This window comes from Cupressus sempervirens, chromosome 9 (assembly GCF_028749045.1).
Source record: "Cupressus sempervirens isolate cs-2001-9-10 chromosome 9, ASM2874904v1, whole genome shotgun sequence".
Classification (NCBI taxonomy): domain Eukaryota; kingdom Viridiplantae; phylum Streptophyta; class Pinopsida; order Cupressales; family Cupressaceae; genus Cupressus; species Cupressus sempervirens.
The window spans coordinates 19,030,786-19,174,964 of record NC_143126.1 but is presented as its reverse complement, the minus strand read 5'-3'; the positions used below and the strand labels follow the sequence as shown (position 1 = coordinate 19,174,964).

Below are 144,179 nucleotides of genomic sequence, written 5' to 3'. Positions count from 1 at the left end.
GTTTAAGAAGATGCATGGGTTAAAGCAAGCAAGAAGATTAGTCCAAGAATATACAAAGGAGTTTTACCAACTCTTGATTAGAGCGGGGCATGTAGAAGCAAATAAGGAGAAGGTTTCTCATTATATCAGTGGGTTGCGACCTAGCATCCAGGAGGAATTAAGTCTAGTAAGAATGACTAGCGTTGAAGAGGTATACCAGTTTGCCCTACGAGTTGAAGAGAAGTTGAATAAGAGGTTTGAAGGAAGAAAAAGAGGGCACGGTCAAGGAGGAAGGGAAGTGGAAGATCATCTGGAGGCTGCAATGAAACTTAAAAGAACAATGAAGATGTGGGTACTAGCAGGAACCAGAGGAATGAGAGTTTCAACCGCTCCCCTGATCAAGACTTTGGAAATCAAAGAGGAAGAGGTAGAGGACGTGGACAAGGAAGAGGAGGCTTCCGTGGTACCTATTTCCATTGCAATGAAGAAGGTCATCGTGCCTTTGAATGCCCTCAACAACAAGGAAGGAAAAATAGGAGAGCTGAGGGCCAAGCTAGGGTTGCTCATGTGGATGAGGATGCACAATCATCACATTCAGAGGATACAGAAAGAGGAGAGACCTTGGTAAATGAAGGAATCCTACTAAGTGGTGAGAATGAACCAGGACAACAGAGGAGTTTTTTTCGTACCAGATGCAAGTGTGAGGATAAATGTTGTGACGTGATCATTGATGGTGGTAGCACTAATAACCTGGTATCAGAAGAGATGGTCTCTAAGCTAAAGCTCAAGAGGGAGAAACATCCCCAACCCTATCGAATCTCTCGGGTAAAAGATGATCATAAGGTCCTGGTAAGTGAACAATGTTTAGTGAAATTTAAAATTGGGAGTTACCATGATGAAGTTCTCTATGATGTTATTTCGATGGATGTTTCCCATCTATTGTTGGGTAGATCATGGCAATTTGATAGACATGCAGTGCATGATGGACATGCAAACACATACTCTCTAACAAAGGATGGAGTTCGCCACAAATTGAAGCCCATGAAAAAGGAAGGTGAAAAGGTATGTAGCAATGCTAGGATTTGTCTTGTTGATGGAAGGAAGTTTTTAGATGGCATGAAACATTAGCATATGTGCTATGCTTTGATTCCTAGGAAAGATAAAGAAGGTAGTAGTGAAATACCACTTGAAGTTTCAGATTTACTAAGGGAGTTTGGAGATATTATCTCCGATAATGTTCCAGATGGATTGCCACTAATAAGGCAAATCAGTCATCAAATAGATCTGATTCCAGGAGCTAGTTTGCCTAACAAGGCTGCTCACAGGATGACTCCTACTGAAACAGAGGAGCTAAATAGATAGGTTCAGGAGTTGTTGAGGAAGGGCTTGATTTGAGAGAGCCTGAGTCCATGTGTAGTACCTATAGTACTTGCACCAAAGAAGGATGGAGAGTGGAGGATGTGTACAGATTCTCAAGCTATAAATAGGATAACCATCAAGTATCGATTTCCTTTACCAAGGATGGATGATCTTATGGACTGCTTGAGTGGAGCTCAGTACTTCACAAAGATAGATCTGAAAATTGGTTATCACCAGATACAGATTCGAGAAGGAGATGAGTGGAAAATAGCCTTCAAGACCAAGGAGGGTCTTTATGAGTGGTTAGTCATGCCCTTTGGATTGGCGAATGCCCCAAGCACCTTCATGCGGCTCATGAACGAGGTACTTAAGAAGTTCTTGGGAAAATTTGTTATTGTTTATTTGGATGATATTTTAATTTTTAGCAAGACTTTGGAAGAACATTTATTGCATATTCGTAGTGTCCTTGAAAGGCTAAGGGAAGAGAAACTGTTAATTAATCTAAAGAAGTGTAACTTTGCAAAAAGGGAGTTAGTCTATTTGGGGTTTGTTATATCACCTGAAAGTCTCAAAATGGATCTGGAGAAGGTAAAAGCCATCTTGGAATGGCCTACTCCAAGGTCTGCTACTTAGGTAAGATCATTTTATGGTCTGGTTAGTTTTTACAATAAGTTTATTAAGAATTTCAGTGGCATATGTGCACCCCTAACTGATATAATAAGAGGGGATAGAAAAGAGTTCAAATGGACTGTAGCAGCTGCAAGAAGTTTTGAATTGCTGAAGAAGAAGGTGACAGAACAACCTATGTTGGCACTTCTAGATTTTAGAAAGGTTTTCCAGGTAGATTGTGATGCCAGTGGCAGCACTATTGGGGCTGTATTAAGCCAAGAAGGTAAGCCTATTGCATATTTTAGTGAAAAATTGAATGATGCAAAGAAGAAGTATTTTGTTTATGATCAAGAGTTCTATGGAATAGTTGAGGCCTTAAAGAAATGGAGGCATTATTTATTGCCAAAGGAATTTGTTTTGTATTCTGATCATCAGGCATTACAGTACCTAAATAGTCAAGGTAAATTGAATCAGAGGCATATGAAGTGGGTAGAGTTCTTGCAGAGCTATACATTTGTGTTGAAGCATAGAAGTGGAAAATCTAACAAGGTTGCAGATGCACTAAGTAGGAGATAGTTGTTGCTTACAACAATGCAGGTTGAAGTAGTTGGATTTGATGAACTCAAGAATTTGTACCCCGAGGATCCTGATTTTGCTAAAGCATGGAAGGCTTGTAAAGAACATATTGCTATAGATAGAACCAAGTGGTTAGACTATTTGATTCAGGATGGCATGTTGTTCAAAGGTAGTCACTTGTGCATTCCAAGGAGTTCCATGAGGGAAAATCTGATTAAGGAGAAACACAGTGGAGGAATGGCAGGACATTTTGGTCGAGATAAGACCATTTCCATTCTTAGAGAACATTATTTTTGGCCTCAAATTTCACAGGATGTGAAGAAGTTCGTACAAAGTTGCCAGGTTTGTCAAGTTGCCAAGGGGTTTAGTCACAATACTGGTCTATATCAGTCGTTGCCTATTCCATCAAGGCCATGGGAGGACATAAGTATGGATTTTGTTCTCGGATTGCCAAGGACACAAAGGGGTAATGACTCAGTATTCGTGGTGGTTGATAGGTTCTTCAAAATGGCACATTTCATTCCATGCCACAAAACTCATGATGCTATCCATATTGCAGACTTGTTTTTCAAAGAGGTGGTAAGACTACATGGTCTTCCAAGGAGTATAGTTTCTGACAGAGATACTAAATTTGTGGGGTATTTCTAGAGGACATTGTGGAAGAAGTTGAGAACAGACCTAAAATTTAGTTCCACGCATCACCCACAGACTGATGGTCAAACAGAAGTGGTAAATAGAAGTTTGGGCAATTTTCTGAGATGTTTAGTTGGGGATAAGCCCAAGGGATGGGATTTGATTCTACCACAGGCAGAGTTTTCTTATAATAACTCCGTAAATAGGAGTACTTGAAAATCACCATTCCAAATTGTATATGGGAGTAGCCCGAGGACTGCACCAGAGCTGAGGAAGATAGAAAAAGGGAAGAGGACAAGTGCTGAAGTAGAAGAATTTGTTGAACATATCAAGCATCTACATGAGGAGGTTCAGGCACACATAACCAAGATGAATCAAGAGTATAAAGCTAGGGCTGATCAAAGGAGAAGACATAAGGAATTCCAAGTAGGAGATTTAGTCATGGTGCACTTACGAAAATAAATATTTCTAGCCGGTACTTACAACAAGCTGAAAATGAAGAAATTTGGCCCCTGCAAAATTTTGAAGAAACATGACTCAAGAAATGCATATGAAGTGGAGCTGCCAGATGGTATTCAGATTTCTCCCATTTTCAACATTGCAGATTTAATAGAGTATCATGATGATGGTGCAGATGAGGAGCTAGTGTTAGAGCCATGTCCAATTCCTGCTTCTAAGAAGGAGGAGATAGAAGACATTCTAGATCATCGTGTGGGTAGGAGTACCAGAAATAGGCAGTATGAAGAGTATTTGGTCAAATGGAAAGGACGACCGATCGAGGACTCAACTTGAATTTCAGCAGCTAAGGTTTCCCATTTGGGATTTCCTCTACCATCCATAAAGTGACAGGGTCACTTTTCAATCTACCCTGGGTGTCTGATGCAGGAGCATCCAGAGGTATAAGAGCAATCCTGTGTCACCCAAAAAAATGTACTTAGACTTAGTTTCTGTTTCATGTCTTTACATTTTTGGATACCCATTTGGGTCAAATAAAGGTTCCAACTCTCACAGTTCCACTATTAGTGTGTTTGAAAATCCCAAAAAAATAGGAGCATGCAATTTGGCCATCATTTTGGTGACCTAGAAGGTGTGAATTGGCCAGATGAATTTAATTGTGATTTAGAGCATTCTAGAAAAAGAATCAGGTCAAAAGGCCCCACAGTTTGAAAGTTATTGCAATTTTTCGGGTTTTAGAGACCTCATAAGAATGCTTCAAAGTCAGTTTAGGGGAATTAAATGACCTCTAAAAGGGCTGGAAAATGGGGTACAAGTGAAGCTTGTCCATAGGGCTATAGAGCGCTTTGAGAGCTTTCTGAAAATGTAAACAGTTCGTCAATCGGAGCTACGGTTCAAAAGTTATGCCTCCCAGAAGTTCGATTACCATTTCTGGATTCTTCTAGATTTGCACCAACTTCTAACGCCGCTTCTGGAACCTTCTATTTGGTTGGTGGATGCCTACTAGTACTTTCTAGAATGTACTCCTAGTCCTTAACCCTCTGGGGTCTATTTAAGGAGATTTTTGGCATTTTAAAAGGCAGTTCGGAGTGGAGTTTGAGAGGAGGTGCTAAAAGGAGAAATTATCTCTAGATTTATGCTATTGTAAGCCCTTAGGGCATGTTCTAAAGTTTATTTTCTCTGTACTGTTTGTACTAGCTTATTTTCTCAGTAATACAATTTCCCCTTTTCTGTTGTGTCCATTCTGTTCTTGGGTTGTGTCCCCATCAGTGCCGGATTCTAATGCCGTGGGCGGGAATTTCCCTTTGCATCAGGTTTTTCCTTGGGAAAAGACATGGTATAGGCTTGGTGGGACCAAGCCTATGCCTTTATGTATCAAACTTTGACTAAGGCAATTAATCAACAATTTAAGGGATTGTCGTAATTTTTATACAGTCTTCCCCATTGAATTTGTTGACAAAATTAAAACCCATTATAGGTCTTACTATTCTAATTTCAAAAATATAAATTTTATAGTGTTATGAGTTCATTTTCTATTTTTGCATTATTTATTGATTAAAAGTGTCTCTTAAACATAAAATAGTGAGATTCACTAAAACTTTAATAACTTTTTAAATTTTTCATATTTCTTAAATTAATTTACATGTCATCAATCTTCACACAATTCTTTTGAAGTTAAAAAAAAATCCAAAAAAGTTAAAATTTGATTAAATTATGATGCTCGTACATGAGAGGTTTTAGAAATTAGCTTAATCATCAATTAAAAATTAATAAATAAATAAAATTCATTAAATAATTAAAGAAAATTATTCACATCAATCTTTGGTGTGTCAAGTAACTTCGTTTAAAAGGATTCACAAAAATTCATTTAGTTGTTTCAAATTATGGTGTCCGTACACAAATGTGGTATGGTCTTGAAATAGACATTTTGAAAAAGTGATTTTTATGGATCCATACCAAAAAAAAATATCATATGGGTATACAAATAAATTACATATTCATAAAGGAGATTCTAGGCACTACAATTTGTTTTTCTGAATTTTTTATATATAAATAATCTTTAAATGCCTCAAATTTTGGCATCAATTGAAAATATATTTCAAAACCAAGAAAAACGATTCCACTTTTTGGCCAAAAGTGAGACCCAATTTCTTGCACTGGCCCTAAATTTATTATAATAATAATAGATTATATTAACAAATGAATATGTCCCTTGAAGGGGCATATCCCTTCATGGATTATACAATAAGAGAGGGAATTGTATTTTGGAAAACATATACCTTATAGACTATGTCATTACACTTGCAACAATCCTAAAACTTTATCAAAAACAACCCCACCCCCCTCCCCCCCCCCAACCTTCCGTGCAACTCAAAGATAATGTACCAAAGCTAACAATTCAAGATGGGTCTCAACTACTAGACAATGTTAGGTAACCATGAACAAATGCAATAAAATGTCACAAGAAAAAAACTCCAAAAGAGAGATGAAAATACAAAATTCTCTCAAGAAAGGATAAGAAGAACAAATCCCCATGTGAGAAAACATTCCCCCCATAAAAGAGAAGAAGAGACCATTCACCCCCCATCCATACATGTAGAATATGCATCAAAAGTAGATTTTCTCCAAACCAAATGTAGAAGATGATCCATGCTTGTTGAATAATGTTCCTCCCCTTACAAATAAATAAACCACGTGTATATGAATAAAGGCTTACCAATTTTGAAATGAAAATGTAGGAAGAAACTTAAAGATATACAAAATCTCTAAAAATTGCTCAATTTTCTCCATATTGATGCTAAAAAATCCCTCCAAATCAACTTAATGGGCCTTGTTTCTAAAAATGACAATCCAAGATCTAGTGAAGATGATTGTAGAACAATATCTAAAGACTCAAGTGCCTCCAATAAAGATAATTAGACCTCCTCCTTGATGTTGTTCCAAAGTATCAATACTCATGTCAAACTATGAAAGCTAATCATGAAGAGAATGAAAAAAAGGGTCAAAGTATTCCCCCATAATAAATAAAGATGGATAAGTATTCCTCCATCAAATATAATCTAAATATCATCAACGGTGTCTCCTAAATCCATATGATATGACTCCATAAATAAACCTGTAATATCTATTAACTTTTCATGTCCCAAGAAACTATGTTTGGAAGAAATTGCATACCATGTTCCAATATATCACAAGAAGCCAAAATTATATTGAATGAAGAGAACATATACTATGAAGATGATGTAGGGAGACTAATGGGAACTAGGGCCAAAGGCACACCTAGCTACCAAAGCCACTTGCAAGAGTAAACATAACAAAACACAACGTAGAGCACAACAACAAAAGGAGATAGAAGAGAAAAACACTTATTAATTCATCAAATTATCATTATGCATGCTTGGCTATGAGGCCTTCTAGGTTACAAAAAAACAATACAATTTAGAATTTGATATTTAATGATGATCTTTGCATTCTAACTCTCCAGACAAAACTATCCCTTCTCTCTAACTCCTACTTACTCTTCTTGATACCTAAAACTCGATCCTAAACCTCCTTAAATACTTGTGCAGCCATAGGTTGGCCTATCATAGAAATTAAAACCTATATTAAATGCATGCACATCCACAAGTCAGCTAGCAACAATTATTAAATAAAAACACCAAATTAAGTACCTACAAAGTCAGCCCAAACTAGAACTATACATAGACAACTCGGTCAAAGAAGAACTAAGGAAAATAATGTCACTCGAAAATGCTCGTCATATACTAGAACTCGACATCAATAGGAACTCGACACCAATAGAAACTCAACATCAATAAGGAACTTGATACCAACAAGGAACTCAACACCAATAAGGAACTCAACACCAACAAGGAACTCAACAATGCTAGGAACTGCAACTCAACAACAACAGAGAAACATGAAAAATATGCTAGATAGAAATGAAACCCTAGATTCTCCTACATAAGACAACTTGGGGTGAAAGAAATGATTCTCTTGAATCATGAAACTAGAACAACCCATGTTAAATCCAACTTAGATTGGGAAATTCATGTAGCATCTTCAACTGGTTTGTTCTTACACTTCACCAAATACTCATAGTAATCTTTTCCTCTTGTGTTTTAACCAATTATCCAACCCAATACCTATTCAACCTCTTTAATTTGCTTCTTAGGATAATAATCTGATACAACAACTTCATCATCTGACTCATGATACTTATACAAATCAGTAACATTGAATATAGGAGATATACCCATGTCATTAGGTAACTCAACTTCATAAGCATTACCACTGTCAAACTTCCTCAAGATCTTAAAAGGTCCAAACTTCTTCATCTTCAACTTACTGTGTGTTCCTCTAGGAAATCTACCTCTCTTTAAATGAACTATCACATCATCACCTACTTCAAAAAATTTATGTCTTCTAGACTTATTAGTATTCTCCTTATACTTTTGATTACTTTGTTCCAACCTCAACTTCAGTTCCTTACATAAAGAATCCACAAAATCAGCAAATTCTTTCCCTGTAGCACTTCTCTTTTCTTCACTAGTAATATTCCTCAAATCTGATATTCCTCTAAGATGCATTCTAGTAACAATCTCAAAAGGTGTTTTCCTTGTACTCGTATTCATAGAATTATTATATGAAAATTTAGCTTGTGTCAACATTAACTCCCAATTATATGGCTTATCTCCAACTAAGCATCTCAAAAAATTACCCAAGCTTCTATTCACAACCTCTTTCTATCCATCTATCTGTGGATGGAATTTAGAACTAAACTTCAACTCAATACCCATCTTCTTCCACAAAGTCCTCCAAAAGTAACCAACAAACTTATTGTCTCTATCATAAATAATACTTGCTGGTAATCCATCCAATCTAATAATCTCTTTGAAGAAAATTTAGCAGCATGCTCAACATCTTATGTCTTTTTACATGGTATGAAATGAACCATCTTAGAAAATCTGTCCACAACAAAAAATATGGAATCATACCCCTTTATTGTCTTAGGCAATCCAAGAATAAAATCCATACCAATTTCTCTCCAAGGTTTCTCAGGAACAAAAATAGGTGTATACAAACTAGTATTCTGACTTAATCCTTTTGCAACTTGAAAAACTCCAAAACTCTTTAAAAAATTTTGAACATCCTTATACATTTGTGGCATATAATACTTATCCTTCAATAAACTCAATGTCTTATCAAATCCAAAATGTCCAACCAATCCACCACTATGTTTTTCCTTGATCAAATTAACTCGCATAGAACTTATAGGGATACACAACTGAATTCCTTTGAACAACATACCTTCTTTAATAAAATACTCATCATAATTTCTCTTATGCTTAATCACAAAAGTGAAACTTTACAAGTACTCAACACACTTCATATGTCTCTAATTCAATTTATGTTGACTCCCCAAATACTGTAAACCTTTATGATAGGTATACAACACAAACTCCTTAGGAATCAAATAATGTCTCAACTTCTTCATGGCTTGAACAATTGCATAAAATTATTGATCATTCATAGAATACTTCCTTCTAGCATCATTCAACTTCTCACTAAAGAAAGTAACATGTTTACCTTCTTGACTCAAAGTAGCTCCTATTATACTACCACTTGCATCGCATTCAACTTGAAATATCTTATTGAAATTAGGAAAATCCACTACAACTAACTTAGCAACCTTTTGTTACAAACTCTTAGAACTCTTATCATCTACATGAGCTTGAACTCCTTTTTATCTCCCCTCATTTTCTTAGTCATAGCATTACAAACAGAACTGAAATTCTTTATAAACTTCCTGTAAAAACTAGCCAAACCATGAAATGATCTTTACCTCACCTACATTTTCAGGTGTAGGCCATTCCAAAATTTCTTTAACCTTCTCAAGCTCCATTCTCAAACCATCAGCTGAAATCATAAATCACAAATAGACAATCTCCTCTTGAATAAAAGAAAAAATTTCCAAGTTAATCATCAAATTCTCCCCTTTCAATCTCTACAATACTTGTCTAACATGCTTAAGATGTTCTTCATTAGTCTTACTAAATATTAGAATATCATCTAAATAAACAATTACAAACTTACCCAAAAATTTCTTGAGGACCTCATTCATCGACCTCGTGAAAGTACTATGTGCATTAGTCAAACCAAAAGGCATTACCAACCATTCATACAAACCATGTTTTTTCTTGAAAGCAATCTTCCATTCATCACCTTCTCTGATTTTGATATGATGATTAGCACTCTTCAAATTAATCTTGGTAAAATACTTTTCTTCACTCAAACAATCCATTATGTCATCCATCCTCGACATAGGAAACCTATATTTCATGATGATATTGTTTATAGATTTGGAATCAGTACGCATCCTCCATTCTACATTCTTCTTAGGTGCTAATGCAATAGGTACAACACATGGACTCAAATTTTATTTGATCAAACCCTTTTGCAACAACTCATGCACTTGTCTATTAAGTTCTTCAATATCTGTAGGTGTCAATCTATATGGTGCTTTGTTTCAAAAGCTAGCTCCAAGAATCAAGTCCATACAATGACTTATACTTCTTACTAGTGGTAAACCATCAAAAATATCTTCTATAACAATATCTTTATACTAATTCAAAAAAATTTCAATTTTTGCTAGTACTCAGCATCTACTAGTTTCTACTGTCACTCAGTTATTACTAGCCATTACTTGGTCACCACTATTTTCTATCACTCGGTGTAAGGTAACTCAAGTGTGGAAATAGCTTCCTACACTAATCTCTTAAGAGAAGTATGGTGAAAATCCTATTAAAATATTTTACACTTACAAATTCAATATCATATAAACAACAATATTACAGCCAACCAAGCATAAAGAAAATAGACAAAGAAAAAAACACATAACACAAAGATTTTTCAGTGGGGAAAAACCTTTCGATAAAACAACCCCACCCCTCCAAAACCTGTACAATTTATTATCTTCAACACAAGGTTACAATACACTTGCAATGCAAGTTCAACAGCGACAACAGAAGACACCAGTAGCAACTTGCAATACCAACAATACACTTTTTCGCATCCCACCTCTTCGCAACCCTAAAAGTGCTTATAATGTGCTCTTCACTTTTAGGGCTACTCCCAAAGGTATCTATATTAGGGTTTTACCATTCTCTGAGAAAATAGGAACCCCAAAAAAAATTTTGGTAGAGTGTACAATACTCAAATATACTAGTTGCCACATGTCTTCACCTATCATTGAATCTTCCTGACATAGCTCTTACGTGTCATAGGAATCTGTCATAACCATTTTAGCAATGATCTCCTTATAAAAAATTCAAGATGTCAACACATCAACATTACTTACAAGAAATAAATTTTACAAAAAAAATAATAAGAATAGGAATTATCCAAGGTTGAGACACCTTATTCCTAACATTCTCCCACTTGTCGAACACCTTGTAAGAGCAACATGAACATAATAGGAACTAACCTCTATAGGCCAAAAGGCCCATAGACTCTGAACACCATCTGAACTTCTCAGTGCCCACTAGTTTTGTTAATGCATCTGCAACATTCTTCATAGTATCTACCTTCTCCAAATTTACCTTTCCATCTTCCACCATATCTCTCACAAAGTGAAACTGCACATCAATGTGCTTCGTTCTGGCATGGAAAGTTGGATTCTTCGCAAGGAAAATAGCGCTCTGACTATCACACCAAATAGTAATCTATTCTGCATCGACACCAACATCAGAACACAATCTCTGAAGCCAAATGGCTTCCTTACAAGCATGAGTAGTAGCCATGTACTCAGCTTTTGTGGTGGACAAAGCAACCACAGGTTGTCGCTTGCTCGTCCAACTGATGGCACCACCAAACATAGTGAACACATAAGCACTAGTGGATCTCCTGCGGTCAATATCACCTGCCCAATTTGAATCCACAAACCCACGAATACAAACTAAATGCAGAATTCCAAAAGAGTTACCATGATAACATATGGAGTAATCTGATGTACCCCTCAAATATTTGAATACTCGCTTAACTGCATTCCAATGTACCCGTCCAGGATTAGCCATAAACCAACTCAGAACTCCCACTGCTTGGGCAATGTCTAGTCTAGTATAGACCATAGCATACATAAGACTACCAACTGCACTAGCATAAGTTACTCTACTCATATCCTCCACCTCACTAGGAGATTTTGGACAATCATCTATAGATAACTTTGTTCCCATAGAAATAGGAACACATAGTGGTCTACAATCTTCCATGCTAAACCTATCCAACACAGACTTCACATACTTACTCTGACTCAACCAAAGTTTTCTGTTAGACCTGTATCTATTGATTTCCATACCCAAGATGTACCTAGCTAACCCAAGATATTTCATCTCAAACTATGCTAACAACTGAGATTTAAAATCAAAAATCATACCCTTATCCTTCCCAAACAGCAACATATCATCAACATATAATACAATAATAAGAAGGCAATCATTTTCAACTCTAAAATAAACACAATGATCTAATTTCGATCTTACAAATCCAATTGACAACACAAGGGCATCAAACTTAAGGTACCACATCCTAGGAGATTGCTTCAAACCATATAGAGATTTCTTTAATCTGCAAACTAAGGAATCTTTACCTTTAACAATGTAGTGCTCATGCTATGACATATAAATCTCTTCCTCCAAATCACCATGAAGGAAAGTTGTCTTCACATCCATCTGTTCTATCTCTAAATCATATGATGTAGCAAGAGATAAAAAAAATCTAATGAATGTCAACTTTGCAACAGGAGAGAATATTTCACCATAATCTATTTCCTCTACCTGTGAATACCCCTTTGCAACCAATCTAGCTTTGTACCTTTCAACACTGCCATCTGCACAGAATTTCTTCTTGAACACCCATTTATAGCCAACAAATTTTCTCCCTTTAGGAAAAGGTACAAGGTCCCAAGTTTTTTTTTTTCTCTAATGAAGCCATCTCATCATACATAGCCTCAATCCAGGAACCTACATCTTCCATGCCCAAAATCTCTTTCACAGATCTAGGCTCGTCAGTGTTAGTAATCAAAGAAAAAGCACAACTAGAATCTAACATAGAATAACCAAACCTTTCTAGTTGCTTTCTTTCTCTCGTGGATCTCCTCAAGGGCTACAATTGAGGTTGTTCTTCCTCTTCTTCTGAACTATCAGAGCTACTAGAGCTCTCCTCATCATTAGACCCAACATGGTCTCTCTATTCAATCTTCACAGGGGTAGGAGGCAACTGAAAAACATATTTTTCCTTTTCTTTTTCACCTAGTTGTAGCACAATAGGAGAAGATGTTATCTCTCTAAAAATAACATTTCTACTATACACCACCTTACTAGTCACAGGATCCCAAAGCTTGTATCCTTTCACACCAGCACTGTATTGGATGAAAATACATTTAACAGCTTTATTTTCCAACTTAGATCTTTTCTCCTTTGGGACATGTGCATAAGCTTCACAACCAAAAACACAAAGATATCTAATTGAAGGCTTCTTACGAGGCCACACCTCCATGGGTGTCTTACCAACAAGGGTTGATGTAGGAGATCTGTTAACCAGATAGCAAGAAGTGGCCACAGCTTCGGCCTAGAACCTTTGTTCTAAACCAGCTCCACTAAGCATACTCCTAGCCTTCTCCATCAGTGTCCTATTCATTCTCTCTGCAACTCCATTTTTCTATGGGGTATAAGGATTTTTATGCCTCTCAATACCTTGTTCTTTATAGAATTGTTCAAACTCTACTGAGAAAAACTCACTACTATTGTCAGTTCTCACACACTTAATCTTCTTACTAGTCTGATTCTCTACAAGGGCTTTAAATTCCTTGAATTGACTAAAGACTTGTGTCTTACTTTTAAGGAAATAAATCCATGTCCTTCTACTATAATCATCTATAAAAGATACAAAAAATACAGACTTGGAGATTGAAGGAACTTTTACTAGACCAAATACATCAGAATGAATAAGATCCAAAACATCAGAAGATTTGTGAGAACTAGAGTAAAACTGAACATGATTTTTTTTACAATAGACACAATGTTCACAGAATTCAAACTCAAGATTGCAATCATTTAACCCCTCAATGAGATTTTTATTTTTCAGGGTTCTGAGACCCTTTTCACCAATGTGACCAAATCTCATATGCCACAACATTGTCTTTTCTATAGGAAGCTTACCTTCCAAAGTGTTTGCGTTGCCATCGGAACCAATAACCATAGAATTCTTCATTGCTCGTTCAGATGGTGAGGATGAAGAACTATTACATAGAGGAATACATGCATCTAGCTAAAATAAGTTACCTCTCCTAGTATCCCTTGCAAGCACTATCGATCCTCTTATCATCTTGCATCCTTCTTTCGAAAAAAAATTTGCACACCTACATCATTCAGCATACTTACAAATAATAGGTTTTGTGCCAAACTTGGAATGTGGATAACTCCATTTATTCCCTTTACTTGTCCATTAGAAAATTTGATAGTGAGCCTTCTGCGTCCAACTATCTTTAGGTGAGAATCATCACCCAAGTACACCTTTCCACCATCGAACTCTTCATATTTTGAGAACCAATTTTGATGAGAGGTCATACGAAAAGATGCACCTGAGTTAACCAACCACACATCATCAAATGCATGGGCTGCCAAAGCTATGATGAATACATTGCCATCTTCTTGAGATCTTTTTGAAGCTGAATTTGAACCTTTCTTCTTCTTCTTCAGCTCTTTGCAATCTTTATGAAAGTGCCCAGGTTTATCACAATTCCAACATTTTGCCTTGGACTTATTGGAAGTCTTTAACTTCCCATGGGATTTGGATCTATCCTTTTTGTCAGACTTATTGTCATTTTTCTTCCCTCTTTCCATGGATCTCCCATGAATAGCAAGGGCTTCTTTTTTTGAAACGAAAGCCTTTCTTTGCATCTCCTCTAATATCAGTGAAGACACCACATCATCCATTTTGAAAGTGACTAACGTGCTTTCAAGAGCCATCACATGATGGTCCCATGAATCTGTAAAGAACACAAAAGTGTGTAGCAATGAGCCTCCTCTAACTTGACACCACCTGATGTCAACTATGTAGCTAGCAGATTAAATGCATTTAAATGATATGTTAAGGATCCACCTTCCTCCATTCATAGAGAGTACAACTTCTACCTCAAGAACAACTTGTTCACCAAAGATCTAGCCTGATACATGGCCCCAAGTCTTTCCCACAAACTATATGCAGTTTTCTTATCTAGAACATTTAGAAGAACTACATCGGTTAAACAGATTCTTATGAAACCCTTAGCTTTATGGTCTTTAAAATCCCAATTTGCTTGAGTGACAGTTGCTGGTCTTGTAGCACTTGAAGTCACTTCCCATAGGTCACGATCTTCCAACATGTCTTCCATCTTGAGTTTCTACAACTCAAAATTAGTGCCATTAAATTTCTCCACCTCCATTCTTCCATATGATGAACTTACCATCTCAATCTGCAAATAAGATTTAGGATGCTCTGCACAAAAATCCCACTCAACTTGAGATTAGCTCAAAAAACCCTACCCAACAACTAGGATCAAAAGTTGATTAGGCTCTAATACCACTTGTATGGAAACTTAGGTGCAAAAATAGCTTCGTACACTAATCTCTTAAGAGAAGTATGGTGCAAATCCTATTAAAATCTTTTACACTTACAAATTCAATATCATGTAAACAACAATATTATAGCCAACCAAGCATAAAGAAAATAGACAGAAAAAAGAAACACATAACACAAAGATTTGCTGATGGGGAAAAACCTTTCAGTAAAACAACCCTACCCCTCCAGAACCTACACAATGTATTATCTTCAACACAAGGTTATAATACACTTGCAATGCAAGTTCAACAGTGACAACATAAGACTCCATTAGTAACTCGCAATACCAACAATACACTTTTTTGCATCCCACCTCTTCCCAACCCTAAAAATGCTTATAACATGCACTTCACTTTTAGGGCCACCCCCAAAGGTAACTGTATTAGGGTTTTTACCATTCTCCGAGAAAATAGGAACCCCAAAAAAAAATTGATAGAGTGTACAGTACTCAAATTTATTAGTTGCCACATGTCTTCACCTGTCATTGAATCTTCCTAACATAGCTCTTATGTGTCATAGGAATCCTTCATAACCATTTTAGCGATGATCTCCTTATACACAATTCAAGATGTTGACACATCAACATTATTTGCAAGAAATACATTTTACAAAACAAATAATAAGAATAGGAATTATCCAAGGTTGAGACACCTTATTCCTAACACTTGGCTGCTACTAGTACAACTCGACCTCCTACGAATTATAGAAAAATAGAATTGATTCTTCTTCACTTATTTTTCACATTGCTTTCCATTAACCATGCAAATTCTCATAGTAGTACAATTGACCTCATCTAGACTTTCAATCAAAGGCAACAATATTTGCTTTCTCCCATTCACCCAAAGAGTCTATTGATTCAATTTTCCATCATGTATAGCATATCTATCATATTTCCAAGGTCTACCCAACAAAATATGACCAATCCATAGGCATAATATCACACAGAACTTCATCAAAATAATGTCCAATCTTGAACTTCACAATACATTTCTCACTTACCAATATCTTATGCTCATCTTTGATCCATGAAACATGATAGGGCTTAGGATGCTTTAGCCTCTACAACTGCAACTTTCTAACTAGCTCTTTTGATGCCAAATTTGTAGAACTTCCATTGTTAATGATCACCTTGGAATATTTTCAAGCCTTCTTACACCTAGTATTGAAAAGACTTCTCCTTAGAATAGGTTCCTTGACACTTCCATTATTACATAAGGTTCTTCTCACCATCAAATTTTCTCTAGCCTTAGGTCCACTTGATGAACCCCTAGTGTCTCCTTGAACCAAAAATTTTTTGTTACCTTGCCCATTCTCAGGGGATCTACACACAAAGGATCTATGCCCTTCTTTACCACATCTAAAAAAATTACCATAAAAACAACCTCTAGAATAAGAATTGCCTCTTCCTTAGTAAGAACTAGCTTGGTAAGAATCACCACCTTTCCACTCGATCTTTCCTTTTTCATCACTCTTCCATTCAAATTTTCCTTTATCTTGCACAGAATTGTCAGATTTTCCACCTTCTCCATAAGATCTACCTCTACCTCTCTGGAATCTTCCACATCTACCTCTTTGTCTATGTTCATGCTTCTTTGTCAAGATCTCCTCAACTTTCAAGACATATTGATATACTTCCTCCACACTTTCCAATTTCACAAAATTTATTTCATCTTGAATCTCATATCTCAATCCATTTATGTACCTTGAAATTTTCTCAACATCATCATCTACATTTCTAGATCTGATGTCCAATCTATAGAATTCCTCAGTATACTTTTTCACAGTCATGTCCCTTTACCTAAATTTTGCATCTTTGTCAACAAGCTAACTTGGTAATCAGCAGGAAGGAACTTGTTCTTCACCTTGTTTACCATTTTCATCCAAGTCCTAATCTTCTCCTTTCCTCTTATTTGTCTACCAGTTTACAAATGTTGCCATCATAGTGAGGCATGACCCTTAAACCTAGTAACTACAATTTTCACCTTCCTATTATCAAGAGTGTTTTCATACTCAAAGAACTTATCCATATCAAAGATTCAATCCAAACAAAATTAGTGTCTAATTTTCCATCATAAGGAACAACTTCTATAATAGGCTTTGAATGTGCCCTAGACAATACTCTTAACAATCTTGCCTCATCTTGATCTTCTTCAAGTTCTGGATTAGGGTTTGGTGCTACTGCTTCATCATCACTCACATCATCAAGATGTACTCCTCTCCTTTGGGTTTTCTCTACAAAATTTAATCTAGCTGCAACCTATCTCAATGTATCCAATATGACATTATTAGCATTTACTCTACCTCGAACCATCTTTACAATCAGGTTGCTACAAGATCATAGCCCTCTGCAAGTTGTAGGTCAAATCCTCAGATCTGCTACCCTACAACCAAATCAATTTAGGGTTCTACATGATCCAATCTCCACAAGGATGAACCTCAAGCTCTGATACCACCTAATGCAGGGAGACTAATAGGAACTAGGACCAAAGGAACACCCAACTACCAAAGCCACCCACAAGAGTAAACAAAATGGAAACACAACATGGAGAACAACAACCAAATGAGACAAAAGGTCAAAACACTTATTGATTCATCAAATTATCAATATACATACTTGGATTTGAAGCCTTCCAAGTTATGACCAACAATACAATTCAGGCCTTGATCTTCAATGATGATATTCACATTCTAACTCTCAAGACAAAACTATCCCTTCTCTCTAACTCCTACTTACTCTTCCTAATACCTACAACTTGATCCTAGAACTACTTAAATACTTGTGTGGCCACAGGTTGGTCTATCACAAAAAATTAAATCCTACATTAAATGCATGCACAACCACAAGTTGGCTAGCAACAATTATAAAATACAAATACTAAATTAAGTACATACAAAGTTGACCCAAACTGGAATAAGAAACAAAAAACTTGGTCAAAGGACCAAGGCAGATACTGTCACTCGAAAATGATCGACATATATTGGAACTTGACATCAACAGGAACTCAACAACAACAAGAACTTGACACCAAAAAGGAACTCAATACCAACAAGGAACTCAACATTGCTAGGCACTGCAACTCGATAGCAACAAAGAAACATGAAAAACATGTAGGATAGCAATGCAACCCAGGATGCTCCTACATCAAAAAAATTCATATGATGAAAAGCCCCTACATATATAATCCATCTCCTTGAACCATGACCTATAGCAACACAAAGATCTTGTCCTTTCTTACATGTCATAAAAGTTTTATTCTTTTCATTATTAAATTATATATTTTGTGAAGAAGTTAAATTATACATTCTTGAATGTAAACTAATTATATTCGTCTCAAGAATATGGTTTAATTCATCAATATCATTCTTATAATAATGGTATTCTTCATGTCCATTCTTTTTTCACAATATGGACAATTAAGCTCCTCCTTTAATAAGTCCCCTTTAGGAGAAATTGTGCTCTATCCTTGTTTGGCTTTGGTTTTTCTTTCTTTTGTTTCTTGTTACAACCTTTTCGATTATGCTTCATCAATGCACATGACTTGACTTAAGAATTTTATTGTGATCAACTTAAATGTCTCAAGCACCAACATCTCTGCAAAATAATAAAATGATGGTATAGTGTAGGCACTTCTCATTGTCAATTGATAATTCTAGAAACTAGAAATAAAAGTTGCATGCTTTAAAGATAACTTCCCAACAAGTTGAATACTAATTGTGCATCCTTCTTCTCAATACCACAATCTTTTACTTGTGCTCTTAGCTCATTTTCCTTACTAACATAGTCTTGAATTATAGAAAAGCTCTTGGGATCCAAGTTGGGAAGTTATAATCAAGTGAGTGTCCCTTAGTCTCATCCACTTAACCATATAGTTGAGAAATCTTATCCCAATCTTCCGTTAGAGTTTTACACTTTTTAACACAAAAGATAAGGTGATAAATATTCCAAAATCCATAACACTTTTATATATATTATCATATAATGGCTCTAAAATATTTCCATCAATGAGTGAGCTAATAATTGTTCCATTAATTTCTCCCATTTATTAATTTCTAATTGTGCATAATAATGTGGAGTTAAAAAGTGTAAATTTAGGAGAACATGTAACTAAAAATGGAGAGAGAGAGAGACAGAGAGAGAGGTACTATACTTCTCAAGTTGGGCACATATAAGCACATGCAATATGTTAAGGATAGTGATACCTCCCCAAATTCAGTCAATTAAAGTACCCCCCTCCCCCGCTCTGCCTAGCCCCCCACCCCCACACCCCCCCCCCCTCCAAAAAAAAAGGAGGAGAAGAAGAAGAAGATGGTGATTTGACACTTTATACTTTGAGCATGTACAATGACCACTTGAAAAACAAGAACAAAGTAGACTTGTGATTCTAAATTTATAACTACCACAATTAAACTATATTATATTCAAATAACTGATACTAAATATCAAATTGGAATCTTAGCCTTACAATTGTAAAATTTATCCCAAAAAAATAATATTTGAAAGTGATATTTCTACCCACAATGGCTTACAAATTAATAGACAATTATAGAAGTATACACAATTATGTACTTCAAAAAATGACACCTTAAATGGAGCTTATATGTTCTTGGACAAAGCTTGAAAATTTTTAGAAATGAGGATTAGTAAAGTATTCCTCTAAAAAAAACCAATTTTCTAATACTATATTCATCAAAATCAAAACACACTTGTGCAAAGGCTCATGCAAACAAATTCTACTCCAAATAAACAAAAACTACTCTAAAAAGGCCTTAAGATGACTAATATATAATCCTTCAAAGCTAGATTAAAAAAATAGAAATGAAAATGGTGAAGGGGAAATATTTTTTAAATCCTGCTAACATTAGCAACCTAAATTGGTAAATTTGATGATCAAATGGAAATCATAGAAAACTAAACGCTTACATTTGATTGTCAAAATATCGTTACAACCAAAATGCCTCCTACACAAGGATGACATCAACAAGTACATACAACTAGTTTCATAATGATTTAGCCTACCAATGTGGCAAGTTTTATGGTGTCATGGCATCAATAGGGATTGTATGGAGGAATTAATCTTCTATTTCCATTTGTCACTGCATGGAGCACTTTGTAAAGTGTGCACTAGAGAACTAAGTGTAGATCTAGGGTTGCATTAAGGTTGTGTGTACACTAGTGTTGTATGCACACTAGTGTTGCTAATTCAAAGTAGAGCTTTGAGAGGTTTGGGACTATTTTATGGAGAAGATCTTTGAGAGATCTGATGTTGCTAGTACAAAGAGTATCTTTGAGAGCTTTAATGTTGTTGATGCAAAGATTTGAGAGCTCCAATGTAGATCTGGCTCTAGAGTGGAATGAGATCTATAATGGATTGCACTTTGGAACAAATTAAGCTTTAGAGAAAAGCAAGCTCTAATCCAAATTGAGCTCTAGTGTGCTCCTAGTGGGACATAGAGAAATCCTACTCTAGCTTTGATATAAAAATAAAAACCACAAAATAATTATTTGACACAAAAAATCAAATTACTCTTTTCTAAAAATAGATATATTATCAAGGTATGTGCAAGATCGCAAGGCGTTATCAAGTGGCGATATGAAAAAATGTGTTTTCCATTTGCCCAAAAACACAAAAAATTGTATGAACTTTTTAGTTGGCTTGGGTGTGAGTACATGTACCCATAATGTAAAAACCAAAACATAAAAGATTTTTTAAAGTATTAGATATCTAAACAATATTGAATATCCTAAAACTATCGGATATTTTAGATGTTTCAAAATACATTACTATTTATATTTATATATTATATAATATAATATTATTATATAAAATAATATATTAATATATTATATTATATTATATTATATTATATATACATATTTATTATATTATAAATAAATATATATATATAATAATTTAGAATTTTATGCTAATATATATTATATATGATATAGGACTTATAACACCGCCAACTATATCTAGTCGACACAATCTTGCACCGCCCTTATTCCCTATAAATATATGATATATTAATATTAGGATTATTATAACATATTAATCATATATTAATATATTAAACATAAATATAATAATATTTATATTATTATAATAACATATAATATAATATAGAACAATAATAAAACATATTATATATTGTAATAAAATGATAACATTATAATAATATTTAACATATTATAATATTAAACCAAAGATAGATGTTAGTAGGAAAGGGAGTCAAGGGGGTGGGGATATCAATAGAGTTGCAAAGGGGGATACACAAGGGGATGAGGATTGTTACCCTTATAAGCATTCATATGTTGTCATTAGTGCAAAATGTATGGTCAATGAGTATTGAAGGGAATGGTTAGTTAACATAGTTACTAAGCCACTATATAGATACAAAGTGTAAGAAGAGTAAAGTGAGAAGACTAGATAGAAGGGTTTTCGACTGATATGCACACTGACTGAAGGTTCAATCGAGCAAGGCAAGCATTATCGAGCTAAGTGAGTATGGAATGACAACAACTTTACCTAGCTAGAACAAGGAGTTTATCAAGCTTCACAAGATGAACATAAGAGTTAGAGATTTCACAGAAATTAAAGTATTTTTATTCTACTAAGCAAGAAAATGATTTACATGGATCGAGGATAAGATTTCAAAAGATTTATTGGGATTGATACATGAATTTATGGATCCCAAAGTAGATATTTTAAATAATAAAATAAGAGGAAGCTAAGTGAGATGATAAGGATGAATTTAGAACAGTGATCTTGATTAAATGTGAATTCTAGAAGTTTCCTAAAACCTAATTAGGCTATACATCAAAGAGAAAAAATATTTCTATATAAGGTCCTACCTATAATAGAAAGAGGCTTGTTGCTAGATGTGATGTTATGTTGATTAAATGAAAATTTGAAGAATCTACTACAAAGTGAAAAGTTACTGAGCATAAACAAAGGAAGGATAGGAGATATCCATCACTAGAGCTGATATATTATTGTGTAGAAGGGAGTTCTAAATCAAGAAGATTAAGTTGCACCTTATCAAAGCATTCAACTATTTCCTTCTTATCACTATAACAACACAATCAATTAACAAGGTAGACATAAAGCGTAATGATGATGAGTTGCAAAGGAAGCATGATGGAGTCAAGACACTAGTAGGATCAACTTCTACAACCAAGCATCAGAATTAAAGACATTGAAGCACAAATAAGAAAGACCTATGATGAGATGGGTCTCATAGAGATGAAAAAGGAAATAAATTGCAAAGAGGTTCTCACTCTTAAGAGAACATCTATCTCTGAAGGTAAGAACACTTGACCAAAAAGTGGAGGAATGTCTAAAAGCCAAGACTTCCTTTGATAAGTTCATATACTTAGACTTGAATGTAGTAGAGATTGCATCTTATGGGTTGTGCACTCTCCTCAGCATATCAAATTGAGTGAAAGGAAAATGGGAGAAGAACATGAAGAGTCTAAAGGTAAGCTTTGCAAACTACATTTTTCGACTATCAGCCTAAGTGCATAGGTAAAGAACTTAAATATTGACTTGTATATAGATTTTGACACCTTTTTCATTGATGTCAAAGAGGGAGAAGTATAAAGAAAATTGGATATAGCATATGATGTATGTACTAAGGGGAAGTAATATCTATTCGAAGTATATTGTAATAGGAGTAATAAGGAAATATGGTTATAAATTTGATGATCTATAGTTTTGAATTTTGAAGTTTTGAAAACTTTGTAAGGCCACAATTTTGAAAGTTTTGATCAACATTTTGGGACTTGGCCGATTTTTTTTTATGTTGCCATCAATGCCAAAGTGGGAGATTATTGGAAATATGGCTAAGTAGAACAAGTTAGAGTTGTTATTTATGGAAACATACATCTTATGGTAAGAAGGCACATTGTATAGATAAGAATTCCAATGTTAGACATGGAAAATTGTCTAAGTGTCAAATAGTTATCCAACAAAACAAGAATAGTTTTGATGCATACGAATGACAATGTAATATTTGGTGCATGTGCTATTAAGGACATGTAGTACAATATGTCAATCTGATGTGACTAAGTGTGCAAGCTTGTATGGTCAACATAGAAGAAGTTATGCAATAAACACCAGTAAAGGTAGTGAACAGAGTAGAATAGAGCATATCAATAATTGGGTAATTATAGGTTAAAGAATTATTTTGTGTATGAAATAATTATTTAAATATTTAGGGATGAAATCCTAGATGTTAACACTAAGAAGGCGAGAGTTATTTTTGTATTCTTCCAAGCATGTGAAAGCTTGGAGGCTGAGTAAGCAAGTTTTGTAAAATGTAAAGGTATAAAGGAAAGATTATATTATGTGATATAGTGTGTAAGTTGTAGATGTGAAATGAGAAGTGATATGTAAACTATATGATTCAAATTTTGATGTATGATTAGAGGTAAGTGAAGTGCAGTGAATGTAAGATTAGATATTGAAGATATCTATAGTAAGAGGTTTTTGTATCTATCTCTTTTGTATAAAGGAACTATATTGTATAATTGCATGTTTGAGTAGTGGGCTCATCTTGCATACATTCTATAATTGTATATACCAACTCCTAATAGGGTTGAGGATTTTAATAGGGCCTAGCCCTCTAACAAGGATAGAGATAGTATATCTACTTAATAGACTCCTAACAGGGTCAATATCCTTAACATGATACTTTGTTTGGTGGATCATTTTGTGGGTACCATCCCCACTAAGATTTTCCCTTGGCCAGGGTTTCCCTAGTTAATAAAATATGGTGTTATGAGTTCTCTTTTTGTATGGTTATTATTATTGTTCACTATTGTTAGTTTACTTTCATATGCATTTTATAAAGTAATTAACAAAATTTAGTTGTGGGAAAAAAATTGTAGAATACTGATTCACCCCTCTCAGTATTACCTATTTCTAACAATACTATGTTAAGGATTGACGAGTGTTAATTATGGATCTTGGAACATATTTTGATAATTATAATTTTAACATGTATTTTTCATAGTTATTATATGTACCTTATCATTGGATGGTATAATTATTTATGCATAGGCGAAATCCTAACAAGTCAACCAAATTGCTTGTTTGTCTCTTGTTGTTTGAAAACCTAACATGTTGACTAAAAATAGAATGTTGTCTCTTGTTTCTTGAAAACCTACATTTTTCACCATCAACAAGAAAGTTGGGATAGTTGGAATAATCAAAACAACCCACTGTCCTCTTTTATGTGGCCTAAGTGTTGAATATTGAAAATATGATACCCAAACATATATGGCATTAGATATAATTCTAATATCTAATACCATTTCACAAGAGCACTGAGAATTCATTTTTGTTTACCTTTCTCTAAGGTATCATATATAGGATAATGATTGATATTGGGTACCTTTTCTAGTGTGAGTGTTCCAAGGGGTGCTTGTACTACTCCTCAAGAGACCTAGCTTGTCTCTTCTAGGTACCTAGTCCACCTAGGTCCTTGATTGGCTTAGGTGATTAACTAACACAAATCCAAACTCCTCTCCAAGAGTTTGATCCTTTTTGCTTACCCTCAGAAGACTAACAGTCTAGTTTAGTACTCTTCTCCACACACACTTAGAGAGCTCTAAGTGCAATTTTCTCACAAACTTCATCCTTCATTGCAAGGCCATCCATGGACATGAGATCACTCCATTTGCTTGCATTTGTGTCCATTTGGAAAGATCTTTATACTTCTTCCTTATCGATTTCAAGGATTTGCCTCTAAGAAGACTAATTAGGCCTAGTTCCAATTAGCCCTTGAAAAAAAAAATCCAATTTTGAACACCCTTTCGATTTCCTAAAGCATTTTGTAGGTCTTAGACTCCTAGGTTGTTTGTACAAGTGATTCCTATTATGTAGGTCTAATAGGGCTAAAAAGCCTATTTCCTAGGATGAGAGTATAAACTTGTTCAAAATCCCCTCAAATGGATTGGTAAACCTCTCAAACCTCTTATCATACTAAGATTTACTCATGCCATTCCTAGAACTATACTTTTTATGTACTGTACCCCTTTGTCCTGTAAGAAATCTTCTTTTCTCTTGTCCTAAACCTCTAAGCGGGCTTTGTCTACTCGTTTAGGGCTTAGCATTAAAAATAGTTCCCCAAACTTCCACAACTCCTAATCCTAGACATATGTACAGTAATGATTCTCCTAGCTTTTCCATCTACCCTTAGGAATTTCCCATGGCTAGATTTTAGGAGGAGCCATTTCTTTACAAACTGGTCAGCACAGATCCAGTGAACTCTCAAAACCAAAAACAATTTATTTAACCCTCCAAAACTACTCTAATAAACTTGCTTACTAAATGAAAAACTCTTAAAACTAAACCTAGAATACTATTCAATCATCAAGTCAAGCCTTTCAATCCATTTTAAGGTACTGTGATTACAAAAACTTGAAAAGTTGTTGTAACTCTATTCTATTTCACTCACAAAATCAATACAATGTATCTCCATCTATATCAAGATTCAAGTCTTGGCTAGTATATGATGCCATATCAACCATTCTAGGGCTTTTTGGTCAAGCACCATCTCCTAGACTTTAGGTAATCCGAGGGTAACAATGTTGCATGCAACTTTTGCAATTATTACCAATGTTGCCATGACAACATTTTTGCACATTTGGCAACTTCTTGTCAAGCCATGATCCTATTTCTCAGGACCTCTATCCTCATGAGATTCTAAGGAACCAACTAGCTTAATGACCCTAGGGCATCATAATAACAACCTTAATCAACATTTATTTTCCTAAGGCACATTAAAGACTCCATCTCACTATTTCCTCTACGCACTAAAGAAATTGAAATAGCAACTAACAAAGGCTATTTGTTTGACCTTAGTCCTAATGACTAACTCACCAAGCCAATAATGAAAATGACCTTCTAAGGTCTAAAATCAAACTAACCTATTCTCTTGACTTGGCTAGAGTCAAGTACAAGCCAAAAATCCTTCAAACATAGGAGCTAGCCTAGGTGTGCTCCTACATCATTTCCACAAGGGTGTCAAGAATTTCACATTGGCACCTTCCTAAAGGTATTAGATATTATTTTATATTCAATACCTTGTTTAGAATTAAGAAATCATTTATGTGCACATGTAATACATTATATAAATAAAGTATATATATTATGTGTACTCATATTAAGTTAATACACTATATGTGTGTGTGTCTGTTTACACACACATTTTATACACACACACACACACACACACACACACACACACACACACACACACACACACACACACACACACACACACACATACACACACACACATACACATATGCATATATACACATATATGCATACATACATGTAGATATACATATTGATGCAGGAGCATCCTAGGTTGCCTTGTAATCTTGCCCATTTGTTCATTCTAGCAGTTAACACCAAGTTCCAGCAGTGTTAACCAAGTTGTAGTGTTGACTGAGTATTCCTTCGTGTGTTAAGTGAACCCGATATTTGTTGATGCTCAGTTCCTTCTTTGACCAAGTTTGTTTGCGATTGGTTCTTTGTTTGAGTTGAGTTTTTTATTTAATTTGGATCATGAATTTAATGATAGTTCTTAGTTTGAATTGATTTTTTTATTTAATTTGGATCATGAATTTAATGATAGGATCTTGTCTTGGGATGTGTGCACATGTTTTAAGGTCAACCTTTTGTTTATGTAATGATATATAATCTTTTGTAGCCATTTTGGAAAGTATAAGTACAGATATTTGGTTTGGGTTATGTAGAACTTAGAGAGTTCAAAGCAGATGCTTCTAGAAAAGAAAATTTAAAGTTGGATCGTAGATCTTGAAGTTGTGTTTTGTATTTTCCTTACAGTTGCACATGTACATTGATAAATTGATAAATCAATAAAAACATTTTCTTTCTCTCTTTCCTTGGTATTGTCCTCTACATGTTTTCTTCCATTGTGTTTACTCAACAAGGTGTTTGGATAGTTAGATGTTCCTTTGGCCCTAGCTATCCATTCCCTCATTACGTTAGGTCATATCAGAGCAAGTGATGAATGGAAGACTGCTTTCAAGACAAAAGATGGTTTGTATGAATGATTGGTAATGCATTTTGGTTTGACCAATGCACCTAGTACTTTCATGAGGTTGATGAACGAAATCTTAAAACCATCCTTGGGTAATTTTGTGATTGTTTACTTGGATGATATTTTGACATTCAGTAAGACTAAGGAAGAACATATTGAGCATGTTAGACAAGTATTCGAGAGATTGAAAGATGAGAAGTTTTTGATTAACTTGAAAAAGTGTTCCTTTATGCAAGAGGAGATTGTATATTTTGGATTTGTGATTTTAGCTAATGGTTTGAGAATGGATCCTGAGAAAGTTAAAGCAATTTTTTAATGGCCTAGACCTAAGAATGTTAGTGAGGTAAGATCATTTCATGGTTTGCCTAGTTTCTATAGGAAGTTTATAAAGAATTTCAATTATGTTTGTAACGCTATGATTTAGACAATGAAAGGAGATAAAAAAAGATTTTAAGTGGACACATGGGGCTGATAAGAGTTTTGAGACTTTGAAAAAAATGGTTGTTGGGTTACCTGTATTTGCTTTGTCTGATTTCAATAAGGTATTTTAAGTTAAATGTGTTCCAAGAAATAATGCAATAGGAGTTGTGTTGAGTCGAGAAGGTAAATATGTTTATTTCTTTAGTGAGAAGTTGAATGATGCTAAAAGGAAGTATTATGTGTATGATCAAGAGTTTGATGCTATCGTTCAAGCCTTGAAGAAGTGGAGACATTATTTGATTCCTAAGGAGTTTGTGTTGTATACTGATCATAAAGTTTTACAGTATTTGGGAAGTCAACATAAGTTGATTCAAAGACATATTGAGTGGGTTGAGTACTTGCAAAGTTTCACATTTGTAATCAAACATAAAAGTGAAGTTACTAACCGAGTTATTGATGCATTGAGCAGAAGACGTTCTTTGTTAATCGAGCTGAAGGTTAAAGTTCTTGGTTTTGATGAAATGAAGGAGTTGTATAATACTAACCTTGATTTTTTTGAGGCATGGAGAGAGTGCAGAGCACCAAATCTATTATATCAAATGAGTAAGTTTGATGAGTATTTCATTCAAGAACATATGTTGTTCAAAGGAATTAAGTTGTGTATACCAAGAAGTTCTATGAGAGTTAATTTGATTAAACAAAAACATTGTGGTGATTTGGCTAGACATTTTGGAATTGATAAGACATTGAGTTTGTTGAAGGATAACTATTATTAGCCACAGATGTATAAGGATATTCAAAATTTTGTAAGGATTTGTGGAATTTGTCAAGTTGCAAAAGGAGTAAGTCAGAATACTTGATTGTATACACCTATTAGTCACTCCTAAGAAACCTTGGCATGACATCAGAATGGATTTTGTTCTTGGATTACCTAAGATAGCAAGAGGGTATGATTCCATTTTTTTTTTGTGGGTAGATTTTCTAAAATGGCACATTTTATACCATGTAAGAAGACATTAGATGTTGTGCATGTTGCTGAGATTTTCTTCAAAATGATTGTTAGATTGCATAGATTACCAAAACATATTATTTATGATAGAGATAGTAAGTTTGTTGGTTATTTTTGGATGACTTTGTGGAAGAAAATGGATATTGAGTTGAAGTTTGGTTCCACATTCCATCCACGGATAGATGGACAAACAGAGGTTGTGAATCAAAGCTTGGGTAATTTGTTGAGATGTTTAGTTGGAGATAAGTTGAGTAATTGGGATATGATATTGGCATAAGATAAGTTTGCATATGATGATTTTGTGAATAGGAGTACATGAAAAACACCTTTTGAGATTGTTACTACAATGCAACCTAGAGGAATATCAAATTTGAGGGATATTGTTGGTGAAGAGAAGAGAAATGTTGAAGAGGAAGAATTTTTGGGTTTTATGAAGTCTTTTCATGAGGAAGTGAAGTTGAAGTTGGGGATGAGGTGATGGTTCATTTGAAGAAAGGAAGATTTCCTATTGGAACATACAGTAAGCTGAAAATGAGAAAGTTTGGACCTTGTAGAATTTTGAGGAAGTTTGATAGTGGTAATGCTTATGAAGTTGAGTTACCTGATGACATGCATATATCTCCTATATTCAATATTGTTGATTTGCATAAGTATCATGAGTCAAGTGATAAAGTTGTTGTATCAAATGATTATCCTAAGAAGAAGATTGAAGAGGTTGAATAGATATTGGATTAGAGAGTTGGTAAAAGAACTAGAGGAAAATATTACAATGAATATTCAATGAAGTGAAAGAATAGACCAGTTGAAGATGCAACATGGATTTTTCAATCTGAGTCAGATTTAGCTCAGGTTGTGACATCTCAATGATTCAGGAGAATCATTTCTTTCAACCCTAATTGTCTAATGCAAGAGCATCTTGGGTTGCCTTGTAATCTTGCTATTTTTTCATTATGGTAGTTATTACCAAGTTCTAGCAGTGTTAACCAAGTTCCAAAAATGTTAACCAAGTTCTAGCACTATTAACTAAGTTCCAGTGCTGATCGAGTGTTCCTTCATGTGCTGAGTGAACCTGATATTTGTTGATGCTCAGTTCCTTCTTTGACCGAGTTTTTTCTGTGATTGGTTCTTAGTTTGAGCTGACTTTTGTATTTAGTTTGGATCATAAATTTAATGATAGGATCATGTCTTGGGATGTGTACAGACCATTTTAAGGTCGACATTTCTTTTAAGTAATGATCTAGAATCTTTTGTATTCATTTTGGAAAGTATAAGTAGGAGTATTTGAATTGGGTTAGGTAGAACTTAGAGAGTTCAAAGTAGATGTTTCTGGAAAAGTGAATTTGAAGTTGGATCGTAGATCTTGAAGTTGTATTTTGTATCTGGCCATAACCCAAAAGGCCTCACATCTTAGCATGTATGTTGAAAACTTGATGAATAAATAAAAGTGTTTTATTTCTCTCTCCTTGATGTTCTCCTCTGTGTGTTTTCTTTCATTGTGTTTACTTCGTGAGGTGTTTGGATAGTTAGGTGTGCCTTTGCCCCTAGTTGTCCATTCCCTCATCACGTCACATATATACATATACATATACATACATATATACATATACATGCATACATATACACACATACATACATATATACATACATACATACATACATATAGATATAGTTTGAAAAAAAATATGGTAGGGGAGAGGAGGGATGGAAGTATCAATAAAAATAAGGGAGAGAAGGGGATAGGAAGAGGGTATGGGAAAGGGAGGTGTGTGTGTGTGTGTGTGAGAGAGAGAGAGAGAGACAGGGGGGGGGGGTGTGGGGGGGTACTATACTTAAGAGGAGAGAGTTGGGAACATGTAAGCACATGCAATGTATTAAGGATAGTAGGAGGTAGACTTGTACCTAGAGGGGAAGAGTGTCCAAAATAGAGATTATACAAGGGATCCAAAAAAACATAATTTATTTAATATATTATGAGGGGATGGGTCTTGGACTCATTTAGTATATTATGAGGGCCTTTCATTTCAATGTTATTAATGCTTCTCTATTGGTCATCTACCAACAAATTGTTCTCTCTTGTGGCATAAAGGTGTTTCCACTTGGTGGAAGGACACTAATGATGTATATTTGACCATTTGAGCTTATAGTTCTTCCTTTGATGATGAATGATAGACTAATGACAACTTCTTTTGGGTGATCATCATGTTGTTGATCTAGATGATGGTCATGATGTGTATTTGGCCACTATATCCTTTGTGTGTGCTAATGTTGGTTCAGTCCCCTCTAGCCATGTCAACCCTTCTTGGTCTTCTTCTCGCTCTCTACTCCAATGTTTAATTGACAATGTGTAGCCTTCACAACATTCTCCCCCTTTCACTAATAGCCTCCCTCATGGGATTTCACCACTTGCTCCCCCTTGTAGTGGGGATCCCAGAGATTGTTTTTCCTAAATAGTTATTTAAGGATGTAGAAAGAATCATTATGTATAATCTATTTTTCTCCCGACACTGCAGGTGAGTCATCTACCCACTCTTGAGAACTTTTTTGTTAGTGTGTCATTCATGGCCTACACTTGTAACATCCTACACCTTTAGTGCTGATGATTTTTTGAACTCCTTTGACACCTATGGATTGTGATTGTGTAAGGTTTAGTAGCTTTTTTATATTGTTGGTCAATATTAAGCACATCATTTAAGATATTGCATTCTAGCTACTAAATGTTCCCTAATAGGTAAATTCTCATTAAATGTGCCAAGAATATGTAAATTTTATCACAAAATCATGTTAATTAATTGCATTGAATTCATATCATTGTCAAAAGAACAAAGAATATGAATAAATTTTATTGATTTTAAGGTTTGTCATTTGAAAACTATTATGAGACTTGCGAAAACCCCTTAGCTATAGAATCATCAAATCCTAACATTATTTCTTCATAGAAATCTAAACACTTACAATTGTCTATTGAACATCATTACTTGTAACAATTAAACCTATTGATGACTTGTAATATGAACCTACTTAAAAATCCAATTGGAATTACACCATCATTACTACTTTATGGAAGGATTTACTTTACTAATTAAATATAAGCATATAAAAGAAAACTACATAGTGCAAGGAAATTGCAATGAAATATACTTAATCATATTTTATTATAAATTTGCTAGATTGCAATTTGGAAATGATGGCATATCGTATCATGTATTCATATTGGCTTCAATCAAAACACACATTTTTACCATATTTAATTATTTAAAGACCTTTGAGACTGACATTCTAAAGCACACTAATTATTAAGCATCCAACCCAAATTTACATCTCTTAGGACCCCTTGCAAATAGGCTCATATAGAGCATGCAAACTCGTGATCCAATTCACCTGTGTTGTGTTATATCTTACAACCATTTTTTTTTTGAAAGAGAATAGGTAACAACTAATCAAAAAAATACCCCCTTAATAAAACTAAAACCAAAAGAAAGTTGTTGAGGCCATTGAAAAAATAAATAAACTCTAATTGCTAATGGAGAAAAAGTATTAAAAATCCTTGCAGAAAACACATGATCTCTAAATTTTGAAGGCCAAATTTGATGACCCCTACTCACATGGAAAGAATTGTTTATCCTTTATATTTCTCTATCTAATAGGCATATACATCCTTTGTAGCCCATTAGAAGACAAGAACTTTGAACCTTATTTATATGAGTGTTATGTCATGCACCATACATTTCCTTTAGCTTCTTTATTAAAGCAAATCATTGCAAAAAACATGTGATCACTAAGTTTTGAAGAAGGTCAAATATAATGACCCTTGCTAACATGGAAAGAATGATTTATCCTTTATATTTCTCCATCTACTAGGCATATACACCCTTTGTAATCCATTGGAAGAGAATAATTGTGGAACCCTATTTATCTGAGTGTTATATCTTGCACTATAATTTTCCTTTAGCTTCTTTATTAAAGCAATTAGAAATTGATTCTAGCTTTTCCATGTTACTAATTAGCAAAGCTTAATGATATTCACCATTTACCCAAACTGAGGAATACAAAGAAGACAAAGTAATGTTTAATTCATGATTCCATTTGTCAAAAGCTTTAATGTTTACATATCATCCAAAATTTTAGGCATTATAGTCTCTTCCAATGCTTCAAAGTTGCTCAACTTACTCTTGAGTTGAATAAATGATTTGGCATATCACAACCTAATCATATCATAAGAGTTTTCCTATTCTACAAGGGCATTCTAATCAAATTGCAATAACATATGCACTCCTTCCATTGTTGGTATTTTAGGGACCATGTGCTCGAAATTTCTTTCATTTTTTCTCATCATGTTGCAAGTAGTTAGCATATGCTTTTCTCAACAAAAAAAATTCAACCCATGTATCATTCAATTTGTGCACAATGCATGCCACTTTATGGTCTCTAAGGTCACCCACAAGACTAACCATCATTTTCTTGTCGTCTTCTTTAGATATTTTTTCTTCCCCACTTCATTTTAGTTGCTCTTTCACCTTTAAGGAGAATTTAACCATATCTTAGAATGTTGGGTAAGCTAAACTTGGTTGAGGGATTGGAAGCTCTAATACAATTCTCTACTTATGAGGAAGTAACAATTGCACCCTATTATACTCTTGTAGTGATCTAATACAATCATTTTTGTAAATTTGAAAATGAACTTGTAATTGTGTTCTTACTTCTTCATTGAACAAAGCAACATGTTCACAACAAAGGATATGATCATTGTGCACCCTATTATATTCTTGTAGCGATTTGATATGATCATTTTTGTAATTTTGAAAATCAACCAACAACTTTGCAGTTACTTCTTCATTGAACAAAGCAACAATTCACAACCAAGGATATTTCATGAGGAACACTAGTATTTGCAAGCATCCTTACAATAAGATTACCTTTAAGGTCATTTATGTCCCTTATCACTTAAGACTTGTTTGTTTTTGGGGCAACCACCCATATTGCTAGTCGCAAAGTTGTTGGTAAACCCTAACCCACAATATAAGTCCAAAGCCTAATCAAATGTTAGCACATATTGATATTTTTCCTACCTCCTTACTATACACAACACAATGGTTGAGGTTCTATCCTAGCAATAACAAACAACCACTCTACAACATTATTTTCCTCCCCTTTGCAAGTAAACGATTGTGTACATAGAAGTCAACCACTATTACCACTTTATTTGTTACCTCTTCCAATTCCAAACATGAAGCCCATCCCTTTTCCTTATTCAATTTCCTAAAAATAACTCCATTTATTTTATAAAAAAATATTTGATTTTTTTTGAACTTTATGAATTTGATTATCTAAGAAAAATTTGTGCAAGTAAGGTCTTTGGTATTATTAACTGTTAGAGTAAATAATTATTTATTTATTTGTTAATTATTTATTCTATTACTTAAGCTTACTTAGGTAAATGCATGAGGTTAATAGTTGTAGAGATATTTTGTTGACAACACAGGAGTTTGTTCCCTACTAGCATGTTCCACCTTTTTGTGGAAAGTGTGCTTAGTTGTCAACCTTATCTTCTACCACCTTCCAAGCTTGTTCTACAAGCTTCCTTGAGTTCTTTTTAAGCGACCTCTCTCTCATTATAAATTCATATCGTTCACATAACAATTCTAATTTCCTATTGTGAAATATTTTCTTGTGTGATTCTTGCTTCAAGCTCTTGCTCCTTGAGTTTCTCTTCAGCAAGCTATTTGCACTACAGGTGATCTTGGCACATTTCCAGAGTTAGATTCTCAACTCCTTCATGGTATCAAAGCCTCCCTACTACTTCTTGTTTGAAGGATTTTTTGAAGATGTAATTTGGAGTCATAAACCCTAGTTTGTTTGTGCATTTTTCTTCAAATCAGGGGAAGAGTGATTTTTTAGAGCACTTTGGGGTCAAACAGACACTTCCATTGGATCTGGAAGGTTGTTTACAGCCAAGATTCATATAAAACTTTTCATTTTTGGACACAGGACATTTTGAAAAAAAAAATTGCCCTCCCTGGTCGCAGTCGTATAGACTATACAAATGCAGGAGCTTAAAAAAATTTTAAAAGGGGCACCATTGCTGTAGCACCCAGGCACCACTCCGCAGCCACTTGACGGCCACCCGCAGTTTGCTCATCCGACAGCAGCACCCACTTCCCACCGCAGCACCTTTGTGGACCCCGCTCTGCCCACCAATCGCCTTTGCTCCGCCAAGGAGCCACCATAGCTCTGCTTGCTCCAGTGGCGCCATCGGGTTCTCCTCTCGAGCACCATCGCCATCGACTATCCTCACTCAATCACCGCCACCAGCATGCTAACATAATTTTTAGACTGTGTGATGTCATTTTTAGGCAAACCATGTCATTTCTATGATGCTGATGTCACTTCTTAGGGTACGGTCTAATTTTTTTGATAGCTGACATCATCGTACTAGCAATCCTGCTGACATCATCTTCTCGGTATCTAACGTCATCTTTTTGGAAAACCAAATTTTTTTGGTGACATCCTAGTGACAGCCATACGGGCATCAAATTTAACATAGTATGTAATTTTCCAGCAAGGTGCACTTTTGGAGCAGTAGTTAGTTTTTTGGCCATAACTTGAGCATACAGAGGTCTTTTTCCAATCCGAAAGAAGCATCAAAAATCAAACTCAAAGACAAAGACATTGGTACTAGTTTCATCAGATTTTGAGTTTGTTTGAGCTGTCATTTTTGGTAACAAAGTAGAGACTTGTGTTACCTCTTATTCTACATCAAAAAATCCAAGTTCTTTTCCAATTTTTTGCTTTTCATAGTTGTTTTTTTTTGGTATTTGAGGGATATTCTTGTACATTTGTGGGGGGTGTCTTTCTTTTCTATAATTTACTTCAGTTAAAACCCTTCTACTTTCTTCTTCTTCTTTCTCTCAATGGTAGATCCATCTATGACCCCTCTCACACCACACAACTACCACACCTGGAAGGCACAAATGACTAGTCTTCTCATGTCAAGAGGTCTATGGTCTTGTCTAGATGAGAATCAGCTTGTTCTCATGCAACCTTTTGAGGTTCTACAGCATAGGAACAAAATGGATGAAGCCATGGGATTGATTGCACTCAACATTTTAGATAATTTGTTATTTCATTTGGATGGTTTGACTACTCCATGGGCTTCTTGGCATAAATTCTAGACTTTGTTTGGTTAAGTGAATGAATTTTGGGCACTTCAGTTGGATGCAGAGTTGACTTCTTTGTCACCAAGAAACTTTCCCACCATTGAGGACTTTTTGATGAAGTTCAAATCCCTACGTGCAGTTTTACAAGGATGTGGGAAGAACAAAACTGATGATGAGTGCATATTCTTGATACTCTCAAAGCTGAAGGGGCAGTATCATATTTTTTCTTCTACTTTCTACTCCACCATGGATGCCCTTGGAGATAGACATAGGATGCCTACATTTGAGACATTCAATTTCTAGGTGGTGGAAATGATTGGAGGCTTTAGAGGAAGCCATGAAGGAGCATCGTGTAACGCCCCGCCAAGGGATCCAAAAGAATTAACCTAAAGTTTTACTAAGTTTGCTAAACATTTTTTTTTTTAAAGTAAGAAAGTATAACATACACATCAAACACATAGTAGCGGAAGCAATAACATGTAATCATCGACAAACATACATTGTAAGTTACATTTCTTAAAGATCCCAAGACGTTGAGTCACATTTAAAAATTTAATTAATTCTAAGTCTAACAACTATCACATACATATGAAAGAATAATCAGAAAGTCCCATGTCCATAATATACATTTGTTCTGAATGCCTCTCGGAAAATTAATTCGGAATGCCCAATCATCCACTGTACAAGTCACAAGGTATGAAAGGCTTAAAAGAATATACATATATAAAGATAAAGATACAACATCCTCAAATCCATGATACAAAGTACAGTAAAAATATATGAAACTATTCCCCATACATGATACATCCATACATCCATAATGATAAAACATCTATCATAAAATCTAACCATCCATCATAATAATCCAAGAACATAGTGAAGGTAAATGCCAATCACGAAAACTCCAGCCACGGTGACCACGGAATGGATCTCAATGGTAAGAGTAAAAGCACTACCACCCGACCGCATGGAACCTAAATCGTCCACTCCCACCGTGTTGAGGAGATAGTCTCAAGTCCCAAATAGGATAACAACACCTATATTCATAAATACTCTCTAAGTCCAGGAAATCCTATAAGTATGCTAACTCAAGGGTTCCAAAAAAGATCGACATCTAAACCCAAAGGTACCACAAGACACGTAGGAAACCTAATATGCAAGTGGGAAAGTGTCATCGCAAAAGTCACGTAGAAGTTACTCGAGCAATCCCTTAGGAATCTCGGGTCCCTACTGATCCATGCGGCCACTAGTATCCTCTCGTACTGACGAGGCATACTATGGAATGCAAGGTCGTAACCAAGCGTTCTCTCTACCCCATCCTAGTCTGTACTAGCACTCAAGGCATGGGAGAGAACATACAATTATCTTGTTAGGTTCATTTTCTCTCATTTAGTGTAAATGTTTTCACTTATTAAAACAACTTACAATGGGTTACTCCAGGCAGCCTCTTAGGGCCCTGATCCCCATTGCAAGCCACTTCTCGACACTACACATAGATAACCTACCCTAGGCTCATGAAATTACAAATCAAGAATCATAATAAAATCACCTCAGTCCTATACAAGCAACTAAAAAACATCATAAAAAGATAAGCCACAAAATTACATCAGCTCTTCACAAGCAACAGATAAGCATCAAATAATAATCATATGATCACAACAGTTCTCTATCAGCAACTGAAGGCATCAATGATAAATCACAAAATCCAATGGTTCTCCAATGAGCAACCAAAAAGTATCCCAATAGTAAATTACAATACTGATTGAAGACTCCAAAATGATCAAGTCAAAACATGTCACAACATGACATCATCAAGATCTAAACGAACACTTCAGTCCTCTCAAAGCCACCAGAAGGTAACACAAGTATAACTGATCAAGACTCAAAAATGGTTAAGTTAGGTATCTCAAATACATACATCTCAGCTTCACACAAGGAAACTGGAAAGCAATAACAAACAGTAAATACATCCATCATAGAGCATACAATCACATTACCTTGGTTGGTTTGAAAAGATCGAGAACAAAACATCATAACCCCACATTCACAAACCCGGGCCTCTGGTAACAACCTAAACTGGTCAATACTAGAACAACCCCAAAACACAGAGAACACATAGAAAACATCAAAGTCTCACAGATTGGATTTGAAAGTATATTATTGAGTTAAGGTAAGGTTTATGTTCCAGTTTAACGTCGATTTCAAGTAGCTAAGTTTTCACAACTACCCCTTACGATTAACCCATTTCTATAATAACTTCTATTAAATCAATAATCCAAATCTACAATTTAATCAAATAATATTCATTATTAATTAACTTTAATTAAACTAATTTTAATTAAATTAATCAATAATTACTTGTTCTAATTACTTATTCTAATCTATCCATTAATTGTTAATTTATTAATATTTAACCAAAATTATTAATAAATTAATATTTACAAAAACTATGCTAAATGCATTATTATTTAATTATTAAATATTAATAAAGATTAAAATATTATTAATTAAAATATATTAAAAATTTATTAATTAAAAATTTTAAATAATAATAAAAATTTGTTTTTATAAATAATAAAAATTATATAAAAACTGAAATTAAAAAGAAAAACATTTAAAAATACACGTTTAAAGCCCGTCGGCTTGCAAACCCATGCGGTCTGCCGCAGTCCTGCGGTCGCAGGGCCTGCGGCGGCAAGTACTCTGTACCTGCCGTCGCAGTACCAGTTCTTGGATTATTATGATGGATGGTTAGATTTTATGATAGATTTTTTATCATTATGGATGTATGGATGTATCATGTATGGGGAATAGTTTCATATATTTTTACTGTACTTTGTATCATGGATTTGAGGATGTTGTATCTTTATCTTTATATATGTATATTCTTTTAAGCCTTTCATACCCTGTGACTTGTACAGTGGATGATTGGGCATTCCGAATTAATTTGCCGAGAGGCATTCAGAACAAATGTATGTTATGCACATGGGACTTTCTAATTATTCTTTCATATGTATGTGATAGTTGTTAGACTTAGAATTAATTAAATTTTTAAACGTGACTCAACGTCTTGGGATCTTTAAGAAATGTAACTTACAATGTATGTTTTTCGATGATTACATGTTATTGCTTCCGCTACTATGTGTTTGATGTGTATGCTATACTTTCTTACTTTTTAAAAAAAAAATGTTTAGCAAACTTAGTAAAACTTTAGGTTAATTCTTTTGGATCCCTTGGCGGGACGTTACACATCGAATTTAAGCTCCTTAGTCTTCATCTCCACCTACAGGGAAAGGTCATGCTCTTTCTGCACGAGCTACGACTTTAGCACCTTCATAGATTCTTGATTCTAGGGCTTATCACCACATCACAAACACTCCTAAGTTGCTTACCTCACTTGCTCCTTGTGCCACCACACAGATTTTAGTTGGGAACTCTTCACAACTTTTAGTTTTGGGTTCTGGCACTATTGCTTTGGTCGAGGGCTCTCTACAAGATGTACTTTGTGTTCATGATATTTTGATGAACCTTTTGTCTATCTATTAGATTTTCCACTCTAGCTCTAGGAAGACAATTGAGTTCTCACCACATGATGTGGTTATTCAGGACTTGCATGATCCTGAGATGATTGTGGCCACTGGGAGTGTTGACTCTGCATCTCACCTCTATAGATTTTATGGATTTGAGTCTTCTAATGACACAGGTTCATGCTTAGTTGCACATGCAGATTCAGTAAGTAGACTTTGGCATGAACGTCTTGGGCATGTCAATTATAGATATCTTAAGCAGATGAGCACACAGGCACTTGTTCTTGTGCTTCCCCAGATTTCCTGTCCAGATGGTGTTTGTCAGGGATGTGCACTTGGAAAGTAACACAGGGATTCTTTTCCACATGGATGAGCCAGTCGTGCTTTAGCACATGTGGAATTGATTCATAGTGACCTCATGTCATTTCCTACTCCTTTTTCAGGTGCTAGATATGTGTGTACATTCATTGATGACTTCTCCAGATGCACATGGGTGTACTTTCTTAAGTACAAGTCTAATGTCTTTGACTCATTTCAAGTTTTCAAGGCATTTGTAGAGAAGCAATCTGAGCTTTCTATTGGGCTCATACGCATAGATGATGGGGGGGAGTATGTGAACTAGGCTTTTAGAGATTTATGTTCTAAGCATGGTCTTCAGCATCAATTTTTAGTGCCCTACACTCCTCAGCAAAATGGTGTGGCCGAGAGGAAGAACACAACCCTTCAGGAGATGGAAAATTGCATGATTCAGTCAAGGTCCATGGATTCATGTTTTTGGGCAGAGGCAGTCAATTGTGCCAACTACATTCAAAATCAGATACCTCACAAGGCACTTTGACATATGACTTCTGAGGAGGCTTTCTCCCATGTCAAGCCTGATGTATCATCATTCAGAGTTTTTGGGAGTACAACATATGCATTTGTACCTGATGCTCAAAGGAAAGCAATGGAACCAAAGAGATGACCCCTAATTTTTCTTGGCTACTATGAGGATGTAAAGGCTTACAAGCTATTTGATCCTAATTCCAGAGAGGTCATGTTTTGACGGGATGTCCAATTTGATGAGTGCCCTCCTGTAGTTCATTCCTTGCCTCCAGCGTCTTTGTCAGCTCCCACTACTCCCTCTTCCTTTCCAAATTGTTCTATAGATGATGAGGATGATGATCATGGTGATCCCCATTTACCTCCACCACAAGATCCTCCCCAGATGCATAAATGGGCTCGAGCTATAGTTGAGGCTGCAGGATCTCTAGCTGGTGACCCATCCACTTCCTGTCACACCCGTTCTCACACTGTCGGCTCCAATCTTCTTAGTCATGCTATTAGTGCTGATCCTCAGACATTTGTGGAAGCGATAGGACATTTTGAATGGGATAGTGCAATGGAGGAGGAATATTCTTCTTTGATGAAGAATCACACATGGGATCTTTGTCCTCTTCCCAAGGGGCGAAAGCTAGTGCAATGTAAGTGGATTTATCATACTAAGTATGTTGTTGATGGTTCTATTGATAAGCATAAGGCTCATCTTGTTGTGAAGGGTTTTTTGCAAGTTGAGGGGGTTGATTATTCCAAGACATTTGCCCCTATCGCCCAGATGAATTCTATTCACCTTGTCTTATCCCTCGCAACTTCATAGGGATGGTCAATTTATCAGATGGATGTGAAAAGTGTCTTCCTGCACGATGATATCACTGATGAGATTTATATGGAACAGCCTCCAAGTTTTTTGCAGGATCCTACCTTGGTTTGCAAGCTTCTTCATTCATTATATGGTCTCAAACAAGCCCCTCAAGCTTGGTATGAGAAGATGGACTCCTTTCTGCTATCTACAAGCTTCACTCATTGCCATTCTGATCCCACAGTATACATACAGCATCTTGGTGATGAGATTTTGATTCTTGTTTTGTATGTTGATGATCTTATCCTTATAGGTAGCTCATCATTCATGCTCTAGAATGTAAAGTGTGCATTGATGGACCAATTCAAGATGACTGATCTTGGTTTGCTACACTATTTTCTTGGTCTTCAGATTGATCAATCTCCTTCTAGGATTTTTGTGTATCAGCAAAAGTATGCTCTTGACATGCTTCCACTAATACATTAGGGGTCAATTTGTGATGTCAATTTGCGACGGTAGGCAAATGTAATGTGTTTTTGGCTTCTTTTTTTCAAGTATGGCCTGACGATGTCACAATTGTGATGCTAACGGGATATTAAAAAAAAAGACGTTGCTCATTTGGCTCGCCATTGTCTTATTCTTTGCTACCAGACATAATGTCAGATGGATGGATGATTTAGGGCAAGTTTGAGGTGAGGCAATTTTTGGAGGCCATTCTAATACTGATAATTAATTTGGGGCTTTTGTAATCCTTGTAGGGCCTAGCTGCTCACCTGTTGGCTATGGCGCGGCGTTGGAATTAGGGCCATTTAAAGTGCAAAAGAATTTACCTTCCATGCCTTTAAACCCATATTCATGGAACAAAGGTTATTATCATTTCTCAATCCATTTTATTTCTCAGTGTACAAATTCTTTCTATTTTGTAATGTCCCTCCTCAACTTCATTACAAATTTGGGATAGAATTCTTTATTTTTCCAAAGATCTCCTTCTCTTAGCACTTTAACTCCAAAATTAATTCGTTTAAATCCTTGCTAGGAACTATGGGACAATCCTATTATCGTACCATACATGTGTGCATTTTTCCTTGTAATAGAATCCTTTGGTACCCATGAATATCAACAAGATTTCTAAGACATACTACAATTTTTGAATAATTACTTGATTTAATAATAGGATTAGTTTGATACACTCATCAAAAAATGTCATCCTTCATCTCTTATAACCTTGAACACTAAGCCTCCTCATATCTGAGTATGTGCAAGAATATGCTGACTAGATTCTATTCAATGCAGAATGGAAGTCTACGAGTCATATCTCTTCAATTCTCTAGTCACATGGTAATTATTTGGTGGCTCATCTCATAATTGGATTAACTAGTCACTATAGCTTGTAGTGATTGTTCTTCATACTGTGCGATGTTGACTTGATCTGAATGTTCTTAACTATGATTATGATTTTATCATGCCCATTAATATCATTCTTGATTGATGGCTCCAAGTATTAATATCGTTAACATCTCCAACAGTTGGGTTGTTCAATATTTCCCAAGTCTACCCCAAAAGTATTTTTAGTATTCTTTCTTCATACTCTTACCCACTTTCAGATTGATTCGCTCTTCATCTTTTATTTGCTGAGTGGAAACATTTTCCAATTGTGATTTTTAACTCCTCTTCCCCCAATAGATATCTCCATTTCCATTCCCTAAAGGTGGAATGTGCTCTGACACAACTAGCATCATAATTAGCATTCCATTTTTCTTCCATGGAGAAATCTCGATATAGCTTTTGTTATGGTCATTCAATGGGACGTATCTATAGTTTGCACCTCGAGATAAGTACCTTGAGGTATTCACTTATCAATAAAGTGTTTAGATTTTGGCTCATGATGTATTTAAGTTCTTCAACTCTATATGTGTCAACTTCTATTGTGTTGAATCCACATTCTCCATCACTGAGTTGGATTAGTTTTGTATCTTTTCTTATCCTAGGGCCCTCTACATATCTCATTCCCAATCATATTTATGATCGGATAACTGTGTTAGTCTTTGTTGACTATATATATCCTCTCATAGTAATGTTCGATTATGTATTGTACAGTAATACATCCTTACGTTGGATGTTCTATTGCCCATCTTGCTACTTATCCCTGTTGTCAATTATTTTGTGGAGTGTCTATGGACCTGTTTACTATTTACAAATATAACCTCTCTTCTTATATTTATTTGGATTGGCTCACTGTTCTAAAATTGATTTGACATGTTGTCCCAGTTGTTGACTTGATTGTTGTTTGTGCTGATAGTATTAGTATGTTCATCATTGTTACCTCCTTTTCCCGTGTTGATTTCTTTCTTATTCTCTCTTGTCATTGCCACTGGTTTGGTAATATTCTTCTATCTATCCACGTTCTTCTAATTCTGAAGTATGCTCTTTATTTCACACATCTTCTTCGTAATCTAGGAGCGTCTACCATATATCCCAATGATATTTTTCCTCCCTTACTATATATCCAATGATGGGAAAGGTCGCAACATTTAGTAAGGACAAATTTAATTGTTTATTTAGTAACTAACTATATTATATTCCAAAATGTATAATTATTTTTTACTATAGTTCATCAATTATTTCTAGTTTATTTAATGAATATAAATATATATAATTATTTTTGTGCCTTATATTTAAATATAGATAAATATCATATTATATAATTATTTTTTGAATACCTTATATTTTATTCATGTGTTATATTATATAATTATTACTAATAATCCTGCATATGATATTATTAGTAATAATGTATAATTATTTATTAATTTTATTTTTTGTGAATATGATTACAATTATAATTATATATATCATTTATTTAATCTTATATTTAATTTGTATTATCATTAAACTTTTCTCATAAAAGGGGACATTACAATTTTTGTGATTGTTTATGTCTGAGAATGAATGCTTTGAACAAAGATTAGTGGTGGATGATATGACGCATTTCTTTGAAAGTAGCTCAATTTTGGTGGAATGTTTGCTATTTTTCCTTGATTTTTGATTTCGATATACCATCCCTGCATTTGGATTTCTCCTACCCTAAAATTGATTGATCTTCATCATGGATTTTATTTTTGTTTACAATTCAGTAAATTATTTACTTTTCTACAACTGCATCATATTTTGACAAGATTCAAAGTATTTCAGACAATGTCATTTTGAAGCCACCCACAGTATATTGATTAAGCTGATTTTTGCATAAGGAAACATGTTATTTTTGGAAGCAACTATGGGATAATAGAAACCATAATATCTAGATGTTGATATTCGAGGATTTTTCAATGAGTTACCATTGAAGTTACAACACCCGCAATGCTTGTCAAATACACCAACATTGCCATGTGTGCCTTGTACTAACTCGTCTTTGGAACTTGTACATTTTACACCTAAAAAAAAATCAAAATCCCTCTCAAATATTCTATTTGTATTCCTATTCAAGATATAATACACCACAGGTCCATCCAAAGCCTAGACATAGTGCCGCTTGCTCCTTGCTTGTATGCTAGATTGGCAATTATTTTTTGGACATTTTGCTAGAGGTGTTTTCATGACTATTGTATCAATTTTGTGGCATCTAAGTAGTTGTGATTTATGTACTAGAGATAGCATGGGATGGCTTCTACTCAGAAGAGCAGGGATTTGAAGAGTGGGAAGAGGCTCATTGCATTTCTCATAGTGCTCCTATGTTTTGTGGTGTTCGCAAAGATTAATGGTGCTTTTGGCAACGAGGATATTCATGGAGTAAAGTGTTTTCTAGAGAATTTTTTTGTTTTTTAATGTACGTTCAATGTTACTATTTATATCAATACTTTGTGGCACCTAGTTAATGTGATTTCTATGTTAGAGATAAGCATGGGGTGGCTTCTATTTAGAAGAGCAGGATTTGATTAGGGGAAGAGGTTCATTGCTTTTTTCATGGTTTTTAAATATTTTTTGATGTTTGCAAATATTAATAGCGATTTTGATAAGAAGGTTGCTCTTGGAGTGGGATGTCTCAAGAGGATTTACTGAATAATTTATGTGGTGTTTGTGGTAGTTGTTCGTTTAATGTTACCTTTGCAGACAATTTTATATCATCCATTATCAAAGCATTGATAAATCTACAATTTCTCTTCATCTTTAAGATTATTTGAGGAATATGTGCCTCTCAAGAGTAGTATTCAGCAAGAGGAATTGGATCCTTGAAATAGATGGGAAAGAATCTTTAATTCAACATTGAATTCCATATGAGCTCTAAATTTTGGTGTAATAATGTGATTCGTTTGTAATGCTCTTTTGGGAAGAAATGCATTTTTTTGCTCGTGTTGGTGAATCTGATTTCCAAGTCCATTCCTTGGGATTCATTGTACAAGAACTTGTATCCACATGACTACTAGATTTTTTTCTCAATCAAAGAAAATTCATTCAACAATTTTCCCCATGTTGATATAAAATATATAACCAATATTTGTAAATTTTGGTTCCAAACCTAACAACAAAGATGGGTAATTCAAGGACTTATAAAAGGTGTTGTTTTTAAGTAAGGGTAAGAAAGACAACTGTAATAAGAAGCTTTGATGAAATGGAAATGCTAAATAATTAGATCTGGGAATTATGGTTTATTTAAAAGAAAAGGGTAAAAAATATATTATTGACCAACTTTGACTTGAAATTTGAAGAAAACAGTAAAAGAAACATCCAACCAATCAAGCCATAGTCCCAATAAAAACTCTCACTAGATCTTTTAAAATCCTAGAGTACTCCAAAGATATGTCATTTGAATCCCCAATATTGCATAGCCCCATCTTGTAAGAGACTCATTTAGCTAGATAGTTGGCCACATTGTTCCATTCCTCCATTCCCTTGAGCCAGACCGAAAAGCTACACATCTCAAATTTTGATTGATCACCATAGCCAATTGCCAATTAATTCCCTCCACTTCCGTCTTATTTAGTTGAAAGTTGGATTCTTTATTTTTAAATTTTTTAAATCAATTTATATATGGAGGATTCAGAAATTTAAATATTGAAATTTATCAAATAGTTAGATCAACATTCAACTAAATATAGTTAAATCAAAGTAGTGACCTATATTTTCCTTAAAGTTATAGCAGTTTAATTTGATAAAGTAGAAAAAATAAAAAATTAATGGTTATATTTGCCAATGAAATAAGCTTAAAATAATTTTAATGATTTCAAAATTAAAAATCTCATATATAAACATTAGCAAAATTAGAACTTTAAAATAAAAATACTTGGTTGAAATAAAGAAAAAAGTTGAAGTGATTACAATGGTATAATAGTCTTTCATGAAATGAAAATTCTAACTAATCAAATCTAGGAATTAAGGTTTATTTAAACTTGCCAATTCACCTTGCCTTTATTCAGCTTCCCTCTCCTTGGGAACACTCCTAATTCACCCTTCATCCAACCAACTCTTGATTTCTGTATTCAAGGATTCCCTTGATCCTTATAATGCCTCAATCACCTTCAAACAACATAACTAAGGAGTTCCAACCCCTACCAAGCATCAATTCTATCTCAATCTTCAAAACTGCCTTCAATAGGCCTACCCAATTAGCCCTGTCCTGCAAGTAATCTGTACTTTACTCTCAAACTTCCCAAACAATTTAGTAACCTCTTCATCTTTTCAAATACCCTTTACTAATTTCTTGAAACCCTATGAATCTCAATCCTTCAACCCTTAACTGGTGTACATTTCTATGGCTGGCCCTACATGCTTTTAGGCCTAATTAGCCCTCCATTTACAAATCAACCCTATCAAGGGTATATACTCTGACCCTTTAACTTTCAACAGTCCTTAGTTATGAAGAAAAACAAAGGATTTTGTCATCCTTTGGGCCATGAAACCCCTGGTTACAACCCAGCACACCATTCTTCTCCAATTCAAGCTTTTAACTAGGGCTTTCTCACAAATAACCCTACACTCACTTTTGGGATGCAAACTTCAATTTCTTTTCTTGATACATTCGCTACTCCCTCGACTACTACTCTTGTGTCTTATAAAGACCTTACTTTTCTAGACTTTTTCCCATCTAACGACTCATAAAACTGAACCAAAGACCCCTTGGTCGCCAACTATCCCTCATAACTGTCACATGACAGTAACAAACACTTTTTTAACAGCACTCATTATTTTTTTTGTTATCCTTCGTGACAACGACTTATAAAACCTTGTTTTTCATTCCTAGGGACTTCTAAGAGACTTTTAAAACAACCTTCACACCCCTATAATCTCAACCAACCCATTCAAGCCTTATTTGGCTTATGTTGCCAACATTGGAAATTTACAAGATCTTGCACTTTTAGTGCATTTTACACCAATTAGAGCCTTATTACATTATGTAAACAATATTATTCATTTCCATCAACCTATAACTCTTCCTAGGACACTCTAGGACTTCACAATGACCCCTTACATCACATTGCCTATTCTTGGCAATACATTACAATTTGACAACTTTATGAAATTTCTTACATTTTGATTGGTTCAATAGCCATAATCCATCATCAAATGACTTGACATGTCTTCATTAGGCATTGATTTACCTTGGTACCTTCATGGTCTCCTTCATGACTCCTGGTGTACCCTATAGGTTCATGTGTCCCTTGGGTGCCCCTACACCATTGTACCACTTCACTAGATGTGCTTCCTACATCAGCCTTGTTTTTATCTTCAACAATTACATCTCAATAATAGTTGTTAATGTCTATTGTGAATCATTATCCAATTGAGCATCAGTGATGTTAACTCCCCGAGCCTGTTGAGAACTTTGTTCTAGCATTGGTGCATCAGAAATATTAACTATAGATGCCTGCTAAGAATTTTGATCCAAGTTTGTGGATGTTTGATTTAAATTTTCTATCATTTCTTCAGAGGGCAAGACAAATTCTAGATGTCCCTATCTAACTATTTCATTTCTTAAATATGCCCTATGGATGACCATTTCATTTCTTCAATATGCCCTATGGATGTCCCTATCTAACTATATATCTTTTAATTGCATATAATAACTAATTTATGTGCTTTTGATAACTAATATATAATAACTCATATAATTTTGATCTCTCTAGCACTATGATGTCGTTTAATATGTCTTGCTAAAGCTTGTAAATTTTGTTCCTTTTTCCATGTCATGTAATATGTCTTGCCTTGTAGCTTATATGTTTTGAAATTGATGTTAGGCCTTGTAGCTTGTATAATTTGATTGTTGGAGAACTTCTACAGCTAAGCAAGAAGGCCGTTGCACGAGTTATAGCCGCACACTCGGGTATGAAAATTGTATATTTTTTAATCTAATGTATATTTTAACTAGACTTTTAGCTTATATGTTTTGAAATTTCTTTTAGTGGCTTAATGTTGTAAGGTCGCTTGAAATAAGACCTTCAGGCGGTTGGTCAAAGTTTTACAAATAATCTTATCCACAAATTTTCCTAGAACAATTGACTAAATGTTATAAAAGGTGATTGGGTTAAATGTCTTAGAAATAAAGTCAAAGAAAGTATTTTTTAAATATTAAAGTATTTAGCTAGGTCTAAGAAGATTTTTTTACTTTCAACAGTTTTGCTTAATTTGTGAAAGTTGTAGACCGAAGTTTTCATAGCCTGATTTTTGCTTCCTGCGAAGAACGATCATGTCAGATAATATAAGTGAAGAACAAAATAGGGAGACAATTGCTAGATTGTGGTCTAACTTGAAAATAAAAGGTGATGGAAAATGTTATTGTCCTTGCAAAATTTGTAAGGGCTTAAACCGTAGAAGACTGCTAATCAAAACAGTTAAGAGGCATTGTAGGGAGAATGGTCACATTGAAGGGGGGCATGACTATCATCCACTGGTAATTTGTTCATTATATCATTTTAACAATTTATATACATATGAAATCACTTGATGATGAGTTGATGATCATGGTTTATTTATGTTAATCAATTTTATATAGGTTGATCTCCCCAGGGAAGTACATGATATGAACCACAACAATCTAAAGAATATGGTTTTCGAAGTGGAGGAACATGGAGGTGCGAATATCCAAGGTGAAGATAATGATCCCATGGAAGATGACGATCATGCACCAAAAAACACAATTGAATATGATGGTATAAATACATTGATCCATGACACATTTAGTCCAAGTGTATCTGGTCATAATAATGATGATAGCCTCAATGTACCTCTACTTGAGAAGGCATACGAGCCCCTATACAAAGACTCCCAAACAACTCTTCTCTCTGTTGTATTGTTGTTGTTGAACTTGAAGGTTATGAATGGTTTATCCAACATAACAATGTCACATATGTTAAGGTATGTCATATATGTCTTTATAGTTAACAAAGGGTGAATAATGTACCACTAATATTGTTTATATTAACAACTTATATTTTTTGTTGTGGATTGATAGGCGAGTTTCTGTTACCACCATCAAATATTCTACCTCGCTCATATCGAGAATTATCTGTTGTTATGAAAGATATTGGCATGGAGTATGAAGCAAGACATGCTTGTCCCAATGATCATATTATATATTATAAAGAACATGAATTTGCAACACAATGCCCTGTATGTCATACGAGTAGATATCAAACAAATCGACTAACAAAAAAGGTGCCTCAAAAGGTTCTTCATTACATCCCCATTATTCCATGGATGCGACAATTATTCAGGTGTAGTAGCTTGGCTCAATTTATGGATTATCATGCACACAATAGAAGTCAAGATGACATTATTCAAATCCTTGTGGATGGTTCAGCATTTATGCACATAGAGGAAAAGTGGCAACACTCCAAAGAAGAACCTCATAATCTCAGGCTTTCATTGGCAGTGGACGATGTCAAACCATTTGGAGAGATGAGATCTATTTACTCGGTGTGGCCTATTTTTGTTATCAACAATAACATTCCTCCGTGGATGTCAATAAAGAGGGAGCACATTATGTTGGCAATGATTGTTTTAGGTATCTTATCATTTGATACTTATTAATTTACATGTACTTACAAATCTTATAGTAAAACGATCACAATAATTATATAATGTTACTGTTCATTCAAGTAGTTAAATATCAAGTAAAAGATATGAATTTATATATTGAGCCTCTTATCGATGAGTTGCTGGAGTTATGGAATGGTGTCACTATGTATGACATGTCTAGACCAATAGGACAAAGACAATTTCAATTCCATGCAATACTTGTATGGACAATACATGATGCCCCAGGGCTAACACATTTTTGTGGTATGTTATAGTGAATTCAAGTTGCGCACGATAATTCTAATTATAAAAATCAACATATTTAATAATCCAATTATATCATTATCTTGTAGGTCTTCAAACAAAGGAAAAATTTGCATGTCCAGTTTGTGGTCCAAAGATGAAATCTTGTCATTCAAAAAGTTTAGGAAAGCAGGTGTTTGATGAGTGTAGACACTTCCTCCATAGGAAGCATAAGTATCGAAGTATGAAAAAACATCTTTTCAATGGGCAAGAAGAGACTACATCAAACCCACGAAGAATGACACCTCACCTATGGAAGTTGGAATATAATAGAATTAATTGTCGAGGTAATGTCATTCCACCTAATGGTTTATGTTTGTAATTTATATATTTCTATTGTGATTTTTTTTTACTAATTGTGTAATTAATGATTGTGAAGGTCGTCAAGGCAGTACTGACAACCTTCCAAAGGGACTAAAAAACTATCCCAAACAATTTAGTAGGTTGCCCTACTACGAGCACTTACAAATTGTGCATTTGTTTGATACTATGCATATTGGAAAGAATATAACAGAGACATTGTGGAAAATATTGGATGGAAGGCATGACAAAGAAAAAATTGTCAAAATTTGTAATGACATTCATGAATCCAATCATGCATTGAAGAATTTCATTCACTCAAATAGCAACAGAGATCAGATTAATATAAGTGCCCTTCCTTGGTTATTAACGGAGCAGCAAAGTGATGCCATAAAAGAAGTCATACGAAAAAATTTGATTTCCCATAGGATTTGTTGCGAACATAAACAATCTCATATCAAAAAAAAGTGAATTTGGGCCAGGGCTCAAAACGCATGATTGGCATACTTTCATCAAGGTAAGTTATGTTCTTCTATATTTACAATATATTCATAAACTACGCCTACTGTTCGTTATGTTATGTTAGAAAACAATGAAATGATTGGTTTATAATTACTACAGTACGTGCTTCCTCTATCTCTCCCAGAGCACTTCAACAATAACATCAAACAAGTGATATACGATCTCGGAAAATACATGAGGTAAGCAATAATATCTGTTCAATTTGTTGTATATATTTATTATATTCGCGATTTTTTTTTCTTGCTATGTAACCTATTGTATATTATTTTGTAAAGTCTCGTATCTATATATTTTTTGTGACTTGAATCTCTTAATGTAGGTGGTTTTCATCTAAAGAAATCCATAAAGAAGATATAAACTATTGGAAGAGAAGAATTCCTCATTTACTATGTGAAATTCAAAAGTGTCTACCTCCAACTTTTTTGAATACACAGGAACACTACCTCATACACCTAGTTGAGGAGATTGAATTGTGTGGACTTTTACACACTAGGTCAATGTGGATGGTTGAGAGGCACTTGAAATATTTGAAGGCTTTGGTTTGACAAAGAGCACATCCTGAGGGTTCTATGGTAGAGGGATATATGGTATACCAGACTATGGTGTACATTACTGAATATCTTTCTAAGTTTGCATCAAATATCCATGTAGATCGCATTTGGGATCTCAAGCCTTTTAAAAAATTAGAAGGGGGATACTTGATGGGGAAAGGTACATTGATAAAAGTGAGAGGTAATAAATTATAAGATGTTATTGTAATAAATTATTTCTTAATCTTCAAAATAAATCAATTGTAAGTTGTCTATTTTTTTTTGTACAGGTGCTCGAGAGTGGGATGCACTACATTTGTATATTGCAAACAATCTTGATTGGATGATGGTATAGATTGAACGATGTCAACATTCTAGTCGCACATTAACATGAGAAGGTGTATCTTAATTGGTTAAAGAAGCTCATCGTACTGGAGATTCCAATGTTACGCAAAGGGAAATAGATTTAACACGTGGTTTAAGAGATTTCTAGGTACATAAAAATTTATTAATCACCCATATGTTTATCAACTCACGATACAATAATTTTGATATGTTTCACATATTATTGCAGGTTAAACACCACAAGGCTTTGTTCTATAATGGTCAAAAATTTCGCGTCAAAGTGTTGGATGACATGAAGAAAACTTGTGATTCGGGAATTACTGTAGTCTTTCAAGTGACTAATATTTCATCTAGAAACGACTTACATCCTCGAGAGTCTAAAAATTGATACTATGGCCTTTTGGATGATATACTTGAGTGTGATTTTAATTCCTTCAAATTAGTACTCTTTGTTGTCAAATGGTACAGGCTACAACTTAATCCAAATGATCTTGATAGAACTATTATTGAACATGATAATGGATTTACAATGGTTAATACAAGGTCGTTTGAGCCAGTTGGGGATGAGCCCTATGTTCTTCCAAGCCAATCTGAGCAGGTATTTTACTCAAAGGTTCCACATAAACTAGGTTGGTCATTTGTTGTTAGACATGAACCAAGAGGAAGGCCAATAAAGTATAATTTGATGGAAGAAGAAGATACCGAAGAAGTAGAAGATGATGTAGATGGTGATCACGATCTACAGTTATTGGATGATGTTCCTAACACAAATTTTCATGAAGAAGAAGAAGAAGATGATGACGATGATGCTGCTATTGATGATGATGATGAAGATGATGTTGATGTTGATGATGATGATGACGATGACAACGATGATGATGATGGCGAGGATGATGATGATGATGATGATGATGATGATGACGACGACGAGGATGATGATGATGATGATGATGATGATGACGACGAGGATGATGATGATGAAATTTAGAGGTATGCCATCAATCCTTAATCTATTTAATATTCATTTCTTGATAGAAATATATTTGTCTTATATGGTTACATAGTTTATTCATTATCTATTTAAAAGCTACAAGTTTCAACTACAAATAGAATACTGTTAATCTATATTAACTATTAATCTAAATTAATTAAATAAAACTATTTAAAACACATATTGTTGCGTGAATGTATTGAGCCTTATTTTCTTTCAAGTCAAAAGCATTTGTAAGTGTTTAGTTTAGAAAAGGGAATTCATTAAATATCTATAAAAGGGAGTTGTACCTAGAATAAAATTCATAGGGAAAACATAATATAAGTGCTTACCCAATTTTTTGGTTAATAATTCTGCCTCTATAGGTGATGCAGAGACCCTAGGTGGACTTGCAATCATTCATAACAAGAGGGACTTCCATAGTGTTCTCACAACACCAACCAAGCATCTTCATAAGATCCCTCTCCTTGATCCAAGCCAACTCCATAACCTATCAGAGTGCACACCAAATCCTTATGCTAATGAGAGGTTATATCGCATAGCACCATCATCATTACATGGTTTGGGCCTATTTTCTATGGACGGCATAAAGGTGTCTTACAAAAAAAAAATTGAATTGATGGAGTATGTTGGAACATGTTACGATTACAAAAGTTGGATGCATATTGTTCAATATAAAAAAATTATGCGTAGGTATGCCCTCTCGAAAAATTATATACAATAGCAAGACAATAATCAAAGTAAAAGTGTGGCTATATACATTGATCGAAGGCCAAAAGAAATAGGGAATATTGTGGGTTTTATAAATAGTACACGACCTGGGTCAACTATAAAGCAACCCAATTGCATATTTGAAGTGCGCCAGGGAAATCGTGTATTCATCTGTGCGATAAAATCAATAGGTGTAGGGGAAGAGCTTCTTATTGATTACAATTTGAACCGCATAGATACAAACGAGGCTACTATCATGGAGGTGGTACATACTATTAAACCAACTTCTAATCAATGACTCCAACATACCATTTAGTCAATAAATTTTTGGCTAACATTTTCATACTGGATCTTTGACACAGGGGCACAATATGGAGCAAGTGCCTAGAGGGGATCCTGGCGGTGTTCTCGGCTCATCTACACATGAGCAGGTAAACCTCATTGTAATTGTGCAAACTAGATAGAAGCAAAATTTTATGTTTTTTAATGTTGTTTTCTTCATTGTTTTGGAGTAATTTTGATAATACTAATACTATTGTTGTCACAAAGGGCTAGTGGTCGGAGGGAGGGAAAGGAACCTGCAGTCCCTCAGCAGTCCCCCCTTGAGGAGGACCCTTTCTATATTGATTTAGCAGAGACCGATGACCCGATCGATTCGATTAAAAAGGTGCTAAAGAAAATTGGCAGAGAAATTATACGTTTGGCAACCATAAAGCCTACTACTCAGGAAATAAAAGATAGGGGATCTGAATTGTTGCACACCTTTGAAACCTTAAAAGTAAGTATTAATGAAATTTTTAATTATAACAAGAGTTCAATAATGGTTTTTATGTTATGCTCTTTTATGGCATTAATTAAAATATGGATGCATTTTCTTTACAGAGTTTTTTGCGTGATTTCGAGCCCCATTCCCATGATGAGGGTGTTGCAGGTGGTTCAGGTAGATCACATGTTCCATTCCCCACTTGTGTTTTCTACTGAATATATATAGGAATGATCATAATCATTGATAATACATGCTTGAACAATCCTTTTTTTAAATGCTCTAACAATCTTGTCCATGCTAGTCCACGCGTTCTATGTTTATGAATGCTCTAACAATTTTATTCTTCATCTTCAAATCAATTGTATCGTATGACGATGCCGCCTCCATTCAGGACAACCACAAATCTCTTTCCGACTGCTGAGTCGATAACACGCAGCTTACAGGCATCGACTGTTGCACCATCTACTGGTAAACAAATTCCTCTTTTTCTCTCTTATGACAGCAACAAACAATTTTTTTTTACAACTTTTTAACATCAATTATCATTTGTTCTTTTATACTTTGTGACAAAGACTTATGAAACTTTTTGCAATAGGAGTTGCAGCATCATTTCTTGGATGTTCCTATGTTTCTAGTACAGGAATGGTGAAGGATGTCATATTGATCATCAGTGACGATGAAGGCATTCCATTAAAAGTAGCCAAAGTTCCAGGTACTTTAAAGTTATTATTATTCTATAGTGATATAATAGTAATTTAGTTTTTGATCACTCTTCATCGACTAATGATCCCATGATTGTTTTGTAGGGAATGATGTTTTTTGGAAAAAACTTGGTGATGAGTGTTTGTGAATATTCAGGCCCACCCTGGGTACCTGGTGGAACATCATATCCTAACTAAAACCCCAAACCACTATTTTGATTTCATATTATTGCTAGAATAGTTTTCCTTTTCATCCATTTCTTACACTATATTAAAGGTAGCTTCACTTCATTTATGAGTCTAACATATTTTTTTTTACTTAAAAGGTGGAATATGCAAGACAAAAAGTTGAAGGATGATCTTATAGAGAGCATGACCCAACTCTTTGGACCTTATGCATTTGAGAGAAACAAGCTCCTTGAAAAAGCTAGTTTATGTTTGAAGTATATTAGGGACCTAATATAGAAAAAAATTATAGGATAACCCCAAGTACGAGCGTCCGCCCTATTTTCCTGAGGCTGAGTGGCAGGCTCTAATTTTGGATGGAAAGTATAAAGCTGACAAGAAAAATAATATTACACTAGTAGAGAGTACAAAAAGGTATGTGATACTATTGAGAATGTAATTATGTACTAATTAACCTCTATATTTATACTATCTAACATATTTCAAACTTTTCATAGATTGCCTGACACATCAAAGGCAACAAAGGAAAGACTAGGAAAGCACAGGACACACAAGCTCGGCACTGGTGGTTTTTCAAAACTTCAAGCACGAGTTGTAAGTATTAGTAAATGAAAAATTGTATCAATTTTTTTATATATTGTGATGGGAAATGCTAGGATAGACTAGCTTGTCTATGCTCCCGATCCTCAACTTGGATCTCAATGTTCCTCCACACCAATATATGATGTAGAGTAACATGCTTTGGAAGCACCAACAAACTCCTAGCACCTTGGAACAACTAAGCAATTCAAGTCATCACCCCAATCCTCTATTCTCCACAAGAACATTCAAGGCTTGATTCACCTTCAAACAAGGAACTAATCTGCTGTTACAATTGCTCCTTTAATTCATGGACCCAACTCATCACATAAGGTTGCATACTAGTTACTTCTCCCTTGTACCATTCAAGGCCTCATACACCCAACCTTGACACCAAGCACTCTAACATAAATGGAAACCAAAAAAAACATCAACACAACCCAAAAAAAATCAGGTCTAAGGAAAACATGATATTACCAGTCACAGGGAAAATTGCAGCACTTGACCTTTATTCTACACACCCAACCAAGAGTGCAATTGGATCCTCTAGGACTCCCAAACACCAAAGATAGTTTAGAACAACTCCAACATGACCAAAATAAAGTGTAACAAGAGTTAGAAACCTTGCTAACTATTTATCATTTCCTTTTGATATTTTAACTACCCTCCATTGGTTGATGAAACAATGCAAGTAAAATTCACCATACCACACAAAAATGCAGGGCTCAGAGTTCAAGAGATGCCTCACAGAAGAGGATAAGAGAATTGGCTTCCAACGAGGCTATAGAGCTATCGCTGAATGGCTACAAGCTGAAATCAGTATGGAAGGTTCTAATAATGATGCATCTAAGCCACAGGTAAATAAGCTAAATGAAATTTATTTCAAATTGAATACTTTACCAATTAGTCTATTTGATGTTAAGTTCCAATATAAAGTGAGTATATCTATTTTAAGCAAGCAATGATAACAATGCGTAGGCTGTTGGAATGCAGCCTGACAATCCTTCTACACAATCTGTGGATGCTGAAGGTTCGCATGATGTGCATCCCAGTGGTGGAGGTATACATTTGCTATTAAATTTTTTATATGTAATTGCAATTGGTGTTTGGATTAACGTAACATTTTGTATAGCAGTTGTAGAAGATCGAGGGGTTGATGTTCATGAGCGTGTTGACGTTGAGTCTAGATAAAAGGATGTGGTCAGATCAGGTAAACAGTGCCACAATTATGTTATTTAAAATAATTAAATACTTGTAACAATTATAATAAATTATTTTTAATTTAACTCATTTATTTGTTATTGCAGAGGACCCCCCTTTGCAACATCATAGGAATTTGAGATCATCAAGAATAGAGAACGGAACAACTGATGAGGGGGGAATTGATGATGATACTGATGTTCCTCTTAGAACTTACATAGAAAAAAGAAATGATTGTCATCTACATACCTTAATTGATAATGACTGAATTTTATGTCTCAATGAATTTAATTATGTGCTAATGAATGTTCATGAATTATTTGTTAATGCAGAATATTGATGAATGTTGCATGTTAACGAATATAATGTGTTAATGAATGTTATCATGTGATATTGATTGAATGTTATCATGTGATATTGATTGAATGTTACATTTTAGTAATGGTTGAAAGAATGAATGAATGTTAGATGTTAACAGGGAATGTAGAGTGATGTTAGGGGGAGGGCGGTGGGGCCAAATGAGCTTCCACCTTCACGTGGTTGGCCCTGTTTAGTAGAGAATATTAAAATATTCTCGAAACAAAGTGAAGCTCAATAAGATACTAAATATTTCTCTATTTTGTCCTACGTTTAGACTGATGTCCTATGCATCTAAGGCTTCATGCTTTGAATTATCATGAAGTTCTAAACTTGTAGCTTTTTTATTGCATCCTTGGATCTCAGCACCCTCTTGGGACTATGTTATCACCAATGATACGATTATCATAATTAACTAGGGAAACCCTTGATCAGCACTGTCTTGGGACTGTGTTATCTGAATATGCCGCTGCTTGGAAGAGGTTATTTTAAGCAAAGGGAATTAGGATTTGATCATATTAGATAGCTTTCCTAACAAATATATCTAACTCTTGGGCTTCAAATCAATTGTATCCATGAGTTCATGGTCAGATACAAAGCTTACCTCCAAGTTCCAAATCTTCCCACCCATACTCTCTGAATTTTATATCGAATGGGCCCTCTGTCAGTTCACTAAGCATAGCTACTGCTTGTGCCAAGAGAGTCCGAGATATTGCAATATGGAACTGTTTCCCATAATCTTTGCTAAGTTGAAACACTGTAAACTCTAGCTAGGTTCATGGAGAACATTATAATGTTACTGCACACCTATTTTTAGTTCCTGTCGTAGGCAGGATACTATAGCATCCAATGCATGCTTATTCTGAATTTTTTTCAACCAATAAAATGTTAGAATTATTACATATTCCTATTCAAGTATAAAGTTTCATTATATAAATGTTTGTATGGACAGTGAACAGTCAGTGTTCAATTTTTTTTTTTAAACTTTTAACTAATCAAACAATAAAGTTTTTCTATTGAATTATATTGTGCAAATGTATAGCATAGTGCTTGCACAAAGACAGGTATTAATATTGTCAAAAAGGCAGTCAAACATGACCTATTGATCTATACTGAAAACCCATATTTGCTACGCTGAGCATGACCAGTGTTAAGCATTTAATGTAGTTTTCAGAAGAAAAAAAAAATGGTCTGCATTGAATGTATGTCAGCCATTAGATGCTCCACCACCATAATACTGCCTTATTTCTCCTTCGTTGCTTCTTCACTATGTCTGATGCAATTTTTGAGAGCATTCCTATGAAAAATACCATCAGGAGCAGAGCCCTAGGTCGACAATCTTTCCAAGTCCTAGCACAGGACTCTCCTAACAGATTCCAGTGATTCATCTCCGCAAGAGGCAGATAAGGGCACAAAAGACAAAATGCTCTGTTTCAGTAGCCCAGAATCATCCTCCATTAGAGCAAAGGCTAGGTGAAGTGGCGTGACTTGTGCATTCCCGTGTTTTTGAGCCAGCTCTACACTAGCTACTACAGCTCCTTCAGTCTTTCTTGAGCACACGATATGGGGATCCATATTCTATGGAGTTGTTGCACAACACCAACCTGTTGGATGCACTTTCTAGGTTATTAGTTGTTGTCTTAGTTGTGCCACACTCTTTGCGTTACTTGTCAGGTAATCTTCTTTTGGGTTTTAAGTCATACTGTTCTTTTTACTCATTTTGTGTTTCTCAGATTTTCTTCATTTGATTATAAATCTAGTCCGTATAATACTTGCTCTTTTGGATGCGTTTGGATCATTCATGATGTCAGTCACTCAATGTTGGCCTCTTAACCCAAAACCCTTCATGGTTTTTGGTAGGGCATTTGATGTACAATTCCAATAGAATAAGATGGTTTGTTACAAATTAGTTATCTGTCAATCATGTTTCTACCCGCTTCTTGGAAAAAGGGTTACAAACTGTGGTGTATGGAAGGATTGTTGATTAACTTCAATGCTAGGGATTATGACTTGGAATACTTTTTGAATCTTTCACATTCTGAAAGTGATTCAGTCGAACACTAAGGGTGGTCTTTGTATAGTTGCCTTTAGATAAAGGAAGCGGCGAAGGCAAAGCACTTTATATTGATGCTGAAGGAACCTTCAGAGCACAAAGGCTTCTACAAATTGCGGAAAGGTTGAATATCTTTTGGTTTCACTTGTACACTTTTCTTTGCAAAATTCCAACTTCTAAGTTCTAATGCACGTTTGAAACTCTTATAGATTTGGGCTCAATGGAGCAAATGTGCTAGAGAATGTTGCTTGTGCTAGAGCATGAATCTAGGTTGTTACTGGAAGCAGCTTCAATGATGGCAGAGACAAGGTATGGAGTATTATTGTGCTACTCTATATGAACAGCTTTTCCTTTTACAAAAACTGGGCTTTGGTACTCTTCCTTCTATATTGGATTAGCTGTTCACCCCCAAATGTGGTATCAATAGTACAATTTGATCTTTCCAAATTGGGTGCTTTTGAATGCAGTGGAATCTTTATTGTAGAAAATTTCAATTTCTCATCTATAAAAGTGCACTGATCAGAAATATCTAATATGTTCTCAGTCTTTGGCCTTGCTCTTTAAATTGGTTTATATGCATTGTTTCCAATTGTTTATATTTTGATCATTTGTTGTTTTTATGGGTTAAGGGCTGTGTACTTACCCTTTTGGATTTTGGATTAGCTCCACCTATTTACCTGAATTAATAGCACAACCATCTCATATATATTTTAATGATAGGCATTGGGTTTTTATTATTTGTATATTAATCTTTATAAATGAGAACTGGATAAAAATAGTTAATCTATAACCGTCTATTATTCACATGCCTTTATCTTTCTATTAGAATTAACCTTATCCTTCACACTTAAGCATAAGATAATATAACTGCATTTACAATACAACTTGGGTGGCTGTATGAGATGAAATGGATTATCATGTGGAAAAGGACTCTGAGTCAATTTTCAACCACTCTAATGAAATTTAGACTTTAATGAATAAGCAGGAAGCTTTATTCATTAATAATATACTGAATTCTGCTATGGAACTGTAGCCTCAAACTAGTTACTAAACTAGATTCTCCCAATGAAAAAGATCTACAATATAACAAAAAATAATAATGGAAAAGGAACTTCAAATACTTTTAATTGGCAGAAGATTAGTGGACTTTGTTTTACCAAAAGAAGGCATGGCAACTTAGGTTTTTATAATATGATCAAGTTGCTAAAGCGGCCCATACACTTGCTTGAAATATAACATTTTTATCCCTTTTGATTAGTAAGAAATAGAATACATTACCTTGCCTCTATTAATTTCTTACAATTCTTTCACAAACATCTCTGAAGATCGCTGTGACATATCAATATATAACTCGAGATTCTATCATATGGAGTTGGGCAAAATATTGTAGATGCTTGGGATTCTAATTTAAGTGTTTTGAGAAGTGATGATAATAAGAATTTCTTAATTATTAGAATTCTTAAGTTTTAGATTATAACCTAAATTTTTCAGGTAAGACGTTCATAACTTACCACTACAGTCAACAAATTTCAGACTAGACATATACTAGAGTGTTTTATCATTAAAATAGTCTTAAATATAATTCATTTTATTTATTTATTTGGTCTTATGTGTGCCCTTGGATAAATTTAATAGATGTCTGTCTGTTCATTACATGGGGTGCTAAAATGTAATCTAGAAATTGATATCACACTACAGTTATTTCATGTCAAACTACTATATTTTATTACTGAAATGCCAAACTACTAGAGCTTATTACTGAAATGAAATTCAAATAAAATATGATGATGTATGTTCTAGTATATCAAAATTACATGCAGCCATAAATAGCCATGCAACCATAGACATTCATGCCATATTGCATAGCGTTGAAATTCTTCTATTTATAAAGGTGAATGGTAGGATGATTTTCTATACTACCATAAATAGGGCATACATTCCAAGGAATAAGGCACTATACCACTACTACCAAGTCTGACAACTTTATATCTTCTTAAAATCAAAATCATTGACGTTGCTCCTCTCACCATATATATATATATATATATGCTGTTGATCCAGAGATATTTTACTGGCATTAATATGCAGAGATATTTTTGATCCAATTACATATATCGATGTATTCAATCTAATGCTACATCATTGCAATCTTTCTTCATAATATTTGTTTTCATTGAACCTTCCCAATTTTACTGGCTTTTGCTTCCATGGTTTCACTACTTCTATATTTGTATAATCGGTTTCACTACATGATATTGTAGTGCACAAAATATATATTGCACATTCCTAGTCCACCATAGTCGGAAAAGTGTGTGCATGTTCAAGAGATTGTTTCTATCATAGTTTATCTTTATAAGAAAGCTTCTGAAAAGAGAAATTTAAGGAATCAATTTTAGCAAAATTGCCAGTACTCAATGATTTAAGCAACATAAGTATGACATATTAAGGCCTGAGAAGGAATGAGGCAAAGGGAGGAGACAAGGGAGGTGAAGCTTTCAGCTACGTCATTCTCAACTACCTCCAACATCAAACCAAATCAAGACTCTTAAACCCTACGTAACTTCATTTGGTCACATCTTATATTTGAGCAAGATGGTGTCGTATTGGTGCTCCTTCCATTATTTCATGATATATTATTATCACGCCATCCAATCGGCTATAAGACAAAGATGATTCCTGAATAATCAAATTAGCAATACGGTTGATCTACATTGCATTTGGACACTTGGTTTGAGGTTCATCTCATCGATTCCCATTCATCACAAGATCTTTATCTAATTAGACCTCGATAGAAAACATTGAGATTTCCTGAGCCCCAAGCCCAAATCGTGCAAGCTTCAATCTTCACATATCATAAAGCCTGTATATAGAGTTGACCATTCTCACACCATTCGAGAGCTGATGCAGGTGAAGCTTCTAGCTACAGGATGCCCAACTCTATATACAGGCTTTATGATATGTGGAGATTGAAGCCTGCACGATTTGGGCTTGGGGCTCAGGAAATCTCAATATTTTCTATCGAGGTCTAATCAGATAAAGATCCTGTGATGAATGGGAATTGATGAAATGAACCTCAAACCAAGTGTCTGAATACAATGCAAATTGACCGTATTGCTAATTTGATTGTTCAGGAATCATCTTTGTCCTATAGCCGATTGGATGGCCTGATAATAATATATCATGAAATAATGGAAGGAGCACTAATAAGACACCATCCTGCTCAAATATTAGATGTGACCAAATGAAGTTACGCAGGGTTTAGGAGGTTTTTTTGTTTTACTTTGTATCCGTCACAATTGCGACGTCAGCCACAAGCATTGCGACGGAGCTGCTGTAGCGGCAACGCCAACTGTCGTCGCAATTTGTAGGGTGTCCGTCGCAATTGCGACGTCAGCCACAAGCATTGTGACGGGGTTGCTATGTTGGTGACGCCAACTACTGTCACAATTGCCAGGGTGTCTGTCGCAATTGCGACGTTAGCCACAAGAATTGTGGCGGGGTCGATGTCACAATAAAGTGGTTGCATAGCGACGGATGGGCATCATAATTGTGACGGTATAGGATAGACGTCGTAATTTGTGACTAAAAAATGACGACGTCTATTACTATTGCAGCAGCGACACATTGCTGTCGTAATTGCGACACATAGCCATCGCAAATCGATGCCAAATGTATTAGTGTTCGTCACTTTCACATGCTTGATTGTAAGGCTGCTCCTACACCATTTCAGTCAGGTGTTACTTTGTCTACCTCCTGCTCCTCACCTTCAGTGGATGCTACTTTGTATCAGCAGTTGGTTGGCAGCTTGTTGTACCTGACACACACTCGCCCTGATCTTTCGTTTGTAGTTGGCCTTGTCTCTCGATTTTCTCAGAACCCTCATGAGAGTCATTGGCAAGCTGCTAGGCGTATTATGTGTTATATTCAAGGCACACTCATGTATGGCATTCACTATACTATGGGGTCCACACATTGTTGGCTACACTGACTCAGATTGGGTCGATGATGTCAATGATCAAAAGTCTACTTCTGGCTTTGTGTTCTGTCTTGGCTCCGGTCCTATCACATGGTCATGCAAAAAGTAGCATGCTCGAGCACTTTCATCTATAGAGGCTAAGTACAGGGTTGTAGTTCTTGCTAGTCAGGAGGTTTTATGGCTTTGTTAGTTGATGACTGATTTTGGCTTTCCTCTCGATCGTCCCACTATTTTGTGGTGCGATAATCAGAGTGCCATCCACATTTCTCGCAACCCGGTGGAACATCAGCATACCAAGCACATTGAGTTGCATATGCATTTCATTCGTCAGTTGATCCAGGATGGTGTTATTGCATTGGAATACATTCCTACTGCTGGTCAAGTTGCAGACATCTTCACTAAACCTTTTGCATCACCACACTATCTTCAGCTGCGGTCTATGCTCGGGGTTACAGAAGTTGTCCTTGGGGGACTAGTTGAGGCCTTCCTTCACTTCATGTTTTTTTTCAGCATGTTGTTTTTTACCTCTTTTTGGAAGAGGGTTTTTCCCATGTGGTTTTCCCTCTTTCTCCGTTTTCAAAGGTTGCATTTTTCTTGCATTGTACATGGGTACCTAACATGGCCTTGTTGCCAGGACCCATCCTACATTTCATCTTAGTTTTTGTGAGCTTAAGGCATTCCCCTAAGTTGCACTTAATAGGGGATATTAGAGTAAATAATTATTTATTTATTTATTTATTATTTATTCTATTACTTAAGCTTACTTAGGCAAATGCATATAGTTAATAGTTGTAGAGATAAGTTGTTGACAACATGGGAGTTTGTTCCCTTCTAGCATGTTCCACTTTTTTGTGAAAAGTGTGCTTAGTTGTCAACCTTATCTTCTACCACCTTCCAAGCTTGTTCTACAAGCTTCCTTGAGGTCTTTTTAAGCGACCTCTCTCTCATTGTAAATTCATACCATTCACATAGCAATTCTAATTTCCTATTGTGAAATATTTTCTTGTGCAGTTCTTGCTTCAAGCTCTTGCTCTTTGGGTTTCTCTTTGGCAAGCTATTTGCACTGCAGGTGATCTTGGCGCATTTCTAGAGTCGGATTCTCAACTCCTACATTAACTACATCTCCTTTAGCCCTAAGATCAAGTCATCCTATCTAGTGGAGCATTATAAATTTGAACTTTAGGAGCGAAAGCTAAGGTCTAGAGCACGTTCTCCACCTAGTTGTCTTAAGGTTGTTCTTGGAGGGACATTTGATGTTAATAGCTCCTACTTATCAATCAATGTAATCTATTAAGTAGTCGTTGTCTTCGGGTTGTTCTTGGAGGGACATTTGATGTTATTAGCTCCTACTTAGGAATCAATATAATCTATCAAGTAGTCTGACAACGATTATACACCACCTAGTTGTCTTGGGGTTGTTCTTGGAGGGGCATTTAATGTTATTGGCACCTCAAGTTGTGGAACAGATCTTTCAAGTTCGTGCTCTCCTTGTTGTGCCTTTTCATTTATTTTCTTTGAGCTCATGTAGAATTTCTAGGTGCAAGAGTAGCAATGCTGTTGTTTAACATGGTCTACAATTTTGAATTCACGTAGATATTCCTTTGCAATTTGGATCCACGCTCTTACTCCCTATTATTGTACATTGTTTCTCCTTTCTTTCTTTCATCTCTGTATCAAAAGTGCAGTTCCTTATCACATCTTCGACTCTATTAAATTGGTGGTAGAAAGTCGACTTCATCACCCCTAATCTATTTTGATCAATGAAATGTTCAGAAGGACGGCTCCTTTACTTATCCACTCTCATTTTGTATGCTTGCAACAAAGGATATGGTGGCTCAATCCCTCCTCAGCAACGATTAAAAAAATATAGCAAAAATAGTTGATGGCCAGCAACAATGACCCCATATTGTGTGTTCTAAGATGAAATTTGTGTACGCCATTGAGTTGCCACATGATTTCCAAAAATGCATCTCTATCAAACACTTCTTAATTGTTAATGAGGTTGCACTAGAGCATCATACAGTCTGATAAGTATAGTATTTGAGTGAAGAAACCAAACGCCCCAAATGTGCTTCGCCCCAATTTTAGACCATTTGTTCTTGGAGTTTAGCAACTGCCTAACACTCAAAAATTCTATTGTTTGAAAACCCAAATTTTCAGGATTACCAGTATGAAGAACTCCTTAAAATCTACATAGTTTCAGGACTGACAATGCATGTCTAGTCTATGTTCACCGTTGAACTAGAACTCTCTCAACATTGTACAGTCTTAATTGCATTGGAGCACTACTTATTTGTCATCCACGAGATATAAGGAAACGACGTAGCAGTGAATACCTTTTGAAATGTGTTATATTGTCATCACCTTTTTATGGTCATAGTCTCAGTGGATCCCCATCTATAATGAAAGTGGCATAGTCGAAGCCCTTGTTTAAATTTCTATGTTGAGCATCTGACACCATCATCAGGTGAACTAACATCTATGACTTGACATCAATTGCCAAAACTTGGATTAGTGCATAATATGTCTTGACAAATCAATCTTCAAATATATTCACATCAAATGGCTCAACCTCATCCCTAGCGAATCTTAGCAGCCTTCCATATGAGCCTCTTCTATAATGAGGAATTTGTAGAACTGTCATTATGGTTGTCCCTGTTGTACTCTTTATACGATAAATTGGAATCAATGGGGACAACTTCAGTTACATTCAGATTGACGGCTTAAACATTGCACACTAAATATCACATCAAACATTTAACACTCAATTTGATTCAGTGTTAAACTGTCAAAGTTGACTTACTTTTTCAAAAGATCCCTATCCAACCTCATCAGAAGACGACTATTCCTCTTATTCCATAGTCCTAGAATTTGTAATAGCTCTGATAAAATCCACATTAATAAATGCATCTGAAACCACCAATCTGCTTTAAGTATGAACTCCAGATGTTCAAAATTAAATGACTGACAAAATAACTAGATTCCAAGCTTGAGCAAGGATGGTTTTACCCCATGGACTGCCCTATCAGTAAGTCTATTTGAAAGGATTCTAGACTCTTGGGCATATTTTTCCCTCTTAGAAGAGCCTTAGAGCTAGCATATAATGTCCTCTTTTAATCCACAATGCCTTAAGAGGATTAAGGAACCATGTAACAAATGGTGTCAACTGAAAACAGAATTAGAATAAAATTCAACCAAATCTCAACCAAGGCACTAATCAAAATAGCATAATCTCATAACATCTCACAAAGGCCCGTTTGGCTGTGGGAATAAGAATAGGGGGAATAGGAATAGCTATTCTGGAATAGAAAATGGGGATATATATTCCTATTCTCTGTTTGGTTCAGCCAGAATTTGATGGGGAATTCAAGGACCCAAAAATTTATGTTTTCTAAGGAATACTTATTCCCGTATTCCAATTCCACCTATGTAAGTGGAATTGCAAAACCTCATTTTTGGGCCAAAATTGGAATATGTATTCCTATTTTATTTTGTATTCCAATTCCAATTTGGTGTATCCAAACGAAGAAATCAAAATTTTAAGAATTTACATATGCCTATTCCGCTTGTATTCCCATTGCCAAACAGGTATTATTAAGTTCTTAGCAATTTTTGTTTATGTTTAAAGCCCAAAGATAAAGAAGCACTCACCTTTTAATAAATATCGAAAGGTGCTTGTATGCTTATTGGAGGTGCTTGTATGCTTATTGGTACGACTCATTATTTATCAACTTGAATAAATTAAAAGGTATAAAAAATAGTTTAACAGTCATTATGATGATGTCATAGGTATTAATAAAAATATGGAACTCATCATAGAGCAAAATATATCTAGAGATATATGTAAATAGAGCCTACATACTGAGACACCTAGAAATATATGTATATGGAGGCTAAAATTGGAAAAATCTTTAAAAGTATTCTGAAGATTACAAGTAACATTACATTAATGTCTCATTCATTGTATTTTTCTTTTAATATACCAAAAGTGTTAAAAATGGAATTTAATTCTATTAGTAGAACCAAAATATATCTAGAGATATATGTAAATAGAGCCTACATACTGGGACACCTTCTAGAAATATATGTACATGGAGGCTAAAATTGAAAGAATCTTCCTACTTTAAAAATGTCCAGTAACATTACATTAATGTCTCAATCATTGTATTTTTCTTTTAATTTAACAAAAGTGTTAAAAAGAGGAATTAAATTCTATTAGTAGAAATGGAAATGAATTTTTTGTATTAAATTAATGTGTAAGTATTTAATAGGACTTGAGGCCAGAATAAAACAGAGACCACTTAAAAAAATTTAGAACAATATTACATCTTCTGCTATTGATTTTGACTAGAATGCTTGAAGTTTGGTTTACTCACACTTCTTCAATAAGGAATACAGGTTGTCCACTTTCAAGTTATCTTGCCACAAATGTCACAGTATGTTGCACACTTACGGTGTCCCCTATATGACAGAAGTTATAATCCCTTTTTTTTAAAACTACTTTTAAGTCAACCACGATCATGGACTACAAAGAAATGTATTTCCATAAAATATATAAAAAGCCTAACATTGAGAGAACCCATAAAGACGATAGGCTTGCCATCAAATTGTTGAGGATAGCTTCGGCACAGCCTCTAAATTGACAAGACTGTAGGCACAAATAATTCTCTTATCCCCTCTTGTAATAAAGGTTGCTCACGCATGGAGGGAATGATCTCATATTTAGGCATTCACTAAACTAATACAAATGAGTATATATCCGACCTGCGCACGTGGACTTTATCTTTATGGTGCACAGTCATCATGCCTCTGATAACAACCACCAAAAGGTTCGCACTTATATTAACTTTTGATGATCAAACATTTAAGGAACCAGAGTTTTGGTCTGGTTCTGGTGCCAACCTGACATTTGAACATAATGTTTCAGCAAATACAACATGAATACACTGTTTGTAGGCGGTTGAATATAAACAGTATGGCAATTTCCACTGTAATTCATACCCGACCAATGTCCTCCCAATCTTCCATACATTACCTCAGATAGAAGGATGTTTGTTCCATGTGATATTTATATCAAAATAAATCTGTTTTCAAGTATGTAATCATTTTCAAATTGCATGATAATAATTTGTGGTATTCAATCGCACATTATTTATTTTTAAGAAAGAAAACATAACACAACTGCAGTTTAACATCATTTGATCAGATGGCCAGAGGCTTACTTAAACAAACTAGTTTTTCCCAATCTTGGTCATGATGTTGATATTCAAGATAGACAAATTTTGAACAATATCTACAAGGCTTAAGGCTTAAGAAGTTTCCTTATTCCTGGAGACGTCCTGATAATGCTTTAGGCCAAACAATTCCCTTTACCTAAACTGTAATTGAGTGCACTGTAACAAAATTAAAGTAGAGCGCCTCACGCAAAAGAGGAGGCATCAATTTCTGGCTTTCCTAAATCTATAGCAAATATTTTTTAATTAATGTTGCTCTTTGTCACATTAATTAAGCTATTGTAACAACTTGATCAATAATTCACTAAGTTATTTGTTCTGTTATTTGGGAAAAGGGTTAGGGACTAGATCAACAACACCAGACAATATTCGGCATCTAAATCTTTCATTTTCATTAAAAATTGCACATAGAAAACTTAACCAGAAGATATTGCCATCTTGGTTCTTCTGTAAATATGAGCAACATGAATGTATACATATGCATTAGTGAAATATCTTATATTATTTCATTGCACTTATGCTCAACACTATGACTACAAGTATATATCGTGAGCACATCTTTACAAAAATCAGTAGTTCTGCATTTTGGGTTTCACTCAACTCGCATATCCACCTAACTCTCTACTTGCATGCGGTTAAGTGCAGATGACAATTTTAAAACTCCAATTATAAGCATATATGTAAGCGCGGCTGGTCATCTTTAAACATAATTTATAGTTGAACATTCTGGCTTTTACTCATCTAGCATATCCCTCAACTCCATGTTTGCACCCATTTGTGTGCAGAAGATTATTTTAAATGTGCAGCATATATGTTGGTAGCCTGAAGCAACCATTCCAATGGAAGATAGCTGCCGAGACAAAAAATGATTGTAGAGTTGGCATTTTCCTTTTAATGACTTTTCATACTAGAGGGAGAACTCTTCTTTTTGGGTAGCAACCAAAATATTGGATGCCCACTTCCAAAGATTCTAAACAAATTTCCCCAGCCCCTGCTAAGTGGCAAAGCTTCAACAGATCCATTACTTCTGTATTTGAGAGTGTCAATGTAATTTTTTCCACTATAGAGCAACTGCACCTGTTGGAAAAATAAGAGTCCAATTCCAACAGCCACAGATATACTGGCTACAATAAGATATATCAAAGCAACAGCCCTTGCTGATAATACAACAGAACTTCTCATCAAGGCATGTAGGAAAGCTTTGACAATGTTGAACACATTAGCAGACCTGACTGCAAATACAGGGTCAATTGGGACATAAGCTAAAGTGGGCCACACCAAAATGCCTGCATATACTGACATAAATAGGACATAAATATTACTAACAAGGGCAAAGAAAAGGAATGTGATGAAGTGGTGATGATTTGTTGCCCCAACGCAGTTACCAATCTGATTGTCAAAGAAAAGAAAGAAACTTCAGTTAGAAAAATGTAATTCCGCTAGTATAACATAGATGAATTCAAATTAAAACTGCAATTTCGAACAAGGTATTCAAGAAAATAAAATGCAAGGCACTTTAGGTTTAAGATGACACCTTCACTATACAATTCTTAGTATTTGTATAACTTTCCCTATGACAATTTTTGTAATCACTTCATTATTGCATCTCTCCTTGTAGATAATTCAACAGCATGATAACAATATATTTACATTGAGAAAAATATTGATTCACCAAGAAATACACCAGGCTGCTGTCATGTCACTGTTATGAGGGATCCCTAAATCCATTAGAAAACCATCTTATCTACAAGACCTCACGATTTTCTGAAGATGCTAATCCAGAAAATAAGGTGTCAATCAATATTTCCTGTGTAGCTAAATTCCTCCCAGACAGCCCAAATGTCTGGTCAGGTCTGGCCAAAAGTCTGATCCAAATGCAGGCCAACCAAAAGTCTGCCCAAATTCTGTCAGAAGAGCCTGGGCAAACTTCTACTGTTTTTCCAGCGAATTTGGAATTCCGTTGCAAGACCCTGGCTGCATTTGACCAAAAAGTGTTTGTTTGTTGTTTGATTTTTTAAAAGTTTTTCCTTTTGTCTATTTCAGTCAATATGACCCTCCAACCCTAAAATAGACAACTAAAAGGGCCAAAAAGGTAAAACAAATGAGATCTGTGCATTTGTCAATTAAAAAGAAAACTTCATGCCTGCATTGCTAAACCATTTGTGCTTCTAATTTGTCACAGCAGGAGGATTATATGCTTTATGACTCTGAAAATATTTGATCAGTGCCGACTGATTGTTAATGTTGACATTGTTATTTTGCACAGAAACATTAATATGGTGCTGTATCTTGGCATTTTGCTATGTCATTTGGACTAAAACATTAATATATATGGTGTTGTATTTTGCTTTGTTGCTTTAGTATTAGTAAAGTGGTGTATGAGCTTATCTGCTGCTGCATATATATGTATCTGTGTGTGTGTGTGTGTGATCTTTTAAAAATAAAAATGTCATTGTGTGCACAAATCCACAACGAACCCAACACACTTCAAAGAAAATTTGACGCATTTCAAACTCATATCCAAACCCAAACCAGGACCAGCAACTTAGAATATGTCTGCATAAAGCAATATCATACACACAGCTATGGTCCTCCAAGTATGATACACAAATGAGGCAGAAAATCAGTATGATGATTGATCTATTAAAAAAGTATATATATTTTTAATAATCAGCAGATAAAAGAGGTGCAAACTAGTGCTAACAACACGGAGCTGAGAGGAAGGAGGTGATTTAATTAATGAAGGGATATATTGGTTTTGGAAGAGAAACAAGTCGGGAAAGACACGTTTCCTCTGCTAGAAGGGCAAGGTACAAGTATCAAAGGCTAGCATTGAAGAAAGGCATCAGATCCCTAGCAAGATTAATCTACAGCAAGTGTTTGAGTACTATCTATCAATCAGTATGAAGTATCAGATTCTGAAAAAGTGCACTATGGTGTATTCACATTTATATTTTTCTTATGATTGATTATTGTTATGAATAACATGTATAAATATGATATTATTATTGTGTGATCTCTATCTGAAGTATATATGCATATTTTGTGTAGCTCTTATATGTTTGAACTTTGATCATTCATTATCATAAAGAACTCCAATTATGGGAAGAGGGAAAGGGTGGAAATGAAATAGGCAAACGGTTGTGGACTTCTACGTACAACCCCTCATATGGATGCCAAGAGGGATAATGATCAGCTCTTAAGCCTGGGGTAGAGGATTAATATATTATGGACGACTCACTAGGTACTGTTAGTGTAGTTTTTTATTTTTCCTATTTTGCTAGGTTTTTCCTACACTTTTTAATAATCTCGCTTAAGTTAATAAAGCATGTCTTATTAGGTGAATGGTTGTGAGGTGTCACCTTCTTACATGTGAGCATCCATTAGCTATCTTGAGAAGATACTTTGCTATCTTTAGTCTGATAGATGGTTGCTCCTCATTGGTTGGTGTTGCCACCTCCTCCCTCTTCCTAGCCTATATAAGCATGCTATCTGGCTTGTATTTGGATATCTTGTTTTTGCATCCTCGTAATGCTATTTTGCTTCTAGCATTTGCATTACTCTCTGGGAGACTAACTCTGTGTTGCTATTTTGATTTTGTATCATTTGCATTCATAGTTTAGATATTTACTCTTTGCACTAGTTTTCTGGGTTGTTAATCTTTTCAGATTCTAACATGGTATCAGAGCTTTTCTATGTGCAAGAGTAGATTTTAGTTTTCTTATTTGAGAGATTCAGGGGGGCGGGGGGGGGGGGGGGGGGGGGGGCTAATAAATTTTATTGTAGTTTTTGAAAAACGAAGTATGCTCTTCTCTTGCATCTTTGGATGATCTTGAGAATCAAAAAAGTTTTGACAAAAACGATTTTTCTCTGGGGTTTCAATCTCAAATCTGACAACCAACTTGCATATTTGGAGTTTTCAATCAGTATTGCAGGTTCCACCATGCCATTAATGGACTTAGGAAGCTGATCCAGCATTTGCATGTCATATTTTGTTTGCTGGGGTCGTTTCTTGATTTTTGGGGCCGTTTTTTACTGTTAAAGGCGTCTGATTTACACTACAGCAACATCTTCTGTACATCAGCAAGGAAAACGCTTTCTGGGTTTTGTTTGCAGCCCCGAAAAACCATCTGGGTATCTTTTAGATTTTGCATGCAAGTTGTATATTTTGCAGAATCGAGCATGAAAGGCTACAGCCATACCCCTCTTCGTTGGCAGTCGCAGAGTTGAATGCAGTTTTCAAATGTCTCGTTCTTGCTCATACGGACTCCGATTTTGATGATTCTTGTTATGAACTTGGCTATTTTTTTGTGCTCTATCCACTAGTGGAGTTTTTTTTTTATTTCCATGCATGAATTCTTTAGAAATTGCAGATTCTCAGCCGTGACTGTGCACAGTTCTCGTTTTGGAAACTTCGGAGGATCATAACTTTCTCATATGACCTCGTATCGAGGCGATTGTTTTTTGAAAGTGCATTATTTTTTGAGTAGATCGCAATGGTGCTAGTTGTTTCCTTGATTATTGTGCCCAAGTTTCATTTTTAGCATATGCTCTTCATGAGGGTTTGTAATGCATTGAAATCAAAACCACTAAGTATTTCTTTCTAGTGGTAGTTGTAAACGCACTAAAATAAAGTGCCAAATCATATTTCTTTGGGGGGGTTCTTTGATTGAGTAAAAAGGGGGGGGCATTGTCGTGGTTGGGTTCTCTTCTTTTTAGCATTTCTTTGCATTTCTTCATCATGGATCAAACAAATATGCCCATCCTAACTCCATACAATTACTTTGAGTGGAAATCACGTATGATAATTCACTTAAGGAAAGCTGGATTAAATAGGATAACTATGGGACTTGAAACTGAACCTGCTAAAGATGAAGACAAGTTTAAGTGGTTTAACAAATGTGATGAGGCATATGGAACATTGTGTTTGTCTGTTTCTCCTGACTTGCTATTTCACATTGAGTCTTTGGATACACCAAATGAAGTATGGCCAAAGCTAGAAACATTATTTGGCACACAAGATTCAATGAGGGGTCATATGTTGGAAAATGAATTAATTAGTTTGAGTCCAGGCAATTTCAACACAATCCAAGATTTCTTCACCAAATTAAAATCACTTACGCTGCAGTTAAAACAATGTGGAATTGAAAAGAAAGATGAACAACTGATTCTCAGTATTCTCTCTAAGCTAAGTTCAAAATATTCTGTGTTTGTCTCTACCTTCTATGCTACTAAGGGTGCACTTGGTACTCAATTCACCATGCCATCTCTAGATGATTTTGCTGTCAATCTCACTCGAGAACAGGACAAGCTAATCTAGATGGGCACTCTTAAGTCCTCTAAGTCACATGCCTTAGCAACCAACCAAGGCACAAAAGAACAAAAAGGACAAAGTAGTAACAACAATAGTAAGGATCAGAAACAAAATAATAGTGAGGAAAAGAAGGATCAGATACCAATTGCTTCAAAAGCAACTATTGATACCTCATCCTCTAAGGGCGATAAGGTTAAGAAAGAAAAGGTTAAATGTGCCTATTGTAAAAGACCCGGTCATGATGAACATAAATGTTTGAAGAAACAAATTGATCACTTGACATACATTCTTGAGAAGAATAATATTAGTGTTCCTGAGTCTATCAAACAAAGTTCTAATGAAGAGTCTAACAAGGCAAAAGAAAACAACAAGGGGAAAGGAAAGGGCAAATCTCTTGTTGCAGTTGCTTCCTCACCATCCACTTGGGTTCTTGATTCGGGTGCTTCGCACCACATGGCTTCATCTAAGGAAGAACTTGCATCCTTGGAACCATGTACTATGCCTTCTATTTTGATGGGTGATGACACTCCTATTGAGGTGTGTGGGAGAGGGTCTATTGATGTGGGGGATGGCACATTCCATGATGTTCTTTGTGTACCCTCATTATCAACTAATCTCCTATCAATATACCAAATCACTCACACAGGTTTAGGCAAGCGGGTTGAGTTCACTCCTGATTCAGTGGAGATACGTGAGTTGCATAGTGATTCTGTAGCTGCAGTTGGGAGAGCAGATCATCAGTCACGGCTCTATCTGTTTTCTCACTTTGTTCCTGATCCTCCATCTGTTTTGCTTACTCACTCTAATGATGTGAGTAAATTATGGCATGAGCGATTTGGCCATCTTAACTTTCGCTATTTGCATCAGCTCAACCAGCAGAGCATGGTCACAGGGTTGCCTTCGGTTCAATTCTCAGGAGGTGTTTGCCAAGGTTGCATTCTTAGTAAGCATCCTAAGGAAAAGTTTGACAAAAGTAAGGCATGAAGAGCTTCACAAATACTAGAGTTAGTTCACAGTGATTTGGCCGGTCCATTTCAACATCCTTCTTTCAGCAGGGCCCAATATGTCCTCACATTCATTGATGACCTTTCTCGATATACATGGGTGTACTTTCTCAAACAGAAGTCAGAGGTATTTGATCATTTTCAAGACTTCAAAAATTTTGTAGAAAAGCAATCTGGGAAAGCCATCAAGGTTTTGCGCACAGACAATGGTGGTGAGTATGTCAACCATCAGTTTGAAAGATTTTGCACTTCAGAGGGGATTGATTTACAGCATTCAGTTCCATACAATCCTCAGCAAAATGGTGTTGCAGAACGGAAGAATAGATCCTTGAAGGAAATGGCAAATTGTATGATTCACTCTAGATCTCTTGCACCACAGTATTGGGCAGAAGCCATTAACTGTGCTTGTTATATCCAGAACCGTGTTCCTCACCAAGCCTTGAAGGGAGTTACTCCTTTTGAAGCTTGGAGCGGTCGGAAACCATCAGTTAAGCACTTTCGAGTTTTTGGCTCCCCTGCATGGGCCCACATTCCTATAGAGAAACGTAAGGCCTTGGATCCGCAAAGCAGACCTTGCATATTTGTAGGTTATCCTGATGGTGTGAAGGGTTATCGGTTGCTCCACCCTACTACACATGAGTTATTCATTGAGAGGAGTGTTCAGTTTGAGGAGGGATCTTCAAGCTCACTTTCTATCACTTCTCCAACTCCTTCTACCTTGACATTAGAGTCACTTGGAATACATGACAGATCTTCTGATGAGTCAGATTCACCTGAACAATCTTCTACCTCTACTTCTGATGCAGAAAGTGATTCAGAGAACTCACCTCCTTCCTCTCCTAGTCATCATTCAAAGGTTGATGATTCCCCTCCAAATTCTCCATCTTCTTGCCCACTTTGGGCTAGACAGACCTTGCAGTCTGCAGGTGATTGGGTTGGGGATCATCAGACACCAGGGGAACTCGTTCACAATTCCAGGATGCTCCACATGTCTTCATTGCTACTGCCTCAGATCCACAGTCCTTTCATGAGGCTTCTGGTATTTCTGAGTGGGATATAGCTATGCAGGAAGAGTATAGTTCCTTGATGAGGAACCACACTTGGGATCTTGTCCCTCTTCCTAAACGAAGAAAACTTGTTCGATGTAAGTGGATCTATCGAACAAAATTTGCAACAGATGGGTCAGTTGACAAACACAAGGCTCGCTTGGTCGCCAAAGGATTCTCCCAGGTTCCTGGGATTGACTACTCTGAGACTTTTGCGCTAGTAGCCCGAATGAATTCCATTCGAATTGTTCTTGCCATTGCTGCAGCTAATCGTTGGGAAGTACATCAGATGGATGTGAAGAGTGCCTTTCTTCATGGTGACCTTCATGAGGAGATCTACATGGAGCAGCCACAGGGCTTCCTTCAGGATTCTTCACTTGTGTGTCGTCTTTGAAAGTCTCTCTATGGCCTCAAACAGGCTCCTCGAGCTTGGTATGCCAAGATGGACTCCTTCCTTCTATCAGTTGGGTTCACTCGGTGCCATTCTGATCCTAATGTCTACATTTTGCAACAGGGTGATTCACTTCTATTTTTGGTTTTGTATGTTGATGACTTGCTAATCACAGGAAGTTCTTCACCCACCATTAAGGCTATCAAAGTGGCCCTTCAGGATAGTTTTTTGATGACTGACTTGGGCTTGTTGCATTACTTTCTCGGGATTGAGATCCTTCAGTCTCCTTCTGGGATCACCATCACACAATCCAAGTATGCTCTAGATTTACTCTCGAGGTTTCATATGGCTGACTGTAAGCCTGCTCCGACTTCCTTCCTTTCTGGAGTCAAACTTGAGGCTCAATGTTCTTCTCCACTTGTTGATGGCACTTTGTACCACCAACTTGTTGGGAGTCTCATTTATCTGACTCATACGAGACCTGACATCTCCTATGTTGTAGGCATGGTCTCTCGATTCATGCAGGAGCCCCATGAGTTACACTGGAAAGCAACCAAGCGGATCCTTCACTACATTCAGGGTTCTCATAGTTGTGGGATTCACTACGCAACAGGTATTGAGCTTGATTTGGTGGGCTACACAGATTCAGATTGGGCAGGTGATTCTGAAGATCGCAAGTCTACTTCAGGGTATAGCTTCTCACTTGGGTCAGGTCCTGTTTGTTGGTCGAGCAAAAAGCAGTCTGCTATTGCTCTGTCTTCTATTGAGGCTGAGTATCAGGGGGCTGTAAATGCCGCCACTGAGGCCATTTGGATTCAACATCTTCTCACTGAGTTTGGTATCCAGATCAAACAGCCATCAGTCATATTTTGTGACAACCAGAGTGCCATTCAGATCTCACGGAATCCAGTTCATCATCAGCGGACCAAACACATAGAGGTCCACATGCACTACATCCGGGAGCTCATCCATGGTCATGTCATTGACCTTCGCTATTGTCCGACTTCAGAGCAAGTTGCTGATATCTTCACCAAACCCTTCACTGAGAGCAAGTTCCTTCATTTGCGAGCTTTGCTGGGGGTGCGGGATGCTTCATCTTTTGGGGGGGCCTCTTCCTCTCACTCGGAGTCCTGACCTTTTTTGTATGGGGGGGTCTCTTTTCTCTCTCTTTTGGGAAATCTTATGTACATGGGTACCTCATCAGGCTTGACTTGCCGGGACCCATTTCTACATCCACCTAAGCTTCGCTTATGGGAGGGTGTTAGTGTAGTTTTTTATTTTTCCTATTTTGCTAGGTTTTTCCTACACTTTTTAATAATCTCGCTTAGGTTAATAAAGCATGTCTTATTAGGTGAACGGTTGTGAGGTGTCACCTTCCTACATGTGAGCATCCATTAGCTATCTTGGGAAGATACTTTGCTATCTTTAGTCGGATAGATGGTTGCTCCTCATTGGTTGGTGTTGCCACCTCCTCCGTCTTCCTAGCCTATATAAGCATGCTACCTGGCTTGTATTTGGATATCTTGTTTTTGCATCCTCGTAATGCTATTTTGCTTCTAGCATTTGCATTACTCTCTTGGAGACTAACTCTGTGTTGCTATTTTGATTTTGTATCATTTGCATTCATAGTTTAGATATTTACTCTTTGCACTAGTTTTCTGGATTGTTAATCTTTTCAGATTCTAACAGGTACAACCTTCATATCAATGGCAAGAGCCACATGAGGCCGAGAGGAATAATAATTGGCTATTGGGACGATGGTAAAGGATTAATGATTATAGACACCTCACTTGGTACACCCCCTCATATGGATGGCAGGAGCCACATGAGGACAAGGATAATAATTGGCTCTTGGGCTTAGGGTGGAGGACTAATATATTATGGGCACCTCACTAGGTACACACCCTAGTATGGATCACAAGAACCACATGGACCAAGAGGAATAAACATAGGCTCTTGGGCATGGGGTAGAGGATTTATTCAGGCACCCTAACACACCCCTTATTCTGTGTTTCCTATGGTTGGACTCCATCAATATACTAAATATACCTTCAAGTTTAATTAAATGTTCCTAACCCTAGATGAAAGAATCTTTGTTTTGATATCTCTAATAAGGAAGACCATCTTGTGGATTATGTTTCAAAGATTTCCTAAAATATTGCAGGGTCTCAATGTTACATCCCAAAATTTTGACCTATTTAAAAATTATTATAGTCGTTGAGATGATTAGTTAAAAACTATCATTTTTTCCTGTTCATGTGAAATGGGTAGTTATATGTAACCATCGTTTCTTATGAAATTGGTTGTTATCAATTATTATAATCGTTTATTGATGATGGTAGTTAGTCGTTACTTATCATACGTTGATGAAGCTAGTTAGCCGATACTTGTCATATGTTGATGATGATAGTTAGCAGTTGCATGTTTCTGAATGATGGTAATTAACTAATTAATTTACTACTATCTATGTTATATGTTAATATGGATTTATCATGGGAACTTGTTATTATTGTGGAAATGTTGCACGGGTGATTGTAGGAGCAAACAAAGGGGGGAAGCATTGCTTAATGGGATCTACAAATTGGGGCACTACCTTAGTCCATTTATTCGATCGACGGGTATGACCTCTAACTACCTTGGTAAGGACCTAGCGACTGTACAATAGGATACATACATTGGACACGCATGAGCTATTGGACAATCAATAAAACATTAAACATTTAAATACAATCAAAATGCATACCTTTAAATGGTTTATATTGGCATTCTCATCATTCCACTATATATATATATGCATGCACATTAGTATAAAAAATATGGTGCCACCATAATATTAAGATTATTCAAGCTCATCTCTATTAACATACACAAACATATATATATGCACATACATTGAGAGGATATGAATATAAAATAATCTCCCAATTATGCACATATATAGATATATGTATCCTAATAACTGTAACCATGGACATAATAATAATATAGTGACACCATTCGAAAATAATTTATAAATGTGCAAATATATATATGTGTGTGTGTGTGTGTGTGTGTATAAAAGTATAAATTATTTCTTTTAGTAAGGAGACCTTCGAATTCTTTTCTTCATAATTATAAGTCTCTATAAGAGACGAGCAGTACACTTGGCATCTACTTTTTTTTAAATTAGTGAACCAAGAAGCCGATTATCTTTTTATAACTACTACCAAGAGCCATGGCTTCCTTTTAAGCCTTCTATATTATTCTCATCTGTTTTATGCTCGAACATAAGCCTATGAGCCCACACCCAATATTGTAGTTCTACTTCCATTCTCTTTTCCCTTTTTCTTTCCTTATTTCTTGCGACTGATATTGAAGAGAATTCGAGCTATTGTTCCTGTCATTGAATGGTCTTCAAATCAAAAATCCACATTTGAAGATCAGACCTTGAGAGCCGGCCATTCGGAGTTAAGAAAAGATCTATTCTTTCATTGACCAGGTTATGTGATCAGTTTTCCTAATCTTATTTTGGTATACGTATTGCATTCGAAAGTATAGATGCAAGAATAAGTTTCAAGGATTTTCAAATAACAATGCTTGGCTGTGATGTAAAATAAGTCTATCGAATAGCACATTCGATCAAGCACCCCAAATTATCTCACCATGTTAAGTTTGAACCAAATACACATGTCATGATATGATTTCCTCTTTGTTTCAGCTTGTCTTTCAGATTCGAGTTATAATCCTCTAAAGTTTTCCTAAGTGAAGTTCTTGAGTCTTAAGGACTGTATTGTGCCAATACTGAAATATTATTTCCATCAGCTGAGTTTCAGCAAATGAATTGATATCCTCTATGAATAGACACCTAGGATTCACCTGACTAGTTGACCAAGAAAGAGGGTGAAGAGGTGGAAAGAAAGTTCTGCAAGAACAAAAAAATGGAATCAGATTTGATATGATAATTTTATTACTACTTTTAAATAACTATTCAATAGCTCATGCATGTCCATCCAATTACCATGTTGTCAAGTGAAGCAGTGGTGACTGGATATTAGAAACCCATCCAAAAACCTTGGCCAAGGTCGTTAAAGGCATGCTTGCCTTCTAAAGATCACATGATGTCGGTGGCGTCGGTTAATCAGACATGCTCATCTATTACTGAGCAGACATTCTAAACACCGGTATTGCTCATATGTCTGGACTAATAGTGCCCCAAGCCTAGCCCTAGGGTAGGGAGGGTCTTTCTTATCAAAAGATTGTGTGAAGATTGATATGGTCCGTGGTTGGGAGGTTAAGCCTAAGCTAATGATTCTCCACTTATCCAAAAGCCAACGCTTGCACAACCATTACGAGACTCTCCAATTAGATTTTTGTATGTTCTTCTACCATCCTTTAATATGCATTTATTTAAATATTTTCTCTTGTGAATATCAAATATCATAGAATCAATGTTAATGATTTAAGTTCTTTCTAAAATTATGATGGAAATCAGTTATTTCACTTAGTTGTTGTTTCAGTTGAATGTTAATTCAGTTAATTTCACATGAAATGGAATTAAAGTTGTTCACTTTGGTTAGTTGAAGTATTGTTTACATATCTGTTCTTAATTCGGAATACAGCTCTACCTTTTTAGTTAAAGAAAATTCATTTGTTACACTCAGCCAGATACATAATATTACTAAACTTATTCTACTTATGTCCTAATTGGAAATTATGATTTAGGGCAAAAACTAGGGCAACTAGAAAGGGGCATTACAGCTGCCAATTCAATATCTCAGAAGCCCTGGGCAATGTTGCAGTTTTATCCAAGGCTTTAGTTCTAACTTCTAAGTTTGATACAAATATGTTTCTTGTCTTTAGTGTGCGTGAAGGAAAGGAAACATTTTCCAAAATTCTGAATTGTCTAATTATTAACCACAGTTTTCTTTTAGAAATTTCACAAGAGAACGTGTAAACAAGGTAAGGAATTGACAAATGCAGCTATTTTAAGACCTGCATCATGTTAAAGTTAGTTTTATGAGCACCCCAACCTGTAGAATAAAATACCAAGTATCCTAACCTCTTTTGAACATGGAAACTTCAAAGGCTAAGCAAACAAATGTTTAATCAAATGAAGGAACCCCAAGGTTTACAATGTGTACTAGTGATTTTATGTTGGATATAACTCAATTGAAATGCTGTAATATTGCAGGAAATCACAAAAAGCGACGCTATTCTTTCATGAATCTACCAATTCCTTCAAATGGTGAATGAATTTGAAATGTAGGCTCTTCAACTAATCCTAACAAGGTTTTTGGAATAAAATGCAAAAAATGAGTTTAGAGATCTAATCTGATTCTACCAATGCAAGAGTATTGATGACTTGGTGAAATCAAACCAATTTTTGCTTTACCAAATGAAACAGGCTACACAAAGTTGATGCTATCTTTTAAGGATACGCAAATGAGTTTCAAACGGCTTACACTGACACCATAAAACATGTGAATCAACGAGTATGAATTAATTGAAGTTAAAACTTTGAAACAAATTCAGACTAACCATGCACTACAATTTGCATCTAACGAATTACAAATGGTATGAATTTAAGAGGTTTCGCCATTAATCAACAACAATATATTCCATTCAACTAGTCAATATAAACAAACTCTAACTTATCAGGAGGTAGGAAATCATGCTAACACCCAAATAACACAAGTGTTCACCAAGCTTCCATGAACTTGGAAGCAATATTTTGGCAACAATTTCACAGCAAGTTTCTCCTCCCTTACAAATGAAATGAGCAATGCTTTATATAGGGCATTCAATAAAAACCAAGGGCCCCTATTGATTCAAAATCAACGACCAAGATAATCCAAAGTAACCTTAATTAGGGTTTGCCACCTATATTATTAAATGCTAGGCAATGAAAAATAAAGAATCCTTTAGGAGTGAATATGAAAATTTTGTGCCACATACGATCATAGCAAACTTTCTTCTAGAAGGATACACCCCTTATCCTTTTCTTTGATAGATAATTCAATGAGTCGAGATTCGAGACATAATGATGATGTGAAATTGTTTAATTGATTGAAAATGGGTGGATGCCAAGTCATCTAGCTTATCTTGAAATCTCTTTCCCTTGTCACAAAGAAGTCCTTTGCATTTCAAACAATATGTCTTGATACTCAACGAATAATAGCTAGATTGTATACAAAACATGTAGAGAAAGCAACCTCAATGACGAGACAACCATCTCTGCCAGAAACAACTCTACTGTAAGTTAGACAATTCCCACTAATATACTAGTGAGAAACCATCCATTTCCCCAGGCAAGAGATATGAATTTAGGGTAGGAAGGAAGGAAGGGAGGAGCTAGATGTCATTAAGGACTTAGAAGAGGAGGTGTGGGATGGACTAGTTTTAGCAAGTGAAGCCAAGCAAGTTAAGCAGTTCAACATGCAGGCTACAAAAGCAGGAAAGTCAAGGTGACGAGAGATTAAAACCCCTCCTCATATTAGGGCACTACTATTCTAAGCTTGCAGGAAGATCACATGGCCCCTCCTCTTATTGATAAACTCTCTTGAAATTCTCTTTTTTAGACTTCCTTTTACTCAACCTTCATGGCAATTTTATCTTTCAAATGATCGCCTCTTTGGCTTCCCTTAAACTTGAAATTGTCCTCACAAATTTTCATCTTGGACATCCTTATTTTTTATCTTCCTTATATGGTTGTCAACTTGGAGTGTTGCAGTTACATTTCCATTGCCATTTTGATTTCCACTATGATCTTACTCTTGATCTTCCCTTTTATTTGAAACTTTAATGAGCCTCTTGAAGTTGTCCTTGTTTTGAGATTTCTTGTTGAATCCTTCATGTTGATTCTTGATCATGTAGAATTCTCCATTTGTGAAACGATTCAATATTAGCCTTCCAAATTTCCGTTGTCATTGATGTCACTATTCTGGAACTATTGGTATCGGTAAGGACCCCTCTGTATTGGTCATATTGTTGCTTCTCTTGGTATTGATTCTTGTGATCATTGACAATGCTCACCGATGACTATCACTAACAATTATGTTTTGTGGGATTGTTAGCAGGATTCATGGATCGATTTAGTACATGGCACGATTAATTCAGATACTTTTGAACAACCAATAGCGAATCTGAAATAAAGATATATCTACATGTTTGATGTTTGGCCCATAGGAAAGATGGTTATACCAATGATTGGTATATAAGTGGAGTGCGACTGATATACATGTGATCTTTGTATTATCATGATGCTATGTATATGAAAACTGTGTATGTGATATTGTATCGGTGAAAAGGAGAAGTATACTACACTGTGAGCTGTATCCTGTACATATATCGATCCATGTCTACCAATTGATTTTTTGAATATCTAGCCATCAATGCTAATTATGTATTAGGGCAGTGAATCCACAATAGTTGTGAGCCACACTGGCCGTAAGCAATCATATGTATTGTATAACAGTTACATAATTGATAATACTTGAGAGTTAACCTTCGTCGTGGTTTTTCCCATCTTCGGCTTCCACAATAAAAATCTAGTGTAATGTGTAGCTGCATTCACTTTCTATTATTTCCTTTTCAGCAATACTGAAATATGTTGTATGGTAAATTAGTTAAGTGCTTTAAATTTTTCAACGGCACACTGATTTACCCCTCCCTTCTCAGTATACCAAGAGTTCAACAATTGGTATCAAAGCTAGCTCATTTGGAAGAGTCTATCTGCTCGAGCAAGACCCAAGAGGTGGAACCCTTGACATTGTCATCCACCATGGATGAAAATGAGATCTTATCAGTACACAAAGATATAAAATCAGTTGAAGATAAAAACAAAGCCTTATCTGAAAATCTTCAATCAGCAGATGATTGTACTTGAAAACTGAAGGAGCAGATTCGAAAGTTTAAATCCAGACATAAAGAAGTTAGCAATAAGCTCAAATGGTGAATAAGACTATCACCAATTTTAGATCTAAACTTGAAGAAAGTGATTAGGCCAAGAAGTTTCTGAATAATATAATCAAGAGCAGATCCGATGAAAATAAAAAAAATTGAAGAAGAAATTATCTCTCAAGTCAATTCAGGTTGAGATCAAAAAGTGCGACGAAAGGGAGAAATTGAGTTCCAAAAAACCAGATGAAATCTTGAGTGCTAGGGAGAAATCGAGTTTCAAAAAACTAGATGAAATCTTGAATGCTTAAAGATCACCAAAAGACAAGAAAGGCCTTGGATGTGATATCGATGAATGTTCACATGGCCCAATCCTTGATGAGGACTAATTAATTTTTGTAAGTCTTCTCGTGATCAGGTAGATAAAGGTAAGGCTCCAGTAAGACCCTAGGCAAGACTACATTGCAACCAATGGAGTGGTAGAAGACATAACCCATGGTGAAGACATTAAAGCTCTTTGCAAATGCAACTTGCGTAGCCAATAAACTTTTTCTTTGGCTCTGCTTTGGTTGGTTTGGAGATTCTTGTTATCCTCCTAATATATAGTGTTTAAACTGTGAGCTTCTAGTGAGTCAAGCTATTAGTACCTTATTTAGGGTATTTGGTTAAGGATGCTCTAACTTCCAAGCTTTCGAGGTAAGTTCTTGTTTTGAGTTTTATTAGACTGTTGGCCCAATATAGAACATAATCTTGGTTGTTTCTCATGACTCTTCTGTAAAGTACAATGGATATCAATGACTGCTTTCTTAATATATACATCATAGGATTTTAGCTCAGTGGATTTCTTTCTAGTACTCTCTTTCCTTCTCTTAAACCGTCTATAATATAGTAGTCAATTATATTCTAGAAATCTGTCATTTTATTTCTGATTTGGATGACTTTGCTGCACCTCCTTGAGGAAATCCTTATATATATATATATATATATGTTTGTGTGTGTGTGTGTGTATACATACATTGTCTTCCTCCTTAATATATATATATATATATACTTCTATATATATTTATATCTATAGCCCTATGTATATATTTCTTTGGCTTTTTCAGACTAGGGTTGCCAAGATCATCTATACTGCATCGGGCTCATCCATTAGTTAATTTTCCTGGCTTACGTAAGGTGTTAGGGATAGCTATCATCTATTCTTTCCTTTTGCATGATAAGCTCTATAGAATACTTCAGGTATACTCTTTTAATGACAAATTGATTGTTATAAGGCTATGACTGGTAAGGGCATATGTTGATGTATACTCTAGACTCTAGGTTTGACATAAGAATGCAATTTAATTGATGAAATTTCATTATTTGTATGATTTGAATATATGTCATAAGATTATACTGGCACGTTAGCTTTGCTTTGACACCTAACCTAGTTTAGAAATATGATAGATGTTACTGTTAATTTTTGATATTATGGTCAAGTATGTGAATATTTACTAGTATACATTAAAATATCAATAATAATCTTTTCTAGTAGGTTAAGATTATGCTATAGTTAGCATAATGCTATAGAATTCTACCTACCAATGACTTTAGATAAAGGCTTTGTCTCTTCTTTCCTGATTGCTAGAATTTTATCTAGAAATAATGATGAACAACAATAAGAAGAGAGAGAAAAATGCACAAACGACACAAGATTATCCTAGGAAAGCCCTCCTACTTGAAGGGAAATAACCAGCCACACAACAAAAATACCACTTTTATTAATCAAGAAAAATGTTCAAGTGTGCAATGCTTTTTGCTTAATACAATATATAAAGAATAGAGAGACTCTTCATTACATAACTGAAGGTTCTTCAATTTCCAAATACACAACTATTCGTATTTCCATATGCATGCCTCAAGGCATGTCATATGACACACGTCTCTATATTAATATTAACTCAATTATTATTACAAATGTCTTCTTCAGCTGAACATAACCACAACAGTTATAACTACCATATTTCTAAAAATCAGAGATAAATATCTTTATTGCAGCTACAATCTTCAACACTCCCTATAAGAAAGAGAGAGATCTTCAGTATAGCAATCGCATATAGTTGCAACCAAAAAAAATGTCAATGACAAATTCTCATCATATAGATAATATCTCGGCATAACATAATTCATAGAATCACTCGACATGAAAAGTCTACAAGGATCAAAGTCAACTTACATCACAGACTCTCTCAATGAAATATTGTCATGGACTCTCTCAACATGACAATAAAAAAACAAGTAACCTAAAAATCTATGGAACTACTTAACATGAAAAGCCTACAAGGATCATAGCTAGCTTACATCATGGGCTCTCTTAACATGATGTTACCATGGACTCTCTCAACATGACACCCAACTCCCATCATAGAATCTCTCAATGTAATGATATCATGCACTCTCTCTACATGATGTTCACTATGGTTTCTCTCATAAGTGAAAGAGTAATCATAATTGTCCTTACAACTTTTTCACATGAATAAGAACTCATAATCAACAAGAAAGAAAGTCACCACAGTATGATAGTTGATTCCAATTTAACCAAACAATGAGCTTTAGCAATTACACAACCACATAAACTTGCAGGGAATTAGACATGTCCCTCTATCGTGTAATCTCCCTCTCAAGCTAAAAATACTTCCTCTTAATATCACTTTCTATATCATCCGATAAAGTGTCACCATCTGCGTCTCATCATCCCATTATTTCTTGATTCATCCTGCGAGTTCAACCACAGGCTCCCACGTCTCTATTAAGTCAACATTCACATGATATATTATATGATTTGGAGAATCAAAACAATAGACTTATCAGACACAAAAATGAACATAGGAATATAATACTCAAAACGAAATAGGATCTCATCTACAGATAATAATGATCAAAGATTTAGGATCTACAATCACCTCGAACACCATGCATATTATATGAAAAAAGCATGCCCCACTAGAACATGCATATTATCCAAATCAATTTGCTCTCAATCATCGATACAACATTGCATAAAATTGGATCCAAATTACAATTCACTTACAATGCAATCAATTGAATTGAAAAACAACTAAAAAAAGTACCATATGATAAATTAATAGAATTTTCAAAAGGACTCTAAATAGCGTTCTTCATTTGCTGGAAACCATTTCAAAACCTTCCACACCCTCACAATATGCAAATTCATTGAACATAACACATGCAAAAGCTCCCCTGTTAACGAAGGTCCATAACTGATAATTGCACTGAAGAGATGTCATCAAGAGTTGTAGAGCTTGTATATTACTCGCCTACCATCAAATTTGAATGTTGGATTGCTCCCCATAATTGAAGACAAGAGCCACTTACATCAACTCTCAGCCAAACAGTCATCCACGATGGTACTGATCACACATAAAACAAGTCTGTCATGAGACACTTTTTGTTTTCCATAAGCTTGTTTCATGAAACTTCACTACAAATAAGGAGACTCCCACAAAATCCCAAGAAACGACGGTTACAAGCAAGATGATGACTTTAATAAATTTCAATAATATGCTTCCTTGAACTGTTGGCAAGAACATGATGCGGGAGTATCCTGGGTGTAAGAGCAATCTTGCATCACCCAAAATATTCCCTTTTTGTTTCTTGAATAGGGTTGTCTCAATGCAGAGTTGTTGCTTCTGGAGGCTCACTACTTAGTAAGTAGGTCATATGAGCTCAAAATGTCCTAATTTCAAAGATGGATGTTCATCTTGGATATATCGGCCTACCAGTCAAGGCTCAGTTGCATATCATGAGTATTCGTGAAGTTATTGCGGATTTTTGGTGTGCAATTTGGTAGAAAAACTTTAGGCTCATTTTTTAAGGTCTTAGAGGCCCTGAATGGGCTCCAAAATGGGGTCGAATGGAGCTTGAGCTAATTAGGCCTTGTAGATCAGAAGCTACGGATTCTGGAATGCGGTTATAATAGCCAATCCGAGCAACAGTTCACAAGTTATGGTCTTTCAAAATTTTCAAAATAAATGTTGAGTGTATTGGGCCGACTCTATGTATTTTTAAGGTTGGTCAGGCTCAAAGGTTAGAGTTTAATGTCTAGAAAATTCCCAGACGGCATAAAAATTGCCTATATGAGCAAGACCTGTACATTGTCTAGGACAACTCTGGGTGATAGTTCGCAACTCTGTCTTGCAAATTATTGTAAGGAAGGCACCTACGTGGGTTTGCATATTGCATTTCCAAATTCTGTAATTCCGCATTTGCAGTAATAATAAGAAACACGCATTTTGTTCCAGCAAATTGTTGTTATTTCTTTATGTTATGTGTTCGTGGTATCAAGGAGAGCACCCTTCATCATAACAACAATAAACGACAAAGATAAGTGATGAAATCACTATTAGAAATAAATTTGATTAAAAAAGACTTGATTTTTCCCTCCTTTATGAGGCAATCTAGCTTGGTGATCGACGCCATGGCCTCTTTCATAGCACCCAAATCCATGTTCAAAATTGCCTCTTCCTGCCATGATTGAACAGACGAAGCAGCCAAAAATTCATGCACACAATGCCAGAGATACTTCGATCACTAAAAATCATGCATGAAAGATAACTGACGATGTCAGAGATTCTTCAATTACTAAATCATACAAGGTCTCTAGTCCCGTCTAAAATGGTAGAACATTTATCCTAGAGTGCATTTTCTCTCCCTTATCACACTTGATTGCCTTGGGCATATCACGAATAGTAATACCTCGGGTATACCGCATAACAACATCCTATTGGCCTCCCCTTGAAGGTTGATTAGGCAACCATTTTACTTGCAAATATAACGAGTAAATAAAAAATGCCTACATCAACGCACCACCAAAAAATTTCAAAGTGATGTTCTCTTCCCTTGGAAATCTATTAGAAGATGACAACAATCCACCAAACATCATATTGTCCATAATTTTCCCTTTTTTATGTCCTTTTTCCTTCCTTGATTCTCTTTTTAGGAATAGTTTTCACCAGTAACAGGAGTCGACCCACCTCAGAGACTCTTTATCTATAACAGAGTCGTTGCAACAACTAGACTCCAAGTCTAACAAGACTGATATAAGGAAGACTTTCAATCATTGGGCGTAAGAGACATCAACTACTGATGGAGAGTACAATAGCAAGAAAAACTAATAAAGAGACAGATGATATAAATTAATGAAGCTCTATTAAAGCTACCAAAAGAACAAAATAAGAAAACATAATAATACATATGAGAGAAACTGAATCAATAGAGACATGTATCAATTTCTCTTACAGCTATCAAAATCAATAATGATATGAATTTATGTTATCAAACATGGCTTTGATACCATGTTAGAGTTTTGTCTACAAATAATGGTAAACAACAATAAGAGGAGATAGAGAAATGCACAAAAGACACACAACATTATCCTAGGAAAACCCTTCAACATGAAGAGAAAAACCTAGCCACACAACAAAAATACCACTCTTCTTTTATCAACAAAAAAGTTCAAGTATACAATGCTTTTCACTTGATACAATATATAAAGAATAGAGAGACTCTTCATTACATAATTGAAGGTCTCTCCAATTTTCAAATAGACAACTCTTTGTATTTCCATATGCATGCCTCAACACATGTCGCATGACATATGTCTCTATATTACTATTAACTCAATTACTATCACAAATGTCTCTTTCAGTTGAAGGTGACCACAAAGGTTATAACAACCATATTTCTAAAAATGAGAGATAAAGATCTCTATGGCAGCTAGGATCTTCAACACTGATACAAGTAAATTCTATCTTGAGTTTCAATAATGAAGGTTTGTTGGAATATTTGCTAACCCGCACCAAAAAGAGGAAGCATGTTTGTTTTCTACAGGTTTTAATAGAAATATGAAGATAAGGGAGAAGCAAACAACAAGTGTGCCTTCCTCCAAAAATCAGGGATTGTCTTTAGATATAATTTGTTATTATAAACCAGTGATAATATAAGTATGCCTGGTTATCTAGTACTAGGATACACTATGTAATGTTGGCGGATTTAGTTCATCCTTCATATTGTGAAGGCAAGATTTGTTAATGTAACTGAAGAACTATAGATTTTTTAATAGAGGGTTAGTGATCCTCTTTAGCTTTTGACCCGCAAATACAAGTGTGAGATTTGTATTCTAATAATCTGGACTTAATAAGTCTCAGACTAGATTGAAAGTTTTCTTTACTCCATTTGTTCCTACCAGTGCCCGCATCAAGCAGAGTTGTCTTTGATAATTTTATTTAAGAATAATAAAACTCTTGGCTCCAACCTATTACTTATCAAACAAAAAACAATACGATTGCTTTACTTTAGATGCAACTTTTAATTTACCTCCTCAAGCTACCAATTGTTATTTCCGATATTTTATTGTTTAGTTTTTACTTTGAAAAGCACTGATTGTTATATACTTATTTGTTAAATTTTTAATAATTTCATATGTAGACATAAATATAATATTTAGATTTTCATTCTTTCACTAAAAATAAATCGCAGTTTTGAAGAAACCAAAAAATCATGATATTGACATCAAATGCTTCTCCTTTTTAGTTGGCAATGTAGGTTTTGCTTATTCTTTGCTATGCTTTTACTTTGAAAGGTGTAGTAACTAAAACAAATATCTTAGATATATGTATCTAATAAATGTCTAAAGACATCACTCTACAAAGCTTTATACTAGTGATTTTATTTATTATTATTACATATAGAGATATGGACATAAAATTTAATGATTTTATTTATTATTATTATTACATATAGAGGTATAACATATAGCTTCATTTTGTAATCACTCAATTATCAAATAATGAAATTTCATAACATGGTATCAAAGCCAAAATGATCCTTTGATGAATTTTTTATTTAATTCATGTTTCTTACCTAGACCTTTCTTCTTGATTTCTTTTTCAAATTTTTAATGAAAAGACAGATTGTGTTCTTGGTCGTGACGGTTTATTCAAGCGATCAAATAAGTTTCTTTTGGGCGATTGGCAAAAGGCTGTATTACCAAGAGACTCGTCTCCCTCCCTAGGAGACGGAGACATGTCTCAGAGACTTTGCGTCTCTGGAGACCTCAAAAAAGGTTGGAAGTCTCCTAGAGTCTCCAAGTCTCTCAATCCAAATAGTGAAGTCCCCCCAAATTCTCCTGATAAAACAAATAAATGTAAAATATAATGATTAAATTATTTTATGTATTTTGGTTCTTATTTTTTATGTTTTTAATGCAAAAATTAAAACCACCGGCAATTTAAATGATTTAATCATTTTAATATTTTATTTAATAATTTTAAATACATTAGAAACATTTTTTATTTTATTTTTTTAATTCCAAAATCCAACCCGACCAACAATAATTAGAAATATTTAAATAATAATATGGAACCCAACATGGAGAGTGATTATAGCTGAAGACCTTGAGATGGATCATTACAACCATGTGGAGTAGATGATAGTATCATCACCATACTAGGTACTAGATTGATTTCTGATTTTTGTTTACAATACTAAGTTTTTTAGTTTTTCTTTGCATATCAGTGATTTAGCATCAAAATATAATTTTTTAAATTTAAAATTTGAATATGAAATGATAATCTGAATGATTCTTGATCTGACATGATGATGATCATATGCGATATTCAGAAATCAGATGACTATGAGATAGAGTAGTATGATTATGTGAGTTTTGAACTATCGGAGACTATATTAATGTGACATTACTATTAGTATTTACTTCAGTCTTTTAGTTTTCCAGTTATACTATTTTGTATTTAGTAATTAGACACTTTAAACTATTAAAAAAGAATTGCCCTCTCCAAGTGCCCCTGTCTCCTATATTTTAAAAATAGTCGTACTAATACTAGTACCAGTACCAAAGACCTCCGAGTCTCCCCGTCTCCCGGTAACCTTGGCAAAAGGTCATGTTTCATTTTTGTTGTTTTTGTGAGTCCTGAAATAGTTTCCCACACTTTTTTTGGGTAGCCAAAGAAGATTTTGCAAATTTGCTAGAGACACTTTTTTTCCCTATAATTGGTCTTTTGGGGGGAGGTTAGATGAGCTCACATTTTTGCAGAATCCATGACCTTCTTCAAGCTTGAGTAGGATTCTACATGTTTTTGCAATAACAAGGGTTTTTCGATGGTATGGTTAAGCACGTGCAATGGATCTTTCTATTTTCTTTCTCCATGCAAGGTTTTCTTCTTCTTTACCGCATGACAACGTTGCACATTTCCATGCAATTTTTCGTTTCTGGAAATCACAACTTGGGCTTCCAAAAAAAATTGCATCAGATCTCTCAAAAGTTCTAAGAATTGTTTTCTTTGCTCCCATGCAACATACAAGGACATTGCAGATAATCTTCAGCAATTGAAAAGACTTTTTTGGGGGTTGCATTTTTGCTACGATGGTTCAAGGACATTTCACAGCCAGGACAAAAACTCTCGACTTTTTTTTGAGAAAGATGAAGAATTTTTTGCTTTTCACATGCTCTCATTTCCTAGGCTTTTGTGATTAAGGTTTTTTTGTGCAGAGGTGTTATGGTGTAGACGAGTTCCTTCTTTAGCTAGGGTCTGTACTATGTACCAAGATTGCAGATCCTAGGTTTATTAGATTTTTGATAAAAACTAAAGAATATAGTTAACTTTAAAAAAGGCTTTTACCATTTTTCCTCAAAAAAAAAGTTTTGTATTCTATGCACCTTTGTTTTGGGCTTCATGTCATGGGTTGAATGGTTTTAACCTGAAAATCATTTTTTTCTCGATGTTTGTGTCAGCTCTTCACTAAAGGTTTTTAGCTGGTTAATGGTAGAAAAAACAGAATTTTTTTGAAGCTCAAGTTTGCCTCATTTTTTGTGCACAGGAAAATGAGGGATGGCAACGTTGACCAACATCATGTTGGAGGGCAATCAACAATTCACCAGTAGGAACAACAATACCTAGAAGCAGAGGAAGCCCTTGATTTTTTAGTACCATTGCTTAGACTGCCTTGTTTGGGTAACTCTACTCCCCCTATAGCGACAGGCCAAGATCAAGACAAATTTGACGAACGTGTTAAGTAACCAAGAAGCAATTATGTTGCTAAAGTTATCCATCACTAATGAGATGCTTCTAGAAGTCCCAACTGGCAAGTTTGGTGCCGAGATTTGGGCGCAGCTGAAAAGTCTCCATGAAACTTCTGAAAAGATAAGCTTTATTTTTGTAGAATATGTTGTTTACCCTTATAATGGATGAAAAGATGACTTTGCATGAGCATTTTATGAAGATCAAGGATATACAAGATTAACTAGAGGCTATTTGTCACAAGATGGAAGAGGAGATACTGGTGATTATACTATAGAGTCTACCTAAGTCCTTCAAACGTTTTATTCAGATGCTCAAAATTACCCCCGATAATATGACTTGAAATTTGATGAGTTGTGCAATAAGCACTAATGACATGTGAGTGTAGAACAGGCATTTACTGCCACAAAAAATGGTGAGAGTAAAACAGGCATTTACTGCCACAAATAAATGCAAAGGTGTGTCCACCCTATAGAAATGATAGTGCACATCTGAGGGGGGTTCCAAGCAGAGTATCACTTGTCACTATTGTGGGAAGCTTGATCATATCCAGAGATTCTGCAAAAAGCAGTCGATTGATCAAAAGTCCAACTAGGGAGAATATCAATAGCAAGCTCATGTAGCATAGCAATTTGAGTCAGCCTTCACGTGCTCATGGTGAAATGACTTGGAAGTTTTGTTTTTTGTCAAGGTAGTTAGTAAAATGACCATTAAGGGAGGGTAATAAAGTAATTACTTTTATATTAATGGTCATTTATGCATATTTAGTCTATTAGGTAGTTTTTAATTTCTCAGTTAGTTGTTTTAGTTCTTTTAGTATGTTTCTATTTCTTTTTAAAAAACTTTTTTTATTGTTTCTCCTTATAAGAAGACTATAGCTCCATGTTGTAATCACTCAATTATCAAATAATGAAATTTCGTAACATTATCTACATTATTTACTTCATCCTTGTTTGAAGAGTTATTTTATGTTTTCTATAGATTATGTAACCTTCAATTCTACCTTTGAAACAACACCATTAAATTATTTATTTATTAAAACTAAAATATTTGGGGCTATTAAAGCTTTCTAGTTATGTGTTGCAATTAATTTTGTTTTAGATACATAGAAAGAACAGATAAGTATATTTTAATTTACTTGAAAGGTGCTTTATTTTACTTTACAGCTATTTAGTTTACTATATATTTACAAAATTTAATGTCTTTTCTATAGAGCTGCTCTATTTATTACGTATTTTATTTACTTTTAAGAGCTATTTAAAGTTTTCATGTCTTTGCATTTAAAAAAACAGATCATCAACTATAATAGTTTTTCTTTCACTGCCACAACATCAGATGCTTCTCCTTGCTGCTGCCACTATAGGTTATGCCTCTCAAGAAAAATTAATTGCCAAGAATTTTTTCTCCACATGTGAGCATCAAGAGATATTTTTAGATAATGACTTCAACTAACTTACAGTAGAAATAAACATGTCATAATGTAGGGCTAGCTACATATGTTTATAAACCTACCATGAGAAGGCAACTGTGCACACTGAAAATTAATTAAATATCATCCCAACTTCCAAGGATTATACTTGACCATATGTATTTGTTTTACCAAATATACAAATATATTGACTGCAAAAGCATATCAATCATAGCTAACATACCATATTGTATATGTTAAGTACTTCTAGTTTTGATTGTGTGAGATTTTTTGAATCAATGTTTTGGATCACACTTTATGATCCATCATCAGAAAACCACAGTAAGAGAGCATCAGAAAGTGATGAATGGTTGCGGATCAAACTGGGAATAAAGGATAAAAAGAGAGAGCAAGATAGGGATAGGGTGAACGAAAACCAAGGAGGGAGAAAGAGGGAAAGAACCTAAACGGGGTTGAAGCGAAAAGGTGGGAGGGAGAAGGTATAAGGCTACAAGGAGAAACAACAATAAAGAGGGACGGCTAAAACATTAACAAAAAACTAAGAGACAACTAATTAACAAACAAATTTTACACACACACACAAGGAGAGAAGATAAAACGTTAAAAAATCAAATGGAGAAGAGAGAAAAATAAAACAAGAGAAAAAAAACTCACAAAATAAGTAAAACCCTAAAATACAAGAAAAAAGAAAATGTAAACATATATATATATATATATATATATATATATATATATATATATATATATATATATATATATATATATATATGTTTGTATGTATATGTATATATATATATTAGAAAGAAAATAAAAAATAAATATAATAAAATAACTAAAAAATTAAAGAGTAAACAAAGTAAATACAAAACACAAAAAGGAAACAAATAAAACTAGAAATATATAAGGGCACAAATTAATGTATATATATACATATATATACACAACTACATATATATAACTATATTAGTATTAATATATATATAATTATATATTATGTATCTTGTATAAACTCATTATATATATTATTTGTTTGTTAATTAGTTGTCTTTTAGTTCACCCTATCCCTATCTTGCTCCCTCTTTTTATCTTTTTTATCCCAGCTTGATCTGCAACCATTCATCACTTTCCAATGCTCTAGCCTCTCTTGCTGTGGCTCTCTTACTATGGTATCCTGATGATGGATCACATGATGATGGATTATAGAGTGTGATCCGAAATGTTGATTCAAAAAATCTCACACAATCAAAACCAGAAGCACTTAACATAAATCAAATGGATTGTAGAAAACTGATGTTCTTGATACCATATTGTGTCAAGAACATGTTACAACAAATATACTGCTGCAAAAAGAGGAAATTTCAATATATCATAAGCTTAAGATATAGATTATAAATTGTTGTTATATTTTTTTACACGGCTAATGAGACTTGGCAATTGATCTTATGATGACAATTTAGACATCGTGGTGTGCACTTAGTTTATACACTTTATTTTATTTCTAAGAAGCACTATTTTTCATTTTTATATTGCATTTATCCAATTATAAGAAACTTCAAGATTAGAATCTTACAATTCACTATAGCTAATGGCACGAATAGTTGCAAAATATTGGAAAAAACCGTTTACTTATGTTCCTCATTGGATTTCTGTTGCTCTCAAGTTGTCATTTATATTAAGGTTTTGAATTTTTTGTTTCTCAAACTACATTAGAATTTTCAATTTTTCTACTGCCACCTAAATAATTTGTGCTTTTATAAGGGGAATGAGAGTTTTGATTTAGATTAAGCATAAAAATGTAATGTGGTTTTAATCCAAGGTTACAATTATCAAAAACTGAAAGGAGGTAGTTTTACATTCACCTTATTTCTATATCATAAATACAAGTTTGAGGAAGTTCCTTTCGGTCTCTAGAACCAATCTTGGGACAGCCTCCACAATTTCTGCATGGTATCAAAGTCAAATCAGAAGCCTCCAGCACTAATTGTGGCTCAAGGGGAGCTTCAGAAGAAAATGAGCCACGCTCAAACTTTAACTCAGAGGCCACAAAAACAGCCAGTTGCAAAGGCATAGGTGGCTCAATGGTAAAATGCCCAAGCAAGGGAGGTCCTAGATTCAAGTACTATCAAATCCGTGAAAAAGATAAGATGCTAAAGTGAATTTTGAGGGATAAAGAAGATCCTCTCATTGATGAATAACAAGTTGAATATTATGTCATTTTCTACATTCAATATGAGTAGATAAGGTGAAGTCAATGGGAAATAACTTAGTAATCCAAGCTCCTCAAAGGAAAACCATATTGAAAATCAGATGGCATTCTCCCCGGGCATTAGTACATTATTGGAAGATTTGTTGATAGTGATGTGTTATTTTCCAATTTCGCCAATCCTGTGCTGACTTAACCATAAATTGCCCGTAGTGTTTGACTAGCATGTCTTGAATTCAACCTTTCCATGCAGTTTCATGCCATAATGTTATGTAGGAAAATGGATGGCAATCTATACTTTAAGCCTAAGGACCTTTGAGACCACTAAACATAATGAAGAAGACCAACTACCAAGAGAATGAAGAAAATGCAATCAGATGATAAAACTAAGAAAACAAAATCTTATTGATTGATGATAGATCAATTAAAACAAATGTCAACTGCGATGGAAGGCAAGAAAAGCTGCACAAAACGCAGTGAATCCTCATACCACTTTATCCTTCTGCAATGACAATCATCCTAATTAAATGAACTTAACGCAGTTAAAACAGTAAATCAACTGTCACAACAATGTTGCAAGTAAATTGAAGGGCCAAGCACACAAAAAAAATGGATGCATATATAAACAATGGTAAACACCTTACATAGTTTCTCAGGATAGAAGGGGACACTTACAAAAGGGCAGTGGTGATCCATATTTAGGACACAGGTTTTACATGAACTGCAATGATGTGTCTGTTCTGATTTAGGCTTCATGCAGAACTGACAAAAGCTATAATTATCCAGGCCACCTTTGCCCACAACTTCGTAGTTGCCCCATGATATGATTGGTGGTGGCCCTGCAGGTTGGAATGCTGCCAAGAAATAGCTGGCAAGAGTCCCACTAGCCAAAATTAAAGTACAAATAGAATGAAAAATTGAGCTTGATCCGATTGTTGAAAATACTACAGGATACACTGCCCAAACACCACCACCTGCATGGAGACAGATTTGAATTTAAGCAAAAGAACAGAATATCTTATAAGTCATGTGTGTTATAGAAACAAAAAATAAAACCATATATTCAGACAAAAGCAACAACTTTGGAACTTCTCATCAAACTACTCAGACAAAATAGTGAATACTTCACAAAAGGCACGAATTGAAATCAAAACTGACCAAGAAGAACACATACATATTATAGACAGAATGATGCAGACAACAATGAGAACAATGAAACGATTTCCAAATGCATGGCAACAATCAAACCAGTGTCGTATATGCTGCTTAACCATGTTATTTGTAATAGCCCCACACCATCCACATTTATAAACTGGAGCATATGATGGAAGTAAGAGCCGCAACCCACATCCCCAGCAGATCGTCTCATAATTTTCTTCTAACATCTTTAAACTACAAACTTCCTGCAAGATAATTGCACATCAAACTAAAAATGTACAGTCTGAGATTTGACATGTAAAGCATATAAACTGCGAAAAGAAACCAACTATGAAAATCGCATGCATTGTTTAACATGACTTTATGCTGATGCCAAAGATCTTGAGCATCATTAAACACTATTTCTAGTCACATGAGGTAATGCGCACATAAAGATGTATTACTTATATGACCTGGGTATTTCTCATCCAGAATAATCATAGCTGTTCACGCCTCTCTTGTCCTAAATGGAAACAAATTCTGATCTTGGTTGTTTACTAAGACTCCTAGCAAGTAAAATATTAGCCTTAACATTCTTGATAGGTGAAAAAATACTATCTTCCTGAAACTTATGTATATTATCACATACATAATAATTCTATTGTAAAATACAAGTAGAACTGTATAGGAAATTCCAGCGTAACTGGAAGTATTAGCTACAAAAGACCAAGACCAAATTACCTGCTGTGGAAGGCTCATTTGCTCCCTATTTGCAGTCATTTAACAATGTTTTGCACAATAAAGGACGACTTTTGGCTGGATTTCAGATTTACAGTAACAGCTGGAGATGAAATGTCACAGAACTCTGTAACAACCTCATCATTAGCCTTAAACTATGCGAAGTTGACACCTTCAAGGCCTGGGCAGGCATTCCAAACCATTCAATTCAGGAATGTACATAATATTAAATTATTCCCAAATCATCAAAGCATCGATACTGTGAAGAAAGCTCCATCCAAACATTGCCTTGTAACCCTGGCAAATGTAGTACATACTGGTAAATTTAAAACTGTAAGTCTGGCAATTACATCTTTCTAGGGACTGGAAATACATAACAGCATTAAGATATATGTTCCATTGAGGACTTCAACACAATACACAGCATGAAAAAAGTCTAGCAAAGAAATTTCAAAGCTGAGAAATATAACCACGGCTCAAGAATGAGAGCATAAATCATAAAGGACAAAAAGGGCAAAGAATACCTTGCAGATAATTTATGTTAGGAAACAATAAACTTAGCCATCTTAACATTATCACAGAAGAATTATAGTGTAGTAATCTTTCACCTGCTGGTATAACACCATACTTAACATTGGAATATTTCTGTCATTTTAAAAACTTGAAACAGTCTTCAGAATCTAATAACTTTTAAGTGACATTATATTTTAACGGAATGCCAAAAATCAAATGGTAGATTTTCAGTATAGAAGGATCGCTGGTGTAAGACAGGAGTTATTAGATGTTTATCTAAGTAGGCCAGCCTAGGGATGTCATGTTGCCTGTCACTGGGGCCAAGAGGGCTTTGATTCCAATCCACTCTTGGACTTAGATAGAACAATCAAGAAACCCCCTTTACAATTTCTTCTCCAACTCTACAATGATGGCTCTTGTCTTTAGGGGAATGAGACATAGAAAGGGAAAGCAGTTACAAATATCCCACTAAGTAGGACACCCCGATGGATGCCCATGTTGTCTGTCCAGTGGGGCCAAGAGGGCTCTTATTCCAATTTGCTCTGAGGCTTAGTGTGGACACTGCTTCAAGTGGACTTATCATGCTTCTTCCTCCAAAACCTAATGAGTTTGTATAATATTATAGATATTATATGAATGCCATGTTATATGTGTGTGTTTGTATTTGTATATACTTGCAGGATTCAAATCCAGGATCACATTGTTTAAGGAGATATTTTACTTGTTAAAGATGTCACCCTGACCTTAATATGTTGCAATTGTAACTCTAGAGAGAATTCTAGGGCAAATTTGGAAGGGGGCATTACATTATCACTCATTGGAGCTTTATATCAAGAAAAAGAGGCACAGTAAATAACCCAATGCGTAACATAAACAATGGTCTTACAAATACCCCTACAGATTAAGAAGGCAATGCAAGAATGATCTACAGTCCTAAGACTAGTAAGATAATAAAAAAATATTTTAAATTTCCTAGCTACATTAGGTTTTGAACATGAACTGAAAATTAATAATACTTTTATTCAGAAGATACTGAATAGTCATACATTTTGTTTGAATGGCATGAGATTTCAATAAATATTTTTTGGTTTTGTGATTCCCATGCATTTTATTTGTTAATACATCCCTCGGCCTGATACCTTTTGGCTTTTTCCACTTGATTTCTCCAAACCTTGCCTTCCTAAAATTACTTTTATCAATTTTGGTTTCCCCTTGACACATGTGAGACAAGGCATGCAGGATGGCCCTAACAAATTCGCCATCTTTAAACTCCTGCTGTTTTTTATCTCCTTCATATTGGTGCCTTGCCTTGCAGCGCTCTGAGAACAGAACTTTGGCACTTTTTTCCCTTTGTAAACAATGCTTCTCTTTTGCTCATGACAATGGTTTCACCATGCATATGCACTTTTATAAACCTCTAAATCTGGCTTGACTTTCTTCTCAGAGCAGACTCTTCTTTGACAAAAAAATTCAAACAAGCTTGGTCTAAAATTTAAATTTACACCTTGGCTTGTGCATGTAGAAGTTTCGACCTATCAAATCTCTGCACTATTCCCTATCCCCATATATGTGCATTATTTACAAATATTCAATGGCAGATTCTTCACACGGCAATTTCACCAATTACAGAAACGGAAGAACATACACTCTGATAGCATAACCACACCTCAGGAAAGCAATGGGCAGAATATTTTTTATAAGAGATCGCAATTTACAAAAAAGGGAAGTCAGGCACAAGATTAATTGACCAGGTATGGCATATCCCACCAACTGCAAAAACTACATTTGTTGACAATAATGTGTAATTTTGATTATTTGCAGTTATGTAATGATGTAATATTATTATATTATTCCAAAGCATAGGGTCAATTGACATCATTTTTTTGTATAGTAAATAGCCAAAAAGTTAAAAATTTAGCAGTTCATCATGAAAGACTATATACCATGCAGGGTCACCAGAGAACATCCCAGTCTAGTGGACCTTGCAGGGTCACTAACTGATGTCATTTTCAATTTCTAATTTGTCACAAAACTATGTTGTCGCGTCTTTCCTTAGCAAGACAGTATTTGAAGCTGGTATGTCAGCGCTCAAGTATAAGGTTGCCTTGGGTGATCCGGAGCATCACAAGGAGGTCAGGGAACATGGGATTAGGCACTGGCATTAAGCAAAAAGTGAATCCTGATGAAGCTGCCATTTGTAATGTCCCCTGGTAAGATTGGAAATAATATTTAATTCAAACAACATTACACATCCTAAGAAGCAATTATTCATAAGTAGGAAGTAACAAAATTTCCCTAATCATATTGCTATTTGGCTTGACGAATCAAAAGTGTAGATTGTATCTAAGTTCCCTAGATACCAACCTGGCAATGGATTCCCTCAAAGTTTATAAGTCCAAGTCTGTAGCCATCAAGGCTTATGGGACAAACACCTACCCTATCTTGGGACAAAGCTCTAGTTGCTTGGATTTATACAAGCTCCTCCTTGGTACCATCACACACTTCCTTAAGTCAAATAATAATAAGATTGGAAATCAATTACTATTTTACAATTATAATTATTAAATCTATATATTATGTATATCTATATATATGCATAAAACCCGTTTGTTCATTTAGAAGCTACAAGATTCTATACATAACTGTTATTAAATTTTATATATATATATAATAGTTGTGCCCTGCACAACTATATATATATATATATATATATATATATATATATATATGCACTAATCTTGCCTAACTGGATTACAAAGATATAAATAACTCTGTAGTATTGCTAAAACAATACTCAGTGTTCCTTGCTTTCCAATGTTTTTTTCCTTTGATACACTCTCCCTTTGATCCTGACGACCGCTTTATATCCTTTTCATACAAGACACGTGCCTCTTGATGTAAATGTCGATTGTATCCCCTAAATAAATCGACGGCAACTCATATTCAATTTGTTTGTTATATTAGTTCTGTTAATAATCTGCCAACATGGATGATTAGACTTGTCGTTGATGTGCCTCTTCCTAATATAAAAGTTGTTAATACAGACCTGATTACTGAGATGGAAAGTGATCAGTAATCACCAAATCTATCTAAATCTCACCAAGTTCACTAATTAAAACCCTCTTCAAAACTTTAACCTCTTTAACATTCTATCAGCATCAAATGAAAATGAAATTTAACATGTAACCATGAGAAAATTAACCAAACAATGAAAACACCAAATTTCTCTCGTGGAAACCCAATTTGGGTGAAAACCACGATGTGAGTTGATGCTCACAAATTTTGTACTCTTCTAGAATACGCCTTGTGAGGAGCTTACCGGTTAAGGGGTACAAAATTATTATTAGGTGCTACTCAGTTAAGGGATTTACCTATAGACCTATTAAAGTCTTTGCGCTGTCAGGAGCAGCTTGGTTGGAGGATTTTGAACACTCTTTCGAATGCCACTTGCTTAGAGGATTTTGAGGACTCTTTTGAATGCCACTTGCTTAGAGGATTTTGAACACTCTTTCAAATGCCACCTACTTAGAGGATTTTACAATAGGATCCTGTTAAGATCCACCCTATTAGGGGATTTTACTGTTAAAATGGTTAAATAGTAACCGAAAGAAAATGATCTGTGATTTGTACTACCTCTGCATGATCAAATCCAGTTAAATATTGTAACTCTTCAACATACCCAACACTCTTCTTTGGCTTGATTGCACTCTATCCCTGGACTTACTGAATCATCGTAACCTTCTCCAATTCCGCAACCAGCAATCAACTTCTTCATTATTTTACCGTTAAGTAGAATTCCTTCAACCACATTAACAAAACCTAGATCCAACGGTCCAAAATTTATTTTGGTAAGTTACAACACATCTGACCATCCATAAATTATTTTTCTCTGACTGTGTCAGCTCACAATTGAAATTCACCTTGGAAATTTATCTATCTCATAAGCCGTTTTGACCAAGAAAGAAACTTCTCGAAGGATCTTCCTCAAATGCATAGCTCGATCAATGTGTAAGCAAATCCTTTCCATAAATCATGCAAATACCTTCCTACTCGAAAATCATCACCTATCCGAATAACAATTTGAATCGCATGGCCACTCCACATATCTTCATCAATTGTTCTTCATCACTGATTCAACCTTTACCTATGTACTTGTTTCCCTGTTCACCCGTTTACCTATCAGCATCACTTCTAGATCATTAAACTACATTATAAGGTGCTATCTTAATCACATCATCTTGACAATGTCATCAATCATATCCTATGATCGATCCACCTAATATTGCACCGATTTGATATAGTATTCAAATCACTTAATTATTTGTCAATAACTGTTTTAGCAATTACCCAGTTTGATCTCATAAATCATAACTTACTCAATTCATCACATAAAAAGGTGTTATCATAAACATAGCATCATGACACATAACATAATCTTCTTGTGGGATAGTGTTGATGTCATTTTTGTACCACTACATAACATATAGCAATTGAATTTTTGATATGGAATATCAAACACTCAACCCTCTCTTGAAAAGTAAATGCTCATGAAGAACATGAGAAAACTCCAAGGTTCCTTACACTTGTGGATACTAACTCAGTTATATTAATGTGATTTGCTGGTTAATCATGTACACGGGCTTACGTTATTCATTCGAAGATAACTTGGTGGTACTTTGCTTTGCTTGACCTGTTCCTTTTCTCCTTGATCACTTTCACTTTCAACTACTCTTACCACTAATTGTTTACTACTCTACTACTACTCCTATGAATGAAGAAATCAGCAAATGGACGGGGATACAACCAAATGAAAGCATGCCAACGGCACTACCTCCATTGGTGCAATGATTCTAAGGGATACTCTTAGGATTTTCACACTAACACCTATCTTCCAAACCATCTTGAAGTACAAGCGGAAAGATGAAATGCAAATAGAACTTGGGAGCGATCGGACTAGATTACCACACAAGGCTTCCTAATAAGCCACTAGGATGCTAGTGGCCTAGTATATAGATCCCTATCAAACATTCACTAACATCATCATACAACTAGCCATCTACTTCTACTCTAACAACATGAAATGAAATTCTACTTTAATTTGAGAGATGAGAAGAAACATGCAAATACACCAAAATGATCATGTATATCCACCATGCAAGCCACAACAATGAATAAAGAACAATTTGATAGTATTTTGATAACAATTCTCCAACATAACTCTCCTTTACAAATGAGAACAAAATGGCCTCATATAGAGGCTCAAAATTACGAGTGGCCACGATTAAGATGCAAAATCAAGGGCCAAGATTAAACCTTACAAACCCTAATTAGGGTTACCATCATTCAACCAATTACATGAGGGCACCAACTTTGTGGGCCAATGAGAAAATTACAATAATTTGTTAGCCAATGAGAACATAGGACACTTGGCATGATTTGATTGGATGCACAAGAAATTTCCACCTCATCAACCTTATCTTATAAATTTATTTAATCTTTGAGATGAGGTGAAGCCTTGGATCCTTGAGCTCATCCTCAGAAACTTTCTCATCACCACTTGAACTTGCTTGTACCTAATGTCCTGACCTTGAAAGGGTGAGGTCTCCATGTAATTGGGGTAATCTTGCCTTGGCCTCGGTGGCTTGCCCAGACGTGAACCTCCTTGCAATTTGAGAGCCTTGCTCTTGGCCACCACCTTGAAATCGAACTTGACCTCTTTCAACCTTTCGTCTCACTTTCCTCCTTCATTATCCTTGCCTTCCTTAACCTTCCTGATCTTTTCTAACCTTCCTATTCAAATTTGGTTTGCATAAATAGCCAAGCCTTGCGTAGCCTCAAATATTTTCAAATCACTTCCTCCAAATTTGCTCTTCCTTGAAATTCACTCTTCCTTGAGATTCACTTTTCAATTTTCAACAAATCAAATAAAAGAGGTAGGACCCCATATAGAATTGCTTTTGATTTTGCACTGTCCTAAGTTGCCACTCTAAATTTTCAATTATAATTCTAGCCCAATCAAATTTTCTCTTTCCATTTTCAATTTCATCAATAAAATAGTACATCCAGTTCTCGAATTGCATACCTTGAGCCATGCCCATGATCCGGCTGAGAAGTACAATAAGGTCGCCATAATCCAACTTGAAATCTGACCAGGTGAGCTTTGACGGCCTGGTAACTCCCTTCTTGCCTTGATTTAACCAATTCTGCCTTAGATGAATGAAGTAAGCATCCTGATTATCCTGAAAGAACTTGGCCGCCTGATCCATCATTACCACTGTCATGCTTTTCAACTGTACCATGTTCACCCTGCCGATATTGGTATCACTTATTCGCCATAGTTTCGAGAAGGAGGTGGTCTCAAGTATCGTGTCGTCCTTGTCTTTTTTGGTATCCATTCCCTTTGGATTCTTGCTTGTACTAACATCCACCATCCTAAACACTTATTTTTGCCTCTTCGTTCTAACTACACTTATCAATCTCCAAACTTTTTTTTATTCCAGGAATCTAGCTTATTTCTGCCTCTCCAAATCCTATCTCTACACTTATCAATCTCCAAACTTCAATCCTAGGGGTGGGACTACCACTTATTTCTACCTCTTCATTACCTTAGGACGAACTACACTTATATCCCCCAACTTCAATCCTATGGTAGTCTAGCTTATTTCTACCTCTCCAAATGTCCTATCATGAAATCTACACATATATCTCCCAACTTCAGTCTATTAATGGAAATGATAAAGTGGTGGATGAAAAGTGCAAGAAAAAGATAATGGAAACGAACCAAGCAAGAACAAGGAATAAAATCTGCCTTTAAAACCAATCTTCACCTCTAAAAATGAATGAGAATCTTACCTTAAATCTGCCTTCTACCAACAATCGGGCCTCTTCAAGTTCAGATCTGATCTCAGAAAATTCAGTCCTTGCAAATAATGAATCTCTAACAAAAATCAGGATTCACCAACCTTAGTCTCTCTTGAAAATTCGCCAATATGCAAAATTAGATCTCATGCAAATTCTGCCCCCTTGTGAAATTCGCCCAACTCTACAAAAATCAGACTTTCCAAGACAACCTTGCTGCCCTTTAACCAATTTCAGACCTTCAAAATTGTCCAGCTAGGGCAAAAAATCATTGCCCTAGGAAGAAACCGCAATCCCCCCAAGCAAAAATCACCAACCTCCAAAATTCTGCCCTCAAAATTGCACCTCTATTGCAAATTCGGCTCTGCACTTAAAAACTCTGCAATACTGCAAATTTCAGCCAACTAGGATAGAAAATTGCCCCCTAAAAATCAGAATTGCTGCCTATGAAATTCGCTCAGCTAGGGCAGAAAATTGCTCCTCTAAATCAGACCTTCTGCTGCAAATTTGGGCCTCCAAACAAATTTGCCTAGGGCAGAAAAGAAATCTGCTCCTCACAAAAAAAACACCCCTCAAATGAAGAAAGTCAATGCCCACAAGGAGGAAAAGCGCTGCCAAAAATCGGAAAATCAGACCTCACAATCAACCATGCTCCCCTTCCAAACAAATTCGCTGCTCCACAGAATGGAAGAAGTTGGAATGAGAAATGAAAAGGAGCCCCCTCTTATACCAAACTTTTGCCTCCTTGAATAGGGCCTACCTGCATTGGAGGGAAATAAAAGTAAATAAAGGGTTTAAATTAGCCAAACCCGAAATTACCATAAGCCCTAAAATTGAAATTTAAAAAAAAGTGTAGACCTCTAATATAGCTTTAAACCTTCCCCGTTGTGGACCCAATGATTTACCTTGAATTTCACACCTCTGAGGCCTTAAAATACATTGAATTTAACACACAAAGGGAGGCAAAATTAAATTTCCAACTTACAAACACTCAGCCCAAAAATATGATTTTAATTTCAATTTCACTTCCTTTTAAAATTTTGGAATCCCCCTCTAGGCAATTTAATATCAACTTAATCAAATTTTGCACTTCAATCCAATTTCAATTTTTTGCTATACAATTTCAGTTTGCAATTAAAATAAATCCTTATTTGGCAAATTCAATTTCACCATCAAAGTTTTTTTAGATTTCCAAAACAACTAAGTCCACAAATTCATTTTGAAAATGCTCGAGCTTATACAATTATATCAAATTTTCAAAAATCCATCTAACTCCAAAATTTGCAAATTTGTCTTACTAGACATTATTTTAACTATCGAAAAAATATTGTCGTTGAATTTTGTTTGGCCTAAGGACAAAATTACATGTTCCGGAAAATCAAGTTTAGCACCAGGTGAAAATAAATCGAATCCCTCCTAGAGACCAAGACATCCAAGGTGTAAAATTACCAATTTGAAACCTCTGGACAACTCTAAAAATTCATTAAGGCAAACAAAGACTTACAACACCCGCAAAAATCGCCAAGGCCTGCGGTCTCCAAAGTTTTGGGGCGATAGTGTGAAAACCTCACAACAGATAGCAACACTTAAAACATATTGCAACTCATTTTGCACTCGATCAATATCTGCTAACATGCTGAAAACATTTATTCAAATAGTTGAAATCAATGACAACCAAATAACTGATTTACTTGTTATCAAATTTGTAACAATTCTTCATTAACTCATTATGTAACGTCATTGCAACAACCTCTTCATCAATTACTAATCACTTCATTATTGCATCATTAATGCCAACAATCTCCCCCTTTTGCATTGATGGAAAAACTATGATAGCATATACTCCCCCTAAGTCAATACTTCATCTCTGCTTCACCTCATCTCTATCTTGTAACAGCTCTCCCTCTCTGACTCATATCTACCTGATACTTGATCTCTGTCAATCTCTGTCAGTTGTACATCGCTCCTCCTTTGCTTGCTCATACATTATCTCCCCACATCACTACACATCTCCCACTTTCACCTAATCTCCTCCATTTATCTATCATTCATTTATCTATCTCTCTTCTTCACTTCTAATTGTACTTGACTAATCCTTGTCTGTTTTGTCCTTATCACTACAAATAGTATCAAAATTATACTTCTCACCATCATGCTCAGACTTCTCCTAAGGTAGATTAATCCACCTCTACATCAATTCAAACATATGATATTCTGATTAAGTACATATGAACTGATGCAATCAACATCTTCCTCTAATTAATTGCAAATAGGGGAATGACCCCTAGTCTACTTCTGAGATATTCAAAGCTCTCCTTTGGTAGTGGCTTGGTAAATATATCAGCAACTTGTTCTTTTGTAGGCACATACTCAAGCCTTACCTCTTTCTCCTGTACCTGTTCTCTTAGAAAATAATACTTTATTGCTATATGCTTTGTCTTTGAATGCATCACTGTATTCTTAGAAATATTTGAAAAACTAGTGTTATCACAATTGATAACAACTAGTTTTGTAACCTTTTCACGTATCCCTTCAAGAATCTATTCTATCCTATGTTCCCCCGAGTTTCCGGGACGGGGACAGCAAGGAACAACAGGACGGGTTTTCGGGATGGCAATTATTTTTGCCAATTTTGGGGACGGGGATAGGGGGACGGCAAAAGTGACTTTTTTGTTTTTTGTGTTAAAAAATTGGGGACGGATGCAAGTCCCCGAGACGGGGACGTCCCCATCCCTAAAACGCTAGCTTTTTTGGGGGGACACATCCCTGAGGAAAAAAGGTTCTATCCATATCGCCTATTGACAATTTATCACAAAAACAACATATTTTGCCTTTGCAGTAGATTGTAAAATGCAATTTTGCTTCTTGCTTGTCCATGACACTAATATTTCACCAAGAAAGAATGCTACTCTACTTAGGCTCTTCCTAACATCAACATTACCAGCGCAACCTACATCAGTAAACACATTCAAACTGAAATCTCCTTTTTCCATACCATAGACCATAATCTTCTCTTCCTTTGAGATATCTAATGCAAGGGAGGATATAGAGAGCAGGGGTAAGATGGAATAAACCCAACTTAAACCTACAAACAATCCCCATTGCTCAGAGTTCACATGGAAGCTTAATCAAATACACAAGGAACAAGAGGCCATATGCAATATTCAATAGGTGTAATTATTTAACTTCACATATAAAGATAGCAACATGCCTGATTGTGAGGACTTCCAGGTTGCAGCCTTATACAAAGAACATTATGAAACTAGAGTCCAAGCTCGCATCTCTATCTTCTACTCTCTAATCTTATTATGATCTTCTCACTAAAGAAGAATAGGGGCATACAAGACAAGTTTCTGTTTGAAAATAGCCCCCTTGAGATTGTGGAAGAGTACAAATACTTGGGCATCGATTTTCATAACAAACTCAACTGGGATACTTGTAGATCGAAAAGGATCCAAGGGGGCTGGAAGGCGTTATACTCTTTACAAAACAAGTGCAGGAACGCAAAATTATGGGATTGGACGACCATGAAAACTCTGTTTGGTTTGCTGGTCACTCCGGTTATTCTATACGGATGTGAAGTGTGGGGCGGTAGTATGTCCAAACAGAAATGGCGGCAAGTAGAAAGAATTCAAAAACACTTTATCACATGCAATCTTAAAGTCAAGACCACAGTTCCGTATGAAATCCTTTTGGCGGAGGTGGGTTCCTTTCCATTAGAAGCCGTCGCATTGATCCGAATGCTAAGCTATTTAAAGAAAACCCAAGGTCTAGAAACACATCGTTGGCCCAAGTTGGTAATAGAAGAAAAACTTGTGAGGCGGAAAAGCACATGGATGAAACAAAATGACAAATGGATGCAAAAATGGGATATCAACATCCAAGCTTGCCCGGATAACATTAAAGAAATAAAAAAGTTTGTCAATGAAAAATTTCGCAATATTCTGTGGACAAGACACATAGGGAGGAAAAAATCTTATTACATTAAAGAATTTAATCCCACTTCTAGTCATGATGAAAAGGCCTATATAAGGGCACCTATTAACTGAAAAGCAAAAATGTTGATGGCACAAATTAGAACTAGTTCACATCAGCTACGATGTGAAACTGGTAGATGGCAAGTTCCAAAGGAAGAGTGGGCAGACAGAACATATTTATTCTGCAATATGGGAACAGTGGAGACAGAGCAACACTTTGTCATGGAATGCTTGGCTTAAAACGACATCAGATCTGATTATACAAAAATTCTGCAGAACAAGGACTTCAACTATTTATTTGAGGAAGATCAAGTGAAGAGAACAGCGGAGTTGATTATCAAAATTCAGAGAAGAAGAGACAAGTTAACCAAAACTTTGCAACTGACTAGTTTGGCTCCTGACTCGGGAGGGCGATTGCATGGGTCCCATAGACTACTTTAGTCTCGTGGACGTCATTAAAATCTATGATATCATACCATATCATTCCTTACTAGGAACTACCTTTCCTTCATCTAGCCAAGCTTCTTATATAGCTAGCTAAGCCACAAGTCAGCTAATCAAGCATTTAATTACATTATAGGTTCAGTCTTGGAAGAGTAAATTGAAACCCAAGAAAAGGACAACATAAGCTCATGCACACTTAAGAATAGGTCCACACAAGAGTTACGAGTCATCTCCCAACTACGCAAGACACCATGTCACCATAGGAAACTACACAAACAGGAACAACTTGCCTCACTAGATGAAAACTATTGGAAACAGTGACTGCGAAGAACAACACGTAACTTGAAGTATATGAAACATCAAAAGCGCACACTTAGGACAAGGATCAACAATAGGTCCTATATATGATACCAACTAAGCACTACTTGAAACCAGAAGCAGCAATGGCTACTTTGCGAACAAAAGAATGGTACAAAAAACAAGAAATATTTTTGGTTGATGCAAGATTGCTCAAAGACCCAAGATGCTCCTGCATCAAACCCCTGGGGTTAATAAAGAAATGATGTCCATATCAGAGATTACTGATATTCTGACCTGAATCATAAAGATCCAACTTAGCTTGTGTAATCCACGAACTATCTTCAACTAGTTTGTCTGTCCAAAGTATTCCATGTAGTCTTTTCCTTTGGTACTCTTGTTTATTCTGCTATTTAAGATCCTCTCAATGCTTTGTCTTCTTATTAGGATAATCTAGGTTGCTTGTCAATTCAAAATACTCAAAGATATCTACAATATTGAAATTAGGTGAAATATCCATATCTTTTGACAATTCAACTTCAAAAGCATTTCCATTGCCAAATTTTCTCAGAATCTTGCAAGGACCAAATTTCTTCATTTTCAACTTACTGTAGGTGCCAACTATAAATCTATCCTTCTTCAAATGAATCATAACCTCATCTCCAACCTCGAAATATTTATGCTTCCTCTTATTTGCTTTCTATTTCGATTTCAAATTATTGTTCTTCAAATTCTCTTTCACATCCTCATGCAAAGTCTTCAAGAAATTTGCAAATTCCTCACCTTCAACACTTCTTTTATCATCCATAGCCAAATCCCTTAATTTAGTAGTTCTATTAGGATTCATTCCAGTAACTATCTCAAAAGGTGTCTTCTTAGTGCTCCTATTCACAAAATTGTTATATGCGAACTACAGTCGTGCCAAAACCAAATCCCAATTAGCAGGCTTATCTCCAATCAAACATCTCAACAAGTTATCCAAACTTTTGTTCACAACCTCAGTTTGTCTATTTGTTTGTAGATGAAATATAGAGCTAAATTTCAACTTTGTATTCAATTTCTTCCAAAATGTCCTCCAAAAATAACCAGTATACTTAATATCTCTATCTAAAACAATAGTCTTAGGTAAACATGCAATCTTACTACTTCTTTAAAGAATAACTCAACGGTATGTACTGCATCAGATGTCTTCTTACAAGGTATGAAATGAGCCATCTTTGAAAATTTGTCAACCACTACGAAAATAGAATCATTGCCTCTCTGAGTTCTAGGTAAACCAAAAGAACAAAGTCCATACTGTTAGAATATATAGTCCACTGATATAACTGAGAGGGGAGTGGGGGTGAATCAATTATACGAATAATATCACCAATAACAACTTTAAACAATTTTAACCATATGAGTAATGTAAACTAAAACCACAACAAGATACTTATACACAATAACACCAGATATGTTAACTAGAGAAACCCTTGATCAGAGGGAAAACCCCGGTGGGGATGATACCCACAAGATGATGTACTAATATAAATATTCCTTGTTAGAGGATAGACCCTGTTAGGAGTCTGTTACAATATTCAATATATATGAGTTCCTGTTAGAAGACTTTGAATCCCTGTCAGGAGATTTCAACCCTATTAGGAGTTGTGAAAGACAATTGGACCCACTGCCCAAACAGCTTCGAAGGTAAGACCAATGAACCCACTGTCCAAATGATCATTGTATATTTCCTTGCAGAATAATAGAACTAAATAGTACTCCCTTTCTCTGTCTCTGTCCTATTAACTGGACTTCTGCTCCTTCTGATCTTGTAACCAAATCATGAACTGCGCATCCAATAATCCCTTGGATCACTTACATGCATTCAATCAATACTTTGCTCCTTTTTGCAATCCGCACTCCAACAATGATCTCAATAAACGTCCTACTTTTTGCAATCAAGGAAAACATCTTTCCTTTATACCATATCTTCATAATAATTCCTTGAGTCGGCCTTGAGGCTTTCCCAATTAATTAAAATAAGATAATTAATTTAATTACAATTACAATAGCATTGTCGGCTCACAGTCTATACAAAACTTTACACGTGCAACTCCAGGTCTTGCACACTCGCTAACGTCATCACCTAACTGTCCTCTGTCACTATCTGACTATGCATCACCTCATTATATCTTAGCCAAAAGATATGATGCAAACATCAGAAACTGCCAAACAAATACTCTGTTTCTCTGTTACTCACAGTAAATCATATACAACTGTCATACATCTTCGATTCAGACTTCGTCCTCTTAACCACATCATCAGGACACATCCAAGAACATGTAAATAACTATGCATCAGTTAACCCTTACTCAGTTATTGCGCAACATAAGATCTCTGACTGTTATTCTTCCAATCTCTACAGAAACATTGCTATGTTGACATCAATGACAAACACAATTATAAATGCAACATATCAATACTCTCCAATGCTTAGGATACTCCCCCAATGTAGTATCATCAGCATTCATGCTAACAATCTCCCCCTTTGGCATTGATGGCAACATAGATGAAAAACTATCCAAGTTCCAAGAATACCGAGTAAATTTCTGCTGCTGCATATTCCTGCATCGTCACATGAATCTTTCTAAATCTCTCTGAAAATATATCTCCCCCCATTGCTTAGGAGTACTTCTCGTGCACACTCTCCTCTATGCCCTAGGAGATGTTTTTCATACCTATCTCTCCCCCATTGACATCAATGTCAAAGGTGTCAATCACAAAAACAATTGTTACATACCAATTGTTAATCTGTTGCTCCAAGTTATTAACCAACTCGAGTGTCCAGAGACGTTGTTCAATACCATATACCAAATACCAAGAGTCCTCAATGACTCGGTACATACCAGATACTCCCCCATTCAAGAAGCATTATCATATAGTCCAGTCAAATAATAGTGCTCTATGCCACTAGACTGATGCACTCTCTGCATCAACTACTCAGAAGTAGGCAAAGGCATAACCCCAAGCATACCTCTTAAGTATTCACATGTCTCTTTAGGGCAAGGGCTTCGTAAAGATATCTACAATCTGATCTTTGGTACTTACATACTCTAATCTGATCTCCTTTTCTACTGCTTTCTCTCTCAACACATGATACTTAATTGATATATGCTTTGTCTTAGAATGCAATATAGGATTCTCAGACATACTAACTGTACTTATGTTATCACAGTAAATGATAATAGATTCTTCAATCTCAATTCTAATATCCTTCAACATTTGCTTCATCCACATAACTTGATTACAGTTATTTGTTGTTGTAACATACTCTGCCTCAATTGTGCTTTGTGAAATACAATCTTGTTTCTTGAATAACCAAGAAACCAATCTTCCTCCAAGAAAGAATGCTCCACTACTGGTGCTATTTCTATCATCCATACTGCCTGCCCAATCAACATCAGTATATGCACAAAGTGTGTAATCATTTGATCTGTCATACCAAATTTCATAGTTAGATGTATCTTTCAGATATCAGAATATTCTCTTTACAGCTGCAAAATGATATTCTTTAGGATCAGCTTGAAATCTAGGTACTATCCCAATTGCATTTGCTCTATCTGGTCTTGTATGAGTCAGATACTGCAAACCTCCAATCATTGATCTATACTTCTTTTGTTCTATAGCAGGTGTTTCATCTTTGCTAGATAACTTATGACCAATTATCATGGGTGCACCAACAAGTTTACAACTTTCCAAACCAAACCTTTTCAACAAGTCTTTCAAGTACTTAGTTTGTGAGATGAATATACCATCATCATTCTGCGCAATCTGCAATTCTAGGAAAAACTTCATTTCTCTCATCATGCTTATTTCAAATTCATTCTTCATATCTTCAGCAAATTTATCACTAGCTTCAAAATTGTCTCCAAAAATGATGTCATCAACAAATACTACAATGATTAATAAACCATCTTCAATCTCTTTTAGATACAAGTTATTGTCAGCCGTACCTTTAGCAAATCCAAGCTTTGCCAAGTAATTGTCCAACCTTGCATACCAAGTTCTTAGTGCTTGCTTCAGACCAGAAAGAACTTTCTTCAATCTGCATACCATGTCTTTGTCTTCTAATAAAGGAAAACCATCAGGCTGCTCAACATAGACTTCTTCTTCTAGTTCTCCATTCAGAAATGCAGACTTGACATCCATCTAATAAACCTTGAATTTCTTGTTTGTTGCATATGCCAAAAACATCCTTACAGCTTCCATTCTTGCTACAGGTGCATATGTCCCCTCATAATCAATGCCTTCTTGTTGTGAATAGTCTTTACAAACAATTTTGGCCTTGTTTCTCACAAATTTTCCTTGCTCATTCATCTTATTCCTAAAAACCCATTTAGTTCCTATCACATTCTTGTCTTTTGGTCTAGGGACCAATTCCCATGTATCATTCTTTATTATCTGATCCAATTCTTCCTTCATTGCTTGGATCCAATATTTGTCTTTGACTGCTTCATCTGCGCACTTTGATTCAACTTGAGATATCAAACATATCTTCTCATTTACTTTGTTCCTTGTCATTACTCCTTTGTCCTTACTTCCAATTATCTGCCCAGGAGGGTGATTCTTTGTCAGATTTTTGTTAGTGGTAGAAGTTGACATCTCAACTCTTATCTCTTCTCTAGGTTCAGATCTCTACTCTTCTCCTTGTTCAATAATTTGCACATCATTCTGCAAGTCATTGTTAGTCTTAAGGAAAACTTCAGCATTTTGTCTAACAATTCCAGAGTTATCCAATTCTTCATCTGAATTGTAATCTATCATCTTTTCTTGGGTTCCAAACTTCTCATCAATTCTTACATTTGCGCACTCAACTATTGTCTTAGTTCTATAGTTAAAGCATTTGTAAGCCTTACTTTTCAAAGAGTAGCCAAGAAACATACCTTCATTGCTTCTTGGATCAAACTTACCAATGTCATCGTCTCTCTTAATATAATATTTGCTCCCAAATATTCTGAAATTTTTGACTAATGGTGAATGACCAAACCATAGTTCATAAGGTGTCTTGTCCATACCTTTTTTGATCTATACTTTGTTCAAAGTATACACTGTTGTATTCGCTGCTTCTCTCCAAAATGTCTTAGAAACATCATTCTCATATTTCATCGCTCTAGTTGCCTCTGCTATAGATTTATTTCTTCTCTCAGCAATCCCATTTTGCTCAGGTGTTCTAGGTGCAGATAGTTGTCTTTTGATTCCATTTTCTTCATAGAACATATTAAATTCTCTAAAGGTAAACTCTCCTCTATCAAATCTCAAACATTTAATCTTAACATCAGATTCATTCTCAACTCTATTCTTAAATATCTCGAACTTTTCAAAAGCTTTTGATTTCTCTTTAAGAAATGTTACCCACATCATTCTAGTGAAATCATTAACAAAAACCATAAAATACCTTTCACCATAGAATCCTCTAGTTCTTGCAGGACCACTCAGATCTATGTGAACAATCTCCAACTTCTCTGTGGTAGAGAACTTCTTGCTAGGAAAAGACACTTTCCTCTGCTTAGTCAGAATACATTCCTTGCATACAACGTTAGTAGGCTTAACAATCTTAGGTGGATCTCTCACTGCAAATGTATTACTAGCCTTCACAATATTATCAAAATTTATATGACAAAATCTTCTATGCCATAACCAACTGTTATCAATTTTTGCTACGAAACATGTCATCTCAGTAGGATTCAACTGAAATACATTACCTATGGATCTAGTGCTAGTTCCAATCATCTTACCATCTCTGTCTTTGATAGTGCAGGTCTTCTCAGTAAACTGCAACTAATAACCTTTGTCTACCAACTGTCCAACACTCAACAAGTTATGCTTCAATCCATCAACAAAATAGACATCATCAGTGTCAGTTTTACCATTAAGAGTAATGCATCCAATTACACTAATATGACGGGCTGCATTGTTACCAACTCTAACAATTCCTCCATCATGATTCTTGAACTTAACAAATTTATTCATATCACCAGTCATGCGATGTGAACAACCACTGTCAATTATCCAATCTGATTTCTTTTCCACTTGGGTAACTAGAGCTCTTTCTTCTCTAATTTCTCTGTCAAGATCATCTTCCTTGATAGCCACAAATCCTATTTCATCATTACTTTCACTTTGACCTTTTTCATCAGATTCTTCATCCTCATTTGCATATAAGCAATTTCGATCTCTGTCACTTCTAGGATTAAACTTTCCTTTATACCTTTTTCTCTCTCTTAGGACATTTAGATGCATAATGACCAAATTCATTACAAGTCCAGCATTTAAAGATTTTCTTACCATCTTTTTCTCTTCTCACCAGAAGGGTTATTCCTTCCTCAATCTTCTTGTCCCCATTAGCTCTGATATTGCTAGCAAAATCTCCACGGGCGCTTGCACTCCTTGTCAAATTAGGTTGGATGTTTAGGGCACTAAAGGTTGTTTCGACTCTTGCAAGTTCACCAGACTGTCTCAGATCTGCTTCAACTGATTCCAATCTACCAAGCAAGGTTTCTTTGGTGAAGTCCTTAGTATACGGCATCACTAGTTGTATCATCTATGCAATTGGCTTGAAAGGTGGTGACAAACTTTTCAAGATCTTCCATATGACTTCATCATCATCTTTGGTTCCACCATGAGATCGAATTCCTGCAACCATTTCTGATATTCTACCAATATAACTTCTTACAAATTCATCTTCCATCATTTTAGCATCTTAATATGCACATATCCAACTTTGTAACCTCATTCTTTTAGCATGATCATCACCTTCAAAAATAGATTCTAATGCTTTACAAATTTCATGAGATGTTTCAAGAGACTTTACCTGATTGTATTCATTCTCTGGAAGGGCTGATAATAGAGCTTCTCTTGCTCTCATGTTACCCATGAATAGATCTCTTTCTTCCTCACTACAATCTTCTAGCTTTGATTCTTCAACTATTTTCTTCTTTCCCTTTGTCAAGATCCAATATCCCAAACCCATGCACAATAGATGAGTCTTCATCTTCTCCTTCCAACTGTCATAGTGGGCCCCATCAAATCTAGGACTATCCTTTCTGAAAAGATTCGCCATTGATCTCCCAAACTTGTTAAGCTTAACCTTCAAGGACCTAATTCTCTGATACCAATTGTTAGAATATAATAGTCCACTGATATAACTGAGAGGGGGTGCAGGGACAGGGTTGAGTCACTTATACGAATAATATCACCAATAACAACTTTAAACAATCTTAACCATATGAATAATGTAAACTGAAACCACAAGAAGATACTCGTACACAATAACACCAGATATGTTTACTAGGGAAACCCTTGATCAAAGAGAAAACCCTAGTGGAGATGGTACCCACAAGATGATGTAATAATATAAATATTCCTTGTTAGAGCATAGACCCTATTAGGAGTCTGTTACAACATTCAGTATATATGAGTCCCTATTAGGAGACTTTGAATCCCTGTTAGGAGATTCCAACCCTGTTAGGAGTTGTGGAAGACAACTTGCCCAGACAGCTTCGAGGGCAAGACCAATGAACCCACTATCCAAATGATCATTGTATTATTCCTTGCAGAATAATAGAACTGAATAGTACTTCCTCTGTCTCTATCATGTCAACCGAACTTTTGCTCCTTCTAATCTTGTAACCAGATCACAAACAGCGCATCCAATAATCCCTTGGATCGCTTACACACATTCAATCAATACTCTGCTCCTTTTAGCAATTCGCACTCCAACAACGATCTCAATACACATCATACTTTTTGCAATCAAGGAAAACATCTTTCCTTTATACCATATCTTCATAATAATTCCTTGAGTCAGCCTTGAGGCTTTCTCAATTAATTAAAATAAGATAATTAATTTAATTGTATAGAACTGTTGGCTCACAGTCTATACAAAACTTTACGCGTGCGACTCCAGGTCTTGCGCACTCGTTGAAGTTATCACCTGACTGTCCTTTGTCACTGTCTGACTGCACATCACCTTATTATATCTTGGTTAAAAGATATAATGCAAACATCAAAAACTGCCAAACAGATACTCTGTTTCTGGGCTGCTCAAAATCATATACAACTATCGTACATCTTCAATTGAGACTTCGTCCTATTAATCACGTCATCAGGACACATCCAAGAACATGTCCATAACTTCGCATCACTTAACCCTTACTTAGTTATTGTGCAACATAAGATCTTTGACTTCTATTCTTCCAGTCTCTACAGAAATACTGCTATGTTGACATCAATGATAAACACAGTCATGAATACAATGCTTAGGATACTCCCCCAATGTAGTATCATCAGCATTCATGCTAACACATACTAATATCTTCCCAAGGTTTATTAGGTATAGGTAATAGTGAATACAATCCCAAATTCTAACTAGTTCCTTTTCCTATTTAACAAATTTTGCAACTTCTCACCAATCTCTGCACATCCTTATAAATCTAGGGCCAAAAGTACTTATCTGAAATCAATCTTATTGTCTTATCAATTCCAAAATGTCCTTCAAGTCCACCACTATGCTTCTCCTTCATGATATTATCAGTGTAACCTGAATTCAGGCACCCAAGTCAAAAATCCACGCATTGGGTGGGCGTACGTCCCCGGTGTAGGTACTTCACGCACCCGAGTAACCCCACTACGGCCAAAACGCTATCCCACCACAGATGCACCGGTCGGAGCACCCGAGTGGGACACGAGTGCATCCCGAATGCACCCGTAGGTGCACGAGGGGTGAGGCTGGCATGTTGCATGAAAAGTTAAAAAAAACTTTTTTGCTTTTGTTTTTTATTGTTTTTTTAAGCATGGGAACTTTTCTTATTCATTTTTGAACAATGAATTTTGAATCTTTCATCTTTGTCATTTAATAATTTGATAGTCAATGGTTGACTTACATGGTACACCGTACTATGTATGGTTTATATTTTTCATTTACCATTATCATAATTATGTTTAAAAGTTTTAGTAATTATAGCTTTACTAAGATAAATGGTCATTGGTAATGGTTGTTAAGTTTCAAATTTCAAATTTGAAATTATGGTTTGTGAATCGCATTTCAATTTTCTATATTCAACTATATTTGGTATGTTATATTGAAGTATCATTTCATAATTAGCATTTTCAATCATATATGTATACTATGCAACCTCCCCCCCCCTCCGCACCCGGCCTCACACCCCCGCCATCCCCAAATTATGGCCCTTTTTTTCCTGCACCCAAAACTTGTTGTGACGTCCCCCGCATCACCACACCCCTATGCCGGTGTAGCACTTGATATTATCTCTCATAGATCTTGTAGGTATGGACAATTGAATTCCTTTAAACTACATATCTTCTAGAATAAAATAATTAGTCCACTTATCTCTTACCATCTGATCTTTAGAAGCTTTCCAAGGTTCTGCAAAATCAGGATCAGTTTCATACAAGTACTTCAAATCATCAAGACCAAGTCCCTCAACCCTCATCTCTGTCAGCAAACTCCTTCTTTGGCTCAAAGCATCAGCTACTTTAGTTCACTGTCCACTCTTATGCTTCAATGAAAAAGAAAAGTTTTGCAAATACTCAACCCACTTCATGTGTCTCTAATTCAACTTATTCTAACTTCCCAAATATTGCAAATCTTTACGGTCAATGTACAACAAAAAATCTTTAGGCATCAAATAATGTCTCAATTTCTTCAAAGCTTGTACAATAGCATAGAATTCCTAATCATAAACTAAATAATTTCTCTAAGCATCATTCAACTTCTCACTAAAAAAAGCTACAAGTCTTCCTTCTTGACTCAAAACAACTCCAATAGCACTCCCACTAGCATTACATTCAACTTGAAAAACTTTACTAGAAACAGGCAAAGCAAGTGTAGGTAATTCTACAATCTTTTGTTTCAATGTTTCAAAACTCATTTGCGCTCAATTTGTCCACTTTTCAAATCAATCTTGATAAAATACTTCGCTCCACTCAAACAATCTATTATGTCATCCATCCTAGGCAAAGGAAATCTATACTTCACTGTTATCTTGTTTATAGCTCTAGAATCAATGCAAATTCTCCATTCTCCATTCTTTTTAGGTGCTAATACAACAGGTACTACACAAGGACTCAAACTTTCTCTAATCAAACCTTTCTCAAGCAATTCTTGTACTTGTCTATTCAATTCAACATTTTTAGCAAGTGTAAGCCTATGAGGTGCTTTATTGGGAAAACTAGCTCCATGTATCAAATCCATACAATGACTAAAACTTCTCACAAGAGGTACACCATCAGGAACATTATTAGAAACGAGGTTTGAGAGCTTCACCAACAAAGATTCAATCTCAGGTGCGTGTTCTAGTTCATCTTGTTTCTCAGTCTTTCTAGGAATCAAAGCAAAACAAACATTCAATTTGTTCATATCCTTAGCAAATTGTTTTCCATCAACCAAACACTCTAACTGTAGTACAATGATTCTCTTCAACCTTTTCAACCAAAGGCAACAATACTTGTTTCTTTCCATCAACCCAAATAGTATACCGATTCAATCTACCATCATGCAAAGCTTGTCATACTGCCAAGGTCTACCCAAAAGAATATGACAACAATCTATAGACATCATATCACACAAGACTTCATCATGATAATTCCCAATTTTGAATTTAACAAAGCATTGTTCACTTACAAGTAAATTATGCTCCTTTTGGATCCAAGCAACATGGTAAGGTTTAGGATGTTTCAATCTCTGCAACTGCAACTTATTAACCAGCCCTTCAGAAGCTAGATTACCATAACTGCCACTATCAATGATAATTTTGCAACATTTTCCAGCAATCTTACATCTGGTCTTGAACAAACTTCTTCTCAAAAGAGGTTCTTCACTGACTTTTTCATTCCACAAGATCCTTCTCAACATTAGGTTCTCACTATTTTCAAGTTCATTAGGTGTTTCAGCAACTTCTTCACAAGACAAAATGTTTCTGCTACTACCTCCAATGTTCTTTTCAGAGTTAGTACATTCAAAAGTTCTATATCCTTCTTCTCCACACTTGAAATAAGTGCCCTTAAACCAAGATCTTTCCTCTCTTTTAACATCATTAGTATTCCTAGAGTAACTAGTATAGCTACCTCTAGTGTAATTACCTCTTTTTCTAGCAAGTTCTTCTTTCCATTATGTCTTTCCTTTATCTTGCATTGTATTGTCAAATATGCTACCTTCTCCATAGGTTCTACCTCTGCTTCTTTGATAACTGCCATCTCTGCTGTTGTCGGTAAAATCTACATTGTAGTGGACGGGTAGAATAGTATCCGAATGGGCGCGACAATTGAGTCGCCCCTTCGGAAAGGTATATGTACACCTTCGGAATGGATTTTGTAATCATCATTGGAAGAGAGTATATCGAATATTGTAGTATCTTTTGCATACATGCGAATAATAAAAGGAATACTTATGTGTTATATGTTCTTGTCTACTGTCTGAATGCATTAATAAACCGTTTACCCTATACGGTAAACATTTGGCGCCGTTGCCTATAAGGACCGAGTGCTATGAATGCCGAACACATTGAATAAAGATAGAGATAAGAATCCAGAAGATGACGGCATAACGGTGGCACGGGAAGTATTAAACTGCACACAACAAAACAATCGGAGGCACAAACTCCAACAACTCGCCGAGGGGTACGGCAGTGGTGGCACAGGAGGTGACCATGGTACCACAGGAGCACTGTCGAATGGAGTGCAGTAGCCAAGTTAATCAAGGGAAAGGTTGATAGAAAAAGCCTAAGAAAGGCGAAGGGTGATCAAAGGAACAAAGGAAGAATTGCCAAACTGGTATACGCCCAGGGGAAATCCGGACGGAAGGGAAAGAACCAACGCAGCTCGGAGTGTCAAAGGAACTCGAGCGTGGGGTGAACTCTTCATCCCTGATACACCCGACAAGCAAATACAGTTTGGTTGAAACAACCAAGTCCTTGAGGAAGCCTTCACGCCACTTGAGAACGTAGGTGTCTGTAACGCGGGTGTTCAAAGCAATACGGAAGTACAAAACAACGAGGGTATATACAGTAGCATACAACAAAAGAAAGAAAGGGCACTGATGGCCAGTCCATAGGAAAAGTTACCAAAGTTCGACGGGGATGGCACGGCTGACCTGATCAAACACTGCAAAACTTGCGAGACAATCTGAACAGCAAATGGAGAAAATGACCAGGACAAATAGGCAAGACTATTTCTAGCCACCTTACAAGGTGTAGCAATCAATTGGTTTTTGGACATCGATCCGACAAAGCTAACGACATGGGAAAACATGAAGGAATTTATTACAGAGTTTCAACTACTACGAGACGACAATGAGATAGTAGTAGAAATCTACACCACAAAACAAGGGAAAAATGAAACTATTTGTGTATATGCTAGAAAGTTAAAAGAATTAGTAAATAAGATGGAAAGTAAGCCAGTAGACGGGCTGAAAAAGGGATGGTTCATAGAAGGACTATGCCCGGAGTTAAAAAGGAAAATGAAGATTGTACCGCCATTGTTGTATATTGAAGCATACAATCAAGCGATGGAGTTAGAAAGTGAACAAAGAACAAAAAAAAGAGGAAAAAAAGATCATCCGACCCAGATGAATCCTCTTCTGAAGATAGTAGTGGTGATGAAAAGGGCAGTAAAAAGGTCCAAGCCCTCCAAAAGGAAATCAGGATGATGAAAGAATTTAAGAATATGCAAAAAGGAAATAGCCAGACTAAAAAAAATGAGCTATGGTGCACAGAATGCAAGACGAAAGGTCACACTAAGGGATCCTGTCCGAAGAATCAGTCCTGTAACATTTGCCAAATCGTGGGACATTCCACAAAGGAATGCCGTTCAATTTGAAAACAAGAGGGCATCAACAAGTGCTCCTGACACAAGAAGCTTCCACGTTATGAGGGAACAGAGCACAAACAATGACAGTACCACCTCGGGTGGGTACAGAAATAATAGGAGACAGAACAACACCAACAACAACAACAATAATAATAATAACGGGGGCCGCAGTTGGATTCAGTATGATGCGAACGATCGACCAATGGTTCAATGTTGGGCATGCAACTTGTGGGGCCACTTTGCACGAAATTATACAACGACGAACACACTACAGTTGTTATGCAGATGGTGTGGTCCTGGACACCATGAAGATACCAAGTGCCCGAAATCAAAATCAGGAGTGAATTTGATCAGTATCAAATTGAGAACGGATGAAGAGGAAGTCCTGGCAATTACACGTAAACAGGCAAAGTTATACCCAGACCCGACAGAAGAAAAGAAGAGACTGGAAAAAGCACGGGCAGAAATTTAGAAAAGGATGCAGACAAAGAAACCAGAAACGGAGAATGGGGACACTGTGAGTACCTTAATGAGGAACTGCGCAGAACAGAACATCATAAGGCAAATATTACAAACTGAAATGCTAGTAAAATTAAATGATATGATCCTCACAATGCCCCAAATACAAACGGCACTCACAAACATGGCTCCGGCTACTAAACTACCAGAAGAACCTAGGAAGGAGAAGGAAAGCGGAACATGTGCAATAGACCCAATGCTACTAGCCCTCACATCAGGAAGGCATCTGGCGGTCGTAGAAATGGGTATATTGAGAACGATCCTCTTAGACACAATTGTAGACGGAGGTTCAGGGGTAAATGTCCTACCAGAAGATACCTGGAAGAAGTTGGGACAGCTGATGTTGTGGCCACCCACATTCCAATTGCTGACTGCAGACCAACATGGCATTAAGCCTCTAGGGATCCTGATGGCACAACCAGTGACTATTGGAACACAGCCATTCTACTCGACTTTGTAGTCATACCGCTAAAAAGGAGGGGATATGACGCTATTCTAGGATGAGGATGGCTCGTGCAAGCAAAGGTCAAACAAGACTAAAAAAGAATACACTATCAATGGAGAGCAGAGGACAGAGATTCATTATTGATTTATACACACAAATGGTGGGAGAAGAAGCTGGATCGTCGAATTCAGAAGGAGAGGACGAAGGGAAGAAGCAGATGGAACAGGATGAGGAAGAAGTCCTACGGTTGGAAGGTGGATCAAAGGACGATGATTTGGATTTGGTAAATGGTCTATTTCACTGGCAAATGGAGGGTTATGAACTATTCCAAAGCTGCAACATACTAATGATAGAGGAGGAATGCAACAGAGATGGATTTCCAAAAGAATTTAGGAAAATAAAAGAAGGGAACACACAGCTGGATGAAACACCTGCACATATATTCAATAAGGAAAAGCCAATAAAATATGAAGAGGCCACGGTACAAACCATGAGTCTAGGAGATGATACCAAACCAAAGAACATATTGGTGGGAAAGAACTGGGATCCAGTAGTAAAAACAACTGCATTTAAAATAGTACGGCCTTTTAGGAGAGCAAAGCAAGTACACCATACGGACAAGCATCAAAAAGAATTATGGTCGTACAGGCACGTGTGGAGAGTAGAAGGGAGTACATTTTCCATAAAACAAGGCCATATGACCTATCAAGAGCGTAAGCAAGAAAAGAAGGCAATAAAGAAAAACAAAACAATGTACGACCTAGGAAGGACGTCGTATGGCCAGGCAAAAGATGATTGTAAATCATAGGTGATCCACTGTACGGCCAGAAAGGAGAAGATATTGTACATGGCACACTATATGGCTCAAGAGGGGAATAAGTATCACCGTACGGGTACTAACCAGCTCATGAATTGGACCATATGGACTCAAGGAGAAAACTAGTTACTGCACCATATGGCCTTAAGGAAATCACAAAGATCGTACGGAATTTGCATGTTCAAGAAAGATTGTACCAAAATCCAGAGAGAGCTATGACCCATGCGGAGAAGAGAAGAATACACCGTACACGGCTGAAAATTTGCAGGAATAGACCTGGAGGTGCACTATACGGCTGGAAATTTGCAAGAAGAGACCTAGAGGTGCACCGTACGGCAAGCACAAGGCAAGGGAAAAACACTATATAGACTAGAGGCATCGTACGGACAAGGAGCTACCACCGTACGACCAAGTAGATGCCTATCGTACAGACATGAGAAGTACCATACATCCAAAGAGGAGTACTATACAAACATCAAGTAACACTGTACAAACAATAGTACGGCAAGAGAGGATTGGAAGAGGCACCGTACGGCTTGGAAGATATTGTACGGTTTGGGAGGACACCGTACGGCTTTAGGAGGACACTGTACGGCTTGGGAAGCCAGCAAGAATACCATTGTACGGCCAAGCAAGACACCGTACGATCAAGAAATAGGGTGTCATACGGTCAGATACAGAAGCACCGTATGGCCAAAAAGCATCACCACATGAACGGTGTACTATAAAAAGGAATCCAGGAACAAACAGGCCATACGACCGTAAGGACAAAGAGAACACATGCGTATGGACTGTACGGACGTACAGGCTTAAGGAGCACAAAAGGAGTGGACTGTACAGCACAAGGACAGTGACATACTCTGTCGTACGAGGTTAAGTGGTGGTATAATAAAAGGGATCAAAGAAGGATAGAGGTACAGTAATAATGTTACCCTTCGGAGGCCGTACCAGAGCATTCAAGAGGAAGGAGTCGTACTCTTCAAGAAGCAGGAGGTTCTCTTTAAAAAAAAGACAAACCAAAACAATTCAAAATGAGTAACGTATGATACCAAAGGGAAAGAAAAGACATAAAAAGGTAGTAAAACATAAGCCGTTGGCAAAAAGAGTATCGAATCGGAAGAAAATCACAAAAATGGTGTGTTCCATGGAGTTTTGTGTGGGTTTGAGAGTGCCCCTCGACCCCATTGGGGGTTATGCCCCCTAGACCCCCAGTCACTTCAGTTACCAGTTGATGAGACCTGGAGCTGCTGCAGGCATGGAGTGTTTGTATGCCAAAGGTGGAGAGGGCACTGTAGCAAGCCTTTCGAGAGAGGTGTTACGCTTTGAGGCACTCGAAGTAGGTGTTCGACGTAAGGCTATCTTGGTGGATGCATAGAGAGCTCAGGAGGAGCTGATCATCTAGTTGGAGGCAATAGAGTGACACTTGGCTCAGCGTACCCAGGCATTGAAAGCAGAGAATGCGGCACAAGTGGCTATCAAGGTCAGCTTGGCTAAGGTGACAGTATTGTGTTAGCAAAGGCTACAGATGCAACGTGTTTTGGAGACCAGTTTGGTGCAGGCACAGGACAAATGTGAAAGTGGAGTGAAGGAAAAAGATCTATCCCTATTATAGTTAGTTCAGTTAATGTATTTCGTTTTGTTAATCTATCTCGGTAATTTTGTAATTGTCATCTGGAGATGACTTTTCTTTTGGGGGGGATGATGTCGGTAAAATCTACATTGTAGCCGATGGGTAGAATAGTATCTGAATGGGCGAGTGACGGTTGAGTCACCCTTTTGGAAAGGGTATATGTACACCTCTGAAATGGATTTTGTAATCATCATTGGAAAAGAGTACATCGAATATTGTAGTATCTTCTGCATATATGCGAATAATAAAAGGAATACTTATGTGTTATATGTTCTTGTCTACTGTTTGAATGCATTAATAAACCGTTTACCCTGTACGATAAACATCTACCTCTTTGTCTCTGATTATGTTTCTTCATCTTTCAAAGCACACTGATATGCTTCTTCCACACTGTCCATCTTAACATAGATCATCTCATCTTCAATTGACGTCCTCAAACCATTCAGGCATCTAGCCACTTTCTCATCTTCATCATCAACATGTCTAGATCTGATATCCAACTTGCAGAATTCCTCGGTATATTCCTTCACACTCATGTCCTTTACCTCACATTTTGCATTTTCCTCAACAAATTGACTTACTAATCCACAGGGAGAAACTTCTTCAACTTTCCAATCATTTTTGCCCATGTCTTGATCTTTTCTTTTCCTCTCTTTTGTCTTTCAATTTGCAAATGATCCCACCAAAGTGAAGCATGACCCTTCAACTTTGTGACTGCTATCTAACCTTCTTGTTAGGAGTCCCTTCAAAGTCAAAATACTTGTCCATCTCAGAGATCCAATCCAATTTAGCATTAGTCTCAAGTCTTCCATCATAACAAGCAACTTCAACAGTAAGTCTAGCATTCACCCTAGACAAAACTCTCAAAAGGCTTTATTTATCTTGTTCAACTTCAAGTTCAGGATCCGGATTAGGTGTTGCTTCTTCATCATCACTAACATATTCAAGATGTACATCTCTTCTCTGGGCTGTCTCAACAGCCTCAAGACTTGCTACAATTTGGCTCAACATGTCCATAATAGAATTATCAGCATTTCCTCTACCACGAACCATCTTGACAATAGTTCTTGCAATATTGTAACCTTTTGCAAGTTATAGGTCTGATTTTAGATCTATCACCCTACAGCCAATCCAACAAGGTTCTCTACGATCCAATCCACAAGGAAGAAATTAGCTCTAATACCACCTGACACAAGGGAGGATATAGAGAGTAGGAGCAAGATGGATAAACCCAACTTAAACCTATAAACAATCCCCCTTTCTCCAAGTTCACACGGAAGCTTAATCAAATACACAACAAGGAACAAGAGACCATGTGTAGCATTCAATAGGTGTAATTATTTAACTTCACATATAAAGATAGCAACATGCTCGGCTGAGAGGCCTTTCGGGTTGCGGCCTTAGAAGATTATGAAACCAGAGTCTAGGCTCGCATCTCCTATCTTCTACTCTCTAAACTTATTCCTTACTAGGAACTGCCTTTCTTACATCTAGCCAAGCTTCTTATATAGCCAAATAAGCCACAAGTCGGCTAGTCAAGCATTTAATTACATTATGAGTCTAGTCTTGGAAGAGTAAACCAAAACCTAAGTAAAGGGCAACATAAGCTCACGCGCACTTAAGGATAAGTCCACACAGGAGTTAGAAGTTGGCTCCCAACTACGCAAGACGCCACGTCACCATAGGAAATTGCGTGAATAGGAAGAACATGCCTCACTGGATAAAAACTGCAGGAAACAAGGACAACGAAGAACGACACAAAACTTGAGGAATATGAAACATCAGGATTCACGCACTTAAGACAAGGATCTACAGTAAGTCCTTGACATGATACCAACTGCGCACAACCTGAAACCAAAAGCAGCAATGATTACTTCGCGAACAACAGACTAGTACAGAAAACAAGAAATATTTTTGGTTGATACAAGATTGTTCAAAGATCCAAGATGCTCCTGCATCAATATCTAAAGATCCTCTTCACAACAACCATATGTGATTCTTTACGATTTGAAGAAACCCTTCCAACTATATCAACTGCATGTGCAATATCTGGTCTACCACGAACAACATACTGCAACTTACCAATCATAGATTTGCATGGTTACCGGGAGACCCGTCTCCCCCCTAAAAGTCGCGTCTCGGAGACTTTTCGCGTCTCCGGAGACCTCAAAAAAGGTTGGAGACTTCATGACGAAGTCTCCTGAAGTCTCCCCGTCTCCTAATCCAAAAAGTGAAGTCTCCCCAAAGTCTCCTAGTAAAATATAAATGTAAAATATAATATTAAATAATTTTATATGTTTTAGCCCTCATTTTAATGTTTTTAATACAAAAATTAAGAACACTGACAATTTAAATGATTAAATCATTTAAAATATTTTTGGAGAGTGATGATTTTTTGGAGAGCATGATAGCTGAAGACCTTGAGATGGATGATCACAACCTTGTGGAGTAGATGATAGTACCATCAACATACTAATACTAGATATATTTCTGTTTTTTGTTTATTGTACAAAGTGTTCATTTTCGTTTGCATATCGGCAATTCAGCATCAAACTATACTTTTTTGAATTTAAAATTTGAATATGTAATGATAATCTCAGCGATTATCAATCTGATATGATGGTGATCATATGCAATATTCAAAAAACAAATATTTCTATGAGATACAATATTGTGATCATGTGAGTTTTGAAATCTTTGACTCTATGAGTCTATTTTAATTTTTAATGTGACATTACTATTATTATTTACTTTAGTCTTGCAGTATTACTATTTTCAAATTTTGTATTTACTTTTAGTATTAGACTCTTTAAACATCAAAAAAAATTTATAAAAAAAAAATTGCCATCTCCAAGTACCCCCGTCTCCTATTTGAAAAATTGCCGTATCGGTACCAGTACCGGAGACCTCAAAGTCTCCCCATCTCCCGGTGACCTTGTAGATTTGTATAAAGTTTCATTTACCTCTTTAGAATCATCCTCTTTAGATGATTTGCAGCCTTTGATCACAGGTGTTCTCACTGGTTGAGAATCTTCCATTCCAAAAGATTTCAATACCTTTTTAATATACTTGGATTGACTGATGTAAAAAAAATTCTTCATCTATTGTATTTGAAGACCAATGAAGAATTTGATTCCTCCTATCATTGACATTTCAAATTCTTTTCTCATCTCTTTTGCAAATGACTCGCTCAGTGCTTCATTTCTACCAAATATTATTTCGTCAACAAATATTTCAACAATCAATATCCTATCCTTACTTGGAGACTTTAGATACACATTGCTATTGTCACTGGTTCTTGCGAATCCTATTTTGATAAGATAAGTATGAAGTCATTCATACCATGCCCTTGGTGCTTGTTTCAATCCATACAATGCTTTATGTAATTTGCAAACCATGTCTTTACCTCTTTCATCAGCAAAACCTTCAAGTTGTTCAATGCATACTTCCCCTTCCAATACTCTATTTAGAAATGCAGATTTCACATCCATTTGATCAATTCTAAATCCTTTATGAGCAGCATATGCTAGAAGTATTCTAACACCTTCGAGTTTAGCAATAGGAGCAAAAGTTTCAGCATAATCCAGTCCTTCTTGTGCATATCCCTTGCATACAAGTCTTGCCTTATTCCTGATCACTTCTCCTTTCTCATTTAGTTTGTTCTTGAAAATTCACTTAGTAACTATAACATTTTTGTCAGTAGGTCTGGATACCAACGTCCATGGCTTGTTCTTCTCAATCTGATCTAGTTCCTCTTTCATTGCCTTAACCCAGTCACCTTCTTTCAATGCATCATTAACAATCTTAGGTTTAAATTTAGATAACAAACATACGGTTTCACTTGCCTTACTTCTTGTCATCACACCAGCATTCTTATCTCCAATAATTTCACTGTGAGGGTGATTAAGTTTCACATACCTTGGGAGTACCAGTTCTGATGTTTGGTTACCTTCATTAGTGTTCACCAGTTACGCATCATTCACTTCTTCATCCACTTGTGGTACTGTATCTGGTTCCACCGGTCCAATGTAAAGAAACATGTTGTAGCATTCCAGTTCCTTCTTGTTGTCTTCTTCATTTTTCTCAGAAAATTCATCGATCTTGACATTTGCACTTTTAATCATCTTGTTAATTCACTTGTTTAAACATTTGTCTTGATTTCTAGTGGAGTAGACGAACATTGAAATAGCCACTGATGTTTAAACTATCAGGTCTTAATATAAGCATCCGTTGGAATATAGACAGAAATAGGCTAATATAACAAACCAATAATTTGCAGAAAAAGGAATTTATATGACCGCAGTAATTCAAATTCTGGATCATACATTTGACTGTAGCATTAGAAGTAGAATAACTTGTATGTTGACTTGCCCAGCATAAATAGAGATATAACATCAGCAACCTAACTAAAGGAAACTCATAACATCTCAGTAAGTATGAGCAATTCCCATGCCCCTGTCTGCAAAAATATCTATTCCAGAATAAGTCCAAATGCCACACCATCCTTAATTACTACAATCTACACCATCTTAAACCTTCACATGACCAGCAAAAGCTTACACAGCAAAGGAAGAGTGCTTGCTTGATGCAAGGAAGATTCAAGCTATGGTAAAGAACTCATAACATGACAAGAAATCTGCACCAGGTCACAATGAAGCTTACACCTTGATAATGTGCTTATGCCATTAAGGGTCCATTTGGTTCCTGGAAGATGACAGGAATTGGCTTTTTCAAAATCTGGATTTGAAAATTTTTGCGTTTGTTTCAAAATTGGCAAAATCGAATTAGCATACTGGACTTCCAATTTTGTCTCATAACTAGGTTTTCCAACTTCCTACTAGCAAGTAGGAATTGAAAATCAAAACCTGGTTATGTTTTTTAAGGAATGTAAAATCAATAGATTGGACTACTTTTTGAAATTTGCCTTCAACTCCAAGCTTACACATAAAAATGTGTCTTCACATGCATCTTCCGAGTGAAACAAACAGTTCAAGTAAAATCCCAAAAATCAGAATGAAAATTTGCAAAACCTCGATTTGGCTAAACCATGGTTTGTAGAAATCCCAGTTTTTAAAATTCCACGAACCAAACGGACCCTAAGAGAACACCGCAGCATTGATCATAGACTCGGCTAGAACCTGCAGTTTGAATACAATCTGCAACAATCCCCTTTGAACTGATCACAGCACTTAAAGTCAAATCCATGCCAATGCGCCCGAAGTTAGCTTCTTGACACAAGTACCCGTGCCATTAGAGAAACGATACATGCATTTATCTTAGAGTTAATCAAGAATTTGCAGCATGGCTAGAACCTCCCAGGTCTATTTTAGACTAATTTCAGCAGCCAGGATAAAATACTATGAACATGCTCTTTATAATATCAAACCCCAGAAGTAGTTAACAGCCAATCACCCATAAACAATCCTCCATGAATAGGATTCCAAACTCAGGCAATAGATATTTGCATTTATTGCATATTGATTTCTGGGAAAGATTGTGTAAGAATTTTTTCTGACAATAAAATTCTTACACAATCTTTCCCAGAAATCAATATGCAATATTCATGGATTGTGGAAATCTGATAGCTTTTATTTGCATTTAACTCAAACCACTGTTTGCAATATCCAACAATCTATATCCTGCAATTGTACCTGAAAGAGACTTCACAACATCTTCAACAATTAATAGCCAAGGTAGATCTTTAGTTACCAGACCAAATCTTCTCCTAGAAGGTTCTCGTTCACAAGAAGGCCAATGTAAACCGCATCCAATCTCCAGAACCATGGAGGGTTTCAAACAACCAAATAATAGTCTTCAGCATGCCAAAAAAGGTCTCCAAAATGCCACTTTATAAACTCCAACATCCTAATTAGGATTTGTGGCCTTTTAATTTAGTTGCAACATCTCCTTATGTTGCCCTATGTGGCACCCACCTCTTAGAAAGCACTGTATTTGATAGTGCAAAACTCTCTAGGCAACACTGTAAGGATGTAAGTTTGCTTAAAAGTACAATCAAGATGTTACACAACATTTTAATCCACCACGTTGTCTCTCATGAACATTCAAACCACTACCTCAAATACAAAAGAAAACACCAACTTGAATTTGTGTATCGGCGTAAGTTTTGTCAAATTAAAAAAAAACCCAAGCTGCAATTCTACAATAAATTTAAAGCCCAAGTGTGACACAATATACACAAAGCTCAGTAGAGACAATACCAAAACAAACTAGTCTACTAAGTTGTGATCTACTGCTAATTTGAGGCACTCCTTACTACATTTACCCATGTCCCCTTGCATTCATGCATATCTAATGCAATTTAGTACAAAAATGAAGAAGAGCTGTCTTTCTGGATCATGACCAAGAAATAAGCTGAGGCACCTCTCAGTAAAAATAGCTTATGCTCAAAACCAAGAAGGAATGCTCTTCACAATTATCAAAGGACTAAATTAATACAACTTGGTGTAAAATGATGGAGAAGTAACTTTATACAATCCATCAACTTGATGAAGGTATGAATAATTAGTTAGGTTCTTAAGAAAGGCATTGATTCAAATGAGTGCCAGTGGTATCGTCTCAAGAGTGTACACCAAAAACAAGTTAATTAGAAACAGCTTGCAAAGAGAAACAACAAAAAAGTAGAAGATGAACATTATATAAAGGTAGTTAAACCTAGGCTCGGCATTTTGTAGGTTACATGCACTTCAAAAATTTCATCTAGAATTTATATAAGTTTGGAGCTTAAGGATGTAAAAATCTACATTTTAAGTCACAATGCATCATTTTATTTTTATTATTATAATTTTATACTGTTTTCATGTATTAAATGTTCTGAACTTCTATATCATTGCTAAAACAACCTTCTATTTGTTTTCCACCTGACCATTTTTGGAGTTATGTCATGCCTTATCCTATAATGAAGTTGGCCTGGTCCACATCCTTAACATTCATAGGCATGGATCACACTTAGAAAGAGTCAACCATGCCCTATAATGGATGAATCTGAACCTCTACATGTCCACTAGAATATGGATCCTCATCTCAATTAAGGGATTTGAAACAAGTTCAACTCATAGAAATGTCTCTCATAGGAGAAAAATCCATATTATTTTAATTGTAAAGAACATAAGAAATTTATTATATTTCCACAACATCTCCAAGCTAGCCGGGCCAAGTTCTATGGATCTATACTAGTAATATGTGAACCTCTAGACACTCATGAATATGGAATTTCTCAGTCTAGGTGGATTGATTTATTCACAACTACTATGACAGTCATATGGTCACAAACTAAGGGTACAGAATTTGAATTATTTAAAGGTAAACGGGAAACAAGTCTCTTGTGGGTGTCCGTATTGGAGTCCTCTATGTCAAACCAGTGCCTCGTGACAATGATCCTATGAATAAAAGACATCTTCTAAAGCAGTCTGCATCAGTAAACAATGAGTGGTTGGTCAACAACTGAGTGCTCAAAAGCCTCTGATATATCTGGGGAAGTGATCAAACCAAGAAAACATTTGAACACTATATGTTAATGGCAAACAAGCCTCTTGTGAGCTTCCATACAAGGGGTCTCTTTTAAACTGGTATCTTGCCTGGCAATGACCTAATAATACCCTGAACCAGTAAATCACAGTAGTGATCAACAGTTACATGGTTGAACATCCTCGAGAGAGGTATGAGAATGAATACATGGTCCAACTACCCCCTCATCCCAATCCCCATATTTCTATCACTCACCTCGGCCTATTAACTATACATATATTATGTCCCGGCTCAATCCTGTTGGGTTCTTTTTGCTATTTATTTTAGAACTAAAAGTAGTTTTCCATTGCTTAGATGCTACTACCAAAGAATATGATTCCATTAAAGGCACTTAAGTCTTACACATTTGACTTCCTCTGTTTTCGAATCTGAACATCAAGAATACAAGAACCTGAGACTTTCATTGAACAATCCCCTTCAACTTAACATTAAATCACATCACAATGTAATAATCAATGGTATAGCCATGCTAAATTTTAGCTCGCCTTTTTTCATGTCCCACACAATTAAACGCAGAAACCTGATATGTCCACTACAGTTAAACCTGAGTCAAAAGTAAAACTCTCGTGATGTTTTTTCGAAACATTCATTCCAACCTCTGTCAAGTTTTATAGTATTCGTCTTGTTTATCCATATGAGCAATCGAACCAGGTTGAATTTTATGTCACGCATCTTGTTTTTTGAAATGGGCAACACAGCCACCGTCAAATTTTAAACATCGACCTTGTTTCGATATGGCCAATCCAACCATCGTGATTTTTGTATCACCTGTTTTAGTTTTAAGAAATGACAATTTAACAGGTGTATTTATTAGCGCGCATTTTGTATTTTTGGACTGGGGAATCCTACCTGAGCCATATTTTACAACACCCCATCTTGTTTACTCAACAATGCCAATCTAAGTATCTTGAATTTTATGAAACTGTTTTGTTTTTGAAACACGATTTTTAACATACAAATAAATTCATTAATGCCTACAGACATTTTAGAGGCAGACATGATTAAAAAGAGAGAGATAATTGGATATAGACTTACAGAATTGGTGTTCATGTCTACCAAAACATTCTGCTTAGACCCAGTGCGCTTCCATTGATCTTCCACCAAACTGAAATGGAAGTTTGGCGTTTGAAATGAATAGAAAGGGATTCGACTAAAGTGCAAACAGGAAACGAACAAAATAAACCTCAAATCATCAAAAGTGATGGTTTTCTAAATCAAATCGGAGAGAAGGGGTTCTTTACTTTGGGCTCGGGAGACTGCTCTCTATTCTTTCCGTTGAAAAACCCGATGTGAAACTGGTAATCTGTTTCTGGGAAGGGTACAACTCCATAGATTTTGAAGAAGGTGTGGACTGCCCTTTATTCTTTCATCCCTTTTGAGGAGAGGGTAACTTCCTTACGAAGTGTGTTTTCAAAACAGGCCACTTCATTAAAAAAAAATTAAATGGAGGTCATCCACAAACAAGTTTTAGGAACTTCATACGGGCCACCTTTGGCTAAGAGCCAAGGACTAAGGAACATCCAACATTTGACTTTCATTTTAATCACTTAAGAAAATAAAATCATGATTAATTTAATTTGGAGTTTAGATTATAGATTTTCTAAATACATTTATCTTATTGTTTTATTTACATTTAAAAAATTTAGAATCATAATATTAAAAAAATATAATATATTGGTCAAAGGGTTCTTGGTTCATTGATGAAGTTGAATGGTTCACCAAGAGTCCATTAGGATGAGTGCAAGGCCATTGACATCAAAAAAGAATGAGGTGAGGAGTGTGCCTTTAAAATAAATAAAATATATGATGCACATAGAAATTTTTCAAACTAGTTGAAGTTAGGAGGGATATGATTAAATTAGGAACAAAATAAGGTATTAGTTTTTGAATAATATAGGTTGATTAAGCAATATATGTACGGCAAGATTAGGATCATTCATATGGAGGGTTGTAAGTATCTATGTGAATGGATAGTTGAGTCTTCATACCATGGAGTACAATATCTAAATCAAGAAAAAATTATCGCCCAAGTGTGTTAGCACATTTTTTAATACCACGTTTACCTCTAATAAAGTCATTATTTCTAGAGTTGGACAAACTATTCCAACCCCCCTCAAACCAACCTTGTAGGAGTTATGTTCCTTATTCCAACAGAACGCCACTAAAAGCATGTATTAGAAACCAAAAGATTGAGTTGTGTCATTCAAAAAAGCACTACATCAAAATTTTTGTTTTGATACCATTCAATAGTCAAGACACTTATTGAAAATCAATTATTGATACAAATTGTGTCATTATAAAGACAACAAAAATTAAATATTTCAAATGTGACATGTGTCTCTTATATGACTATGAAAGAAAGCATTAAATTAACAATCAAATACAAAATTGAATTGAGCTACTTGAAACCCTATTTTGAAATTGCTCTTAAAAAATAAAAACTAAACCATTCATTTGTAAATTCCTTAGTCATTTTGAACTATGGATCCATAAGAGATCACAAAGCATTAAAATAGGTTCATGTATAATCAATCATTTACCTTGTATCCAATTACACCTCTAAATGAGATGGAGATAATTGTACTAGGTGAAAGATCTTAAAGTGGACCTTCAATACCTCTAGTTGTACACTTTAAATGTGGATATGTTCAAGAATCAAATGTGGAATTATAGCAATGTTGGTTACTCTCTTAAACAACATAACTTTGCATTCATAATTAATGTGTGAACTATTGGACCTTGGATTTATAGATTTTTTGTTAAGATAGATAAAGAGCTAAGATTTGATCTTGCATTACAAGTAAATCTCATTGTTAACAAAATGGATGTGGAAAGGTGGCAGTCATCAACTAGTTTCCTAATGTTGATTAATGAGATAATTATAATTAAGAATTAGCAACTAGATTGATTGACAAATCAATTCATTTTAGTGTTGTTGGTAGGGAAAAGAGCACATACATAGATCCAAAGAACTTGTCACGTCTTATTGCATGAAGTATGTGGGAGATGATCTTTGGAACATAAAATGTAATCTAGGGATACCATCTAAGGACCACATCTTATGCAATAAATATAACCATATTGAGAGATCCATCCACCAGTAACATTTGTTGAATAAGAAGGAGAATATGAAAGAGTATAAATACATGAATGATATGTAAAGGATATATATATATAAGGAGTTATGTATATGTAAAGATTTAAATATAAGGAATTATCTATTTCATGTATATATAAATAAAAAGGAGTTATGTGTGTATGTGTGTATGTTGTTGGTCCCAACCTAACTACTGAGAGGGGGGGTGAATCAATACAAACTCTTTTACTGATTAATCTTGTCCCTAGATGAATAAGATTTACTACAAGCATCTTAAATATCAGTAAAGTAATGAAAACAATGTTATAGAAGCAAGTTAACTCACACACATAAGCATACATCAATGGCACATAGATTTTATATGTGGAAACCCTTGATGAGAGGATAAAAACCACAATGGGAGTAATCTACCCACTAGCCCTTATAATGCATGTAAAGGGTTGCCCCATCAAAGGTTATAGTTGTTCCTCCTAGGAACACATTTTGTTAGCAATGTTTATAACTTGTTAGGATTACAAAAAAGCATGTAAAAGCTACCTAGTTAAAGGATTTACAAATCTCTTGCTAAGAGACATCTTATAAGAGGATCTACAAAAGCTTGTTGTTGAAACTTTCCCTGTCAAGAGCTTACTAGTAGATGCAATGGTTTAAAAAAATCTAGGTAAATGATCAAAGAATAGAATTGTCTTGCCTTGTAGATATTTTTTACGTTTCCTTGGAGATGTACTAATCTTCTTCCTCTATCTTGCTTGCCTCGAGAACTTCTCTAGTTCACTTATGCTTGATTTTTGTCTCCCTTCTCTGCAACTATGATCTTTTTCACTAGCTTGCCCTCTCAATCTAGCTTGCACTCTCAATATGAGCAATAACTTAAACAACCTTACTAACAACAACTTCAATAAAGAAGTTCAAGTGTCTTTATACACTGTAATGTTTTGGGCACTACAACCCAAAACCAAATCCCGATCAATTTTCAATTTGAAATTATACTTGAGCTATTCGTAAAAAATCCATGACACCTACTAGTAGGGGTGTAGACTGGTAGACCAACCAGTCCCTCTATGAGTCTAGATGTAGCCTATGTCCTTATGTCCTTCTATTGCTCAACCTATATGCTTGTCACATCACTTTTGACTATCCATACATCTTGTCGCATCATGAATGACCCTTCATGCTTGATGCTTGATTCATTGTATACTTAACATGTTGCATGTCATGACTTCAAATATGTCACAATACATTTGTTAACTAGTACACTCTTCTACCGGTGGTTGCATTAGCATTCAACGTCTTCATCTTTCATTGACCAATTGCCAATCAATGACAACACTCTCATAACCATTTTTCATGCCAAGTGTACTTGCTAAGTCCAAAAATCTCCCCCTTTGGCATTGATGGAAAAACCTTATAATCACCTTTGACCTTCTTGGTCAAACTATGCCTTTTGTTTGCATTCATCTAACTATACTAGTAGAGAGTTCTATGGCTATGTGTGGACTTAATTGAATCATTTGTTGGAACTCCCCTTTAACATGATCTCCATGCCCTAGGCTCATTTCTTTTTCTCCCCTTGTGGGTATGTTGTTTTTTTGCTTCTCACGCTTCTTCAATCTTCTCCCCATTTGTATTCTCTTGTCTTCTCTCTTAGTTTTCTCATCCCCCCTCTTTTTGTCACTTCCCCCATTTATCTCATTCTCCTCATTTTCCCCTTTTTGTCATCAACGACAAAGGGTTATAACCCATAAAATACATCCTTGTATTGACTCTACATATTGGTAAGATGAGTTGCCCATGATGCCTTTAGATTTATGAGAGAAATTGTCGCACTCCTAATATCAGCCAGATGTTCCTCATTCTTTGGCAATAAATATTTATGTATCCTTGATGTGTCCTTAAATGATGTTTTCCTATGGTGACAATATGCTTTGCAGTTCCAAAAATCTTAGAATTTTATTTTCTTGTTCAACCTTGACCCTTTGAATCAAATATAGGGTAATTTGAGTCTTTGATATATACTTCATTACTTAATTAGTTGTTGCATTGAATGATGTTTGCATTAGTTGAAGCTCTAATTGAGCTTGTTATATAGTCTTCTCTAAATCATTTGTGAATGAACTTGGATCAAACACTTTTTGCAATAGTAGCGTTATGGTTTTAAGTGCCTCTATCATTTCATCTTTCATTTCTTGTAGTGTTTCCTTTCTAAAATCAACTAGGTTTGCAAGTTTCTCAATTCTCTTAGCTTTTACCTTCTTTTCTACTAAGTTCTCAATATCTCCTAGCTATTCTTTGATGTTGTCAATTAAGACCGTAAGTTGATTAATTGGATCTATATTAGGATCATATGTGGCATCTAAGGCTAGTTATGTAATTATGTCTCTTATCATGACCATTTTTTTGGCCCTTTGTTGCCTCTTTCTTACTAATTAAGCTTCTCACATCTCTGCATAATCTTTGAGTATTCCTTGAGCTCTTCCATCTACATTTGTTTTACTCTAGGTTTCTTTTCAACAATGATTGTGTCAAGAGTTTTCTCTTCTTGTATTTCTACATCTCATTCAAATATTTCTCCTTCATCTTCAGAACTAGATGAAGATGACAATGATGATGATGATGATTGTCAACCCTTTCTTCTTCTCTTCCTAGCAAGTTCACCTCTTTCAATTTTTGACACACTTCTTCCACTCCTCATGCTTTTATGTCCAAGTGTTTTTCTCTTAGACATTTTGGATCTTGAAGATGTTACTCCTCTCCCTAGTGTCTCAATCTCTTCATGTTACTCTTGTTCTACTATAGAGTCAAACTTGTTGTTTGTCTATGGCTCATGTTGTACTTGCTCCTTCTCGAGAGTTTTGTCCTTTAGGGGTGCTTCTTTCTATTGAAAGCATGAATGTTGATGATATTCCTATGGGGGTGTCTTGTAGAAATGTGATTAGATCTTCATCATAATGAATGTTACATTCATGATTGTGTTTGTCATTAATGTCAACATAGCAGTTTTATGTGGTATTTGACAGAAGAACAACAGAAAGATCAAGTTGGTACGGATAGATCATCAAGCATTTTCAGTAGTGAGGTTAAAGGGAGATACTACTAAGTGTCTAGTAAATGCATCTAACCTCGAAAGCATAAGATATTAAGTCTGGAAGAAGTTATGCAAGTTTTAGTGAAGACTATTTTGAGATAGAGTTTACAGAGGCATGTTCTGGTAAACTTGTTATATCTCTTAACAGAGTTGTTATTTTGAGAAGCCAAAGTTAAAGGTGTGAAGAAGACACTCTAGAGATGATGTGGCTAGGTTTGCTTGTCATAATGACGCATATACAAAAATATATTCAAATTTCAAGGCGAAAGATCAAAGTTATCACTAAGTGTAATGTGTTCTTAATGTGGTTTTATAATAATTAATTAAGAAGGTGTAATAGTTGACTCAGGGAATTGTTTTATGGATTCAGTATAAACGAAGGACATTTTCCTTTATCATGTATGGAGGTATGCAGATAATTGTAAGTAGCACAAGTGTGAAATGCGAAGATAAGCAAAGTGGAGCGGAAGTGAAGGAAACTTCATTACCGAGGTTTTATTGTGTAATCTAAAGTTTGATACTTGGATCCAAGGTTCATGACTTGGTATACAAGGTATGGAAGTGATTGGTTTGGATGACAAGATAGAGGAAGGAAGTTAAAGTATAGTTGATACAATTTTCCTACAAGGAATAGTTGAGAGATTAGTTGGACAATAAGTTCAATGGTCTTGCCCCATAAGTTGTTTGGGCAGTGGGTCCTTCTATCTTCTACAACTCCTATCAAGGTTGGCACAACTCCTAATAGGGATTCAAAGTCTCCTAACAGGGGCTCATATGTACTAAATATTGTAATAGACTCCTAACAAGTTCCATCCTCTAACAAGGAATATTTATATTAGTACATCATCTTGTGGGCAGCATTCCCACTAGGGTTTTCTCTCTAATTAAGGGTTTCCCTAGTCAAGATATATGGTGTAATTATGTATGTGCATCTTTGTATGGTTTCTCTTTACTTTGGTTGAATGGTTAAGATTGTATAAGGTTAATAAATGTTTTAATTATTGGATAACTGATTCACCCCCCCCAAAATTATCTTGGTGGACTATTGTTTCTAAGAATTGGTATCAGAGCATTAGGTCCTTGAAGATAAAGTTTAACAACTTTGGGAGATCAGTGATGAGTTATTTCCTAAAATATAGTCCTAAGTTTGATGTAGGAAATTTTGACACCCAAAAGATGGAGCTTCTTGATAAGAGATCAAAATTGTTTATTGAATTGAGCATTGACTTTCTAGATAGAGGCATAAGTAAAGATAGATCGAGATCTGAAGAAGACATGGAGATTAAAGAAGGTATTGATTTGCTTATGAAAAGAGAGAATGAAGGTATGGAAATTTTTTCTTGTCGAACATGTAATGAGTTTGGTCATTTTTCATCTACACGCCCTCAGAGAGTAAGGAAAACTAGAAAGAGTTCACATTATGATGATGATGAAGAATTTAAAGAAAGTATGGAAAGATTCTTGAGTGATTGTGATAAGGATAACTTGGTTAGGAAAGAGGAAGTATTAGAAGAGATAGCTTTGGTAACTATTGTTGATCCAAAGGCTAACCATGAAAATGTGGAAGTTATCATTAACAATGATTTGTAGAATAGGAATCAGATTGAAGGACAAAGATCTAATCCTAGAGCAGAAGAAAGAGTTGAGTTAAAGACCCCTAAACAGAATGGCATTGTAGAGAGAAGAAACAGACCAGTAATAGAAGCTACAAGAGCTATGTTAGCTGAGAATGATGTATCCAAGATGTTTTGGAGAGAAGTTGTGAATACAACAGTCTACACTATGAACAAAGTGCAAGTTAGGAAAGACACAAACAAGACCCCTTATGAACTATGGTTTGGTCACTCACCTACAGTTAAGTATTCCAGAATTTTTGGCAGTAAATGTTATATCAAAAGAGATGATGATATTGGTAAATTTGATGCTAGAAGTGATGAAGGTATATTTCTTGGTTATTCAATGAAAAGCAAGGCTTATAGATGTTATAATCTAAGAACTAAGACCATTATGGAAAGTGCAAATGTAAGAGTTGATGAGAAATTTAGATGATGAGAATGTTGTTACCAAATCAAGGAATGATGAAGTATTGTTTGAGACTAACAATGATTTGTAGAATGAAGGAGAGCCTAGATATGAACAAAGCTTAGAACCTTCAATAGAGCCAAGTGTTGAGATAATAACTCCTACTTCAGGTAAGAATATGACAAAGAATCATCCACCTGAGCAAATCATCAGAAGCAAAGATAAAGGTGTGATGACAAGAAGCAGAATCAATAAAGAACTATGTTTGATATCTTAAGTTGAACCTAAGAATGCAGATGAAGCATGTAAAGATGACTATTGGAAACAAGCTATGAAAGAGAAATCTGATCAACAAGCTATGAAAGAGAAATCGGATCAGATAGTAAAGAATGAGACATGGGAATTAGTTTCCAGACCAGTAGACAAAAATGTGATAGGAACTAAATGGGTATTCAAAATCAAGATGAATGAACAAGGTGAAGTTGCAAGGAACAAAGCAAGACTGGTATGTAAAGGTTACTCACAACAAGAAGGAATAGACGATGATGAGACATATGCTCCTATGGAAAGAATAGAAGTATTAAGGTTATTCTTAGCATATGCAGCATATAAGAAATTCAAAGTGTTAGTTTAAAGAATAAATTTGACAACTAAGTGTCAATACACTTAACCAAGATCAAGAGTAAGTGCCGAGCAAGATAAAGTGTCGAGCGATAACAAGTGTCGAGTGATAATAAGTGTTGAGTGATAACAAGTGCCGAGTGTTAACAAGTGTCGAGTGATAACAAGTGTCGAGTGATAACAAGTGCAGAGTGTTAACAAGTGCCAAGTACAACATGTGCCGAGTGATACAGTTTTGTTTAGGTGCCGAGCTATCCAGGAAACAGCATGTGCCAAGTATCAGAAATACTTCAGGAGCCAAGTAACTCAGTAGATCAGCATAAAAGTTTGAAATTGCACAAACTACGATGCAAACAGTTTTTGCAGCTGACAGA

The 144,179-nt window shown here is 35.6% G+C and overlaps 1 protein-coding gene across 8 annotated transcripts; it reads right to left on the bottom strand.

The window, feature by feature from the left end:
* Positions 1 to 69,207: 69,207 nt before the first annotated feature.
* Positions 69,208 to 136,380, bottom strand: LOC149537428 (DHHC-type zinc finger family protein). Of its 8 annotated transcripts, none has more exons than XM_089802921.1 (6): positions 136,016 to 136,340; positions 106,437 to 107,202; positions 99,075 to 99,368; positions 98,371 to 98,599; positions 97,872 to 98,170; positions 69,208 to 70,228 (listed from the first exon to the last, which is right to left on the bottom strand). In XM_089802921.1, exons 3-6 carry the CDS (start codon positions 99,111 to 99,113, stop codon positions 69,731 to 69,733), a joined length of 1,065 nt encoding a protein of 354 aa, XP_089659047.1. In that variant the 5' UTR covers positions 99,114 to 99,368; positions 106,437 to 107,202; positions 136,016 to 136,340; the 3' UTR covers positions 69,208 to 69,730. The 8 variants fall into 8 exon arrangements, with proteins under 8 accessions (XP_089659047.1, XP_089659050.1, XP_089659044.1 ...); XM_089802924.1 differs by lacking the exon at positions 106,437 to 107,202 and having other exon boundaries at positions 136,016 to 136,085; positions 136,222 to 136,272; XM_089802918.1 differs by lacking the exons at positions 99,075 to 99,368; positions 106,437 to 107,202 and having other exon boundaries at positions 136,016 to 136,130; positions 136,222 to 136,380.
* Between the last annotated feature and the right edge of the window lie 7,799 nt (positions 136,381 to 144,179).

Excerpts from the sequence above, each read along its gene's own strand:
- LOC149537428 (XM_089802918.1), bottom strand. The coding sequence starts at position 136,310 with ATGGAGTTGTACCCTTCCCAGAAACAGATTACCAGTTTCACATCGGGT. Across the intron at positions 98,600-136,015 it reads TAGACATGAACACCAATTCT|GAAGTTTGTAGTTTAAAGAT; the intron begins GTAAGTCTATAT and ends ATTATCTTGCAG. Across the intron at positions 98,171-98,370 it reads CATCATTCTGTCTATAATAT|GTGGTGGTGTTTGGGCAGTG; the intron begins GTATGTGTTCTT and ends GTCTCCATGCAG.